Raw genomic sequence first — 133641 nt, 5'->3', positions numbered from 1 at the left:
CTGATTCAAATAACCAACTATTCCTCGAGCTTTGATTATTTGAGTCAGTTGCTTAGTGCTAGGACAAAAAAACAAAACGTGTGTGTGGGGACTGTATTGCCTAATTGTAAAATGTAAAGTAAAATGATAATCTGGAAAATGTATACACCTGTATTCGGGATGAAACATTTTCAGTCTATTGATTTGGTATTTTCTCATTTGAATTTCAAGGTTCTCCGTAGCACTTTCTGATGCCAAGACTACCTTCAACACTGTACGCTTCACGGAATGGGACTACAGACAATTCAGGACATTAATCAGTACTGGTCTGGACGTTAGTTCTTGACAACAAAGACTTATCATTATGGGGTGAAATGACCCAGTCCTAGGGATATAGGCCTACTGTAGATATTGCTCTAAATGCATGTTATATTGTTTTAGTTTTTTATTTATATATCAATTATTATTATAATCTCCATGTGATGTTATGTGAACTTTTATGTTCTAGGATCAATATTATGTGGAAAGGCTATATTTTGTCATATAAACATATCGTCATGTTAAGGTTCATCGTAGCCATTTTCTAGAATAGTCTCAGACGGAAATCCTAGAGGCCCCTGTCTGAACGGCAGGTAATTGAACACAGACTCTCCCCAAGCCAGAACCACAAATGCAATCACCTGCATTTACAATTGTTTTACATAAAAACAGTAGTCAGGCAGGTTTGCCTGTGCCACAACAATTGCATTGCCATAGCAGGCTGTAAACCCTCAACAAAACGTTGTGTGGCCTGGGGCACTGAGCTTGGTTTCACCTGCATGTTGACATTACATGGACATTTGGGCTATACTCTTTTAACTGTTCACTGAGTAGACTGATTTTGTTTTTATTCAAGTGCTCAAACTTCTAAAATGCATATTCCACCAGACTGCATTTTTTTTTAATGTTGTGATTTATTTTATATTTTATTTCTTAATATTCTTTAGATTTCAGTTGCCTTACCAACATATAGCTTTTGTCTAACATGACTGACAATGAGCGTGTGCATATCAAGTCATTGTACTCAGGGCGTTGCCTGTCTGTATGCTAAGTATTACCTAATCCTGGCCTGTTGACTCTGCTTTGCGGTCCTTGGTTGAATAGGTGTTGCACAGAGGTAAACCAAACTCCCACGACTGTCTGACTGGTCAAACCAGGTACTTAAGGGGTGAGGTTTTTCCCTGAAGTTCCTCTTTCTGTCATGATGTAGGAAGCATGAAATAGTAAATAATTGTGGAATGCGTCCAGTAGGCTTTCTGCAGGCTAAATATAAACTGCTGATAAAATCACTGAAATATATCTTCCCAACATACAGTATATTTTCCCACACTGTTCATAATGTTAGATGTTAAACATATTTGCTGATGTCATAATATTCATATGAAATGCATTATTATTTTATACACAAAGGCATGGTGCATTAGATTTTTATTTATTTTAAATATACATCCAATGATCTTGATAAGCATACAAAATAAAAATAGTTATCTAATGAGATCATCCATTTCAAGCACTGTCATTTCATTGCTGCAAGTCAGGGATTGCTAAGGAATGAGGTTGGACCATTTGGCCTTTAAGTTTTAATGGATCATTAAGAGTAGTACAACCTGTTGTGGTTGGATACCAGTTCTGCTGCTGTTTCCTACAATGGAAGAATTTGAAGGCGTGCTGAAAATCAGAAGAATGCGACTTGCGTTTTAAAAAGGTTGTGGCTGGAAAGGCCTCTCCTCATTCTTGTAAAGTCCTCAGCCGGCAGGAACCCAGACTGCGTCCATGTCCCTGCTATGGATACCTCTTCTATGGGTCGCTGTGTTTTCTTTCTCATCCTGGCTTTGGTCTTTGACGTTGTCGGTCTGATCCTATTTTTCCTGGGGATCTTTGCTCCTCTGAGTTTCTGGGACTTCTTTGTGCTGTCGGGGCCCCTGCTCATCTTCCTCAGCCTGGTCTTCTGGATATTCTGGTACCTGGGGAGTCTCACAGTGCCTTACGAAGAGCTCATCTTGCCAAAGTGACACCCAAAGGTGACCCACCTGACCAATGGCTGGTCCCCTGGACTGACAGCTTGACCCTCACAACTTTAAGGAGTTGACAGAATTCTGGATTCTGGGTGTTTGACCATGTTTCTCATTGGACTGTGAACCGGAGGCCCTTGTTTCCTATAAAGAAGGTTTGAGCTTTAGTTCAAGCGGTGTGTGTTTGTTTCTAATGATGATGAATAATGATGAAGACATGGCTGTTGTTTCAAAAAATACATATACTTTCCTCTGTCCAGGAACCTGTTGGACCCTGGAACAACTCCAGTTGGAAGTGAAGAATGGCATATGCACCCTATTCTACCCCTATGATGAAGAATGACAAGATGTCATGTACAGACAGCCAGGATTTCATCTGTGCTGGGTTGAAGTGGGACATGAACTCTAAAGCACTTGTGTCCATCCTTAAAGACTGCATCAGCACATATAACTCCTTTTATAGTATGTGTAAAATAATAAATATTTGTTCAAAAAAATGTTTATTTTTTCATGTTTTATCCTCAAAAATAATATCAGAACGAGAGGCTTCAAAATGTGACGGACTCAACATTTTGAATGACTCATTGATTCATGAAGTGCTTTGAGAGACTAGTCAAGGATCATATCACCTCCACCTTACCGGCCACCCACTTCAGTTTGCATACCGCCCCATCATGTCCACAGACGATGCAATCATCATCACACTGCACAATGCCCTATCCCATCTGGACAAAAGGAATACCTATGTAAGAATACTGCTCATTGACTACAGCTCAGCATTCAACACCATAGTACCCTCCAAGCTCATCATCAAGCTGGAGGCCCTGGGTCTCAACCCCGCCCTGTGCAATTGGGTCCTGGACTTTCTGACGGCTGCCCCCAGGTGGTGAAGGTAGGAAACAACATCTCCACTTTGCTGACCCTCAACACTGGGGCCCCACAAGGGTGCGTGCTCAGCCCCCTCCTGCACTTCCTGTTCACCCACGACTGCGTGGCCATGTACGCCTCCAACTCAATCATCAAGTTTGCAGATGACACAACAGTAGTGGGCTTGATTACCAACAATGACAAGACAGCCTACAGGGAGGAGGTGAGGGCACTCGGAGTGTGGTGTCAGGAAAACAACCTCTTCAGGAAACAGCAGAGGGAGCACCCCCCTATCCACATCGAAGGGTCAGCAGCGGATAAGGTGGAACGTTTTAAGTTCCTTGTCATACACATCACAGACAAACTGAAATGGTCCACTCACACAGACAGTGTGGTGAAGAAGGCGCAACAGTGCTTCTTCAACCTCAGGAAGCTGAAGAAATTTGGTTTGTCACCAAAATCCTGACAAACTTTTACAGATGCACAATCGAGAGCATCTTGTTGGGCTGTATCACAGGTACGGCAACTGCACCGCCATCAACCGCAAGGCTCTCCAGAGGGTGGTGTGGTCTGCACAATGCATCACCGGGGGTAAACTACCTGCCCTCCATGACACCTACAGCACCCAATGCCACAGGAAGGCCAAAAAGATCATCAAGGACAACAACCACTCGAGCCACTGCCTGTTCACACTGCTACCATCCAGAAGGCGAGGTCAGTACAGGTGCATCAAAGCCTGGACCGAGAGACTGAAAAACAGCTTCTATCTCAAGGCCGCCAGACTACTAAACAGCAATCATTAACTCAGAGAGGCTGCTGCCTACATTGAGACTCACTCACTGGCCACTTTAATAAATGGATCACTAGTCACTTTATACAATGCACTCTAAATAATGCCACTTTAATAATGTTTACATATCTTACATTACTCATATCACATGTATATACTGTATTTTATACCATCTATTGCACCTTGCCTATGCTGCTCGGACATCGCTCATATACTTACATGTACATATTCTCATTCACCCCTTTAGATTTGTGTGTATTAGGTAGTTGTTGGGGAATTGTTAGATTACTTGTTAGATATTGCTGCACTGTCGGAACTAGCACAAGCATTTCGCTACACTCACATTAACATCTGCATGTGACCAATAACATTTGATTTGATTTTGATTTATTTGAAGAAGATGAGTGCTAAATGTACACCCTCCTACATATTTAATCATTGTAGTTAAAACGTTTAGTTTGGCTTTATACTACAGCTTTTTGGATCAAATGTTTTATATGAGGCGACAGTATAGAATGTTAACTTTTATTTGAGGATATTTTCATGCATATCTGTTTGACTATTTAGTAAATGAAAGAACTTTATGATCTAGTTACACAATTTGAAGGTTTCATAACTATTTGGACAAATCCACATTAATGTAAAAGTGTTTAAAAAACATATTATATTCTTATTTACAATAAAAGTGACTCCAAAATGACATCCACCTGACATTACTTACCATTCATTTCTATTGGGCACAACATTATCTGAAACACTTCCAAAACAATGTGCATTTAAATCCAACAAGTTCGCAGTCACAAGCTTAATGTAGTCATTGTGTGCTAGGAATATGGGACCAAATACTAAAGTTTTGACTAAATGTAAAACACTATAAGTCAGGGGTAGACAACTAGATTCAGCCGCGGGACAAATTGTGTCGGTCGGTCGGGGGGGGATTGCCCAAAAAGAGATTGTATTTTCAAATACAATCATTTCATACCTTGGTTATATTGAGACACGATCACATATGTCTCTCTTTTTAGGGGAATAATTGCAAACAGATAATAATTGGAAACAGATAATTGGAAACAGATAAACACGTTTTTATTTATGTTTTACTTGAGGGGGCAAAATAAATCACTTGTGGGCCGGTTTAAAGTAGAAATCTGTTTCCAATGATCTGTTTCCAATTAGTATCTGTTGCCGACCCCTGCTACACATTAATTTGTCCAAGTACTAATGACAACTCCTAATGGGGGGACTAGACATATCTTCTCTTGTCTAATCGGTAAAACAGATATGTATGAAGATACCCTCAAATAAAAGGTGACATGTTCTTTCACCTCATATAAAACATTTTATCTCTAATCCAAAATGTTGGAGTATAGAATCAAATTAATAGTTTTAGCTTCACTGTCTAAGTAAATACATACGGGAGTGTATTAGTAGTGGGGCTGTCTGAAACTAGTCTAACTAGCAATGTAGGTTCTGCTTTAGGATGTGACAGTAGATCCACCCAACCAAGAGACAAACAAAAAGAGTAAACATCATTCTCCAGCAATGACTAAGGATTTCTAAAACGACGGCGACAGAGACAAGTCTAGAAAGCAGGGAGACTACAGAATCGTTTGACTGACATATCAACCCTAGTGTGCACTGTTTTTAGTGACATAAAAGTATATTTGTGTGACATGACAGAGACCACAAAATAGTGTTATAGTCAAACTTATTACCTCAAAATTATATTGAAAAAAATATATAAACACAACATGGAACATTTCAACGATTTTACTGAGTCACAGTTCATATAAGGAAATCAGTCAATTGAAATAAATTCATTAGGCCCTAATCTATGAATTTCAATTGACTGGGCAGGGCTTCAGTCATGGGTGGGCCTGGGAGGGCATAGGCCCACCCACTGGGGAGCCAAGTCCACTCACTGGGGAGCCAGGCCAAGCCAATCAGAATGAGTTTTATTACAGACAGAAATACTCCTCAGTTTCAACAACTGTCCGGATGGCTGGTCTCAGACAATCCCACAGGTGAAGAAGCTGGAATGGAGGTCCTGAGCTGGAGTGGTTACATGTGGTTGTGAGGCCGTTTGGACGTCCTGCCAAATTCTCAAAACGACTTTGTAGGCGGCTTATGGTAGAGAATTGAACATAAAATTATCTGGGAATAGCTCTGGTGGACATTCTTGCAGTCAGCATGCCAATTGCACGCTCCCTCAAAACTTGATACATCTTTGGCCTAATGATCATGCTGTTTAATCAGCTTCACACCTGTCAGGTGGATGGATTATCTTGGCAAAGGAGGAATGGTCACTAACACGGATATAAACAAATTTGTGCACAACATTTGAGAGAAATAAGCTTTTTGTGCGCATGGAACATTTCTGGGATCTTTTATTTCAGCTCATGAAACATGGAAGGTACACGTTGCGTTTATATTTTTGTTCAGTATAGTAGCATCTATTGTAAGTACAGAATATTACGCAATAGACGGCATACAAACATTCAGAATATTGATTGAGTCAAACTCAAACAAGTAACAATTACATGTGTGCTTGTGTTAGTTCTTGTATGTGTGTATACAATGTGTGTTCCCTTTACTCACTCTGAGTTGAAGTTTGACTAAGGAGAGGAAGTTTTCATTATGCCTATCCTCTGCTTCTCGACCCCTGGGATTCCCCTTGCCCTAATCAGCACTCTGGGCAGCATTAGCTCCCTCTGACGCCCTCATGGAGAGTGTTATTAATGAGTCCATTTGGCTGTCGCCCCGGCCAGAGGAAATGGAGGAGAGGCATTAGAGCAGCTTCTCCCCAGGAGCAGTGGTATGGAGTCCACGCTGCTCAGAGCCTCGAGGGACCCTGGGTTTCCTGCTAATGCTCGATTTCAGGTTGTCATGGTGGCGTGAGTCATAAACATCAGAAGCACATTATCACTTCACACTCCAGTGGCAGAATATTATAAGGCCTTGACATGTTGGGCAAGAGTTATGTTGCCTGTTTAACACATTGTTTACAATTGTTTACAATTACGGGTTTGTCCATCAACCTACCACAAATACATACTCTAGCATATTCTCACACAGGTGAGGCAGTCTTTTAATACACCTGCGTATCACTCTTTGGTATACAAGCAGGTTGTATACAAATAAGTACAAGCTGTTACATACGAACCATAACAAAACAGAATAATCCTTTCACAAATATTTGCTCTTGTACCATGAAATATCAAATCATTTCGATGGTATGATTGCCAAATCTATTGAAAGGGTTACTGCCTACTGTATGTTGCCAGCATGTAAGAGATCCATATAGGAAAAATAAACAGGTGTTGTAATGATCAACATTGTTCATATGGCTTCTGACTCAAACACAAACAGTTAAAATGGAGAGTGCAAGTCACATTCTATGGCCTGCTAAAACAAACGTTTTTTTTTAGCTAAACACTAGCTGATGCAATACTGTCGTGTTTTTCATGTTACAAAAACAGTAACATAAGTCTTCAAAGCATTTCATGTTCATAAATAATGGTATGAAATGACTGAACATTATTTATCAAATCAGTTATTATGCCAGGATATGCATTATTCCTGTAAACCTCTGGTACAGTTTACCAGCATTCTGCTGCAGTTCTCCCATCTTGTGAATATTGTTAAGGAAGGTGCATGCCTCCCTCCAGTGGTAGCTGGATATTCATATAGTTTATTAGTGCATGCATCTAGAAAGAATAGTTTCTGTGGTGGTCTGTCCAGAAACAGCCACTCACCCCTACCACTAGGCACTTGTGTAGCTCTTAAAGAATTTAGGCATTTGTAAAATAAGAGACTTTCTCTGCATCTTGGAAAAACAGAATCCATCGGATTTGGTTCCAGAGTAAAGATTTCTAGGTTCCCTGGTTTAAGTGTCAAAGGGGGCTACTCGTGGTCTGCTACCATGTGTTTGAATTGGATAGGTACCTGACTGGTGATACTATGGACATGAAAGCTTTAACAAAGATAAACCAAAAAAAGTACATTTCTAGCTCAGACCTAAAAATGACTTTATAGTGACTGTGGCATGTACACCGGTTCAGTGTCACCTTAATTATGCATGCACATAATGGTTCACCAGCATCCAGAAACATCTAAAGAATAAGCTACAGAACAGCCAAAACAAGCATGTAAGACTTGTTCTTAACCCAGAGCCTCTGATATTGATTGTTTAAAACGTAAGCGTCTATACGTAAGAATACCTTTCTATATATGGAGCTGTGGAGTGGAACAAACTACCACAACAACTTAAAAACAACTTAATTTAAAAAGAACCTCAGGCCTCCTGGGTGGCGCAGTGTCTGCATCGCAGTGTTAGCAGTTCCCCCTAGAGACTCTGGGTTCGAGCCCAGGCTCTGTTGCAGCCGGCCGCGACCGGGAGGTCCATGGGGCGATGCACAATTGGCCTAGCGTTGTCTGGTTTAGGGAGGGTTTGGCCGGTAGGGATATCCTTGTCTCATTGCGCACTAGTGACTCCTGTGGCGGGCCGGGTGCAGTGCACGCTGACCAGGTCGCTCGGTGCAAGGTGTTTCCTCTGACACATTGGTGCGGCTGACTTCCGGGTTGGATGCGTGCAACCAAGCAGTGCGGCTTGGTTGGGTTGTGTATCTGTGGCCAATGACCTTGAGCCTTCATGGATGGGCACTTATTATGTAACTCTATGGCGGCACACAAGGGGCTTGAATTTTCAAGCTCTCCCCGTGGATTTTGTGGTTACGTAGTGTCCCCATGAGTGACAGAAGACTGAGCCAATCACTGGAGAACATTACCAACATTACCAACCCCTACGCCATGTATTTTCCGCGGACTGTTCCACCACCACAGAAGCACTGAGCTAGGCTGAAACACCTGCATTTTGGAGCTGCCTTACTCAAGAAAGCAAAAAAGAGACAATGTTTGAATGTGGCTTTATTAACTACATTTAAAAATATAGATATTTTTAGCTAAACAGGTGGGGCTCAAAACAGGTGACCTGCCCTGAGTGACGGGTCGTCACTGGTTCAGAATATAGGATAAGTGGAAGCAATATGGCAGAGACCCACCCCGGGGATTTGCTTTCCCCTGTGGTTCTTCAAGATCAATGCTCTAAAGGCAAAGATAATTTGCCTCTTCCTCTCTGCTAAAGGTGAGGAATAAGGCTTAGGCCTGGTCCAAAATCAACCCCTAGCCCCATACCTTAGGCACATACCTTAGGCACTCTTGACCTTTGTCTCTCCCAAGCCCGTACGGGAGTTGTAGCGATGAGACAAGACAATTGGATACTATGAAATTAGGGGGTAATAAAAAAAGAAGCTCAAAAGCTAGCTGATGATTGAACAATAGAACTATCTTAATGTCTGTACCTATGTATGTATGTCTGTACCTACTGTGTGCAAGAATGTTTCTATGTCTGTATCTACTGGTTGTAATGTTTTTGCACCATGCACTTTAGGGACCTCAATGGAAATAAGGCATTGACTTTTTTTGATTTTATTTAACCTTTATTTAACTTGGCAAGTCAGTTAAGAACAAATTATGTGCCTAAGGTATGGGGCTAGGGGTTGTTTTTGGACCAGGTCTGTCTGTTGCCAGTTTGTCAAGCTTAACAGTGTTTGTTCTGTCAGCTCCTGTCTTTTTCACTGCCTTGCTTTTGATCGTCCTCCTGGTTTTTGACCCTTGCTGGTCATGACCTTGTACTCGCCAGCCTGACCACTCTGCCCGTCCCTGAGCCTGCCTGCCGTCCTGTACCCTTGTCCCACCTCCGGATTATTGACCTCTGCCTGCCATGAGCCTGCTTGCCGTCCGGTATCTTTGCACCACCTCTGGATTATTGACCTCTGCCTGACCCTGAGTCTGCCTGCCTTGACCTGTCATTGCCTGCCCCTAGTGTTACAATAAACATTGTTACTTCACACGGTCTGCACTTGGGTCTTACCATGATTCCTGATATCATGTCAACATCACACTCAAAATCTTAGCTAGCAAGCTATACAAGCAGTCATCATCATGAATACAATTCCTACATACTTTCTATCTAGTTTTGCATGTTCTAGAGTGTGCAGGAGTGTTTTTGTTTTAAATATATAAACAAATTATTATCCCCCTCCATTAATTTGTACAAAGAGCCAAGAAATTGTGTGTAGGGTTGTCTGACAAATCAAACATTATTTCTGATGTAATGTGATTCTTCATGAAAGATATATTTGTCTCTTATTTGGACTGGTGAAGGACAAGGTAGATGTTTTGATTTCTTTTGGAAAGGTTTTATTAATTTATTTCCTTTAAAAACAGCTCATACATTTTTTATATAATTTCATACACATAAAAACGCCAATAAAGCATAAAACACAGCATTTTAAAGTTACATTTAAATTAGTTAAAAAGTACATGTTGTTAAAATCAATGAAAAACAACCATGAATGACAGTACTTTCCTTGTAGACATCAAATCTGTAAAAAACATTTAAAATGTGTACTAATGATCTAACAAAGGTAAAACATTTTTAAGACATGAAAAACATGTTAAAAAGTAACTTTGTTAAAAGGCTGTCTTCGGTCCCTTGCACAGGAGAGGGTTGAGTCCTTATCAAACTCGCCTTATCCTGCTCCTCTGAATAAATTACCGTCCCGTCTGACAATCCAAAACCATACTGATAGATATGCAATCCAAACCACTATCAGTACTTGTCACTAGAGGTGTGATCATGGTCTTCTTGCAAAGAGGTGTTGATGTCTTCACCCTCCACTCCACCACCATCCTGTTTACAAACAACCCTGGACTGGGCGGGGCATTGATTCCAATTGGTGACGTCATCACGAAACGCACATGTTTTCATGCTGCAAGGCCACAGCGAGTCCCAAAAGACGTTGGTTATTGCAGTAAAATAAACGAGCATTCGGTCCAGTCTCCTTACCTGGTGTTTGTTTGTATTTTCGTAATGAATGTTTCTAAAATTATGTTAAAGCTTTCAGACTACTATGACCTCTATAATTTACGAGAGGGGTCTCAGGGCATTCTGGGTACCATAACACAAACCGGCAAGCTGCTGCAAACGGTGTCCTATCCAATACCAGGCATGGAATCCGTAGTAATCCTGGTGGTGGATCATAATGTTTAGGCGTTGGATAGTGACTATTGTGGAAATTGTCTCAGTGTTTATTCTCGTCCTATACCAGCCATTCTTCCAATTGGCAATTTGTTCATCCAAAATGTCAAGCTTGTTCATACTTTCGGTTATATGGGACATGTTGCTTTGAATATGTAAACATGCAGTGCAAAATCACAACGCCATCATCAACATAAATGTTGTTTTACGAATAATCCAATTCTATGCTAACAAAAAGAACACTCAAAAAGCATGAAATCGTTGTCATCTTGGCAATGGCATTGTTTAAAAAAAAAAAATGTAAACGATAGTGCGGGGACTTTTTTTAATTATTTTTTTATTTTATTAATAACATCAATACATAAAGCACATGAGGGAACACAAGCATACATAGATTACAAACAATAGACAATCGAGCTTGGGGGTACAATATCACATTACAATTACACAAGGACCTTAAGGGACATGCATATACTTACAATTCTAACAGCTTTTTTGTTAGTAGAGCATTTAACCGTCTTAAAATACAGTTCAATTTCTTTTTGTAGGGTACGAAAATGTGGTTTTCTGTTTGTAAATTTACATTTGAGGATATGAAATTTGGCCAAAAGAATAATGAAATTATTTACATAAAAATGATTCCGCTAATTTCTATTGTATGTAAAGAATCCAAACAGTACATCTCTCCACAATAGTGTAAAATCTTCATAAATGTGTTCAATTATAAACCTACAGATGTCTTGCCATAGTTTTCTTACATGCATACAATGCCAAAAAAGATGCACAACTGTTTCTGGGTGGTCATTACAAAAGGAGCAATTTGAGTTGATGCTTTCCTTAAACTTCTTCATATAGTGGTTGGCAGGATAATATTTATGAATAATTAATTAATTTAGTTAACAAGTAGGTATGTGTGTGGCAACATCCAAACTTTTTTCCAACAGACATTATCAATAAATCCATTCCAATAAGGCATGACATAAGGTATAGATACAACATCCTGCTGAAACAAGGATCGTATCGCTCTGTTGTTGAATGGACCAAAAGAGAAACGACTCATCAGTAGGAAAGATTTAACAGGGTCAACAGAAGGTAGGCTCTGAGGGTCAGGTCTTGACATGTTCCTTAATAATAAAGCAATACCTGAGGGAATGGCATCTAAAACAATTGCAAAATCTTTAGGTGTTACAGGGACCTTGTAAAAGGATAAGAATTCTTTATAACTGAGCAAAAGACCCTCTGCATTTACCAGTTGGCTCACCAATAGGATATTATTTCGGAATAGTGCGGGGACTTACATCTCGCCACGCATAATACAAGTCGTCACTACATACCACAGCCACAAAGTCATACGCCCCGCCCGTTTCTACAATTTATATTTTTTAAATGTGATTTTAAACCTAACCACATTGTTAACCGTATGCCTAACCGTAACATTAAATTAAGACCAAAAATCACATTTTAGTTTTCATGAATTTTTAACATATAGACAATTTTGACTATATGTGGTAATTATTGACAATACAATGCGCGTACGCTACAGTTCAACCAACCTTGAGTCAATGATCAGCGGTTTCTTGTGTCTGATTGGCCTTCTCTTTGTAGCGTCAAGTGCCTGTTAATTTTTTATTGGGTTATTGGATTGTCAATCGTGGTATATCCACATGTTGTGTTGTTTGGTTGGAGCCTTCTCCTACCCTTTCTCTCTGTGTCGCGGCGCTGGGTTGGAGCCGCTGTCCCTGGTCTGGCACGTTCCCTTACATTTCTGTGTTAAATTTGATGCCCCCCCTTTTTTGATTCGACAATTTGCGACGGCATTTAAAATACCTACACGGGCATCTCCATACCGGTGTTTTTTTTAATAAGCATTTGTCAAATATACTCTTTATCCTGTAAAATGGCGGTGTTAAGCGGGTCGTCTGGGCCGGTTGCCCGGCTTGAGGGCCGTGAATTCGAATACTTGATGAAAAAGCGCTCGGTGACTATCGGTAGGAACTCGTCTCAGGGCTCGGTGGATGTGAGCATGGGTCATTCCAGTTTTATTTCTCGAAGACATCTCGAAATATTCACTGTTAGTGACGATAGCACTGGTGGTGGAGACTTCTACTTGCGATGCCTCGGCAAAAATGGGGTGTTCGTGGATGGAGTGTTCCTCAGACGGGGTGCTCCTCCTCTACAACTACCACGAATGTAAGTTCAACATGTATCTGTGTTTAGAATAACTAGCTAGTTATCTTTGTTTTGAATTACCACAAAGCACGTGCTGTTGCAGCAAGACTAAGGGGTGGTGTTTGCCATGTAGGTTCATCTTTGCTAGCTAATTAACGTCAGCGAGATAGTGTTTGTCAGATACGAGTAGCTACATGTTATGAACTGCTCTCCCATTGTTATAAAATATCTTCTGAATTAAGACAGCCAAATGTAGCTAGCGATATTCGAACTTGATTCTTCAGCACACTGTCTGTCGGCCAGCTTTCAGTTGATTTGCTATCACATAGTGGGTTAGTATTATAACTAGCTAGCGGTGTACTTGGTTATACAGGTAAACAATGGCATAGTTCTGTGCAAGTGTTTTGTTAGTCAGGTAGATATGATCGATGTTTTGTTTATATTTAAGTTTGTGGATGGCTACGTTGCTTGTAGGCCTGTATCTTTATATAATGTGTGATGTGCATCACTAGGCCATCACTCAATTGAACATTTCTGATACGGGCCATTACGGGTCAGTTTTGCACAACTCGGAAGATAGATGTTTTGGTTTAGTTTGCTCCATTCACAAAATTATCATGGCAGGTCACAAAGGCTAACGTTACAATACACAAGAAATAGTCTCCTCAAAATATTCACTGACCATTATTTTCCTCTTGCCATCACGGTAACATTACTCAATTCTCTAAGACCGATTTGAATTCCATATAATACTAAAATGAGATTCTATTTCTATGCCAAATTCCCGGTATGCATAGTTTCTTTTGTCAGATTTTCCCCTTTGTATTCTGAATAAACTTGCAAGAAACTTGTAAAATACACTCTACTCCAACTCAACCATTAAATCTGAAGACAACCCTTAGGAAAAGTCATTATTGTGCCATAATCCACTTTTGAATGTTTGATGCATAATTCGCAACAAAATTTAGTGGGCTGCTGGGGCTCATTCATTGGTCAGTTGCGTCAGTGACATACAAACACACAGCTGCATTCTTAAAGCAGCAGTCAGCAGTAGAAACAATAACAAAGCGGCCTCCGCAACCCTGTTTCGGGAAAAAGCTAAGGGATGGGGCTGGAGAAATCTAAACACTCTCAAATTCAGATATAGAGCTATGGATGCAAGGACTGACAATCCAAAATGATAGTTTTAAACATGTTTTGAGGATATGAGTGTGTTCGTATATTCACCCTGGAGTGCCAGAGTGGGCACACATTCAGTGTTGTCAGCGTACACTGGACGCTCTGCTCGAGGAGTAGGGTTGATCCAAGCGTTCTGTCCTCACAAAATCAGTAAATCACCCAAGCGAACTGGCTAAAGTTGGCTAACTTGCTAGCTACTTCCAGATACAAATTGGAGAACACATCACTCTGACCATTTCTATCGCCCTAGCAGAGCTGTTTAGGCTGTTTGTGTTATTTAGAGCGTTGGTGACTAACCGCTGCTGGCAACAATTTTAATATTTTTTTTGCCAACGTTTACTGACAGGTCATATTCAACTGGTGTTGCACTGTTTGTAAATTCTTCAGTTATTCTGCACTCTGGTACACAGATGAGAGTGCTCTAAAATCGGCATAGAAAGCCAGAGTGAATTTACGAATCCACCCTATATAGTGTTTGCTTGCATTTACTTGACAACCATTGGAGTAAAACATGTTTATATTTTGGTTTGTGATGGGGTACGACATGAGACAAGTTATATTATTCAAGAATCAGTGGGGTACATATAATTAATTTATACGTTCAAAAAGGGATGTAGCAACTGCTCATTGCCCCTTTAACTGACCACCCAGGCTTCTTACCCATTCATACACTGTATCACAGCACTTTAGACTGAAAAGATGTTGATTCCTAACTAAGAAGCAGAGTGGGCTCAAATTCCCTTATCGATCAGGTTGATGTGACTAAAGAGCTTTAAATCAGGGGTGTGTTTTATACACTCACGTCTACAGCATCAAGAAATCCTTGTGATATCCTTATTTTGGAATTGGGCTGTGTGTGTATAATGACTATAGTAGCCCACCCTACCTAAGGCAAAGAATGAGCAGGGAAGTGGACAGACAGTCTTGGCTTGAAGAGCTCTGGACTGGGGTTCTTTATGTCCGCTAGATTCCAACAGAACGACAAATTGTCAGAATGAAGCAGTCACTGCTGCCCAGCCCTCCATGTTGTTGCTCTCACACGCCTACATAATTACTCCATGGCATAGTCTTGCCATGACTGTTTACATCCTAACTGAATCTGTGTAAAGCGGCTATATTAGTTTGATTCTCATTGTTTTGTCTCATTGGGATGTTGTGTGTTTTTAGGATAATCTGCAGGGATGATTATTATTTTGGGGGTAAAAAAGGGAAAGAAATAGAGAATAATTATTCTCTCTGCTGCCCCGAGCTTGGATATTTTTTGATATTTTGAGGGTCTATTGTGTTCTACCTCCTGGCATAACATAGCAACTGCATTTGCTTTTACAAAATGTTTGGTCTCATTGAGCAAGGAGGGATATTGGCAAAGGAGCCTGAATGTTAAAAAGCATTGAGGCTGTGGGAAAACCCAGCTCTTTGCAAAATGACTTGGGATTTCCATGCAAGCTTATCCTCTTAAACCAGGCTTCTTTTGTTGTTGAAAACATTTAAGTATGAAATGATTGAAGCAGATAGTAGACTATATAATAACATTAATTGTCTGGTAGGGGGGTGGGTTTTGTGGTCTAGTGGAGTTCTTTACCTAAGGTAGTAGAGATTGGGGGTCTGGTGGCAAAAGGAATTCTGTTTGTTGTTTTGTATGCGTCTGTGCCTGACTGATAGAGGATCAGTGAGCCCCCAACACACAAACCCAACGTTGTAAAAGCGATGTGTGTTGCCTTTGGTCACACACAGCACTCTGCGAGGAATGTGATGTCTCAGAGCTCAGCATTCCTGTATCAAAGACACCCTGATGGTTGCCATCTGAGTGTGCTGCTGAGCACAATGTTGATGGTGCTGTTCTTGCTATTAGGTGATTTCCCCCTCAATAGCAGGAACAACCAACAGTGGTCAGAACCAAGTAATATCAGGATGTAAGATGGCACATAAACCCAACAACTTAAACAACTAATTTCTCTGAACTAGAGGTCGACCGATTAAGATTTTTCAATACCGATTATTGGAGGACCAAAAAAAGCCGATGCCGATTTTTGTGTGTGTAATAAATGACAATTACAACAATACTGAATGAACAATGAACACTTATTTTAACTTAATATAATACGTAAAATCAATTTAGTCTCAAACAAATAATGAAACGTATTCAATTTGGTTTAAATAATGTAAAAAGTGTTTGAGAAGAAAGTAAAAGTGCCATGTAAAAAAAGCTAAGGTTTAAATTCCAGAACATATGAAAGCTGGTGGTTCCTTTCAACATGAGTCTTCAATATTCCCTGTTAAGAAGTTTTAGTTTGTAGTTGTTATTGGACTACTACTCTATACCATTTGTATTTCATATACCTTTGACTATTGGATGTTCTTAAAGATAGTTTAGTATTGCCAGCCTAATCTCAGGAGTTGATAGGCTTGAAGTCATAAACAGCGCTGTGCTTCAAGCATTGCTAATTGCTGTTGTTTAAATGAATACTTACGTGCCGTGCTTGCTGCTGCCTACCACTGCTCAGTCAGAATGCTCTATGAAATATCAAATCATAAGACTTAATTATAATAAACACACACAAATGCGAGCCTTAGGTCATTAATGTGGTCAAATCCGGAAACTATCATTTCGAAAACAGAACGTTTATTCTTTCAGTGAAATACGGAACCGTTCCGTATTTTATCGAACGGGTGGCAACCCTAAGTCTAAATATTACTGTTACATTGCACAACCTTCAATGTTATGTCATAATTATGTACAATTCTGGCAAAGTAATTACTGTCCTTGTTAAGAATAAATGGCCTTTCAACAGTTTGCAACGAGCCATCCGACCCAAACGGCTGCATATACCTTGACTCTGCTTGCACTGAACGCAAGAGAAGTAACACAATTTCCCTAATTAATATTGCCTGCTAAACATGAATTTATTTTAACTATATATGCAGGCTTAAAAATATATACTTGTATATTGATTTTAAGAAAGGCATTGATGGTTAGGTATGTTATTGTAACGGTTGTGCTTTTTTTTCACGAATGCACTTTTGTTAAATCATCACTTGTTTGGCAAAGTTGAAGTCGGCTGTGATTCGATGATAAATTAACAGGCACCGCATTGATTATATGCAACTTAGAGCAAGCTAGTTAACTACACATGGTTGATGATATTACTAGGGTAACTAGTGATTATATGAAGGTTGATTTGTTTTTTTCTAAGAAGTTTAATTCTAGCTAGCAACTTATCTTGCAGCCACAAGGTCCTTTTGAAGCTGCGCTCGCGTAACAGCTGGTTAGCCTGCCACGCAGCCACCTCGTGGATTGCAATGTAATCGGCGTCCAAAAAGGCCTATTGCCGATTTGTTATGAACACTTGAAATTGGTCCTAATTAGTCGGCCATGCCTCTACTCTGAACATCACCAAATTCACTGAGGATACATTACATATGATGAAGAAACAATACACCGACCTCAGCCCCTTGCTACATGGAGAATGAATACTGTATACTCGTTGTTGAGTGGGATCTGCATGGGGGGGGGGGCTTGGTGGCTTTACACCATTTCTTTGGATTCCTCATGTCTAACGCATTGTTTAATGTTTGATCCGAATCAAATCTTAGGTGCTATATTTATTGAATATTATATGAATCCTATAAATTAAAATGGGCAGTTGTGTTCAATTGATTAGCTCAATGTTGCAGGAATACTAATCTTATCTGTTTCTTTTTTCAACTTTATTTAACCAGGTAGGCAAGTTGAGGCCGAGATAAAGCAAAGCAGTTCGACACATATAAAACAGAGTTACACATGGAGTAAAACAAACATACAGTCAATATTACAGTAGAAAAAGTCGATATACAATGTAAGAAAGGGAGGTAAAGGCAATAAATAGGCCATGGTGGCGAAGCAAATACAATATAGCAATTAAAACACTGGAATGGTAGATTTGACAGATCTGTGCAAAGTAGAAATACTGGGGGTGCAAAATAAATAAATACAGTAGGGGAAAAGGTAGTTGTTTGGGCTATTTATAGATGGGCTATGTACAGGTGCAGTAATCTGTGAGCTGCTCTGACAGCTGGTGCATAAAGCTAGTGAGGGGGATAAGGGTTTCCAGTTTCAGAGATTTTTGTAGTTCGTTCCAGTCATTGGCAGCAGAGAACTGGAAAGTGAGGCGGCCAAAGGAGGAATTGGCTTTGGGGGCGACAAGTGAGATATACCTGCTGGAACGCGTTCTACGGGTGGGTGCAGCTATGGTGACCAGCGAGCATAGATAAGGCGGGACTTTACCTTGCAGGGTCTTGTAGATGACCTGGAGCCAGTGGGCTTGGCAAAGAGTATGAAGCGAGGGCCAGCCAACGAGAGCGTACAGGTCGCAGTGGTGGGTAGTATATGGGGCTTTGGCGACAAAACGGATGGCACTGTGATAGACTGCATCCAATTTGTTGAGAAGGGTGTTGGAGGCTATTTTGTAAATGACATCGCCAAAGTCGAGGATAGATAAGATGGTCAGTTTTACGAGGGTATGTTGGCAGCATGATTGAAGGATGCTTTGTTGCGAAAAAGGAAGCCAATTCTAGATTTAATTTTGGATTGGAGATGTTTAATGTGAGTCTGGAAGGAGAGTTTAGTCTAACCAGACACCTAGGTATTGTCCACATATTTTAAGTCAGAACCGTCCAGAGTAGTGATGCTGTACGGGTGGACAGGTGCGGGCAGCGATCGGTTGAAGAGCATGCATTTAGTTTTACTTGTATTTAAGAGTAGTTGGAGGCCACGGAAGGAGAGTTGTATTGCATTGAAGCGTGTCTGGAGGGTTGTTAACAGTTTCCAAAGAAGGGCCAGAAGTATACAGAATGGTGTCGTCTGCGTAGAGGTGGAATAGAGACCTACCAGCAGCAAGAGCGACATCATTGATATTTTCAGAGAAAAGAGTCGGGCCGAGAATTGAACCCTGTGGCACGCCCATAGAGACGGCCAGAGGCCCGGACAACAGGCCCTCCGATTTGACACACTGAACTCTGTCTGAGAAGTAGTTGGTGAACCAGGTGAGGCAATCATTTGAGAAACCAAGGCTGTCGAGTCTGCCGATAAGAATATGGTGATTGACAGAGTCGAAAGCCTTGGCCAGGTCAATGAATACGGCTGCGCAGTATTGTTTTTTATCGATGGCGGTTAAGATATCGTTTAGGACCTTGAGCGTGGCTGAGGTGCACCCATGACCAGCTCTGAAACCAAATTGCATAGCGGAGAAGGTACGGTGGGATTCGAAATGGTCGGTGATCTGTTTGTTGACTTGGCTTTTGAAGACCTTAGAAAGGAAGGGTAGGATAGATATAGGTCTGTAGCAGTTTGGGTTAAGAGTGTCTTCCCCCCTTTTGAAGAGGGGGATGACCACAGCTGCTTTCCAATCTTTGCGAATCTCAGATGACACAAAAGAGAGGTTGAACAGGCTAGTAATAGGGGTTGCAACATTTTCGGCAGATAATTTTAGAAAGAGCGGGTCCAGATTGTCTAGCCCGGCTGATTTGTGGGGGTCCAGATTTTGCCGCTCTTTCAGAACATCAGCTGACTGGATTTGGGAGAAAGAGAAATGGGAAAGGCTTGGGCGAGTTGCTTTGGGGGGTGCATTGCTGTTGACCAGGGTAGGGGTGGCCAGGTGGAATGCATGGCCAGCCATAGAAAAATGCTTATTGAAATTCTCAATTATAGTGGATTTATCAGTGGTGACAGTTTCCTATCCTCAGTGCAGTGGACAGCTGGGAGGAGGTGCTCTTATTCTCCATGGACTTTGCAATGTCCCAGAACTTTTTTGAGTTTGTTGCAGGAAGCAAATTTCTGCTTGAAAAATCTAGCCTTGGCTTTTCTAACTGCCTGTGTATATTGGTTCCTAGCTTCCCTAAAAAGTTTCATTTCATGGGTGCTGTTCGATGCTAATGCAGAACGCCACAGGATGTTTTTGTGTTGGTTAAGGGCAATCAGGTCTGGAGAGAACCAAGGGCCATATCTGTTCCTGGTTCTAAATTCCTTAAATGGGGCATGTTTATTTAAGATGGTGAGGAAGGGATTTTTTTTAAATAACCAGTCATCCTCTACTGACGGGATGAGATCAATATCCATCCAGGATACCCCGGCCAGGTCGATTAGAAAGGCCTGCTCGCTGAAGTGTTTCAGGGAGCGTTTGATTGTGATGAGTGGAGGTCGTTTGACCGCGGACCCATTACGGATGCAGGCATTGAACAGTGATCGCTGAGATCTTGGTTGAAAACAGCACAGGTTTGTTTAGAGGGCAAGTTGGTTAGGATGATAACTATGAGGGTGCCCGTGTTTACGGCATTGGGGTTGTACCTGGTAGGTTCATTGATAATTTGTGTGCGATTGAGGGCATCAATCTTAGATTGTAGGATGGCCGGGGTGTTAAGCATGTCACAGTTTAGGTCACCTAGCAGCACGAGCTCTGAAGATAGATGGGGGGCAATCAGTTCACATATGGGATCCAGAGTACAGCTGGGGGCAAAGGGTGGTCTATAGCAGGTGAGAGACTTGTTTTTAGAGAAGTGGATTTTTAAAAATAGAAGTTCAAATTGTTTGGGTGCAGACCTGGATAGTAGGACATAACTCTGCAGGCTCTCTGCAGTAGATTGCAACACCGCCCCCTTTGGCTGTTCTATCTTGTCTGAAAATGTTGTCGTTAGGGATGGAGATTTCAGAATTATTGGTGGCCTTCCTAAGCCAGGATTCAGACACGGCTAAGACATCTGGGTTGGCAGAGTGTGCTAAAGCGGTGAATAAAACAAACTTAGGGAGGAGGCTTCTAATGTTAACATGCATGAAACCAAGGCTTTTACGGTTACATCAGTCATCAAAAGAGCGCGCCTGGGGAATAGGAGTGGAGCTCGGCACTGCATTGGCCTTGATTCATCTCTACATCGGCAGAGGAGTAGAATACGGGTACGGCTAAAAGCCATGAGAATTGGTCGTCTAGGACGTCCGGAACAGAGAGTAAAAGTAGCAGGTTTCTGGGGTCGATAAAATGGATTCAAAGTGTAATGTACAGACAAAGGTATGGTAGGATGTGAATACAGTGGAGGTAAACCTAGGCATTGAGTGATGATGGAAGAAATATTGTCTCTAGAAACATAATTGAAACCAGGGGATGTCATCGCATGTGTGGGTGGTGGACCTGAAGAGTTGGATAAGGTATAATGAGCAGGGCTAGAGGCTCTACAGTGAAATAAGCCAATAAACACTAACCAGAACAGCAATGGACAAGGCATATTGACATTAAGGAGAGACATGCTTTGCCGAGTGATCATAAGGGCCCAGTGAGTAGTAAGGTTGGTTGGGGTCACGGTGATTCAGACAGCTAGCCGAGCCATGGGTAGCAAGCTAGCAGAAGATGGTCATTTTTTAGCCACCCCGTGCATTTCTGTTGGTAGATTAGTGGGTTCCGTGTGTTAGATGGGACCAATCCAATTGTCAATATAGTTGTAGTTATAGTGGCCCAAGAAGATAACAGCCGATATGTTCAAGACAACTTACGATTAGTGGGCCGCAGTTAGCAGATGGGCGTTCAGGTTATGTCGCGATGGAGGGGCCAGTTGAATAACTCCCTCGGGCAGATAATGTCGGAATTCCAGTCATGAAGGCCCGGTGGGGCTCCGCATCGGCAGTAAAACGGGTCTGGATCGGTGATTGTAGCCCAGGAGTGGCTGATGGAACTCTTCAACTGGCTAGCTCCGGGATAATTGGTGTTTGCATCAGCGAGTGCTCTGGAAAGGCAGCTTGCCAGTTACAGCAGTGCATCCCCTGAACGATAACGAAGAGTTAACGTTAGATGAGAAGCCCGACCTTGGAGAAGGGCGTGATGAAGTGTACTTAATGAGCTGTAACCGAAAAACTAATGGCATTTGGAAAGTTTGTGTTGAGGGAGAAAGTGTGGTGGAACAAGTATTAGCATTGTTAATTCTCAGTTAGCTAGCCAGAGAAATGTTGAGTGACATTAGCCAACTGATCAAATTATTGAGCTTATGGTGTGGAAATTAGCTTGCTAATAAAGTAGCCAGCTAACCTTACAATATCAAATGAGCTAACGTTAGTAACCTAACCAATTCTCTATAGCATTAACTGGTGTACGACTCCTTGCCGTTCCTTAAGATATAACGGGTTAGTTGCTTACTGGACCCTGGCAATCTGTGTGAAATGTTAACTAGCTAAAGAACTAACCACTATCTGTTAACTATTGTTTTCCCTCTACAGTATGTGGTTAATTTTCAGAATGAGAGAATTGGGTGAAAATGAGGCGTTGCTTTTTAAACAAGTACATTCAGGGTGTGGAGCTGGGCCTGGCTGAAGCTGGCTGCCACTATAGAAGTAAAAGGAACACCACACACTTTCCCTCTTTCTCACTTTTGCTGGCACATTGTAGAACAGATGTCCCACAGGCAGAACGTGTACAATGTAATAATGTGCAGTGTGGCCCAAAGATTGTTTTTGTTGTGTTGAACTTGACAGTAACACATGTGAGGGGGATTATAATTTAACTTGGTGACCACTATAATAGAGCAAAAACAGAATGCCTGTTTCATTCTATTTCTACTTTAAAATGTATTTTTCCATTGTGCAATATGTATGTGTGTGTGTGGTCACAAGCATCCTATTATAAAGGCTGTCATGGTTAACTGCAATATTAGTGTATTGTTTTTTTTCTCAAATTGAGTGTCATTTGCAGTGAAGTCTAGGCAACAAATAACATTGGATTTCTTTCTTTACATTTTTCTGCTTTGAGTTCGGTTCACATTAACCACTTTATTTTACACTGTTACAGATCATTTTCTTTGTTTAATTAGTTAAAACATGCATTTCTCCCTAGCAAGGATGTTTTGCATGTTTCAGTGCCAAAAAAAAATGGTCACCTTTTTGGGCCCTCACAAGTTTGCATCCCTGAGTTTGCTGGTAACTAGTTTTGACAAAACATGTTTTCCCACTAGACACTAGCTATGTGTGGTCTGCATAATGAGGTCATCAACATCCCCCTATTTCATCAAGTAATTTAGTTTCCCATGCTCTTTGTTGACAGGGGTGTTACATTGGTCCTGAAAGGGTGTTGGAGTGCATATGCATAATTGAAGTGTCTGGCTTCACAAGGCTGGTTCCCAGCAGTTTTTCACCCTCTGAGTAGCAATGCTAATTTGAGACTTGGGTGTCAGGGACACTGTCCTCTCTGAATGTGCTCTATGCCAGCTCTGTTGGGGCTTGGCAACAAGTGCTGCAGCACCTGGCATCCGGACCAAAAGGAAGCAGGGCTGGCATAACAATCTGGGCCTCCATCTCTCTCTGGGATGAGGTGATGGAGCCTGATCCTGCACTGATTGTATATGGACATCTCCATTCTAGGCATTCACACTGCTTGTTGGTTACCCCACAATGAAAATGTGTGTTTGATTAGGCTACCACAGCCTATATTTAGCCTGAGCCTCTGGAAGCAACGTCAGCACAAGAACCGTTTGTCAGGAGCTTCATAAAATGTGTTTCCATGACTGAGCAGCCTTACACAAGCCTAAGATCACCATGCGCAATGCCAAGTGTCAGCTGGAGTGGTGTGAAGCTCGCCACCATTGTACTCTGGAGCAGTGGAAACTCGTTCTCTGGAGTGATGAATCACACTTCACCATCTGGCAGTCCGACGGACAAATCTGGGTTTGGTTGATGCCAGGAGAACACTACCTGCCCCAATGTATAGAGTGCCAACTTTAAACTTTGGTGGAGGAATAATGGTCTTGGGCTGTTTTTCATGGTTCGGTCTAGGCCCCTTAGTTCCAGTAACGGGAGATCTTAACGTCACAGCATACAATGACATTCTAGACTTCTGTGCTTCCATCTTTGTGGCAATAGTTTGGGGAAGGACCTTTTCCTGTTTCAGCATGACAATGCAAGGTCCATATAGAAATTATTTGTCGATCGATGTGGAAGAACTTGACAAGTCTTTACAGAACCTTGACCTCAACCCCATCAAACACCTTTGGGATGAATTGGAACGCCGACTGCGAGCCAGACCTAATCACCCAACATCAGTGCCCAACCTCACAAATGCTCTTGTGGCTGAATGGAAGAAGTCCCCGCAACAATGTTCCAACATCTAGTGGAAAGCCTTTCCAGAAGAGTGGAGGCTGTTAAAGCAGCAAAAGGGGACCCAGCTCCATATTAATGTCCATGATTTTGGAATAAAATGTTTGATGAGCAGGTGTCCATATAATGTAGTGTATAACGAAAAAGACATTACATACAAAATACTTTTTACAGTTTACATACATTTTTAAGAACATTAACATGTAGTGTGTGGCTGCTCAGAGGCCACAGACTGGAAGGTTGCATTACATTGTGTGGTAGGTGAATTTGAACTTTTGTCTCTTTTTCTCTGCAGGTGCATTTTCAGGTTTCCCAGCACAAACATCAAGATCACATTCACAGCCCTGTCCAGTGGAAAGAGGGAGAAGCGTGAGGCGCCTGAGTCTCCAGTAAAACCAGTCCACATTTCTCCACTCACCATAAACATTCCAGACAACATCGCCCACCTCATAAGCCCCCTGCCCTCACCCACCGGCACCATCAGGTACAGTAACAGTAGGCCTGGGCCTCAGTTAACCTTGAGATTACTTATTATCATACTGGCCTGGTGGCTAATGCTTTGTTTATTGAACTCTAGGGGAAACTGTGAACCAGGCTCAGGTTGCAGTTTAGGTCACCTCCTAACCTACACAATCTGTCCAACACAGCTTTATTGTCTGTACTTGTTGCCTATCTGTGTGCAGCCTGTGGCAGTCTTCACTTAGCTGCTGTGTGCGTGTTGTCTGAAAAATACATGGCTTCTAGCAATGTTAATTTTGACAGCTGTTTTAGTTTTAATACCTTTTTATTCTGTCACATTTTAATAATTTCATCCTTTGTTAGTTATTATTAGTCGACTAAAACTCTGGGCAGTTTATGTAGTTTAAGTCACAGCCGTTTATGTCACGTAAGTGCATTTTTTTTCCCGGTTGGGGAAAAAATAAATAAAAAATAATTTTACATTAGGAATATTTAGGCTACCTCTAACTTCCATCATGTGCACATTCCTTGAAAAGGGGGGAAATTGAGCTTTACAAAAATGCCCGGAGAATTACTGTACTACTAATATTCAACAAATAGCATTTGTTTTTTCCATAGCAAAGGTTAGTTCCAAGTCAAGAGCCCTGTAGGCCTGGGTGGTATACTGTATAACGGGATATTTGGAAGAAGCCACGGGAGGATTTTTCAAAACCGTCAACTATTTCTTTGAAATTTCAGTGAATTTGAATATTTATAGCTACTCTTTATGTTAATACCTGTAGTCAACTTGTGCAATACATTACGAGATAAAGCATATCGCATTCTTCATTTCACCTGTCACATTATTTTATGTGATGTAGCTTACCGTAGTTCCCCAGAATAGTTGAGCCAGTCATGTGTTTGTTTGTAAGTAGCACAATTGGAGAAAGCCATGTGGTGAGTCTACAGCATTCTATATCGATCGGCGAGTCTCTGTTGTGCGGCGCACATGAGGTGACGAAGCCATCAGATATCTTATATTGACTTTCTGCCAGAAGTCAGAGTGCTAGATTAGTTCTGTACTAGATGTCGACTGGTTATGATACCGATTATTGGAGGACCAAAAAAGCCGATACTGATTAATCGGCCAATTTAAAACTTTTTTATTATTTCTTTATTTTATTTGTAATAATGACAACTACAACAATACTGAATTAACACTTATTTTAACTTAATATAATACATCAATAAAATCAATTTAGCCTCAAATAAATAATGAAACCTGTTCAATTTGGTTTAAATAATGCAAAAACAAAGTGTTTGAGAAGAAAGTAAAAGTGCAATTTGTGCCATGTAAGAAAGCTAAGTTTAAGTTCCTTGCTCAGAACATGAGAACATATGAAAGCTGGTGGTTCCTTTTAACATGAGTCTTCAATATTCCCAGGTAAGAAGTTTTAGGTTGTAGGAATTATAGGACTATTTCCCTCTATACCATTTATATTTCATTAACCTTTGACTATTGGATGTTCTTATAGGCACTATAGTATTGCCAGTGTAACAGTATAGCTTCCGTCCCTCTCCTCACTCCTCCCTGGCTCAAACCAGGAACACAACGACAACAGCCACCCTCGAAGCAGCGTTACCCATGCAGAGCAAGGGGAAGAACTACTAGAAGGCTCAGAGTGAGTGACGTTTGAAACACTATTAGCGCGCGCTAACTAGCTAGCCATTTCACTTCGGTTACACCAGCCCCATCTCGGGAGTTGATAGGCTTGAAGTCATAAACAGCGCAATGCTTGACGCACAACAAAGAGCTGCTGGCAAAATGCAAAGAAAGTGCTGTTTGAATGAATGTTTACGAGCCTGCATCTGCCTACCACCGATCAGTCAGATACTTAGATACTTTTATGCTTGTATTCTCAGTCAGATTATATGCAACGCAGGACACGCTAGATAATATCTAGTAATATCATCAACCATGTGTAGTTAACTAGTGATTATGATTGATTGTTTTTATAAGATTAGTTTAATGCTAGCTAGCAACTTACCTTGGCTTACTGCATTCGCATAACAGGCAGTCTCCTTGTGGAGTGCAACGAGGGAGAGGCAGGTCGTTATAGTGTTGGACTAGTTAACTGTAATGTTGCAAGATTGGATCCCCCGAGCTGACAAGGTGAAAATCTGTCGTTCTGCCCCTGATCGAGGCTGTTAACTGTCAGGAGAATTCTATATTCCTGTTCATTTACCAATTCAATTATGTCACCCATAGTCTGTTATATCAGGATCTGTAAGATACTGAGAGAAACGAAAACAGACAGGCCCAGTCTACTAAAGTTAAATGTTTATTCACGGGAATGTTCTGAAGTCAAGAATACAAATCAATTCATTTTATACTGACTTCTCACGCACACACATACACACAAACATATGCACACACATGTCCTGCTACATACACACTGTCTGTCTCACTTCCCAGCTGACAGAGATGGTGACCAAGCTAAGACAGTCTGTTTAGAATACGATAAAGGCATATTGTTTCACCTGAATTCTGACTAGGACTACACATTTATTGATTATGATTTCATACATTCCAATCAATTCCATACAATTTTTTTGTTTCATGGCGGAATATTCTAATCGTTCAATTAACAGACAATTCTCACCTACCACCGTTCCTAGGCAGTCATTGAAAATAAGAATGTGTTCTTAACTTACTTGCCTAGTTAAATAAAGATTAAATAAAGGTGTAAAATAAAAAACATCTTCCAAATCGGTGCCCATAAATACCAATTTCCGATTGTTGTAAACTTGAAATCGGCCCTAAATAATTGTCCATTCCGATTAATCTGTCGACCTCTATTCTGTACAGCTGCCATTTCCCCCCCTGTGCTTTTTACTAGTGTTTTTTTCTCCCATCTGGTCCATGTACACATGCTTCTCAAGCATCCCAACTTTGTTCATTTGCACAATTTCTCTTGTTTGCTTTCACTTGTAAATGTCCATACAGATAAATGACATTTGGTAGCTACTTTTGTTTAACTTTATGAGCTGTATTTGCTGGTCTTTGTAATTAGTTTGTTTTGCTCGTTGGCATTTCGCAATTAGTTTGCTCATTTTTGTTAGCATTCTGGTAAGCAGCCCAGTTGACTTTGTTTGTAGCGCCCTCTTGTGTGCTATGCTGGTAATACCATAAATCCTAGAACTAGAGAAGGACTGTATGACTACATGAATATCTGTATACCACACAAGCCTACTGTCCTGGCTTCGCATCAGTTCAAAAGATTGAACGAGTGACTGAAGTGACCACCAGGGAACTGTGTGGGAGAGCCTGGCAGGTCAACTCAATCAGTCCGTGCAGCTCAAATATGTAATGAAAGGATTGAATTAAATATTCAGTACACATGCATGCTTAGGATTGGACAAAACAGTTGAAAAGGAGCTTCATGTCAAATGAAATGTGAGACTAATGGACTTGGAATTTTCCTCTTCACATTTTCTTAGACTAAAATGAAAAATGAATTTGTAATAGTTGTTTTTTCCAGTGCATTTCATTATCGTAGTAGTTTTAGACAGGAAAAATAGGTTGTTGATTAGTTATTGTTGACTAAATTAACACTGGCTTCTACAGGTGTGAACGTTTAAATGTAGTTGGGATCCTTAACGTTAGGAAACATTTTTAAATTCACATTGCAGTTATCACACAACATATTTTGTGTTATTGCCAAACTAGACGATAGGCTATATAGACCTGGGGAAAGTTGTGTAAAGGTTGACTCTGCGAAATGACTGAGCTGCAGAAAGTAGACTGCATAGTGGGTAAATATCCACAACATCTATGAGTGTTGAAGTGCTAGGCTCAACTTCTCAGCTGTTTTTGTCCTCTTTCTGCCTGGTGGCCGGGGCCGACCTGCCTATACTATGCCCCTCCCCTCTCTGTCCGTCCCCTCGCTAGCTCGCTATGAAAGATGCAAGTGTTTGTTCTCTGAAGTATGGTAACTAATCTAGGGCTCTACAGTGCGACCATTTTACTCTCATATGCGCATAAATATTTTTCTGTGCGACCTGGACATTTTGTTTAGGAGCGCCTGGAACATTTTAAGGATTCTAGCTTTAATATCTCAAATATTGTTCATTGTGCTCAGTTGTAATCAGGCTCCTCCACTCCAAAATTCCTAGCGGAATTGAATCTTAACTCTCCAGAAATGGGGAGTTGACGTGCAAGTCTGAGTCAATTATCTTGGCGTCAACTGTCCACTGCGTCATCATCGTTAACAGTTGGAAAAATGGCAGAGAAAGGCAAGCAACAGCACTGAAGCCCCGTATGGCAATATTTTGAGAAGTGAATGAGAAGGAAATGCACATTTTGCGAGATGAAATTGAAGTACAGTAATGGTAGTACAGTTGCAATGCTTAACCATCTGAAAGGGGCACACCGTGAGACCCAAACCGTTGTGGGAAGGATACCGATTTATGTGTGTGTGTGTGTGACAATTTCAACAATACTTAATTAACACTTTTTTTATTTTAACTTAATATAATATTTCAATGAAATCAATTTAGTCTCAAATAAATAATGAAACATGTTCAATTTGGTTTAAATAATGCAAAAACCGTGTTGGAGAAGAAAGTAAAAGTGCAATATGTGTAAATAACGTTTTAATGACAATTTCAACAATACTTAATGAAACTCCCCATCCCGGGTCCGGGATTTTTTATTTTAACTTTTAAAATAATATTTCAATGAAATCAATTTAGTCTCAAATAAATAATGAAACATGTTCAATTTGGTTTAAATAATGCAAAAACAGTGTTGGAGAAGAAAGTAAAAGTGCAATATGTGCCATGTAAAAATAAAAAAAAATCTAACGTTTTAAGTTCTAGAACATATGAAAGCTGGTGATTCCTTCTGGAAAAGTCAGTGTTTTCTTTCAAAAGCTACCAATTTAGCAGCCATATAAGGAGTCACCTACAACAAATCTAATAACTACAACCTAAAACGTCTTAACTGGGAATATTAAGTCTTCAATATTTCATCGAGTGGGTGGCAACCTTAAGTCTAAATATTACTCTTACATTGCACAATCTTCAATGTTATGTCATAATTATGTACAATTCTGGCAAATTAATTACGATCTTTGTTAGGAAGAAATGTTCTTCACACAGTTCGCAACGAGCCAGATGGCCCAAACGGCTGCATATACCCTGACTCTGCTCACACTGAACGCAAGAGAAGTGACACTTTCAGGAACCGCATTGATTATATGCAACGCAGGACAAGCTAGTTAAACTAGTAATATCATCAACCATGTGTAGTTAACTAGTGATTATGTTATGATTGTTATGAACACTTGAAATCGGCCCTAATTAATTTGCCATTACGATTAATCGGTCGACCTCTAGTGCGAATCACCCATGAATTCCTATTAGCACATCTGCCAATCAGCTATGGCGCGTTGCACCAATGATGGAACTGCTCCAGATACATTGAAGAATGGAAAAAATATTGTTTTCATTTGATTCTAGCCAATCATCAGTGTTTATCTACAGATTATTCATGTTTGCTTCAGCTAATGTCAAATCCTTAAGCTTTTTCTGCTGTGTTAACTCTCAACTCAATGCCTCATGAAACGGTTTTGCTCTCCTTTCAATATGAGTTAGATAATGTGAGTATTTGCATAGGTGGTGTGTACCAGTCTGACTGCAGGCTACTTCAGAAAGGGTACAGATAAGCTGAGCCAAGATATTTAATTTCGTGGGGCCCCTATTCCTCAGAATAGCTTGGCTAATTGTAAACCATTGCTTGATTTCAGTAGATCAATTAGGCAGTTTAGTTTGTAGCATAAAAGTTATTATTATTCTTAGTCAGATAATTTTATATCTACTGTGTTAGTCATCAAGTCAGCATGATGACAAACGGTCTGGTCTTCTTCTTCCCCACAGTGCTGCCAACTCGTGCCCCTCCAGTCCCAGGGGAGCGGGCTTGTCCGGCTACAGGATGGGACGCATCGTCAGCTCTGCAGAGCTACAGCTCATAAACGACAACTCCCAGTCAGAGAACGACAAGGAGGCCTCAGGAGGGGACAGCCCCAAGGTGAGCACCACATACAGAGCATCTCATTGGGGCGGCAGGGTAGCCTAGTGGTTAGAGCGTTGGACTAGTAACCGAAAGGTTGCAAGTTCGAATCCCCGAGCTGACAAGGTACAAATCTGTCGTTCTGCCCCTGAACAAGCAGTTAACCCACTGTTCCTAGGCCGTCATTGAAAATAAGAATTTGTTCTTAACTGACTTGCCTAGTAAAATAAAGGTAAAATAAATTTAAAAAATCTCCATTGAACATGCTTTTAGTCTAAGGCTTAAATTCATCTGTGTCTGTGAAACTGCCATTTTTCATTTAATGGCAATCAGCAGTTGAAACCATAAAATGTCATCCCCGCCACTGTTTTGGTAAAAAGCTGAGGGATGGGGCTGGAGAAATGTAACCGCTCTCAAATTCATATATGGAAGAATTGACAAACCATGATATCAATATAGCTTTAATGTCATGAGGGTGTACAGTGTTGTTTACATTTACTTTGTTTTAGTGCTGAGTAGGGTTGAACATTTTGGGGAATATTCAGAGGTGGAAACTTTCTGTGGGAATTAACAGGAACATATGGTAATTAACAGATATCTATGCAAATTAATATTAATACCATTTTTAAATGTTTTTTTTACCTTGGATATATTTACCATATCATATGGAGACAGAAACACAAACCATTTACCTTATCATAAGTAGACATAATTGCAAATGGTTAAATCCTTCCAATAGAGAGAATTATGAATTGAACTTTAATTAAATAAGTTGACTCTTCACATGGGATGATTTCACTGAACAACAAAAGAATGTGAATATTGAATGATCCCCAATGATCCATCGCATCTCCCAAAAGCTTTTCAACATACATCTGTAAAATGATAGTCTAGAAACTAAAGCATTGGTTGTCTTCCTCTCATGCTTCCATGTCTTCTCCCTGGACCTCCTCCATGTCCACCTCTTGACCATCAGACTCTGAGGCCTCATCTTTACTGTCACTTTCCAACCTTGTTGAGGATGGCTTGTTGTCAGGCTCAAAAAGCCTCAAATTTGCCTGGATGGTCACCAATTTTTTTCAACCCTTGTATTGGTCAGCCTGTTGCATGCTTTGTTTAAGAACACACACACACACACAAAGACCAGTTGCGATCTAAGATGGCTGATGTTGGTGGAATTTGGAGGATGATGGAGGCAACAGTGAAAAGAGCCTCATATCCACCAAGTTCTTTCCACCACGGGACTGATGAGATATGTTGGCGTGACTGCCATATTGCATCTCTATGCCAAAGCCCTTGCTTGGAAGTTTACTTCACCAGACTGCAAATAACCTTGCCCTCATCAAGGCCAAGTTGGCGAGACACTGTAGAGATGTTGATCTCTGCCCCCGACAGGATGCTCTTGCCAGCATACTTTTGTGGTCCAATGTATGCGGTGGTGTGTATGTGCTTTAGGCAGAAGTCTTCACGGTTTCTGATGTATTTCAGAACTGCAGCTTGGAGCAACAGTGAAGTGGGCAGGGCAGTATGGATTTCTTCCCTTAGATCTGAAAGCTGAGTCTGACCAGACAGACAGGATGCCATTGTCTCCCTCAATCTGTGCAGTGGCTACTGTTTTAGGTTTCAGGCTGCTTAACACTCTCTCCCAAAATACATTACCCAGGAGGGTCCTCTTGAAGGGGCCGTCTATGTCGGCAGACTGTGATATATTCTTGGAAAGACTCCTTCCCCTCCAGGAGACAAACATGTCAAACATGATGACAACAAAACCCCAACAGATGTTGCCAGGAGGCTTCAATGTGGTGCTCTTATTCTTCTCACTTAGCTTGGTGAGGTAGATTGCTTCCATAACTTGATGACCCTTCACATACCTAGCCATTTCCTTGGCGCTCTTGTAGTGTGTATCCATTGTTTTCAGTTCTATGATGTCCTTGAGGAGCAGATTCAATGCATGAGCAGCACAGCCAATGGGTGTGATGTGAGGGTAGGACTCTCCACTTTAGACCAAACAGCCTTCATGTTTGCAGCATTGTCTGTCACCAGTGCAAATACCTTCTGTGGTCCAAGGTCATTGATGACTGCCTTTAACTCATCTGCAATGTAGAGACCGGTGTGTTTGTTGTCCCTTGTGTCTGTGCTCTTGTAGAATACTGGTTGAGGGGTGGAGATGTAGTTAATTATTCCTTGCCCACAAACATTCGACCACCCATCAGAGATTGCAATAGTCTGCTTTCTCTATGATTTGCTTGACCTTCACTTGAACTCTGATCTCTGCATCCAGCAATTGAGTAGATACAGCATGTCTGGTTGGAGGGGTGTATGCTGGGTGAAAAACATTCAGAAATCTCTTTCATTACACATGGCCTGTTAGCACCAGTTGCATACACAGCTCGAGCAAGAAAATAATCAGCATTTCTCTGACTATGTTCCTCCATTGAGTAAAAAAAACATCTGACTCCAGGAGGAGTTGTGATAAGGTGTCTGATTCATAGTGTTCATCTCAAATAGTAGTAGAGGGACTTTTGTCAGAGGTTGCTTGTGATTGCTAAGGACATTTTATTAACTTGGCCAGATGATTCTGCTGCTTTGGTGCATTCTTCACATCCGATTTGGCAAATGTACACAGCTTTTCCTTCTACATTAGCTGCAGTGAAATGTCCCCACACGTCAGATGGTGCCTGTGGCATTTTCCTGTAAAGATTCGGGGGATAAATTAGTTTTAAAAAAACATACAATTCCATGTACAGATAAATACTTAGATTAAACAACTCCTTTGTAAGATAAATGTTTTAAAATGAAACGTACATGGAAACAGGTGACTTAACACTCCTCAGTTAGCAGGCTCAAGCAAGCTAAAACCCACATGGTAGAAAAAACTAACTAGCAGAAATTGTTAACAAGTTACAAATGATTTAAACACTTTGTAGGCTACCATTTACTAGTTAACAAAAAATAATTTATGTCATATAAAATATATTCAATAGCGTCTCATTAGTGTGCAAGATCTTGAGAATCAGCTGTACATGTGATGGAAGAATACACTGTGCATGCAGAGGGTTGCAACTCCATTGACTTGGTGATAGTTTAACCAAAATATGCCACAAGACCTAGAATTGCCTTGTGTGTATCCCACAAAAAGGTTCACTGTTATAAGCTAAAAAAAAATAATAATAATTTAAGCCCAGGAATTTAGGGAATTTAGCTTCTCTTCCCATGGAAAGTTTCCTTCGCTCTTTGATTAGTGCTTTTTGGGGTGGGTTTGGTTCTATTATTAAAGAAGAATCGTGATTGTCATAACGCATACTGCATTTAAGGACAATTGTATTATGTGGATTGAATGATGTACCAACACAGAATAAAACATTTAACAAAATTCCCATGATGGTAGTGACTGACTGCACTTATTAACCATAATTTATTTGCATTACTATTTACTTTAGAAATATTTTTAAATATTTCAGTTGTTGGGTATATTACATTTTGTTTTTATTTGACTTTTTATTATTTAATTCCAAGTCATCTCATCTCTATAGAGCTGCTGTCTGACAATCAGTATTTTAATCGTTCTTGAGTAAATAAGGCATACTTTTACAACTGCTCAGTATCAACTATCAATTACTTAGATCATGTACAGTGCCTTGCGAAAGTATTCGGCCCCCTTGAACTTTGCGACCTTTTGCCACATTTCAGGCTTCAAACATAAAGATATAAACTGTATTTTTTTTGTGAAGAATCAACAAAGTGGGACACAATCATGAAGTGGAACGACATTTATTGGATATTTCAAACTTTTTTAATAAATCAAAAACTGAAAAATTGGGCGTGCAAAATTATTCAGCCCCTTTACTTTCCGTGCAGCAAACTCTCTCCAGAAGTTCAGTGAGGATCTCTGAATTATCCAATGTTGACCTAAATGACTAATGATGATAAATACAATCCACTTGTGTGTAATCAAGTCTCCGTATAAATGCACCTGCACTGTGATAGTCTCAGAGGTCCGTTAAAAGCGCAGAGAGCATCATGAAGAACAAGGAACACACCAGGCAGGTCCGAGATACTGTTGTGAAGAAGTTTAAAGCCGGATTTGGATACAAAAAGATTTCCCAAGCTTTAAACATCCCAAGGAGCACTGTGCAAGCGATAATATTGAAATGGAAGGAGTATCAGACCACTGCAAATCTACCAAGACCTGGCCGTCCCTCTAAACTTTCAGCTCATACAAGGAGAAGACTGATCAGAGATGCAGCTAAGAGGCCCATGATCACTCTGGATGAACTGCAGAGATCAACAGCTGAGGTGGGAGACTCTGTCCATAGGACAACAATCAGTCGTATATTGCACAAATCTGGCCTTTATGGAAGAGTGGCAAGAAGAAAGCCATTTCTTAAAGATATCCATAAAACGTGTCGTTTAAAGTTTGCCACAAGCCACCTGGGAGACACACCAAACATGTGGAAGAAGGTGCTCTGGTCAGATGAAACCAAAATTGAACTTTTTGGCAACAATGCAAAACGTTATGTTTGGCGTAAAAGCAACACAGCTCATCAACCACAACACACCATTCACACTGTCAAACATGGTGGTGACAGCATCATGGTTTGGACCTGCTTTTCTTCAGCAGGGACAGGGAAGATGGTTAAAATTGATGGGAAGATGGATGGAGCCAAATACAGGACCATTCTGGAAGAGAACCTGATGGAGTCTGCAGAAGACCTGAGACTGGGACAGAGATTTGTCTTCCAACAAGACAATAATCCAAAACATAAAGCAAAATCTACAATGGAATGGTTCAAAAATAAACATATCCAGGTGTTAGAATGGCCAAGTCAAAGTCCAGACCTGAATCCAATCGAGAATCTGTGGAAAGAACTGAAAACTGCTGTTCACAAATGCTCTCCATCCAACCTCACTGAGCTCGAGCTGTTTTGCAAGGAGGAATGGGAAAACATTTCAGTCTCTCGATGTGTAAAACTGATAGAGACATACCCCAAGCGACTTACAGCTGTAATCGCAGCAAAAGGTGGCGCTACAAAGTATTAACTTAAGGGACTGAATAATTTTGCACGCCCAATTTTTCAGTTTTTGATTTGTTAAAAAAGTTTGAAATATCCAATAAATGTCGTTCCACTTCATGATTGTGTCCCACTTGTTGTTGATTCTTCACAAAAAAATACAGTTTTATATCTTTATGTTTGAAGCCTGAAATGTGGCAAAAGGTCGCAAAGTTCAAGGGGGCCGAATACTTTCGCAAGGCACTGTATTTTCTGGTCGAGATACCTCCCAAAGCAACTGCTCCCTATGCCTCTTGCTCACGTGTCTTCTGTCTCTTCTTTCCCTCTGTGTGCCCCACACAGACTGGACAAGTAGGCGCGAAATTGTTTATGGTCATGTTGGTTAATTACTGCGCTAATCTATGTAGAATATTGGCCTGTAGGAAACTACAACTCTACTATATCACACAGTTTGAATGTGATCTGATTTATCTCTATTGGTTTAAGAAAAGAAAAAAACATGTCTGACGTTAACGCTACTTTGTTTACAAACATTGGAGTTAAACGAGTTTGGATGGGATATGACATTTGTACTAAGCTCAAGGCATTTATAAGATGTATTCTTCAAGAATCAATGGGTACTGCAACTGCAGATTGCCCTTTTTAAATAAGTGCACACTTGAATTAATTGGAGAGGAAAGGTAGTAATGTGTCTGCCTGTTTTGGCATTTTAACTGATGCATATGACAAAACAAACTCATGGTTTGTTGTTATCAAATGTAATTTGTCACATACTTCATAGACTAACAGTGAAATGCTTACTTATGGATTATTTTCCAACAATGCAGAGTTAAAGATGAGATGAAAAATAATATACAAAATTGAGAGACACAAAGAATAGAAACCCAGTGAATTAGAAATAGCATGGCTATACATATAGGGAGTACCCGTACCGAGTCGTACAAGGGTACGAGGTAATTGAGGTAGCTATGTAATGTACATACTGATAGAGATAAAGTGACTAGGCAACAGGATAGATAATGGGCAGCAGCAGATGTGCAAAAAAAAGGTTTGACTAAGTGCAAAAAAGGGTAAATGCAGCTAGTCCTGGTAGCCATTTGATTAGCTATTTAGTAGTCTTGTTTAGATGTCTTGTGTTTTGGGGGTAGAAGCTGTTCAGGGTCCTGTTGATTTCAGACTTGGTGCATTGGTACTGCTTTCTGTGCAGTAGCAAAGTGAACAAGTCTGGCTTGGGTGGGTAGCTGTCTTTAACAATGTTTTGGGCCTTCCTCTGACACCGCCTGGTATCGAGGCCCCACGTGAGTCAAGATGCTGTCGCTGGTGCAACTGTAGAACTTTTAAAGGATCTGAGGGCCCATGCCAAATCCTTTCCGCCTCCTGAGGGGGAAGAGGCGTTGTCGTGCCCTCTTCACGACTGTTGGTGTGTTTGGACCATGATAGATCCTTTAATGTGGATACAGATTAACTAGAACCCCTCAATCCACTCCACCACAGCCCTGTCGACGTGAATGGGGGTGAGCAAAGGGGTTGTGCTCACCCCTACGTTTCCTCTAGTCTATGATCAACTCATTTGTCTTAGACGTTGAGGGAACGGTTGTCCTTGTCCTGTGGATTGGAGTGTGTCCAGGGTTTCTGAGATGATGTTGTTGATGTGAGTCATGACCAGCATTTCAAAGCATTTGATGGCTACAGATGTGAGTTCTACGGGGAGATCGTCATTTAGATAGGTTACCTTGGTATTCTTGGGCACAGGGACTATGCTGCCCTACCAAGCAAAAAGGCAGTAACTGCTCATAGCGTGGAACTGAGAAATATGTTTTTTTATTTATGTTGGTTTCACAGTAACTTTATGCAGTTACTGCTAACATGACCCCCATTTTCTCAAACACAATACAATAGAGGCAGGATGATTAAGCATGTATTTAATGTAGCAAAAAATGACTAACTCATTTTTTACCAAATGAGCAGTTACTGCCTTTTTGCTTGGTAGGGCAGACTTGTGGTCTGCTTGAAACATGTATCTATTACAGGGAGTGGTTGAAAATATCAGTGAAGACCCTTTCCTGCTTGGCAGCTCGTGCTCTGAGGACATGTCCTGGTAATATGTCTGGCCTTGTGAATGTTTACCTGTTTAATGGTCTTACTCACATTGGCTATGGAGAGTGTGATCACAGTCATTTGGAACAGCTGGTGCTCTCACGCATGGTTCAGTGTATCTTGCCTCAAAGCGAGCATAGAAGGCATTTAGCTCGTCTGGTAGGCTCATATCACTGGGCGGCTCATATCACTGGGCAGCTCATGGCTGGGTTTCCTTATGTTACCTGTGATAGTTTGTAAGCCCTGCCACATCCGACGTGTGTCAGAGCTGGTATAGTAGGATTTGATCTTAGTTCTGTATTGACGCTTTGCTTGTTTGATGGTTCGTCGGAGGGTGTAGTGAAATTTCTTACAAGCATTTGGGTTTGTGTCCCGCTCCATGAAAGCAGCAACTCTAACCTTCAGCTCAGTGCTGATGTTGCCTGTAAGCCATGGCTTCTGGTTGGGATATGTACGTACGGTCATTGTGGGCATGTCGTTTGAGTGCATCGGCAGGTTGTCGATGCACTTATTAATGAAGCCAGTGACTGATGCCGTTGGATGAATCCCGGCACATATTCCAGTCTGTGCCTTCAAAACAGCCCTGTAGCTTAGCATCCGCTTCACCGGACCACTTCTGGTCACTTGTGTGAGTCACTGCTACTTCCTGTTTTTGAGTTTTTGCTTGTAAGCAGGAATCGAGAGGATAGAGTTATGGTCAGATTTGCTAAATGGAGAGATGTGTATGCGTTTCTGTTTGGAGTAAAGGTGATCTAGAGTTTTTCACCTCTAGTTGCACAGGTGACATGCTGGTACAAATGAGGTAAAACGTATTTCAGTTTCCTGCATTAAAATCACGGCCACTAGTAATGTCACCTCTGGGTGAGCATTTTCTTGTTTGCTTATGGTTTCTTGTTTGCTTATACAGCTCATTGAGTCCAGTCTTATTGCCAGCATCGGTTTATGGTGGTAGAAAAATATAATGATAACTCTCTTGGTAAATAGTATGGTGTACAGCTTATCATAAGGTATTCTAACGTGAGCAGAACCTCGAAGAGACGCACACCCCCTCCCCTGAGTTTCCCCAATGCTGTCGTTCTATCATGCCGATGTAAGGAAAAACCAGCTAGATTAATATTTTCCTTGTTCCACCACGACTCAGAGAAACGTAGGGTATTACAGTTCTTCAGATCACGTTGATGGGATAGTCTCAAACAGTGCTCGTCCAGTGCACGTTAGCCAGTAGCGCCGCCTACTCAGTGTCAGGGATTTGGGCCTGGTCTGGGATAATCAATATGCTCTTTTCGGTCATCGGAAACGATGGTGTAAACATTATGTACAAAAAAAGTTAAGATCAACACCCAAAACACAAAATGGTTCAATTGGCCAGGAGCCCGTGAAAGGCTGCTATTCCCTCCAGTGCCATTGCTCACAATATGTGCTATGCTACCTAGTAAATGACACCCTTTCTTCCTTCCTCTTCTTCTTCCCTTTAGGATGATTCCAAACCGCCATACTCATATGCACAACTGATAGTCCAAGCCATTACAATGGCACAGGACAAGCAGCTCACGCTAAACGGAATATATACTCACATCACCAAAAACTACCCCTACTACAGGACTGCAGACAAAGGCTGGCAGGTGAGAAATGGCGTCTTTCAATACAAATAATTTCATTGAAAATGGTGCATGTGAGGGAAAGATCTGAACCTGTTTTGAATAGCATTAGGATTCCACCACATGGTTTTATTTGAAAAATCAGAGCATAGCCCCTCGATTTGAAAATAAATAAATAAATTAAATTCTCCACATTTTCTTGTTTCAACATGGATCAACATCCACAATATTAACCTAATTGACAGAGGGGAAAATAAGTCTGTACAGAATAAAACAATATACCTGAACATGCATCCTGTTTGCAACTAGGCACGAAAGTAATACTTGGCAAAGCAATGAACTTTTTGTCCTGAATAAAAAGTGTTTGGGGCAAATCCAATACAACACATTACTGAGTACCACACTCCATATTTTCAAGCATAGTGGTGGCTGCATTATGTTATGGGTATGCTTGTAATTGTTAGAACTGGGGAATAAATGGAATGGAGCTAAACACAGGCATAATCCTAGAGCAGGGGTACTCTTACCGTATGAGGTCCAGAGCCTGCTGGTCTACAGTTCTACCTGATAATGAATTGCACACACCTGGTGTCCCAGGTCTAAATCAGTCCCTGATTAGAGAGGAACAATGGTTTTGAGGTCGAGGGTCCTAGAGGAAAACCTGTTTCTCTCCGACCCTGGGAGATGAATTCACCTTTCAGCAGCAGTAATCTAAAACACAAGGTCAAATCTTCACTGGAGTTGCTTACCAAGTAGACCGTGAATGTGGCGGAGTTACAGTTTTGACTTAACTCTGCTTGAAAATCTATGCCAAGACCTGAAAATGGTTGTCTAGCAATGATCAACAACCAATTTTGACAGAGCTTGAAGAATTTTGAAAAGAATAATGGGCAAGTGTTGCACAATCCAGGTGTGGAAAGCTCTTGAAGACGTACCCAGAAAGACTTGCATTCCTAATTGCTGCCAAAGGTGTTTCTACAAAGTATTGACTCACTTGTGAATAATTATGTAAATTAGATTACTATTTAATTTTCAGTCGGTTAGCAAAGATTTCTAAAAACAGGTATATTGTGTGTAGATGAGTGAGACTTTTGAAATACATTTTCAATTCAAGCTGTAACACAACAAAATGTGGAATAAGTAAAGGGGTATGAATACTTTCTGAGGGCACTGTATATTAAGATGTGCTTTGACTAATATGCAACCTTGTAAAAGTACACATTCACTTTTGCTTCAAACTGAAGGCTGGTACATGGCTTATCCCATCTGTTTCCTTGTTGTTTTTGAGCATGTGCCATTGATGAACTGTGATGTGAATAACAGCCTTGGCTGCAGTGTGTTCGTACTAACACGACGGCGTATTCTGTTGTAGAACTCGATCCGTCACAATCTGTCACTGAACCGCTACTTTATTAAAGTAGCCAGATCGCAGGAGGAACCGGGCAAGGGCTCGTTCTGGAGAATAGACCCGTCCTCAGAGGGCAAGCTCATGGAGCAGGCCTTCAGGAAACGAAGGCCGCGGGGTGTGCCCTGCTTCAGGACCCCCCTCGGACCCCTCTCCTCCAGGTATGGACCTACTCACTCTCTCAGGTTTCAATCACTCGATGAGCTCGCTGCATGCTTTACTGCAAGGGTCTCCATCCGGTCGCTCACAGCCCATCTATCCACATTGACATTATCCCATCCCTAGTTAGTTCCAGTTGGCCTAAAAATGCCAAATGTAACTCTCTGCCAATTAATTTCCAGCAATAGTTCCCCTGTATGTCTGTAGTGCACACATTTCTCTTCCATTCACTTTGTGTAGCCAGTAAGACAGAATGATAACTGTCTTCTGGGTAGACAGTAGGCTTGGGTGGCATACCATATACCGGGGTATTTGGAAACATCCAAGGCATGGTTTTTCAATACCATTGACTTTCTTTTAAGTTTTTCAATATTCTTTCAATGTTTTGTTACTTTTTAAGTAAATACCTGCAGTCAGCTTGCTTGTAAATGTCCAAACTCGCCAAAAATGACATTCAGTAGCTCCTATCTAGGCAATCCAGTTCATAAAGTTATTTGTGTATGTCTTTGCAATTAATTTATATTAGTTTGCGCTCTTTAGCGTATTTAGTTGGCATCCTCCATGGAAATGTTTCATTACTTGTGCAAATTTTGTTAGCATTCTCTTATTAGTTGTTTTTGTTTTTTTGGTGCGGCCTTGTGTACTAAGCCGGTAATACTGTATATCCCTGAATGCGATCAAGATGGTATGACAATATGAAAGTATGGATACCGCCCAACTCTAGGAGACAAAAATACTTTCCCCAAAACCTTCTCAATTAAATGTTACCCGCAAAGCATGCTTACCTGGCAGAGTTCTATCATGATTGTTTGCTCAATCGGGTGGCCTCTTTTTATTTTATTTAGCAAACTCTGTCATGACATGCAGCAGCAAAAACTTTGCTAGACCACAGTCATCTCTCGCAAACTTCTCAATATAAGTGCTATTGCATGCAAATTAAAATGATTTTTTTTCCAGACCCCAAAAATGTTCTTCAAATGTGATTTTAAGTATTGGTGTGTACTCATAACATCACATTTCATTGTTTCTCTAAGAATGGTTGTAATTTTGAGTGAAAAACTATTTAAAAAATCCCCAACCAGAAAATATAACGGTATTGAATTTGGGAAAATACTGTGTATTTGAAGCTAGGAAAAAATTTAGTATTTTGTGATGTTTCATAATTTTAAAGTAGCTCTCTTGATATAAAAGGTTGGACACCTCAGCTTTACTGTTAGATTGGCATGTTTGTGCCATCACCTTGTGGCCATATATGGTCACTATAATATTCCCATTGGGAAAGTGTGACTCTGTGTGACTAGGTGGTAAATTTCAATGCATATGTAAATCTACGGTATTTAAAAAAAATCTGTTTTTCCCTTTCACAGGAGTGCCCCAGTCTCCCCTAATCACTCTGGGGTGCTCTCGGCCCACTCGAGTGGGGTGCAGACCCCTGACAGCCTATCCCGAGAGGGTTCCCCTGTCCCCATGGAACCAGAGCCCGCTCCGGCCCCGCCCCCTGCCACAGCAGTCCAACCCAAACTAGCTGTCATCCAGGAGGCCCGCTTTGCACAGAGTACACCAGGTGAGAGACGCCCATTTTTGTCCAATCACTTTTTTTAACCTTTATTTAACCAGGAAGGGCTTATTGAGATTTAAAATCTCTTTTTCAAGAGCATCCTGGCCAAGATAGGCAGCACCAAGTCATTATAAAAATTACAGACAAACAACATGAAAAACTAAAAGTAATCTAGTAAAAAAACATAGAATTCACAAGAGTATAACAATCTCTGATCTAAGGATTTCAGGGCTTTATGTATCTCCTGCACTGAGAATGGCAAAAAGCTAAACGTTTGACCAGCTCTCACTGGTTCATCCACACAGGGTTGTACAGAGACAGAGGACACAGAATCAAACAGCCTACCAGATGATACAAAGTGCTCATTGACACAATTCAGAATTTCAGTTTTGTCATATACAGCAACAGAGTCCTTCAAAACACGTGACGTTAATTCATTAACATTACTGTTACCAGACATAGACTTAATAACCTGAATGACCCTAGAAAGTTTTGGAAGGCTATCAGTGGGAACTGACATAAAATATTCAGACTTTGTTGGACTCTTCTCCAATCCTATGTACAAATGTGCAGTTGTGAATCCTCCGTTAAAGAATGCTATTGTTTGTCCAGGCTCCCCTCTCAACAGTCAGCCAGTGCTCATCACGGTTCAGCGTCAGTTACCTCAGACCCTAAAGCCGGTGACCTATGCCGTGGCCACGCCTGTGACTACCAGCACCTACCAGAACCAGCAGCCCGTCATGCAGACGGTGCACGTCGTCCACCAGATCCCTGCCATGTCTGTCACCAGCGTGTCCGGGCTCAGCACCGCCAACACCTACACAGTGGCCACCCCCACCATGGTCACGCTCCAGGCTGAGCCCCAGGAGAACGGAGACTACTCAGAGGCCAAAGGTGAGGGAAGGGAAGGAGGATGGTGTAGTGTGTGTGTGTGGTTTCAGCCAGGTATACGTAGGTCTGTTTTCCCCTTGACCAAAGCATCTGTGTCTGTGTATATGTGTTGTCTTATTGTAGTGCTTGTTTGGTGTTATGTTATTAGAAGTCATCGACATCTCTCCTTTTTTTCTATGTTTGTCTATAGTGAAAGTAGAATCTGTTCCAACCATCTCCCACGCCTCTATAGGCGGTGGCAGTCGCATCATCCAGACGACCCAGTCGGCCACGCCCTTACAGACGCTGACCTTAGTGCAGCAGCCCCTGGGCCAGCACCAGCTCCCCATAAAGACCATCACACAGAATGGCACCCACCTGATGCCAATGCAGGCTGCTGCAGGTGAGACACTGACTTAGAATGGATCCTGTCAAAGCTCTTCATCTGCATCTGTGGTCGACCACTGCTCTGACCCCACCTGTAGTCTACCACTGCTCTGACCCCACCTGTAGTCTACCACTGCTCTGACCCCACCTGTAGTCTACCACTGCTCTGACCCCACCTGTGGTCTACCACTGCTCTGGCCCCACCTGTGGCCTGTCACTGCTCTGGCCCCATCTGTGGCCTGTCACTGCTCTGGCCCCATCTGTGGCCTGTCACTGCTCTGGCCCCATCTGTGGCCTGTCACTGCTCTGGCCCCATCTGTGGCCTGTCACTGCTCTGGCCCCATCTGTGGCCTGTCACTGCTCTGGCCCCATCTGTGGCCTGTCACTGCTCTGGCCCCATCTGTGGCCTGTCACTGCTCTGGCCCCATCTGTGGCCGGTCACTGCTCTGGCCGGTCACTGCTCTGGCCCCATCTGTGGCCGGTCACTGCTCTGGCCCCATCTGTGGCCGGTCACTGCTCTGGCCCCATCTGTGGCCGGTCACTGTTGTCAGTAGTCCCTGTTTGTTTAATTAACTAGAATTCATGCAGCGTACTTGTCAGTGCTGCTCTGCAGTGTGTTTGTGTATCTCGAAGTGCCATATGAATCCCTGTCTGGCTGGAGTTTCCTACACTGTTTTGAAAAGTACACTTTTTATTGGCATATGTTCTAAGACATTAGATTACTTAGCAGAGTATTCCATCAATTCCGGCACTGAAATATTTCTATTTTTTTCCTCATCTTCCTCCCCATGTTCAGCCACAGCTGTTGCGAGTCCTCTCCACTTGCTGGCCACTCACGCCTCCGCTTCAGCCTCCCTCCCGACCAAACGACAGAACGGCGCCCAGGCAGCCAGCGATCAGCCCAACGCTAAGCGCATCAAAACAGAGGAAGGGGACAGCGCCACCCGCGCAGCAGATACAGACTCGTCGGCAGCCAATGACCAAGCCAGCAACCACAACTAGTCTTCTGCATCATCACCACCATCTTGTTTTTTTTCTCTCCTTTCCTACCATTTATTTCTCCCTTCTTCCATTGACTCCCAAGGTGCCAAAAGGAGAAGATTTTCAGTTTGGTTTAACCATTGTAGAGGATTGGAAAATATGACCACCCCTTAAAAAAAGACTGAAGAGAACATTTAGTTGAGATTTGAAAAAAGGACAACTAGGACAAAGAAGAACTCTAATTTGAAGGTCCCCTGTGAGACATCGCCACGGAGGAGGAGGATGACGACTACTCCAAGACCACAGGAAGCCTTAACAACAATTAACCTTTAACATGATGAGCTGAACTTTGACCACCTGCAGCGAGCAGTTTGACTGAGGCCCATGTTAGCCCGGCGGTCGCACGGTACCTGTCTCAACTACCTCAGTGCAGATTGGGGGCCACGGTCAAGGGCACCACTCAACGGACCCATGGGATGACTGGATGAGGTGACCAACTAGCAGCATGACAAGCATTTGACGCAGACATGAAATATATCAATGAGTGCATTCAGAAAAAGGGATCAAAACAGTCGGAGCCAATTCCTGGACCTTTGGCAGCTGGCCTTTAATATACTGACCTGGCCTTTCATATACTGACCTGGCCTTTCATATACTGACCTGGCCTTTCATATACTGACCTGGCCTTTCATATACTGACCTGGCCTTTCATATACTGACCTGGCCTTTCATATACTGACCTGGCCTTTCATATACTGACCTGGCCTTTCATATACTGACCTGGCCTTTCATCTACTGACCTGGCCTTTCATATACTGACCTGGCCTTTCATCTACTGACCTGGCCTTTCATATACTGACCTAGCCTTATTGCAGCTCTAAGTAGTAATGCAGTATTTTGTTGTTCACATGTGGACCATAGGATCTGTTTTGGATGTATTTTCATTTCTATAGGTAAAAAAAGTGCTAATAATTGAAATGAAGAAAGCATTACAGCAGTGGGGTCTGTCATTTCAATCACTCCACCTGAACTTCAACATTCTCGCTGTTACTTTGTATGTGGACTTTTTTCTGTTCAGTGTCCTTTCTTTTTCCAATTCTATCAATGGAGTGTTTTTTCCCCCTGTCAAATCCACGTTCTGTCATATCCAAATCAATTTGCTTTGTTACACTTACATATTTTCATACTTGCACAGATAACCAGTAAGATATGAACATATTAGTTGAACATGTAGTTGAGCAAATGCCTCCTCATCGAGCTTTCATGTAACCGACTACAGAAAAGTACCCGAGCCGTTAACGCTTGAATCCTTAGTTGAAACTATACCAAAGGGGTCACGCCACCTCTGTTTTTGGTCAAGCTGAGGGATGGGCCTGGAGAAATGTAACCACTCTCAGATTGACAGACGGCTATGGATGCAAGGACTGACTATCCATGATATCAGAATTGTGGTTTTAACCATGTTTTGAGACTATACCGTGCTTTAAATTTACATCGTTTACAAACATTGGCGTAGAACATGTTTATATTCTGATGGGGTACGAGAGTTGAACTAAGCTCATTAAGAAGTTTTTATAAGTTATTACTCAAGAATCGATGGGTATATATCATTCATTTAAGTCAGAAAATGGATGTAGCAACTAAGGATTCTAGCTTTAACTGTACATTTAACAGAAGAAAATAGCTGTTTAAAACCAGACCGGATCTGCACTTGGTAAAATGTTAATTTTTTTCTCTCGTTATCCTTGGCTGTGGTGACTTTGTGGTGTGGACAGACCCTTTGCTTGATCATTTTATTCTGTTCCGACAACCTGACGAGTCTGTCTTCAGATTGTATATGTTCCAAACTAAAGAAGATACAAGTGATGGATATTTGTTCCACTTCAGTGGATAAATGTTTTTTTTATTTTATATAAATTAATTTAAAACCTTTCACTCTCTATTTTACTTGTCCAATGGTTTCACCACAACAGTGATCAGATCTTCTGCTCTCAGTACGCATTTAATTGACAGATGTTTCAGAGACATGCTAGAGCAGCTGATGGCGGACTGTACCAAGAAGCAGCGTATGACCATTCTATTGCCTCTGGCCAGATTATCCTCATTCAATTATAAATGTTGAATAGCTGCCGTTCAACACCCAGCAGGTGATTACTAACAGACCACGGCCACCCGTTCCTTTCAACACCCAGCAGGTGATTACTAACAGACCACGGCCACCCGTTCCTTTCAACACCCAGCAGGTGATTACTAACAGACCACGGCCACCCGTTCCTTTCAACACCCAGCAGGTGATTACTAACAGACCACGGCCACCCGTTCCTTTCAACACCCAGCAGGTGATTACTAACAGACCACGGCCACCCGTTCCTTTCAACACCCAGCAGGTGATTACTAACAGACCACGGCCACCCGTTCCTTTCAACACCCAGCAGGTGATTACTAACAGACCACGGCCACCCGTTCCTTTCAACACCCAGCAGGTGATTACTAACAGACCACGGCCACCCGTTCCTTTCAACACCCAGCAGGTGATTACTAACAGACCACGGCCACCCCAGGTGATTTCCTTTCAACACCCAGCAGGTGATTACTAACAGACCACGGCCACCCGTTCCTTTCAACACCCAGCAGGTGATTACTTTCAACAACAGGTGACCAGACCACGGCCACCCGTTCCTTTCAACACCCAGCAGGTGATTACTAACAGACCACGGCCACCCGTTCCTTTCAACACCCAGCAGGTGATTACTAACAGACCACGGCCACCCGTTCCTTTCAACACCCAGCAGGTGATTACTAACAGACCACGGCCACCCGTTCCTTTCAACACCCAGCAGGTGATTACCCACCACGGCCAATTGTTCCTTTCAACACCCAGCAGGTGATTACTAACAGACCACGGCCACCCGTTCCTTTCAACACCCAGCAGGTGATTACTAACAGACCACGGGCCACCCCAGGTGATTTAACAGACCACGGCCACCCTTTCAACACCCAGCAGGTGATTACTAACAGACCACGGCCACCCGTTCCTTTCAACACCCAGCAGGTGATTACTAACAGACCACGGCCACCGTTCCTTTCAACACCCAGCAGGTGATTACTAACAGACCACGGCCACCCGTTCCTTTCAACACCCAGCAGGTGATTACTAACAGACCACCCGTTCCTTTCAACACCCAGCAGGTGATTTCAACACCCAGCAGGTGATTACTAACAGACCACGGCCACCCGTTCCTTTCAACACCCAGCAGGTGATTACTAACAGACCACGGCCACCGTTCCTTTCAACACCCAGCAGGTGATTACTAACAGACCACGGCCACCCGTTCCTTTCAACACCCAGCAGGTGATTACTAACAGACCACGGCCACCCGTTCCTTTCAACACCCAGCAGGTGATTACTAACAGACCACGGCCACCCGTTCCTTTCAACACCCAGCAGGTGATTACTAACAGACCACGGCCACCCGTTCCTTTCAACACCCAGCAGGTGATTACTAACAGACCACGGCCACCCGTTCCTTTCAACACCCAGCAGGTGATTACTAACAGACCACGGCCACCCGTTCCTTTCAACACCCAGCAACCTGTTCCTTTCACCCAGCAGGTGATTACTAACAGACCACGGCCACCTGTTCCTTTCAACACCCAGCAGGTGATTACTAACAGACCACGGCCACCGTTCCTTTCAACACCCAGCAGGTGATTACTAACAGACCACGGCCACCTGTTCCTTTCAACACCCAGCAGGTGATTACTAACAGACCACGGCCACCCGTTCCTTTCAACACCCAGCAGGTGATTACTAACAGACCACGGCCACCCGTTCCTTTCAACACCCAGCAGGTGATTACTAACAGACCACGGCCACCCGTTCCTTTCAACACCCAGCAGGTGATTACTAACAGACCACGGCCACCCGTTCCTTTCAACACCCAGCAGGTGATTACTAACAGACCACGGCCACCCGTTCCTTTCAACACCCAGCAGGTGATTACTAACAGACCACGGCCACCCGTTCCTTTCAACACCCAGCAGGTGATTACTAACAGACCACGGCCACCCGTTCCTTTTAGCCCTTAATCTTTCTGTGAATTAGGATTTTGACAGTGTCCCAATTGACCACAGCGGGGCAGTAATTGGCATGGTAAGGCAAACCTGCCTTCACATCACATACACTGTGCACAAAACATAAGATCACCTTCCTGATATTGAGTTGTGGAACCCTCCCCACTCAGGACTTTGCTCTCAGAACAGGCTCAATTCGTCGGGGGTGGACTCTACAAGCTGTCGAACGTGTTGCATAGGGATTCCACAAGCATTTCGCTACACCCGCAATAACGCAATCTGCTAAATGTGTATGTGACCAATACAATTAGATTTGATTTGGCCTATGTTGACTCCAATGCTTCCCACAGTTGCCAAGTTGGCTGGATGTCCTTTTGGTGGTGGACTATTCTTGATACACATGGGATATTGAGCATGAAAACCCCAGCAGAGTTGCAGTTCTTGACAAACCGGTGCACCTTGCACTTACTACCATAACCTGTTCAAAGGCACTAATTATTTTCTTGCCCATTCACGATCAATGGTAAACACACTATGTGTCACTATTGACTCCAGGCTTAAAAAATATTCTTTAACCTGTCACCCCCCCCCCCTTCATCTACACTGATTTGAAGTAGATGACAAGTGACATCAATTAAGGATTTGTAGCTTTCATCTGGATTCACCTGGGCAGTCTGTAGTGGAAGGAGCAAATGTTCCTAATGATATGTACACTGTGTATATCGTGTGACAAGTAAAACAAGCAACATTTGCATGCTGGACTAAAATGTTTCACTCATTAGTATGATTCTGTCATACTCTATTTGTCATGACATTGTTGCATTGTCATAGACAGGGTTTGTTATAATTCCTGCTTGGTATTGTGTGTGTGTGTGAGAGATTCAGTTTAGCTTTACTTTCTTTCTGATTGGGCATACCCCTAGAATGATCTTGTCAGATTTGTATGACTTCACAAGCAACGATTAATGCAGTCATGACACGCATGCTAAATAACTCAATGCTTTGCTATTAGGATGAAAGACAAGCAATTTAAAAAAATTAAAATAAAATCCCCCTCATCAATTTACACACACTACCCCATAATGACAAAGCCAAAAACGACCCCTTATTTACCTAAGTATTCAGAGCCTTTGTCATGGCAATCAAAATTGAGCTCAGGTGGATACTGTTTTTTGATAGTCTTTGATGTTTCTACAACTTGACTTGAGTCCACCTGCAGTACATTCAATTGAAAGGACATTAATTGGAAAGACACACACCCGTCTATATAAGGTCCCACAGTTGACAGTGCATGTCAGAGCAAAAACCAAGCCAAGAGGTGAAAGGAATTGTCCGTAGAGACAGGATTGTGTCCAGGTACAGATCTGGGGAAGGATACCAAAACATTTCTGCAGCATTGAAGGTGTTCAAGAACACATTGGCCTCAGTCATTCTTAAATGGAAGAAGTTTTGAACCACCAAGACTCTTCCTAGAGCTGGCCGCCTGGTTAAACTGAGCAATCGGGAGGAGGCCCTTGGTCACTCGATGGTCACTGACAGAGCTCCAGAGTTCATCTGTGGAGATGGGAGAACCTTCCAGCCATCTCTGCAACACTCTTATTAGTGACCTCATGCTAAGACTGATTTGCATGATTAAACAGAGACAAATGGAGATGAATCTATGGATGATTCTACATAGAACACCACAGGGATTCTAGAAGACTGTTGCTGTTTACATTGGCACTCAGGCTATAGTAGTGTAGTCTTTTTGTGCTATCATGCCAACTCGTCAACTGTCATGCCAAACTTTGGCTTTACAATGTCAGCAATGTAGTTGGTAAGAGAACAAGCCGAAGGGCACTCAGGCTAACACTACTGAACTTATTTATGGTGAAACACACTGAAAGGAATAGTTGGTTCAACGATGTGAGTGAACCTCTATTAGCTACTCACGTTTTCACACAAATAGTACTACTAATCTCAAATGATGAGCTGTCTCAAAAAATGGTTTGTCTTGAAGAAGCAGTGGTCAAAAACAACATGAAGATATGGGCTTCATGTTCTTACTACCAACTGGTAAAAGCACTCATTGCTGTAAAAAGATTGCTCGTTGCTGTAACAAGAATGTGACTGATCGTTTAGGCTGCTGGGACCGCAGTGTTTCCTCACCTGTAGCGCTTGTAATTTAGTAGGCAGTGTTAACAGATGCTGTTTACGAACGAATGAAATGATAATGAAAAGAAGAACAATGAGCTTAGATATGTCCTTGTGATGCAAAACTTCACTTTTGTAAACATAGTCTACTGAGAGCTCAGAACAAAACAAGTCAGTTTGGTCTTTTTGGGCTCATAACCTTAAAGATCAATGATAATTCAATGAAAAAGAGGATAAGCTGCATTTCACGAACCTGGAATGTTGTGTCTTATCAAATGTGACCCAATTATTTTAGGAGGGTAATGGCTGTTGTGTTAAGAGTTGCATTTCTTGATTGTCCAGTTGTACATCAGTGGATTCATTTCAGGTAATGCAAACAAGGCCTGCCAGAATAAGCCTGATACTCCTAAGCTCTAAGTAACTAGGTGTGGACCCCAGGACGAATAGCTGCTGCTTTGGCAAAAGATGATCGGGATCTGAATAAACCAATAAATTAACATTATGATAACGCCATGAAATATATTTTTTAAGAAGAGTAGTATCTCTATTCAAGAAAGGATTGACACAAAGTTACTTGATCATTTTATGATGTCAGAACAATTGTTATACCATAGGCCTGTCCTAGTTTTGCTAGGTTGTTTAATGAGCATGAGCACCAGACCAGAGATCACATCCCTGGTTCTGCCTCCTAAGGAAAGAGAGAATTCAGAAATATGCAAAAGGGGGAGTGCAGTTATGAATGTCTTTGACACAGAGCTGCCCCAGTAATTCAACTGAAATCCAATCAGGTGTAATAGTCTGTATATTATTGCCCATGGTGATGATCATCTACTGTATAGTGCAACTTTTTTAATTAGCATTATAGGTTGGCGGTGTTGGTAAACACAGTTAGTGCAGAGACAGGTGGGCACCAAGGGCATTCAAAGCATTAGAGTTACAGCTTAATGAACACATCTCTGTTGCCTCAGCTGGCTGTGTAGGTGGCGTTTCCATAGAAACCAGGAGCTTGGAGCAACTGCTTTATTGAACATGTGATCCACTGTCATTTTAGTTGGGGGATGGATATGGGATTTGATTGATGGAGGGAAGTCGTCTGAAAAATAGATCCTGGAAGTCAGATTTATTTATATGGATATTATTAACATATTTTCGTGTGTCTGCCCAAAAAGAGAGCAAACATTTATTGAAAAAGCCAACATACATGTGAGCATTTCTTTCAGAACAAATTAGCCAGTAAATGGCAAAGATCACTGGGACCAACAACCATTTAAGCCTGACTTACACATGGCTTTGACCAGGAAAAGAAACGTGTAAAGGGTTATCTTGTGTCTGCCATTTTCTCTAAGAATATAACTATGTTAAGGTTCCAATCCTCTGATACCTTCTCATCCTGCTCCATAATGAACAGCTCTGTGGATTTCTAGTCAAATCCATGTTATGCACAATGGTTATGAACAAAGTGTGATAGGATTAATTAAACAAATAATCACATCCCGTGTTCAGACTAACGATGTACTGTTAGTGCTTCTACCATTCCAAACACATCTATCAGCTTCATGGAGTTTTCATTGTGATCCTGCTATTTTAAAATACAATACAATTATTCACTTGGGGTTCTTGTTGTGAAGTACCAAATGCAGAACAATAATCCCTTTTGTGAGCGTCATGTAATTCTCTGGAATTCACAGCGAGAGACAGCATTCAGAGAGCTCCAAGATCAGAGAACCAACTGGTCAAGACTGGTTGGTTGTTCAAATGGAAATTGTTGAGATTACATTACATGTATGATTTAAGCTATTATGAGGATAAGTTCATGCTAACTGGTTTTGGCACCTGGCATTTACGTTTTTTGTTTGGTCTTGTCATTAGAGAAAGTCAAATTTCTTTGGAACCACTTTTTGGATTTTGATAATGCATTCTCCCTGATTTGAGGGCAACCTCACAGCACAGGTGGTTGATGTCCACAGTCTATCGGGCTTCAGTTCCTCCTTGTACCACATGGTGGCAGTGCAGAGCAAGGTACACAAACGCCTATCTGACCTACATCCATGTGCAGAGATTCACAATATCTATTATGCTGTGTGCACTCTGTCTTTCTCAAACCTGTGCACACACTCACATACACCCGAATGACAGCATATAAACCGTGCTTAGAACACATCACCAACAGTGAAAGTGCCAAGAACATGTATCTCATCCTAATCTCAAAATTGTATTTAGATCCTCGATACATGTCTTTCACCCATGAGAAACAGAGAGAGAGATCGGTGAGTGGGTAGAGATGCAGTGGAGAGATGGGGAGTTTGTGTGGGTGTGCTTGGTCATCAAGCCCTCTGAAGAACCCTGCCAGAAACCGGTTTGGAGATTAGAGTAGATGGCTGCCGCTGATCTTGTCTTACGGGTCCTGGGTAAAAAGGCGGCTCTCCAACTGACCTGGACTGAATCCTAAAGCCCTAGATGCAGGATTGCATACATCTCTGAGCTTAAATACGCCCTCACAACACCCAGAGATGGGCACTAAGAGAACTCAATGACCATCCCTCAATGAGCCTAAGGGCCTTGAGTAATGTATTGAGTGTATACTCTGTATTAGACCAACCATGTTATAGTGGAGTCCTTTACACTAGAAATGTGAAGTATGAGGAGGTTTGTTAACATGTTTTGACTGACTCCACATTGTAGTGCTTTACTGCCTGAGTCATTCGGGTCCTCTCTCAGTAATGGAGAGCATGGTTGACTGGGTTCTGACATGCGCTCTGCAGCATCCTGCACTCTACTGGAAGGCTGTTGGTCAAGCAGTGCTTCTGGGTCATCACGGAGTGGTCTGAAAACATCACATGAGCTCCACATGGGCCTTCATGTTAGACCGCGTTAGTCAGGCTCTTATAATGTTTTGATTGTGATGCTTCATAGCTCTTTTGTAATGCTCCAGAATGCATTTGGGTCCGTGACTATCAGAGTAACAACAGTGAGAAACCACGAATACTCTGAAAATGTAAAGGTACCACTCTGTAAAACACAGAACAACCTCTTCAAATCAAATCAAATTTTATTTGTCACATACACATGGTTAGCAGATGTTAATGCGAGTGTAGCGAAATGCTTGTGCTTCTAGTTCCGACAATGCAGTAATAACCAACAAGTAATCTAACTAACAATTCCTAAACTACTGTCTTATACACAGTGTAAGGGGATAAAGAATATGGACATAAGGATATATGAATGAGTGATGGTACAGAGCAGCATAGGCAAGAAACAGTAGATGATATCGAGTACAGTATGCCATATGAGATGAGTATGTCCTTGATGATCTTTATGGCGGCATAGTTAAAGTGGCTAGTGATACATGTATTACATAAGGATGCAGTCGATGATATAGAGTACAGTATATACGTATGCATATGAGATGAATAATGTAGGCTAAGTAACATTATATAAGGTAGCATTGTTTAAAGCGGCTAGTGATATATTTACATCATTTCCCATCAATTCCCATTATTAAAATGGCTGGAGTTGAGTGGACCAGTTTGTCTGTGTGTGTTGGAACTTAAAACTTGCAGCCACTCAATGTTAGTGGTGGCTGTTTAACAGTCTGATGGCCTTGAGATAGAAGCTGTTTTTTCAGTCTCTCGGTCCCAGCTTTGATCACCTGTACTGACCTCGCCTTCTGGATGATACCACGGGGTGAACAGCAGTGCCTTGAGGTGGTTGATGTCCTTGATGATCTTTATGGCCTTCCTGTAACATTGGGTGGTGTAGGTGTCCTGGAGGGCAGGTAGTTTGCCCCGGTGATGCGTTGTGCAGACCTCACTACCCTCTGGAGAGCCTTTTTACAGTTGAGGGCGGATAAAGTTAAAACCGTACCAGGCGGTGATACAGCCCGCCAGGATGCTCTCGATTGTGCATCTGTAGAAGTTTGTGAGTGCTTTTGGTGACAAGCCGAATTTCTTCAGCCTCCTGAGGTTGAAGAGGCGCTGAATGCAATGCGCCTTCTTCACGATGCTGTCTGTGTGAGTGGACCAATTCAGTTTGTCTGTGATGTGTATGTCCGAGCAGAGAACTTAAAACTTGCTACTCTCTCCACTACTGTTCCATCGATGTTGATAGGGGTGTTCCCTCTGCTGTTTCCTGAAGTCCACAATCATCTCCTTAGTTTTGTTGACGTTGAGTGTGAGGTTATTTTCCTGACACCACACTCCGAGGGCCCTCACCTCCTCCCTGTAGGCCGTCTCGTCGTTGTTGGTAATCAAGCCTACCACTGTTGTGTCGTCCGCAAACTTGATGATTGAGTTGGAGGCTTGCAATATTTTTGGAAGATGTTACTAAGTTACAGTTCATATAAGGAAATCAGTCAATAGAAATAAATTCATTAGGCCCTAACCTATAGATTTCACATGATTGGGAATACAGATTTGCATACAGTGCCTTGCGAAAGTATTCGGCCCTCTTGAACTTTGCGACCTTTTGTCACATTTCAGGCGTCAAACATAAAGATATAAAACTGTATTTTTTTGTGAAGAATCAACAACAAGTGGGACACAATCATGAAGTGGAACGACATTTATTGGATATTTCAAACTTTTTTTTTAAATTGGGCGTGCAAAATTATTCAGCCCCTTTTCAGTGCAGCAAACTCTCTCCAGAAGTTCAGTGAGGATCTCTGAATGATCCAATGTTGACCTAAATGACTAATGATGATAAATACAATCCACCTGTGTGTAATCAAGTCTCCGTATAAATGCACCTGCACTGTGATAGTCTCAGAGGTCCGTTAAAAGCGCAGAGAGCATCATGAAGAACAAGGAACACACCAGGCAGGTCCGAGATACTGTTCTTCACAAAAAAGAAGTTTAAAGCCGGATTTGGATACAAAAAGATTTCCAAAGCTTTAAACATCCCAAGGAGCACTGTGCAAGTGATAATATTGAAATGGAAGGAGTATCAGACCACTGCAAATCTACCAAGACACACTGTCATACACGTTGATCCAGAGCATCCCAAACATGCTCAATGGGTGACATGTCTTGTGAGTATTCAGGCCATGGAAGAACTGGGACATTTTCAGCTTCCAGGAATTGTGTAAAGATCATTGTGACATGGGCTATGCATTTACATGCTGAAACATGAGGAGACATGAGGTGATGCCTTCCAGGAATTGTGCTGTCTAATCAGCTTCTTGAAATCCCACATCTCTCAGGGGGGATGGATTATCTTTGCTAAGGGTAAATGCTCACTAACAGGGATGTAAACTCATTTGTGCATAACATTTGAGAGAAATAAGCTTTTTCTGCATATGGAACATTTCTGGGATCTTTTATTTCAGCTCATGAAACATGGTACCAACACTGCGTTTTATATTTTGTTCAGTATAATTACCTTGTGGAATGTTTCCCAGTGTCCCCTAATTTGCTCCAGGGGTGCCGTACTACTATACCTGACCCTGTAAAACAACATGTGACAATAAAACATCCTGTTTTTATTTACTTTTGTGAACCATAACCATGTCAATTCAAAGTATCACTACTCCGTTTGTTAGGGCAATAATACAAATAACTCCAATGTCACACAAAACCCTTGTGAGATATTAGTTATCTTTTAGAGAGAAAGAGGACCGTGTCATGGGTGAAGAAGTGGTTTAGAATGCCCAAATCATGGCTATTCCCCACCATTTATTTTCTCACTACTCTCAATCATGTTAGCTCCTTACACATGTTTCAACCCCCCCAACACACACGCACACCTAGCCCTCAGTGAGTGTGTGCAGCAGAAAGGCCTGGAGCTTTCATCTCTGGGTCGGGCAGAAGTATAGGGGCTGTGTATACTCCTCTAGCCACGGCATGAGAACTACAGGAAACAGCCAGAGTGGACTGTCGGAGGGAGGGGACACATAGTCCCCTGTGGCCAGAAACATCCCTTTCATAACATCAACACTGACCACTAACCAGCAGCACCCCATGTCTTGGCCCATTCACAAATACACTGGGTGTACAAAACATGAACACTTTCCTAATATTGAGTTGCAGTTATTGACACAAATCAGTACGCCTGGCACCTACTACCATACCCCGTTCAAAGGCACTTAAAATGTTTGTCTTGCCCATTCACCCTCTGAATGGCACATATACACAATGAATGTCTCAATTGTCTCAAGGCTTAAAAATCCTTTAAACTTCATCTACACTAATTGAAGTAGATTTAACAAGTGACATCAACAAGAGATCATAGCTTTCACCTGGATTCACCTGGTCAGTCTGTGTCATGGAAAGAGCAATTGTCCTTCATGTTTTGTACACTCAGTGTATTTTCCCATGCACAAGAACAGGCTGGAATCTGTACCATAAGAACAGTACAGTGCATACCAAGGTTAGGAAGTGGTGTTTTGACTGAGAGTAAATGACTCCTGACAGGTGCTGCAGGTGGAAGGTGCTGCAGGTGGAAGGTGCTGTGGGTGAAAGCTTGTGTTGGTGTACTGAGGATAGCAATGTCTCACCATGCGGGTAGAGACACATTATGAGAAGGTTCCTGCTAGTCATTTTTTGGATTGGCAGCAGTGTTGCAGATCTTGCCCATGCATCCTGATCGATCGAATGTACTTCACTTCAAATCAAGAACCTGACCAAAATACCTGTTTAGTTGGATATTTGTGGATGCTTTTTCTAATGACTCAATGAAGGACTGACTGTTTGGTGGTAGGGGATGACAGATCTCATTAGCTGTAATTGCTTCTGGTTCGTATTACATAAAGTCACACAACCTAAAAAGAGCAGTGGGAGATATTGCTGATTTTGCCTCCTCTCCTGTTGTGAGAGCTGTTTCCTGCTGGGTTAATTACTGGAGGATGCTTTCACAACTGTCTTTGTGTTGTTAGTTAGGCTACCTTTCAAGTATAGTAGCTACTCTCATTAGAATATTTTCAAAATATGTCATCATTGTACTTTTTATTATTGTTTTACCTGGACAAATTGTGCCTCTGTAGACTAGAGAAATATTGGTAGCTATTTTATGAGCGACCTGTGTGTGATGTGATTATAAACTGTTACGTAAGCTCATAGCGAGTTTTGTAATGTTCAACTCAACCTGCTGGTAAATGTACTGCAGTTGTTGCACCCCCTTCATAAGGGCTGGTTTAAGGAGCCAGTTGCAGTGAATTATTATGGCAAGTGTGCATGAGGTGATAGAATAAAATAGAGCATTCATTATGCACAGGTGGTTCAGAAAAAGTGGTACTGAAATATTTGGATATGCTTGTGCTTGATAAAAGCCATCAAAAGCTCCATGGTTAATATTTTGTGTCTAATTCTCTGCATGCGTTTGAATTGCATTCTTCAGTAAAGTGATTGAACAGGCTATATGCTGGGTCATTTGTGCAGGGCGTCTGAGAGGCACAAAGCCACCTGTCCTTCAGTGTTGTAATTGGTCATCAGTTTTATTCCCCCACCACTCTGCTTCTGACAGGCCTTACAGATGGAAAGCCTGTCTACTGTTCCCAAGGAAACAGTAAGACCTATGTTACACTGCAACAGCCTCTTGGAGCTAATGCCAAGGTAGCACTCTTAGTCTCCCATATTTCACACTGTAGATGAGGTGGAATTGTAAAAACAATTGTTCTACACACTGGCTGGTTGGTGAATGATCTTGATAGCAATCTGCCAGATAGTAAATATACTGAAGAAAAATATAAACGCAACATGTAAAGTGCTGATCCCCTGTTTCATGAGCTGAAATAAAAGATCCCAGAAATGTTTCATACGCACAAAAAGCTTATTTCTCTCAAATTTTGTGCACAAATTTGTTTACATCCCTGTTAGTGAGCATTTCTCCTTGCCAAGATAATCCATCCACCTGACAGGTGTGGCATATCAAGAAGCTGATTAAACAGCATGATCATTACACAAGTGCACCTTGTGCTGGGGACAATAAAATGTCACTATAAAAATGTGCAGTTTTGTCCACACAACACAATGCCACAGATATCTCAAGTTTTGAGGGAGCGCGCAATTGGCATGCGGACTGTAGGATTGTCCACCAGACCTGTTGCCAGATAATTGAATGCTAATTTCTCTACCATAAACCGCCTCCAATGTCATTTTAGAGAATTTGGTCGTTTGTCCAACCGGCCTCACAAATGCAGACCACGTGTAACCACGCCAGCCCAGGACCTCCACATCCGACTTCGTCTGAGACCAGCCACCCGAACAGCTGATCTTAACTATGGGTTTACACAATGTCTGCACAAACCGTCACAAACCGTCTCAGGGAGGCTCATCTGCATGCTCGCCGTCTTGACCTGACTGCAGTTTGGCGTCGTAACCGACTTCAGTGGGCAAATGCTTACCTTCAATGTCCACTGACACGCTGGATAAGTGTGCTCTTCATGGATGAATCCCAGTTTCAACTACGCCGGGCAGATGGCAGACAGTGTATATGGTGTCATGTGGGCGAGTGGTTTGCTGATGTCAACATTGTGAACAGAGTGCCCCATGGTGGCAGTGGGGTTATGGTACGTGCAGGCATAAGCTACGGACAATGAACACAATTGCATTTTATCAATAGCAATTTAAAAGCACAGAGATACCGTGATGAGATCTTGAGGCCCATCGTCGTGCCATTCATCCGCCGCCATCACCTCATTTTTCAGCATGATAATGCATGGCCCCATGTTGCAATGGTCTGTACACAATTACTGGAAGCTGAAAATATCCCAGTTCTTCCATAGCCTGCATACTTACCAGACATGTCACCCATTGAGCATGTTTGGGATGCTCTGGATTGACTCGTATGACAGCGTGTTCCAATCCCCCCAGCACCTTCGCACAGCCATTGGTGAGGAGTGGGACAACATTTCACAGGCCACAATCAAACAGCCTGATCCACTTAATGTGAAGGAGATGTGTCGGACTGCATAAGGCAAACTGACTGGTTTTCTGATTCACACCCCTGCCTTTTTTTTTTGTAAAGGAATCTATAGATTAGCGCCTAATGAATGTATTTCAGTTGACTGATTTCCTAATATGATCTGTAACTTGCATGTTGAATTTATATTGTTCTTCAGTGTAGAATCAATGCCCTCCATGAACTGATTCAGAACACTGCATGGAGAAGGTAGAGGCTTTTCCCACACAGAAAACCTCCTATTATTCCTCAGTTGACGTGTTCACCACAGGGTTACATGGCCGCATGGACCTGAGTTTGTGCCATCATGTCTCCAGGGCTACCCGTCCTTATCTCAGTAAAGCCATATCATATCACTGTACCTTTTATAGCAGGAGAGTTTAGACCACGCCTGGCTGTGCCTGACTGTAAACAACTAGGTGCCATTCAATAAGGTTACCCTCTGCCATGTCAGAGGACCTTGCCATAGTAACGGTAGGTAGATTATAAAATGTGGCAAAGTATCAGGATCAATATGTTTGCAACCTGGGACGTGAATGAACAGCTCTGAACAGCTGGTGTGAACAGTGTTAAGTGGACTTCTTCCAACCTGTGCTTTGTACCATGCACTTTTCTTCCATCTTTGCAATTATGTTCATTAACGTTACAGTGCATTAGGTCAGTGGTTCCCAAACCTTTTCACTCACGCCCCCCTTTCACCATTGGGTAGCAGTGTATTTGAATGATATTCACAGTCTGCCCTAGAGAGCCCTTGAGCTCCCACCACACACAGGGCAGTGTTCTGATTCAGTTTTTAAATGGCCACCCGGACTATTTACATTGACCCTTTGTTTTTCCACTGCTTCTACTCGCGGTTTATTTATCTATGCCTAGTCACAAATGACCTCGACTAACCTGTACCCCCGAACATTGACTCGGTACCGGTACCCCCGTATATAGCCTCGTTATTGTTACAGTATGTACATTATTTGTGTTACCTTTTGATTGATTGGATTATTTAACTTTAGTTTATATAGTAAATATTTTTTAACTCTATTTCTTGAACTGCATTGTTGGTTTAGGGTTTGTAAGTAAGCATTTCACGGTAAGGGCTACACCTGTTGTATTCGGTGGATGTGCATGTGAATGAAACTTGTCCTCGACTTGTATTTCCCTCAGTGACACACTCCATGGTTCAGACCGAGTCTGGTGGTCATCTTATTCAGCAGCTGGTCCCTTGGTTAGTGAGTTCAGACGATCATCTCCAGTCTATAGTCTGCGGTGTCTTACATCTTTGTGAATAGAGAAAAGGATTTGAAGAAGACAACAAAGCTGGCACACTATAACATTTGTAATACCACCTGGGAAGATGTCTGAGGATTGTTCTTCGTCAGGTCAGAACAGGATGTACCATTTTGTGATCAAATGATTTGTGAAGGATAGCCTACTTACTCTACCAGTTACAGTATCTCTAGCAGGTACAGTATCTCTACCAGTTACAGTATCTCTAGCAGGTACAGTGTCTCTAGCAGGTACAGTGTCTCTAGCAGGTACAGTGTCTCTAGCAGGTACAGTATCTCTACCAGTTACAGTATCTCTAGCAGGTACAGTATCTCTACCAGTTACAGTATCTCTAGCAGGTACAGTATCTCTACCAGTTACAGTATCTCTAGCAGGTACAGTATCTCTACCAGTTACAGTATCTCTAGCAGGTACAGTGTCTCTAGCAGGTACAGTATATCTAGCAGGTACAGTGTCTCTAGCAGGTACAGTATATCTAGCAGGTACAGTATCTCTACCAGGTACAGTGTCTCTAGCAGGTACAGTATCTCTACCAGTTACAGTATCTCTAGCAGGTACAGTGTCTCTAGCAGGTACAGTATATCTAGCAGGTACAGTATCTCTACCAGTTACAGTATCTCTAGCAGGTACAGTGTCTCTACCAGTTACAGTATCTCTAGCAGGTACAGTATCTCTACCAGTTACAGTATCTCTAGCAGGTACAGTGTCTCTAGCAGGTACAGTATATCTAGCAGGTACAGTATATCTAGCAGGTACAGTGTCTCTACCAGTTACAGTATCTCTACCAGGTACAGTATCTCCAGCAGGTACAGTGTCTCTAGCAGGTACAGTGTCTCTACCAGTTACAGTATCTCTAGCAGGTACAGTATCTCTACCAGGTACAGTATCTCTAGCAGGTACAGTATCTCTAGAAAGTACAGTGTCACTCAAATGTGACATGAGTCTTGAGCAGGAAAAACTCCTAGCCCTGATATAGTATTACATTGGAGGGGGTTAGGGATAGGCCCGCTAGGGTTTCCCTTTACTATGAGGACAGTAGCAGGGGGCTTTGACAGTGACAGACCGATGACACAGTGGCCTATCACAGTTCACCCACTCCACATTCAGTCTGTACATTCACTCTATTTTTATACAGAGTGAGACCTCAGAACAGGGATCACAACAGCAGTGACATGGCCTGCCCTACATTTAGTTCTGCTTACAGATGTGCATTTTTCATTTTCCCTTCTGCACTGTCTAGTTTGCACAAGCCTCTTAAGTCAAACTGAGTGTTAGAATGCATAAAACGAAGATTGACTGCGGTAAAATACATCTTTACAGTGATGTAAAAGTAAAACTACAACCACTTGGCAATAAATACTAAAGATTTGTAAATAGCTCCAGTCATGAGCTCTTGATTTGCTTGTTATGTCCTTCCTCAAATCTGTTTGTATTTTAACCACAACCATGCCATATTTGGTTTTGTGTGTGTGTGTGTGTGTGTGTGTGTGTGTGTGTGTCTGTGGTGTTATAGTTACCATATATCTTTGTTGGAACATTTTGACATGCATCTGCTTGTCATCTCACTTCACAGGGTACACCCTGGCAACAAGTAGACAATAGGAGACAACTGAGACCACAAAACAGGGGTCAAATGAAACAAAAACAAAAGAGAAAATGGATAGAACATTCTGCAAAAGAGTAAGATCAGAAGGCGTTGGCCTACATTGCCCAGATTGATGATATGACACATGTGTGAGGCCCTCTTTCTATGAAATGCATTCCTTGTGCCTGGAGGCCTTCAGGATAGGGGCTAGTTATGGTATTCTTGTGCCTGTGTTGTTAATCACATTACAGAAGCCAACAAGCTGTGGCTGGTACACAACAGCCTTCTGGACTGGAGTCCCACTTCTCATGGGAGCTCCTGGTGTAGACCCCGCCTGGTTAGACAGAGGGTGTATACTAAGCCTTTCACACCCTCTACTGTACCAGCCTGTCAGCGCCAACACAGCAAACCCGCCCTCTCCCTTGTCAATGCACTCTAGGTCTTCTCTCCACTTCCTCATTCCAGCTCCTTTCCCCAGACTCCACTTCGTGTTTTCTCTCTCTCATGTTCCCTGCTTGAAAAAGTAGGTCACTGTTTGCTTTGTATTATTCAGCAACTGGAATGATTGAGCAGCAAACCTCCTTGCTCCTGCCTGTGTTCTGGGTGAGGTGCGGTGTGGCCAGGTTGTGGTGTGTGTGCAGGGCTGCGAGAAGGAGACCAGCCATATCGTGGCTCGTTAGGGCATCTGACAGCTTATCGGTGAGCTAATATAGTGTTTGACATTTAGTGTTTGAGCGGCCTCACTCTGTGTCCCTGCTACAAACAACTTGGCTGTATCCTGATGTGCCCTCCTGCCCTTCAGCCTGCCAGGCCCTCCCCACTATGTTCTAATGTGTAATTGCCCTGTTCCTCTCCTCCCATTATGTATAATACAGTCCTCTGTTGATGTGAAGGAAACAGAAAACAGGAAGAGAGGCTGAGGAAACTCAACAGAGATGTTATTATTGTGGGAATGGGCTATGTACACAGAACAGATAGGAAGTAACATTCACTTTGGGCTACTGTATTTTTTAATGTTTGTGTCAGAAGTTTGTGTCAGAAGATCAAAATTAGATACATCCTAAATGAGAAGAAATTAAGTTATGGTAGATAATTGGGAGCTACAGTATGTCCTATTCTTCGCTGAGGTGGAGAACGGAATGGTCACAGCGGCTTAGCAGGGGTCATGTCATCTCGGTGTGTTCACAGGAAAGGAGGATATGAAAAGGGAACTGTTTCACAGTCAACCACACATGTTGTAGTACAAAGAAAAGGTTAGGTGTCACATCAAGTTCATCGCTGCATTGGATGCTGAACATCAATAAAACCATGGGTGTGTACTTTTGGGATATTCAAACAGGAAGATGAACCCCAGGTACAGTTGTGTGCGTGCGTGTGTGCGTGCGTGTGCGTGTGTGTGTGTGCGTGTGTGTGTGTGCGTGTGTGTGTGTGTGTGTGTGTGTGTGTGTGCGTGTGTGCGTGTGTGTGTGCGTGTGTGTGTGTGCGTGTGTGTGCGTGTGCGTGCGTGCGTGTGTGTGTGCGTGCGTGTGTGCGTGTGTGTGTGTGCGTGTGCGTGCGTGTTTGCGCGTGTGTGTGTGTGCGTGCGTGCGTGTGTGCGTGCGTGTTTGCGTGTGTGTGCGTGTGCGTGCGTTTACATTGCAGTGGCAATTGGCCCTGCTGTCATCCTGGATTGGAAAGGTATTATACAACTTTAAGGTCCCCAGATGAACTCTGGTTAGGGCTTATCGTGACAGGCCGTTTGGCATGGCTCCACCAGAAACAGTTACTGCACTGGCTGCTCCATCAGCATCTGTCTGTGGTCGGGCTGTTTATGGTTCAACATGAGTCATTGTGGGCCTTCGCTTCGCTTGTGATCAGATTAACTACCATTGTCACGACCCGTGTATTTTTCCCATTTGAACATGATGTCTCCCTAAACAGACCTCAGTAGGTAGCTACTATTGATGTTGACTGATCACTATCGATTGGAAAACGACACAAGAATGTTGTCCCTTTGTAGTTGGTCAGCAAGTGATACAATTGATTTGTTGGCCAGTCTTTGTGCATAATAAAACAGGAAGATCTGCAATAACCGGTTAGCGATTCCTTAAGAATCCCTTCCCCAGCCATTCACAGTGTGCTACAGGGTCTCTGTGGGAGCTTTCACACATCTGGATGTTTTTACAACCAGTGTCTTCACCTCTCTGTAACGTTCACACTGTAAAACAAAACGGCACACAGTCAGTTATGGTATGTCTCTACGCACCCCTGGTTTGTCCCATTAGTTAGAATCCCGACAGCTCCTCAGTCAATCACTCTTATGTTTTTCACAGTCCCACCTCCAGCCAGTGAGTTGCGGTGAAGACAAGTGGACAGACGTTTCTCACCATGCGATGGTCACGTGTACTCTCGGGCCACATTACATTTACAGTCTATGTGAGCATGTTGGATCTGTATTATGTAGCAGTAAAAATACTGCAGCTTTATCCTGCTATTGGCAATCATATTCTTATATGCTGCATTATCATTCAGTTAAGACAAGTCAAGGTGTGTCTGTGTATAGCCTTACCTCTTTTACATATTATTGTGTACTACTGTATAATATGTCCTTTCTCTTCTGCCCTTGTAGAACCACTGTCTAAAGTTATTCATTGACGTCAGCCGTGTGTCTGTATGTGTGTGTATGTGTGTCTGTATGTGTGTCTGTGTCTGTGTCTGTATGTGTGTCTGTGTCTGTATGTCTGTGTCTGTATGTGTGTTTGTGTGGATCCTTGCTGTCAATTAAACCCCCTCCCTTGGACATTGTGACTCCTCATTGCTGTGGACAGACATTCTGTAGTGGTTACTACAGTGGTTACTACCGGCCTGATACCAGCACCTAACGTTTCCTCTATTTGAATGGTCCTTTGACTCTACAACCAAGCCATGTTTTTCATACACTCTTCAACATTGTGTTATATCAAATACAATTTTATTTGTCACATGCGCCGAATACAATACGTACAATTCTTACTTGCCAGCCCTTAACCAACAATGCAGTTTTAAGAAACAGAATAAAACGTAACACAATAAAATAATAATGACGAGGCTTTATACAGGGGGTACCGGTACCAAGTTAATGTGCAGCGGTACAGGTTAGTCGAGATCATTTGTACAGGGGTAAAGTGACTATGCATAGATAATAAACAGCGAGTGGGAGAGTCAATGTAAATAGTACGGGTGGCCATTTGATTGATTGTTCAGCAGTCTTATGGCTTTGGGGTAGAAGCTGTTAAGGAGCCTTTTGGACCTAGACTTGGCACTCCGGTACCGCTTGCTGTGCGGTAGCAGAGAGAACAGTCTATGACTTAGGTGACTGGAGACTTTAACCATTTTTTAGTGCCTTCCTCTGATACCGCCTAGTATATAGGTCCTGTTAGGAAGCTTGGTCCCAGCGATGTACTGGGCCGTACGCACTACCATCTGTAGCGCCGAGCAGTTGCCATACCAGGCGGTGATGCAACCTGTCAGGATACTCTCGATTGTGCAGCTGTAGAACTTTTAGAGGATCTGGGGACCCATGCCAAATATTTTCAGTCTCTTGAGGGGGAAAAGGTGTTGTTGTGCCCTCTTCATGACTGTCTTGGTGTGTTTTGACCATGATAGTTTGATGGGAATTTGGACATCAAGGAACTTAACTCTCAACCAACTCTACTACAGCCCCATCGATGTGAATGGGGGCCTGTTCGGCCATCCTTTTCCTGTAGTCCACGATCAGCTCCTATGTCTTGCTCAAGTTTAGGGAGAGGTTGTTGTCCTGAAACCAGACTGCCAGATCTTTGACCTCCTCCCTATAGGCTGTTTCATCATTGTCGGTGACCAAGCTAACCACTGTTGTGTCGTCAACAAACTTCATGATGGTGAACAGGAAGTACAGGAGGGGACTAAGCACGCACCCCTTAGGGGCCCCTGTGTTGAGGATCAGCGTGGCAGATGTGTTGTGCCTACCCTTACAACATGGCGGCAGCCCGTTAAGAGGTCCAGGATCCAGTTGCATAGGGAGATGTTTAGTCCCAGGGTCCTTAGCTTAGTGATGAGCTTTGTGGGCACTATGGTGTTGAACGCTGAGCTGTAATCAATGAACAGCATTCTCACATAGGTGTTCCTTTTGTCCAAGTGGGAAAGGGCAGCGTGGAGTGCGATTGAGAATGTGTCATTTGTGGATCTGTTGGGGCGGTATGCGAATTGGAGTGGGTCTAGGGTTTTACGGCATGATGGTGTTGATGTGAGCCATGACCAGCCTATCAAAGCACTTCATGGTTACCGAAGTGAATGCTATGGGGTGGTAGTCATTTAGGAAGGTTATCTTCCCTTTCTTGTTCACATGTAGCATAACCTTCTGATGTGAGCACGTTATAGCATGAATGCAATGCAGAAAATATGGAGATGTGGCCGGAGACTTGTTGCCAATGGCAACCCATCATCTGATATTTTTGATTTCTGTCCTCTTAATAAGTTGGCAATCTCCCTCTCTGGTGTTCAGCATGCATATAGCTATTGTAGTATGGTTTTTTATATCTTAACTAAGGTGGACAAAGGCAGACTCTTTTTTTCTCATTTACACCGATCACAATCAGATCCTAAAATAATTTAATGTTTGAATAGATGAAAGATGTCTGCTACGCCTGCTCAGAACGTACTGTTAGTCTGATACTGTCTCCATTAGATGGTACATCTACTCTGGAGATGATATATTCACAGCCACGCTGCCAGGTTTAACATGGAAGGTGCTGCTACAAATAGATCTGCATATGAGGAAATCATTTCCCTGTTCCTTTCAGCTTCCTGATAACCTTTTATTTTCCTCATTAACAGTTCAGATAAGAGCCGGTTCCCTTTCTGGAAATCTGCCACTTTCCTGTCTGTCTACACCTTATCAACATCAATCAACAGGCTGTCATGTCTCATTCAAACTACTGCAGCGGAGGTTGGGTTGACCTTAAGTGAGATGATTTATTTGAAGCTTCTCCTGGACAGTACATGTGTTTGGATGACAATTAGGTGCCAGCAGAGTGTGGTTATGTTGAGTCCTTCCAGTTTCCATAGGGACAAGGCAGTTTATTTTCTCACCACTGTTAGCAACTGAGATGCACTTCCCTTTTCTATAATATCTAGGTCAGCTTGTACTGTTTTCATAAAGTGATAACAAGACAACGTCTCGCCATAATATATGATAGAGGAACTTGTTTACAATACTCAGTTTTATAGGCTAAAAATGTTATAGCACATGTTATAGCACACCTAGGCTAAGGCTGGAAACCTCTTTCTCAGTGAATAATTGATTCAACCCTACCACATTTTTCGAGAAATTAGTTCAGCTTTGACTCATCATTCATCCTTTTAAGACATCTTTGCAAGAACCAACCTTATACAGTATGTCTCTATATCCATCTATGGCATATCCCAACCAACCAACCTCTCTTCAGCTCCTTAATAGAAAAATAGCTTACAGCACACAGCAAAAGTTTAAATAAAACCCACTTTCACATTTTGGATCCAAAAGGGTGTTGATCCTTTCCAACCCCCTCAGGAGCACCTGCCTACACAGCCCCCTCTAGCTTTTGTTGTGCTCCACCACTCACTCATCCTCTCTACTGCCTGGAGTGGGTTTATCTATAGACACTGCTGCCTCTGTCTCCACGGGGAACAGGCTAGCATCCTGCAGTGTGGGAGGGTGAGGACACTCCTGGCTAAACAACACTCCAAGTTTCACTTCCTACATTAATTCAAATATAGATCTCCATGAAATCAATCTATTGTTTATATTTTGAGCATTGGTGACAAATAAAATGTTTAACTGCAAATGGCCTTGGAATTTACAATGACCTAACCAGCTTTCATTTTCAATAGATTTAACTATTTAAAAAAATGTTGAGACAGTCACTCATTTGCTGTAATTCTTTGTTAAACATACAGTGCATTCGGAAAGTATTCAGACCCCTTGACTTTTTCCACATTTTGTTGCATTACAGCCTTATTCTAAAATTGATTAAATCGTTTTTGTTCCCTCATCAATCTACACAGAATTCCGCATAATGACAAAGCAAAAACATGTTTTTAGAAATGTTTGTAAATCTATTTAAAAGAAATAACTGAAATATCACATTTACATAAGTATTCAGACCATTTACTCAGTACTTTGTTGAAGCACCTTTGGCAGCGATTACAGCCTAGAGTTTTCTTGGGTATGACGCTACAAGCCTGGCACACCTGTATTTGGGGAGTCTCTCCCATTCTTCTCTGCAGATCTTCTCAAGTTCTGACAGGTTGGATGAGGAGAGTCGCTGCACAGCTATTTTTAGGTCTCTCCAGAAGTGCCCGGGATCTGGCTGGGCCACTCAAGGACATTCAGAGACTTGTCCCAAAGCCACTCCTGCGGCTTGTCCCAAATCCACTTGTCTTGGCTATGTGCTTAGGGTTGTTGTCCTGTTGGAAGGTGAAACTTCGCCCCAGTCTGAGGTCCTTAGCGCTCTGGAGCAGGTTTTCATCAAGGATCTCTCTGTACTTGGCTCCGTTCATCTTTTCCTCTATCCTGACTCTCCCAGTCCTGACTCTCCCAGTCTCCCAGTCCCTGTGGCTGAAAAACATCTCACAGTATGAGGCTGCCACCACCATGCTTCACCGTACGGATAGTACCAGGTTTCCTCCAGACGTCACACTTGGCATTCAGGTCAAAAAGTTTCATCAGACCAGAGAATCTTATTTCCCATTGTCTGAGTCCTTTAGGTGCCTTTTGCTAAACTCCAATTGGGCTGTCATGTGCCTTTTACTGAGGCGTGGCTTCCATCTGGCCACTTTATCATAAAGGCCTGATTGGTGGAGTGCTGCAGAGATGGTTGTCCTTCTGGAAGGTTCTCCCATCTCCACAAAGGAACTCTGGAGCTCTGTCATCGGGTTCTTGGTCACCTCCCAGACCAAGGCCCTTCTCCCCTGTTTGCTCTGGGTGACCAGAGCAGCTCTAGGAAGAGTCTTGGTGGTTCCAAACGTATTCCATTTAAGGATAATGGAGGCCATTTTGTTCTTGGGGACTCTCAATGCTGCAGACATTTTTTGGTACGAGGGAAGGTGTCTGAATACTTTCCGAATGCACTGTATTCACATAAACCATATCATCCATGACTACAAACGTTGTTTTGTCACACATATCATTCACAGAAGTCATCATGGCCCATACTGTCACCCTCCATCATAAGAGATGGCTGTCTCTATACTGTAGACATAACAAAGAAACAGGATTGGCCCACTACCACCACCTCACTGCTGTGTGTGTTGTACTGTACTGCAGGCAGGCATACAGTGCTGACATGCCACCCGGTTAACCCGGGGCATAGTTCTGAACCTGCAGCCAGCCACCATCTGCTGTGTGCCCTGGGTCCTCCACTCAGCCCCTTAAAGAGACACTAACGAGATGCACTATAGACTACTGTACTAACGATACCTCTATGAGCCCTGTGCCACAACAGACATTCTCCCACCCTCCGCCATCTCAAACCCAACTAAAGGATTATTATGAGGGATCCTTGGATCATTAGGAAACAGGCTTTTATTGAACTCTGCTGTTCTTCAGATACTGGTAGCCTCATTATAACTGTAATCTGACATATATTGTCTTATGCAAATTACTGGAGTGTGTTTGTTGGAACTGTGAGAACAGTTGTTTCCGTAAAACATGGATATTGTAACATAATGCATATTGTAACATTTCGACAGCACAATGGCAAATCAATTATGAGTTCCACAACACTCATCTTTTCCTGTTTGCTTGTGTTAACCTAACGAATAATGGGAGAAGTCTACTGTGTGTTAAACTGTAGGTTCAGCTGGATGTAGAGTGTAGACTGAGACTGTTGCTGTGGCTAATATCCCTCAGAAGGAGATGCAGGGTCAGAGCAGCCTTCCACCTAGGGAAGCCAGCAGAGAGGCACACTAATTAGCAGGTGATCCACTGTGAAGGAAGCAGTGGTTGCTGTGAGAACATAACGGAACTAGGTCGATGCACAGTGGAGTGACAGCTTGAACTGTCCTTTGATCTCAAATTGATTGGTTGTGAGGAGGTTGCCTAGATACTGCTGGGAGACAGAGAAGAAACCTCCTATTTCTTAGGTCCCTGCGCTTTGCCAGAACACACAAGACTAGCTGTGTTTGTGTGGGCGAGCATCTCTGCTCTTAAGGGTTTATTTTCCTTTGGTGTTGGAATTACATTGAAAAGAAGACTGCCAGTTCAATGAAACTTGATTAACCAACCTGATTTATTCTTTTGAGCTGAGTTACACAAAGCACATGTCTCAGTCATGCTTCTCATCTCATAGAGACCGGCACTTTGGTGACGCACGTGTGGCTAAAGACCGGGGGGGATTCGGTAAGTGTACACACTTGATACAGACTTTAACTTAACGGACTACACACAACAACAACACAAATGAAAAATAGACTCATCTGTGTATAGAAAGCATAGCACACAGAGCCTGGTTCCTCTCTAGGTTTCTTCCTACAGTAGGTTCCAGCCTTTCCTGGGAGTTTTTAGCCGCCGTGCTTCTACATCTGGATTGATTGCTCATACACATACACATGGTTAGCAGATGTTAATGCGAGTGTAGCAAAATGCTTGTGCTTCTAGTTCTGACAGTGTAGTAATATCTAACAAGTAATCTAACAATTTCCCAACAACTACCTAATACACACAAATCTAAAGTGGTGAATGAGAATATGTACATGTATGTATATGTATGAGTGATGGCCGAGCGGCATAGGCGAGGTGTAATAGATGGTATAAAATACAGAATATACATTTGACATGAGTAATGTAAGATATGTCAACATTATCAAAGTGGCATTACTTAAAGTGGCATTGTTTAAAGTGACTAGTGATCAATTTATTAAAGTGGCCAGTGATTGGGTCTCAATGTAGGCAGCAGCCTCTCTGAGATAAGTGATTGCTGTTTAGCAGTCTGATGGCCTTGAGATAGAAGCTGTTTTTCAGTCTCTCGGTCCCAGCTTTGATGCACCTGTATTGTCCTCGCCTTCTGGATGGCAGCGGTGTGAACAGGCAGTGGCTTGAGTGGTTGTTGTCCTTGATTATCCTTTTGGCCTTCCTGTGACATTGGGTGTTGTAGGTGTCATGGAGAGCAGGTATTTTGACTCCGGTGATGCTTTGTGCAGACCGCACCACCCTCTGGAGAGCCTTGTGGTTGATGGCGGTGCAGTTGCCGTACACGGCTGTGATACAGCCCGACACGATGCTCTTAAATGTGCATCTGTAAAAGCTTGTCAGGGTTTTGGGTGACAAGACACATTTCTTCAGCCCCCTGCATAGTTTCCTAAGCACTCGAAGCGAGGCAACTATCTCTGTCGGCGCCATCAGCAACAGTATGGAGCTCTCAGGGGTTTTAGGCTGGGTTAATGTATAAGCACTTTGTGACAACTGATGATGTAAAAAGGACTTCATGAATCAATTTGATTGATCGGTACAGTAGTGACCCAAGAGAAAGCCTAATTTTTATTTTTACCTTTAGGAGACCCAAAGTTTACTCTCACGACAGAATTAGGATTTTAATTCCCTGCACCGCTGGAAATGCAGATGAACTTCGTGATTTACATACAGTACATACAGTACATACAGTACACTGAAAACCCACACTAACATTATGGCCCTTTTCATGTAGCCTACTTTTGGCCAGCTAATAGCCTAACCGCTGATCAATCAACATTATGGACTAAACTTTCAAATCCTGTTGCTGCAGGATTATTTTGCTGTGACAATTTATAGGTCAAATTACAATCTGTAGGAAGTTTCCAGGTCACCAGAGGATTTGCACAGTAATCCTTAAAATAAACGGTCATGGGCACTGTACTACTATTCCTGTGCTGCTCTCCTGATGTTTTAGCACTATTAAAGGGACCTCCAGGCACCATTCAGATACTGTACCTATACAGTATATATTATGGATTACTGATCCAACTGTACCTACCTCCCTAAATTAGCTTTTTTCACTGCTTTAGCACACTCCGCCAACCCTGATGTCCGAGCCGTGTCTGAATCCTGGCTAAGGAAGGCCACCAAAAATTCAGAAATTTCTATCCCCAACTACAACATTTACCACCAATATAGAACTGCCAAAGGGGATGGAGTTGCAATCTACTGCAGAGACAGCCTGCAGCATTCTGTCATGCTATCCAGGTCTGTGCCCAAACAGTTCGAGCTCCTACTTTTAAAAATCCACCTTTCCAGAAATAACTCTCACTGGTCACCAGGTGCATGGTGCTTCCGGGTTGGATGCGCGCTATGTTAAGAAGCAGCTTGGTTGGGTTGTGTTTCGGAGGACACATGGCTTTCGACCTTTGTATCTTCCGAGCAAGTACGGGAGTTGTAGCGATGAGACAAGATAGTAACTACTAACAATTGGGGAGAAAAGGGGGTAAAATAAAAACTTAATAAAATGTCTTCCATTAATTATAATCAGTGGTGACAGTTGTACAACTGACTAGGTATCCCCCTTTCCCTTTCCCTGACACGTCATTCAGGGCAGGTGGGGCAGAGCCTGTTTAGCTAAAAAATATTTTGGCATAAGTACGTGTCACATATAAGTTTGCAAACAACGTAAACAAAGTATTTCGCTACACTCGCAATAACATCTGCCAGGCTAACCATGTGTATGACCAATACAATTTGATTTGAAATCATCTTTGAGTTAATAAAGCTGCATACAAATATGGTCTCTTTTTTGCTTTCTTAAGTAAGGCAGCTCCAAAATGCAGGTGTTTCAGGCTAGCTCAGTGCTTTCTTAAGTAAGGCAGCTCCAAAATGCAGGTGTTTCAGGCTAGCTCAGTGCTTTCTTAAGTAAGGCAGCTCCAAAATGCAGGTGTTTCAGGCTAGCTCCGTGCTTTCTTAAGTAATGCAGCTCCAAAATGCAGGTGTTTCAGGCTAGCTCAGTGCTTTCTGAAGTAATGCAGCTCCAAAATGCAGTGTTTCAGGCTAGCTCAGTGCTTTCTTAAGTAATGCAGCTCCAAAATGCAGGTGTTTCAGCCTAGCTCAGTGCTTTCTTAAGTAATGCAGCTCCAAAATGCAGGTGTTTCAGGCTAGCTCAGTGCTTTCTTAAGTAATGCAGCTCCAAAATGCAGTGTTTCAGGCTAGCTCAGTGCTTTCTTAAGTAATGCAGCTCCAAAAAATGCAGTGGCTCAGTGCTTTCTTAAGTAAGGCAGCTCCAAAATGCAGGTGTTTCAGGCTAGCTCAGTGCTTTCTTAAGTAAGGCAGCTCCAAAATGCAGGTGTTTCAGGCTAGCTCAGTGCTTTCTTAAGGCAGCTCCAAAATGCAGGTGTTTCAGGCTAGCTCCGTGCTTTCTTAAGTAATGCAGCTCCAAAATGCAGGTGTTTCAGGCTAGCTCAGTGCTTTCTGAAGTAATGCAGCTCCAAAATGCAGTGTTTCAGGCTAGCTCAGTGCTTTCTTAAGTAATGCAGCTCCAAAATGCAGTGTTTCAGGCTAGCTCAGTGCTTTCTTAAGTAATGCAGCTCCAAAATGCAGGTGTTTCAGCCTAGCTCAGTGCTTTCTTAAGTAATGCAGCTCCAAAATGCAGGTGTTTCAGGCTAGCTCAGTGCTTTCTTAAGTAATGCATCTCCAAAATGCAGGTGTTTCAGGCGAGGTCAGTGCTTTCTTAAGTAAGGCAGCTCCAAAATGCAGGTGTTTCAGGCTAGCTCCGTGCTTTCTGTGGTGGTGATGCAGACAGCAAGAAATACAGAGTGTAGGGGTTGGTAATATTCTCTAGTTGCGCTGTGATTGGCTCAGTGTTCTGTCACTCATGGGGACACTACTTCACAGCAAAATCTACAGAGAGTGCTATAAAATTCAAGTCCCTTGGGTGCTGCCATAGATTCACATTAGAAGTGCCCATCCAAGAAGGCTCAAGGTCATTGGCCACAGATAAAATTACATAAAATTACATTATATCTACCATAGCTTTGATTGGACTGATCATGTCAACATCATACTTTCAAAATGTTAGTGAGCAAGCTGGACAAGCAGCCATTATCATTAATAAAGTCTAACAATCTACTGGCAAATCCTTTTCAATTCTTGTCATATGGAGAGAAATAATAGATAAAACATATCAGTGCTCATCAGCCATTGGACATAATCATTACATAACAAGTTGGAAATCGCAAATTCAAAAATGTGTGGTTTGGAAGGAATCAATGGCTAACTGCAGGCGTTGCAAAGCAATCACTAGCCTGCTATTCAGTGAGCGGTTGTGTGGCAATCACCATATTTTTGCTGTTGTTGAATTTGCCCCACCAAGATTTACATGCTAAAATTGCCACTGATTATAATTCACATTTCCTGTTTCTGCAGGATTCTTTTCCTGCTCTGAGAAACTGGATCAAATTAAGATATGGCATATGTATGAGTGGACTCATAATTTACAATATCTGTGGAGTTTGCTAAAACCTCTAAATATTATTCATGAAAAATGTAATAATTTCCAGACTGATTGTCCGATTGGTGTATGCCTGGTCATTACTCTTTAGCCTGTTGCTTGTTCTCCTTCTGCCATGAGTGTCTGTGAGAGCACTTCACACTGTACTGTAACTGGGTCTAAAGGGTGACTGGTATCCACCCAAGGGGCTTCCGTGACAAACACAGACGGCTGGGGGCCACTTCCTCCGGCACAGGCTGTTCTCTCAGCCGCCGGCCGAGCCGCCCTCCTGGGGCCAGAGTAGGGGACGTGGACCAGGGAGCACACAGGCCCGGGCCTGCAGGGGAGCCACCCCAACCACTGGGACAACATATGTTGTCGTTGTCCTATCCTAGTACACAGGATATAACTGAAATCTATGGAATGCCTTTCACTTCATACACTAAAATGCATATCAAGATGCCCTTCGGGGATTCCTTTGGTAGGTTGGATGACCTGTGTCTACGATAACTTTGCCATTCATAATGCATTTCAGAGGGATGTAATTGAAATTGATTTCACAGTGGAGGCTGCAGACATTGGGCGTATCTCCTCTCAGGCTTCACTGCAGATGGTCATGGTCCCTTACTCTCTATCCTTCTCCCCTGCCCTCTCCCCTCTACCCCCTCCAACCTCTATACTGTACTCATGTTCAGCTAGAGCTGCAGGTCAGGTATTTATTTTCTCTGTCAGATAGAGCATAGTGTTTGGCTGATGATAAAATGACTACAGTGCTGTCAGTGCATGATTCTATCACATCTGAACAGTGCATGATTCTATCACTGTCCCAGTGGTCCAGTGCTGCAAGGAAAGACCTAGTTAAGCTGCAGCTGGCCCAGAACAGAGCGGCACGTTTTACTCTTAATTGCAATCAGAGGGCTGATATAAATACTATACATGTCAGTCTCTCTTGGCTAAGAGTTGACGAGAGACTGACTGCATCACTTCTTCTTTTTATAAGAAACATTAATGTGTTGAAAATCCCAAATTGTTTGCATAGTCAACTTACACACAGCTCTGACACACAAACGTATCCCACCAGACATGCCACCAGGGGTCTTTTCACAGTACCCAAATCCAGAACAAATTCAAGAAAGCATACAGTATTATATAGAGCCCTAATTGCATGGAACCTCCTTCCATCTCAAATTGCTCAAATAAACAGTAAACCTGTATTATTTTAAACAGATGAAGCAACGCCTCTCCCCTATTTGACCTAGATAGTTTGTGTGTAGGCATTGATATGTAGGCTGCGTGTGCCTTTACATTTTTTTTATGTAGTTCTGTCTTTGAGCTGTTCTTGCCGATTGATGTTCTGTATTATGTCATTCTGTATTGTGTTGTGTGTGGACCCCAGGAAGAGTAGCTGCTGCTTTTGCAACAGCTAATAGGGATCCTAATAAAATATGAAATACCAAATCTGAACAGTGCATGATGCTCACTGAGCACTTTTTCATGGTGTGATGCCGCGGGGCCAGACGGATTACCAGGATGTGTACTCAAATCATGCGCGGACCAACTGGCAAGTGTCTTCACTGACATTTTTAACCTCTCCCTGACCGAGTCTGTAATACCTACATGTTTCAAGCAGACCACCATAGTCCCTGTGTCCAAGGAAGCGCTGAAGTGCTTTGAAAGGCTGGTCATGACTCACATCAACAGCATCCTCCCGGATACCCTAGACCCACTCCAATTCACATACCGCCCCAACAGATCCACAGATGACGCAATCTCAATCGCACTCCACACTGCCCTTTCCCACCTGGACAAAAGGAACACCTATGTGTGAATGCTGTTCATTGACTCCAGCTCAGCGTTCAACACCGTTGTGCCCACAAAGCTCATCTCTAAGCTAAGGACCCTGGGACTGAACACCTCCCTCTGCAACTGGATCCTGGATCTCCTGACGGGTGGTCCAGGACCCAGTTCCTTAACAGCTTCTAACCCCAAGACATAAGATTGCTGAACAATGAATCAAATGCCCACCGGACTATACCTACATGTACAAACTGCCTTGACTAACCTGTACCCACGCACATAGACTCGATACCGGTCCCCTCTGTATATAGCCTTGTTACTATTATTTTGTATTACTTTTTTATCATTTTTTGCTTTAGTTTCTTTGGTAAATATTTTCTTAACTCTTCTTGATCTGCACTGTTGGTTAACGGCTTGTAAGTAAGCATTTCACTGTAAGGTCTACACTTGTTGTATTCAGCACATGTGAGAAATAAAGTTTGATTTGATTATATATCTCAAAATAGCACTACAGTCACTACCCTCAGTCTATAATCTAACATTTACCTGCAGCTACTCTCCCTCCTCTCCATCTCAACCTGTCAACTATCATACCATATCAGTACCAAGGACACACCGGTAGACTCTAAGCAGATTGTGTTAGGATGGCCAACCACAGAGAGGCCACGATCAGGTGAGCTCCTGCATTTTTCAGGGTTTTCTTAAAAAAAGGTAGATTTAGAGTTAGAGAAACTTGGATTTTTTTTGGTCAGGAACATATACAGGATGCTACCCTCTACAGCACATATGTCAGAGTCAAGGCCCGCGGGCCACATCCGGCCCGCGAGAAGGTTTTTTACGGCCCCTGGGATGATCTTGATTTATTATTAGAACCGGCCCGCAGACCGCAGCAAGCCGGCAGCCCGCAGATCTTTTACACGCACCAATACTACATTTCCCACAATGCAACGGTGACGCACCGAGCAGTAGGCTGCTTCATTTCAATATTTATTGGCACAGCAGTCGTCAGCATCACAGTAAAATTAACTTTCAGATACCCATCAAAAATGGCAAAACGGAAGGTGGACACTGAGAACCGGGGGTTTCAAACAAGGTGGGAGTCGGAGTATATGTTCACGGAGGTAGCTGGAAAACCTGTGTGTCTTCTGTGTGGAGAAAGTGTGGCGGTACTGAAAGAGTATAATCTGAGACGACATTATGAAACGAAACACGCGGACAAAAACAAGAATATGGACATGGAACAATAAGAAAATATTGCTTTATTTATCTGATCATATTGGAATATATTTGTTAGGTTTTCAGTAGGTTCAATTAGGTTCACTAGACTATATGCGTCATTTAAAAATTTTTCAATGAACATTCGAACAGTCCGGCCCTCGGCTTGTAGCTAAATTTTTTATTTGGCCCTCCGTCCATTTGACTTTGACACCCCTGCTCTACAGCATAACCCTCACTTTAAATAATAACTCAAAACCTACAAACTGATTTTAGACAGAATTACGGAATTACTTGGAAGGTTTACAACTACCAAAGATTATTATTCTATACAGCAAATTCTCTGGAAAACAACAGGAACCTGAAAACACCACCCAACCTGGAACTGAGTGGGTAATGTTTAGTCTGAAACTATATTTTATTTCCAAAAGCCAAGAAGAAAAACATACTACTTAACTTTATAAGGACTGAACACTAACATAATTCTGCCAAGCTTGATACAGCTTCAATGAGCACTGACGTGTCAAGTGAGAGGTGTCAAAGCCCTTTAGCCCAACAATGGCAGGAGAGTCAAACAGTCTACCCCAACCAAATAGAGAGGCCTTAGAAGTTGCCTCCCGCTGTTCAGAGGGAATTAAAACACAGTACCCTGTGTATGTATAGAATGAGGCAAGAAAAGATTACAAAATGAAGCTCCTTATGGAAAATCAAGAGACACTTTTTGCTGACTATTACAAAAAATGGGAACATCAGCAACCTTATCTTCCACACAAACCATCCCCTGGCATGGCACAGTGCTATATTAGCACACTACCCCTCTGTTAAGAGAGGGGGTGTTAACAAGGGGTGGAAACTCAGGATACTTGACAACGAGGACTCTGAGTCAGCTAATATAAATCTCTATAAGTCTGGAACAGTAATGGTACAGGGTAACCCCAAACAGTTTCAGCTGGACTTTCACCTAATTAAAGAATTAGCCCAGCAGGAGAAGCTCTCCCTTGGGAAAGATAGCCCCACCCTGAGCGGGTCAGACCAGACCTCGTTATATAACCCCACAGACGAGCAACCCCCAGCTCAAGTCAACCTCCCAGCACAGAGTACTACCCTCTCATTGAAATGAAGGATAAATTCACCCAGCTGGAGGTAAGGCAGGTGGAGCTGGAACAGCAGGTGATTACACTTCAGTCAGCACAGACCCAGACAACAGTCCAGCACAACAACACTCTCTTAACCAGACCCGGAGTGCTGGAGGTGGAGAGAGACATATCTGCTCTCTGGACAGTGGTGAGATAACTTCAACAGGAGAAAGAGCAGGAGCAGGAGAAGAACAGAGCACTAGAGGAGAGGATCAGACTGCTGGAGGAGAGGTTGATGGGGATGGTGTGTGACAGAGAACAATCCACTAGAGAGGTGGACACCCCCACAGAGAAGCCATCAGAACAGCCCACCTCAGCACCCAACAAAAGTCTCGACACCACAGCATAACAGTCCACATCAGACCCTGACCATAGCGTCGACATCACAGCAGAACAGACAAATGAAGAATCCCAAGCCCAGCGGCTCTCACCCCCTCTGAGCACCCCCACTGCCACTCCATTAAATTAATCAAACAGGAACATTTTACATTTGGCTAGAAACTCAAAAGGAAATGATCTTAACAGAGAAAAATGTCCTCCTATGTGCTACCTATATCCCCCCACTAGAATCCCCATACTTTAATGAAGACAGCTTCTACATCCTGGAGGGGGAAATCAACCATTTCCAGGCCCAGGGACATGTACTTGTCTGTGGCGACCTAAATGCCAGAACCGGACAAGAACCTGACACCCTCAGCACACAGAGGGACAAACACCTGCCTGCAGGTGACAGCATTCCCTCCCCCATATGCCCCCCTCGGCACAAATATGACAACATAACCAACTAAAACGGGTTACAACTCCTGCAGCTCTGTCGCACGCTGGGTATGTACATAGTCAATGGTAGGCTTCGAGGGGACTCCTATGGTAGGTACACCTATAGCTCATCTCTTGGCAGTAGTACTGTAGACTACTTTATCACTGACCTCAACCCAGATTCTCTCAGAGCGTTCACAGTCAGCCCACTGACACCCCTATCAGACCACAGCAAAATCACAGTCTACTTGAACAGAGCAATACTCAATCATGAGGCATCAAAGCCAAAGGAACTGAGTAACATTTAGAAATGCTATAGATGGAAGGAATGCAGTTTGGAAACCTACCAAAAAACAATTAGGCAACAACAAATTCAATCCCTTTTAGACAATTTCTTGGGTAAAACGTTCCACTGTAATAGTGAAGGTGTAAACTTGGCAGTAGAAAATCTTAACAGTATATTTGACCTCTCAGCTTCCCTATCAAATCTAAAAATCTCAAAATAGAAAACCGAAGAAAATGAACAACAATGACAAATGGTTTGATGAAGAATGCAAAAATCTAAGAAAGAAATTGAGAAACCTGTCCAACCAAAAACATAGAGACCCAGAAAACCTGAGTCTACGCCTTCACTATGATGAATCACTAAAACAATACAGAAATAAACTACGGAAAAAGAAGTTACAGCACGTCAGAAATCAGCTCAATTTAATTGAAGAATCCATAGACTCTAACCACTTCTGGGAAAATTGGAAAACACTAAATAAACAACAACATGAAGAATTATCTATCCAAAATGGAGATGTATGGGTAAACCACTTCTCCAATCTTTTTGGCTCTATAACAAAGAATAAAGAGCAAAAACATATACATGATCAAATACAAATCTTAGAATCAACTATTAAAGACTACCAGAACCCACTGGATTCTCCAATGACCTTGAATGAGTTACAGGACAAAATAAAGACCCTCCAACCCAAAAAGGCCTGTGGTGTTGATGGTATCCTCAATGAAATGATAAAATTCCAATTGGCTATACTAAAACTCTTTAACATCATCCTTAGCTCTGGCATCTTCCCCAATACTTGGAACCAAGGACTGATCACCCCAATCCACAAAAGTGGAGACAAATTTGACCCCAATAACTACCGTGGGATATGCGTCAACAGTAACCTTGGGAAAATCCTCTGCATTATCATTAACAGCAGACTTGCACATTTCCTCAATGAAAACAATGTACTGAGCAAATGTCAAATTGGCTTTTTACCAAATTACCGTACAACAGACCATGTATTCACCCTGCACACCCTAATTGACAGCCAAACAAACCAAAACAAAGGCAAATTCTTCTCATGCTTTGTTGATTTCAAAAAACCCTTCGACTCAATTTGGCATGAGGGTCTGCTATACAAATTGATGGAAAGCGGTGTTGGGGGTAAAACATACAACATTATAAAATCCATGAACAGAAACAACAAGTGTGCGGTTAAAAAAACGCACATATTTCTTCACACAGGACCGTGGGGTGAGACAGGAATGCAGCTTAAGCCCCACCCTCTTCAACATATATATCAACGAATTGGCGCAGGCACTAGAAAAGTCTGCAGCACCCGGCCTCACCCAACTAGAATCCGAAGTCAAATGTCTACTGTTGCTGATGATCTGGTGCTTCTGTCACCAACCAAGGAGGGCCTACAGCAGCACCTAGATCTTCTGCACAGATTCTGACAGTAAATCTCAGTAAGACCAAAATAATGGTGTTCCAAAAAAGGTCCAGTCACCAGGACCACAAATACAAATTCCATCTAGACACTGTTGCCCTAGAGCACACAAAAAACTATACATACCTTGGCCTAAACATCAGCGCCACAGTAACTTCCACAAAGCTGTGAACGATCTGAGAGACAAGGCAAGAAGGGCATTCAATGCCATCAAAAGGAACATAAAATTCAACATACCAATTAGGATCTGGCTAAAAATACTTGAATCAGTCATAAAACCCATTGCCCTTTATGGTTGTGAGGTCTGGGGTCCGCTCACCAACCAAGACTTCACAAAATGGGACAAACACCAAATTGAGACTCTGCATGCAGAATTCTGCAAAAATATCCTCCATGTACAACGTAGAACACCAAATAATGCATGAAGAGCAGAATTAGGCCGATACCCACTAATGATCAAAATCCAGAAAAGAGCCATTAAGTTCTACAACCACCAAAAAGGAAGCGATTCCCAAACCTTCCATAACAAAGCCATCACCTACAGAGAGATTAACCTGGAGAAGAGTCCCCTAAGCAAGCTGGTCCTGGGGCTCTGTTCACTAACACAAACACACCCCACAGAGTCCCAGGACAGCAGCACAATTAGACCCAACCAAAGAAAACAAAAAGATAATTACTTGACACATTGGAAAGAATTAACAAAAACACAGAGCAAACTAGAATGCTATTTGGCCCTAAACAGAGAGTACACAGTGGCAGAATACCCGACCACTGCTTTGACTATGTACAGACTCAGTGAGCATAGCCTTGCTATTGAGAAAGGCAGCCGTAGGCAGACATGGCTCTCAAAAGAAGACAGGCTTTGTGCTCACTGCCCACATAATGAGGTGGAAACTGAGCTGCACTTCCTAACCTCCTGCCCAATGTATGACCATATTAGAGAGACATATTTCCCTCAGATTACACAGATCCACAAAGAATTCGAAAACAAATACAATTTTGATTAACTCCCATATCTACTGGGTGACATTCCACTGTGTGCCATCACAGCAGCAAGATGTGTGACCTGTTGCCATAAGAAAAGGGCAACCAGTGAAGAACAAACACCATTGTAAATACAACCCATATTTATGCTTATTTATTTTCCCTTGAGAGAGAGAGAGAGAGAGAGAGAGAGACAGAGACAGAGAGAGAGAGAGAGAGAGAGAGAGAGAGATTGAGAGAGAGAGAGAGAGAGAGAGATTGAGAGACAGAGAGAGAGAGAGAGAGAGAGAGAGGTGTCTGGGTTCAGACTGTTGTCTGTGTCATGGAGAAATGACAGACAAGGCACAGAGAATGGTCTGCTATGCTGTGGACATCCCCTGTCTCCATCTTCACTTTCTGACTCACTCCCCTTGAACGCTCCATCTCTGCTGGTCCCCAGCCCTAGCCAACATGCTGTTTCTATCTTTGTTGACTGTAAAAACAACCAGCCACAACAGATGGACACAGCTCTATTTCAGTGTGTGTGTGTGTGTGTGAACGTGCCTGCGTGCGTGGCTGTGTGTATCCACTGATGAGAGAGGAGATGTATCCGTTCTCACCTGATTGTTTATGTGTGTGTGAGAAAACGTGTCTGTGTGCACTGGCAGCATGTGACTTCTTACTGTGTGTGTGTCTGTGGGGATACTGTTGTTTTAGCAGAGTATTTTCTGCAGGGATGTAGGCTGAGGGTGGTCTCTCCCCAGCAGATCTCCGAGGGACACACATCCCCTGGGGCAGCAATGCGGCTGGCCTGCCGGGGTCTACTGTGTGCCATGTGAAGGCCAACTGGGCAGCAATGTGACACAACAAACCATCAAAGAGCAGATGTGGATGTGGATGATGATAACTAAGCACAGAAAAATACCCTGCAGATGAGGAGAGGAGCAAGGGATGGGTGGCAAAGAAAGAAGTGCTACTGTGCCTTGCAAAAATGATACAAGAAAGTCCCCTATCCAGTGTAAAAATTAGATTACTTTAATGGAGCAATGACCACCAGTCTGTAATTCAGAGATTAGACTGATTCATTATAAGAGTTAATATTCTATTTTAATCGAAGTATTTGTTTTCTTCCTGCCAGATCACACTAAAGCCAGAGCGGGGTCATACACACAACTGCATTTTAATTGTAATGCAGTTTTAAAGTTCAAATCATATTAAGTAATTAAAAGCATAAGTAATCAATAAATGGTCAATTTAGAGCAGCCAGTCATATCAAATGTGTATTTTACCTAAACCATAAAGGAGTGATGTCCTGCAGCGTAATGTTTTTTATTAAGAATGTTATTATGCTCAATCATGTGCATCAATTCTGTTATGTAAAAACACTGTTTTGGCAGTGTTGGAGGTGGAACTGTGTTAGAGCTGTCAAATCCACAAGTGTCTGCTGGCATTATACCTAAAGCGGACATTGCCATTGGCTGCACAAAGTCACATTAAGAAAAATCCCATGCAGCCTTGTTTACAAATTTGAAAACTGGAATGTGAGATGTAATCTACACCTCGATTAGGCTGATAGAAATCCTCGTGATTTAATTAGATGATTTTCAATTTGAGCGTCATTATTTCTATATAGCCTACACTTTCTCATCCTGAACTTTTAACAGGAGTGGGACGTGCTGCATGTTAATGATCAAGATTAGCTGCTCACCGATTTGACAGCTCCGATGCCGTTAAGCCTGTCGCATGCTACCCAGTCAAAACAGTTTGTGCATATATTATGACAACATTCTGTGATGTTTTTGTTTGTTTTGGTGATCGGCAGTTTTTTTTTTAAGCTGTTCGGTAGTCCCTCCTCTGTGATTGGTCAACAGTACTACTAGTAGGAGTGAGAGCTGTGGAAGTGATTCTTCAATTAAGTGTTTGTTGTCATTCAGTGAGAGATGGCTGGTTTTCATGCAGATTTTTTTTACTTGAGAAATACTGCACCAAATATCTTAGTTAGATGTAAAATTGCGCGACCAAGATCTCAGCAAAAACTTCAATTAATTCATTCTTGATTTAAATAATGGTTCAATTAATTCATTCTTGATTTATCTTAGATTAATTCAGACTATTTTGAGGAAATGTATACTGGGTATGTTGTTGCTATGGTGTCTCAAGAGGGACAAACAGTAATATTGCAGTTTTTTAAGCAATGGTCTTTTAAGGGAGTATGCGAGGCACAGACGTTCGCTTTGCTTATCCAAGTTCTGCTAGAAGCAAACCGAACCTAGTAGTGGCTTCCGTTACACCTCAGACACTGCAAAAACATCAGCTATGAGGGTGTCGGCTGTCTTCGGTTAACACTATCTGATTGAATCTTGGCCAAGGTAAGGTAAGCTATGAGGCAAAACACTTTGCTGAAGTCACAATGTACTCAACATTTCTCTGAAAGTACACAACTCCACATAGTGAAATGTACAGTTGTTTCCCCAGGGCATACAAACTGAATGACACGGACAAGTGACAGCACACCTTGAACAAAGGGTAGACGGACATGTGTGTTATGATTATTACTCTGTGTAGAGATTTGTCAAATGCACTTCCAGTAGGTTGAAAAGTATTGAAAAGATGTTCTTCATCCTCAGTAACCTCTCTAAGTGTAAACCACTAAGCAGCTTTCCCTATTGACTTTTTGTTCAAAGGCCAAGTCAATACAATCAATGGATTCAAGCAGGTCATTTGTAGAAAAGCTTATTTGAAGTAGATTTTTTTGTTTTATTAATGGCAAAATGTAATGGTCGTATGTCAACACATGCTTTGTGCTTTGCTTCAAATCTCAAGAAATCTGCTTGGACTCAATGTCACCAAGATGTGGTCATTGTGACTAAATGTCTCCAAAGCACAACATTTTTTAAATGTATCTATATGCTACATCTCCAGGTAAACAAACTCTGATGACCTGAATAGTATAAGTCAATTGACTGTTCTTTACTCTTACTTCTACCTATATGTGCACTTAATAAATCAAGCATATCTGGCAACCACGCAAAGAGATTTCTTCACCTGCATTGCTCTTGATGTGTGTGTGGGCAGCAGCAGCTCAGTATTTTGGCGTTGTGAGAACTTAATGCAGTGTATGGGAGCTGGAGATGACCCTCAATAACTCACATCTCAGGCAGGGAGAGAGGTGATAGACAGGCAGAATCATGCAGAGGATGGAGAATTAGTGTGTGAAGTAGAAGCTAAGAATGCATGCATGCAGCTGCATAGAGCAAATACTGTACAGCCCTAATGTCACGTCTTGACCATAGAAAGCCTTTATTTTCTATGGTGGAGTAGGTCAGGGCGTGACTGGGGGGTGTTCTAGTTTATTATTTCTATGTGTAGTCTAGTTTTTATATTTCTATGTTGGCCTGGTATGGTTCCCAATCAGAGGCTGCTGTCTATCGTTGTCTCTGATTGGGGATCATATTTAGGTAGCCTTTTCCCACCTGTTGTTTGTGGGTTCTTGTTTTTGTATTGTTGCGTTTGAGCCCTACAAGGCTGTACGTTTGTTTGTTTCTCTTTATTGTTTTGTTGCTGGTTCACATTTAAATAAATAATGATGACCCCAAATCACGCTGCGCCTTGGTCTACCCATTTTCGACGAGCACAACTGGACCAAGCAGGGTACTCGGGAGGAGATGACATCCTGGTCTATAGAGGAGGTTGAGGAGAGAATAGCCTGGACTTGGGAGGAAGTATTGGAGAGGTATGAAAGCCGGCCATAGAAGCAGATGGAGGCAGCAAAGGAGGATCAACGACGGCTCCGGGGTTCGCAACCAAGACGCAAGCACGAGAGGCAGCCCCAAATATTTTTTTGGGGGAGGCACACGGGGTGATTGGCAGAGCCAGGTTCCAGACTCCAACTCCCCGCACTCGCTTTGAGGAGTGTGTGACTGTTCAGGCACCATGTTACACGGTGATACACACTGTGTCTCCAGTGCACATTCACAGCCCGGTGCGCTCGGTGCCAGCTCTCCGCACTTGTCGTGTGAAAATGATCATCGAGCCAGGACAGGTTGTGACGGCTCAGCGCTCCTGGTCAGGATATCCTGCGCCAGTTCCACGCACTGTGTCGCCAGTGCGCCTTCACAGCCCAGTGCGTCCTGTGCCAGCGCCCCGCACTTGCCGGGCTAAAGTGAGCATCCAGCCAGGACGGATTGTGCCAGCTCTACGCTCTAGACCTCCAGTGAGCCTCCACAGTCCAGTACGTCCTGTGCCTCCTCCTCGCACTCGCCCTGAGGTGCATGTCATCAGCCCGGTGCCACCTGTACCGGTCCCACGCATCAGGCCTCCAGTGCGCCTCCACAGTCCAGTACGTCCTGTGCCTCCTCCTCGCACTCGCCCTGAGGTGCGTGTCATCAGCCCGGTGCCACCTGTACCGGTCCCACGCATCAGGCCTCCAGTGCGCCTCCACAGTCCAGTATGTCCTGTGCCTCCTTCCCGCACTCACCCGGAGGTGCGTGTCATTAGCCCGGTGCCACCTGTACTGGTCCCACGCATCAGGCCTCCAGTGCGCCTCCACAGTCCAGAGGTTCCGTCGACAGTTCCCCAGTCCGGAGCCTCCTGAGACGGTCCACAGTCTGGAACCTCCAGCTCCATGGCCGGAGCCTTCTCCTGCGCCGATGCCCAGTCTGAGCATGGTGTCCAGTCCAGCTCCAAGGCCAGAGTCTTCTTCTGCGTTGGTGCCTAGTCCAGGCACAGCGACCAGTCCGCTCCATGGTTGGAGCCTTCCCTTGCGCCGATGCCCAGTCTAAGCACGGCGTCCAGCTCCAAGGTCAGAGACTTCTTCTGCATTGGTGCCCAGTCCAGGCTCGGTGTCCATGGCTGGATGAGCGGGATGAGCGGGTTCTTCGTCCCGCACCTGAGCCGCATCCGATGCTGGAGGATCCGCGGGATGAGAGGGTTCTTTGTCCCGCACCAGAGCCGCCACCAACACAAGACCCCCCCACCCCAACCCTCCCTTTTGGTTTCAGGTTTTACGGCCAGAGTCCCTACCTTCTGGGGGGGTAATGTCACGTCCTGACCATAGAAAGCCTTTATGTTCTATGGTGGAGTAGGTCACGGCGTGACTGGGGGGTGTTCTAGTTTATTATTTCTATGTGTAGTCTAGTTTTTGTATTTCTATGTTGGCCTGGTATGGTTCCCAATCAGAGGCAGCTGTCTATCGTTGTCTCTGATTGGGGATCATATTTAAGTAGCCTTTTCCCACTTGTTGTTTGTGGGATCTTGTTGTTGTATTGTTGCTTTTGAGCCCTACAAGGCTGTATGTTCATTTGTTTCTCTTTATTGTTTTGTTGCTGGTTCACATTTAAATAAAATATAATGAACCCAAATCACGCTGCGCCTTGGTCTACCCATTTCGACGAGCGTTACACCTAAAACCCTTTCTTGTTCCTAATGTAAATTAACAAAACATAGTAGAGTTCTTTCCCCTTGTAGTGATAACATTCAAATGGAAAAACATACCGATCATGTCCTTGTCTCCGAATGTCTATTGCCACTTCTTCGCAAGGTGTTACCACGGAGACATACATTTGACACGTAGCCTTCGTCTCATGCCGCCCACCTGTCTTGATGAGAGTTCTCTTTGTCAATGAAATTAGATCTCGTTAGAGTATCGCTTACGGCCCACTTCTGCCTGATTGTTTCTCTGCTCTACCTCACAAAGCCCGATTTTGAGCTCCTCTGATTCCAAGAAATGTTTACTTGCCGCAGGATAAATCAAAGCAAACTGAATCAGAAACTGAAGAGTGTTACCCTGCCTTATGCTTTCCTGGGTTCTCATGGAATTGTTATTGCTATATATTGTACATTCATGCCCATTCTATTTATGAAGTGGTTTTGGTGTAACCCTTGGCAATCTCTCAGGTTTGGGGATGTTTGAGTTGCAATGCTGTGGTAAAGAATGAGCTCCCTGAAGTGCTTCCATTTGGAGAAGGAGGAGCAGGGTTCCAGGTAGGTCAGATGTCTCCATAATCTGGGATTATCTTTGAGGACGCTTGACTCAAAACTATATATAAGCACAGAACATCTTGACGACTACACTCCTCTAAAAATAACCAACCCTAAATAAGGTTTATTTTAGCGTTGGCCCAGGCCACTTTGATTCCCCTTGGGAGTATAACGAAATCTGAAGGATTAACATCAGCCACTGTACGTATATGATGTGCCTGAAATAGCCAGGGGTCGTGAGGTCAACAATGTCATGTCATCTTTCTGTGAAAAAGGATATTGTGAATGAATAAACACGATGAGATAAAAAGCTGTACTGTAATACCCCAGCAGGCCTGAAGGTCTAGGGTAGCATGCTGCAGAAACTGAAATGAAGCTGAAGCTCTTTTCAACGGAAAACTATTCATGTTATGTAACATTTCACAGAGTAATTACACGCGGACTCAGGCCGTTATCCCTAGCTCACCGTGCTGCAGGATTCTGTGTGCCATATCTTGCCCAAAACCACATCTGAACCCTCAGTGTGAATTCTTGTCAGGGGAGCATTGGGAGCGGGATGTTGCATTGAATTAGACTCTGCATGTATTTCACAGAACAGTACTGTCGGGCACTTACATAACAAAATAAATAGAAAATGGAGGGGACCAACACTTTATGAACAATTAATAAATGATATATTCCTTGAGTAACATGCACTTAAGCCACAGCAGTGACATTGAACATACATGGTGGCATATCTGCATTGCATGGAGCAGAGTAAAGGAGGGCCAGCTGTGAAATGTACAAGTCAACTCTGAGCTGTACTTTAAAAGCCAGTCAAATTGACTGCATTGATCAACACTTACACTTGTATTACTGGTTATCCATCACTTTTACTTGTAAAAAAAACACAGAGGATAGAGCTATGCTATGGTCCAGTTGAAACATGACAAAGAGAATGTTGAAATGTGACTTTTCTCACAGGCTCAACTTCAAGTTGAAGTGCACTGCATATTTAAAAGTACAAAATACACAGTGCACAACGAAGTTGGAATTAAAACAATGAAAACTTCCAGCTTGAGTAGCTTCCCACTACTGAGGAGAGGATTCTAAACCCTTCTGGGCTTGGTCTCCCATCTAGCTCCTCAGACAGGCCGAGTGAGATCTGTCATGCTTTCTTTTTCAGCCCCAGTAGTTTCACAGGAAGCCTACGCCCAGGTGGGGAGCCATGGGGAACATGGCACAGCTAGTGCAGCTAAGGCGGAGGTCTAACCATCATGGCCAGAGCTAGAACAGGGTTGGTAGATCTATGAGATCAAATACACACAACATCCTTTCGAGATGGCAAGTGCACGTCACTGATTTATAATATGTCTACATTAGGCCACTGAAATTTATTTAAATGTATAATAATTGCAAATAAAATCAATAATTTTGAACGGTAAATTACTTTTCATTGGCTGTGATGGACAATAAATCATGTCAAGTGGTTCTAATCAATAGCTGCACATGATGCTAAGTCCCAAAATAGTTGGCCAATATCAAGGGCTCTCAAGGAATGTTTTAAGACCCAATGTTATCCATATCATGTATCTTAAAGGTACTTAGTGGGCCCCACCCAGTAGTCCCTTCCACAGGCCCTTAGCTACTATACTGTGGCTTGTTTCAGTCCTATCCACAGGCCCTTAGCTACTGTACTGTGGCTCGTTTCAGTCCCTTCCACAGGCCTTTAGCTACTGTACTGTGACTCGTTTCAGTCCCTTCCACAGGCCTTTAGCTACTGTACTGTGACTCATTTCAGTCCCTTCCACAGGCCTTTAGCTACTGTACTGTGACTCGTTTCAGTTCCTTCCACAGGCCTTTAGCTACTGTACTGTGGCTCGTTTCAGTCCCTTCCACAAGCCTTTAGCTACTGTACTGTGACTCGTTTCAGTCCCTTCCACAGGCCTTTAGCTACTGTACTGTGACTCATTTCAGTCCCTTCCACAAGCCTTTAGCTACTGTACTGTGGCTCGTTTCAGTGAGTTGTTTGTTTTTCTGTCCAGCCCCTGAATTCTTATTCACATGACTTCCACGGCTAAGTGGGACAATCTTCTTGAAAAACCATTGTCTCCTCTCTGTTGGTACAATTCAAATTAAGCTATGGGTTTAATTTTACACATTTCAACCAGTTGAATCTTCAATTCTATATTTTGGTTGTGGGGGAGTGAGGGGGAAAGGTCCGGGGTAGTGTGTTTGGATATACTGATCATTTCAACCCTATTCACAAGAACCCCAAAAACGGCTGCAGGCAAAGTAAGGTTCTCACATACAGTATTTGTGATCTATGTACTCCCACTCTGGTAGGCTGTGTAGAATGGTGCAGTTTTAGTCAAAACTACTCTATCTGAGGAATAAATCCATCTCAACCACCACTACCACTACCACCCACAACAAGCCATGACTGAAATGGCCTGAATTGACTCTTTTTTTTAAAGCAATTTAGCCAATAAAACTATATATTTATGTTTTATCAAGTTGTTAGACTCCTCCGTTGAGGTGAACTGAGGTTGTTGCCCTACTTTCAGATGTAGGGATCCCAACATAGGCCAATCATTCACTTGATATGGACCCTATCCGGGACAAACATTTGACTTTTAATATACAGTACCAGTCAAAAGTTTGGACACATTTACTCATTCCAGGGTTTTTCTTTATTTTTACTGTTGTCTACATTATAGAATAATAGTGAAGGCATAAAAACTATGAAATAACACATATGGAATCATGTAATAACCCAAAAAGTCATAAACAAATCAAAATATATTTGAGATTTGAGATTCTTCAAAGTAGCCACCCTTTGCCTTGATGACAGCTTTGCACACTCTTGGCATTCTCTCAACCAGCTTCATTAGTCTAGGTCCAAGAGGCTTCTAAACAGCTTCTACCCCCAAGCCATAAGACTCTTGAACATCTAGTCAAATGGCTACCCAGACTATATGCAGTCCCCCCCCCCCCTCTTTACACAACTGCTACTCTCTGTTGTCTTCTATGCATAGTCACTTTAACTCTACCTACATGTACATGGTACCTCAACTAACTGGTGCCCCTGCCCAGACTCTGTATCGGTACCCCCTGTGTATATAGTCTCGCTATTGTTATTTCACTGTTTCTCTTGAATTACTTGTTACTTTTATCTCTTATTTTTTTAAACTGTGTGGTTGGTTAGGGGCTCGTAAGTAAGCATTTCACTGTAAGGTCTAGACTCATTGTATTCGGCGCATGTGACTGATGTGCTTGATGTTCTCTTTTGCTTTCCTGTGACATTGGGTGCTGTAGATGTCCTGGGCATTTTTCTGTACTAACATTCTAATTGATTGGTTTGAAGAAATACAATGAGTGTAGAGGGCTGTTGTAGACCATAGGTTCAATGTTTGTAGGGCATAATAGAGATAAAATAAATGTTTGTCTAATTCAATTACTCTGTGGCCAATAGTAGGTCTATAGGTCTAAGGTTAAGAAATGTACAGTTGGCACACCTGTTATAAGCCTACTATTTTTAGTAGTCTAGCGGTTAGCACGTTGGGCCAGTAACTGAAAGGTCACTGGTTTGAATATCTGAGCTGACAAGGTGAAAAATCTGTCTCTGTGCTCTTGAGCAAGGCACTTACCCTAATTTACTCCAGGGGTGCCACCCTAATTTACTCCAGGGGTGCCATACTACTATGGGTGACCCTGTAAAACAACACATTTCACTAGAACTATGTGGTGTGTGTGACAAATTATTAGAGTTGAATAGTTACCAGTTTGGTGGAAACAAGCTTTAAATTATCTATTGAATGTACAGGAGCGAGAGAGCCATGATGGGGGCTTGATCCATATCCTACTACAGAGCTGAGCACCTAATAACACAGGCCTCTGTGTATATGTCCAACGAAGCTCACTACACCACATTGCAGTAGGCCTAAATTACAATATTCCCCCTCTTTTAAAGAAGGGTTGTATGTCCTCACACTCAAAGCTTCACATGCTTACAAGGCCCTGAGAGAACACCACAATGAGCCCACTGCTGCCACCAGTGTTTAATTTATTTTACTTCACCTTTATTTAACCAGGTAGGCTAGTTGAGAACACATTCTCATTTACAACTGCGACCTGGCCAAGATAAAGCAAAGCAGTGCGACACAAACAACAACACAGAGTTACACATGGAATGACCAAACATACAGTAAATAACAGAATAGTGTAGCCTAACTGGGAGAGAGACAACTGTGTGTGTGTGGTGTGTGGGGGGGGGGGGGGGGCTCAATCTATGGATCTTGCACTACATACCAAGGCTAATGGATGTGGGTAGTACAACGATTTTGTACGCCATGTCGGAGTAATCTGTCAATTAACATGATTGACATATATATTTTCAAGGAGAAAAGGGCTGAGAAAAAAATGATAGGGAAAAAACGTGAAACAAAAAAGTTCCCAATTCAGCAGTGGTCAGTCCCTCCTTCTCATTCGCAGAGTCGGTATTCAAGTATTTGCCAAAGGTTTGACGTCATGTACATAGGTGTCCACAAATGGATTGTGAACCATCTTGAGCTTCACATCCAGTTAGTTCTCTGCCTTCTCGAACTAGTGTCGTTCGACGAACCACGTAATTGTTATTTTCTGCGCGGATATCAATTTCTCGGTCTGAACTACAGGTTGGGTCAAGCGTTGACGTTTGGTGTTTGTTTAACATATTTTCAAACGCGGGTCTTCTTTTGGAATAACAGCAATTGTACGCTATACTATCGTCCTCCAGACCAATGGAGAAAATGGCCAGACCTGTTCCTTTAAACTCATCTTTCCAAACTCCAACTAATGGCGTACTGAAATCCCTGTTGGAGAATCCAATGAAGCTGCCATTTCATCATGAAGGTAAACAAAACGCAGACATCAAATAATTTGTTACGTGGTAGTTTACATTCATTTTTGAGACGATTGTTTTGTCGTTCTCGCTTTCAAGCATGACCTGTCAGTGTTGCAGCGCGTGAGCAAGCAAGATACAATGCAGAAAAAAAACAACGTCTCGGATGGCTACAATATTTCAGTAGCCCGGTGTTTCTCACCTTTGTTTACTAAGAATAGGCGTTGATTCAAGTGTAAATTTAAAGGGACAATCACTGTTGCTACATCCATTGTTTGACTTCTAAATTCATTGATTCTTGAAGAGTAGAATTTATAAATGCCTCATGAGCTTAGTTCAACTGTCGAACCCCAAGTATAAGATTGTTTTACTCCAATGTTTGTAAACAAACACTATATAGCCCTAACATGGTTAAAACTATAATTTTGATATCATGGATGGTAATCAATTATTGTATCCTTAACTCAAACTCTTAATGTCTATGCATTTCGGTGGTTACATTTCTCTAGCCCCATCCCTCAGCTTTTTACCGAACCAGTGTCGGGGATTCGCTGTGTTATTGTTTATACTGCTGATTTCCGCATTAAGTGTAATGTATTAGTACTACTACATCTGGCCAGATCGGGAAGGAGTAGAGTATGATCCATAATGGTTGCAATTTGTCATTAAATGTCAAAAAATACATTCCTGTTATGACAGGTTCGGCCTGATAAGGATACAGTGTAGCAACTATCCCTTTAATTCATGTGACTTACGACAGAAAACGTCCCACTGTAAGTTTTGGCATACAGTACTTATTATTATTTGGAGTGCTATTTTTTTTTCGTACACCGTTTAAGCTATAAACGTCATTCAAACGTTTAAAAAGTGCAGAGTGGTCAGGACCAGTGTGCTTGAATACAACTTTTGGATGCACTTTATAAACTATAAAGCTTTTTGCCCTTCGTTTTGTCCTCCATCCACTAAAGGGATTTCAACATTCTAAAGGTCCCATTGTGACATCATTACATCCAACATTCTATGCACTGTGAACAATAACTTGTGACAACAATCAGCTACATAGACACTTTGCCAACAAGTTAGACAAAAAGTTAGGGCGTATGGCATCTTCCTCTACTTCTGCTATTGAAATCTGAAATTGTAACACAAATATATTGTTGCGATAAAATGGTACAGCTCTTTTAGTAACCGCATCAACTGCATTTTCTGAAAAAAATAATGTTTTTGCCAAACTCCCCAGCACTTTAGACAAAAACACTTCGAGGGTATGAGATCTTGGTCTACTTCTCTGCTATTCAAATGCGTGTTTCACGATACACCGAAACTTCAGTACTTTTTCTATACTAGAACCTGAAAAACGGTTGGGTACCAGCATTTTTGTTATATTTGATACTTCTGTCATGTCGTCTACGGATTGAGGTAGGACCAAGTCTGACTATCAGCGTAGCCGATGTCCCCTTCTAGCGCGAGAGCACCGTGCCTGCTCCACTTACTCATTGCTAGCCCAAGCCTGTCAGGAGGAACCACTGGGAGTCGGAGCTGCATCACCACTTATGCTGCACATAAGTTAACACACCTGAATAATGAAAAACAGCATGTGGAAATGTTGAAACTGTTAATAAATGTTTTCAAAAGTGTGTGCATGTGTGAATGACGTCATGGGTCTTAAAGAGAACGTGCATACTTTAAAATAAGTCCCAAATGGAAGGAAAACAAATTGGTTTTCATCTGTATTCCAATGAAATCAGCCGAGACAAGGTCAATAACTCAATGCATGGACACACTCCTATTGAATATGCATTCCCTTGTATTGTAAATAGGCCTAGGCTACATCACGATTTACCCAGTTTATCAATAGACTAGAGATTTACCATTCAAATAAACGATGATCATAATGTTATGAAGTTTGATTGGTAAAAAAAAAGTGACATTTATTTTATAATTAATTAATGCATACATTAAAACATTTTTACAAATGTAATGATAATGGACTCAAAAGATCCATCTGGAACAATTACCATTCTGTGACTTTGGCTAATACCCTTTTTTTCTTTTTCAATTGGTATCATTTTTGGTATCGTGATACTAAACCTGGTATCGAAGTCAAATCTCTGGTGTCGTGACAACACATTCAAATCTGTAATCAGAACAGAATGATCTTCTTCTGATCAAAAGTGACAGCTGTTTTAGTAATGGTTATCCACTGCATTCGTTGAGCTAACTTCCCACTGTTGAATCAACTGTCATATACGTTTCAGAAATATACCATTAATAGCACTGGGTGAGCACATTTCTACCATGAGACAATGAGTAAACATTTAGACTTTTGACACATCAGCTATTTGGACCACTTTCCCAACAACTTAGGCAAAAACTTAGAGGATATGGCATCTTGGTCTACTTCTCTGCTATTTAAATCAGAAATATCTTCTACCAATCAAACAACCGCTGTTTTATCAACTACATTATATCTAACATTTTAAAAGAACTGACATTTTGACAACTTTCCCAACAACGTAGACAAAAATCTTAACACGACTACAAAAATACATTTAAAGGGTAAAAACAAGTCCAACAGTAGTACATTGTGGGAAGTTTGTAATCTACTGTAAATACACTATAGTTAGTATTCCAAAGACTAGCCAGTCTAGAAACCATTTAGTATTTATTTGTCAACAACTTGATAGGGAATATATAGATAAAGATTTGAAAAACTCTTTAAAACTTCTGGAAATAGGTTGAAGAGAAATTAAAATATATTTCCTGAGACTGGAGGTTGTCTCCTAGATGTTTTTTTTGCTATTGGAGTTGATGGGGTGTTTACTGCAGTTTGGTTATTTATCTATTTGCATCAAGTATATAAACATTCAAATATGGCTCAAGTAGACATTTATTTATATATAAAATATAAAAAAACGTTGCCTTTTATTGGCTTAGCCGTTTTGACATTGTAAAGGCATTGTTTGGCTGTTTTGGTCTAACAGTGATATGACTCTCTCCAAATATTTTCAGGTTTTGGAAAAGAGAAGAATGGGAAAGAGAAAAAGTTGGATGAGGAAGGCGGTGCCAATACTCCACAGTCGGCCTTCCTAGGGCCAACCCTGTGGGACAAGACCTTGCCATATGATGGGGACAACTTTCAGCTAGAGTACATGGACCTGGAAGAGTTTCTGTCAGAGAATGGCATCCCCGCAAACTCAGCTCAGAATAACCAAAATCAGCCACAGCAGTCCCGGCAGCCCACTATCCAGCAGGTTTCCCCAGCACCCCCCATACCCTCTGTGGTTGACCTCACCAGCCACGCCACTACCTCCGTTCATACAGCCATGGTCTCCCAGAACTGTCTCCAGAGCCCCCCAGCCAGAGCAGGTAAAAGACCATATCACTCACAACACACAGCACAGGAACACTCTCAAACGAGGGCTAACATCTGCAAGGTCAACCAAACGCACACGCGCACACACACAACCCTCCTACAGCTCTCAAATTGTGGGCAAATCTCTATGGTCAAAGCCTTAGTTGTTGCGCTTTGTAATAATATGCCCCTGGCGCTGTTTATCCACCTGGTGTACTCAGCACGCATATCATGACCATGTTGTCTTCTCAACACTGAACGTTCTCATTTCGCTACACTCGCATTAACATCTGCTAACCATGTGTATGTGACAAATAAAATTTGATTTGATACTGTATACCCCATTCCACTCTGACCAAAAACACAGATAGAGGTTTCTCAGTATTTAGGCTACTTCAAGGGCTTTGAGTATGCTAGGACATTTCTTCTACAATTCTGGCCCTGGACTTTGGAGCTTGAGTGGCATTGTGCCAAGTACTAGAAAGTTAAACTGGAGGGACAGTAGTTGTACAACTTGGGTGGGTTATAGTTTTGATCCCTCAACTGTGTAGTTTTTGTCAACAAACATTCACAGTTTTACTACATACCTGATGAAATTCCAATATTGATTTAGATTTGGCTCATTTTGTTGCTTGGCACGCGATGCTCTATTTTGCTTTGTTTGCCTAAGGTGAATCCTGACGTATCTGTTGCTGCCTACTGAAGAGACAACCATAAACAAGTAAAACGTTCCTCCTTAATGAAACACACATTCCTGGTACCCAGTTATTTAGAGGTGTGAGGATAAACATACCTTTATTTACAGGCATCACCAAGGCAAACATCTTCCCTAAGGCTAGTTGTTATGGTTTCAGCCTCTTGAAAGTGGGGGAGTGAATAAAGATGGTCAGTGTAATTGGTGTGTTTGTTGGAGCAGGCAGATGTGATCTGGTTTGTGCTAGCCAATTCTTTGTTGCTAAAAAATTGACATCCTATCTGAATCTTCCAGTCGAGGGGAAAACAGTGATTCTATTGCCTGTAATTGTTTTAGTTTGAAACTAGTTAATTAATGATGAGGATGGTAGTTGTCTTTATGACCCTATTTTATTTAACACCTTATTTACATATACTTGATTATCACATCAGTTATAAGTATGTTATATGTTTAACGGGAATATGTGCCCATTGGTTTGTGTTATATAGTAACTTTGGTACGTATTTTGGTTGGTGTGTGTGATATCTTCTCATTACCATTGTTGGTAGAGCACAGTGTGTCAAAACCATCCTTATAATCACTTCCACACTGTATGGAAACCTGCCTTTTTATAATGTTCCAGTGTATAACAGAAGCTCATGTTTACAATGTCTCTGCTCGGTGGGACCTATATTATTTGTCCCATAGTTCTTGAGGTTTTATGGATATGAGTTGACATCATTATCAGTAAACATCCTCAGATTAAATAGAAGTTGAACTCTCACACAAAACACATTCTGCTGCATTTTTATTCCAATAGACCTATGTATGTCCAAAGGTTTTTCATCTTAGTCATTAATGATCTACCAAGTCCCGACGTAAACAGTGATGGTGATCTAGTGAAACTGGCCTGTGTAGTGGACTTGAATTCATATGAGTTACCACTTAAATGGTAGTGCTGGGAATTACCAGAGCTCCTCACAATACGATATTATCGCGATACTTAGGTGCCAATACGATATTTATTGCGATTCTATATGTATTCTGATTTGATACGGCGATTTCTGTGATTCGATGTTCATGACATATTGCTCAATATGTCTGCTGCAGGGGGACACGAGAGACCCATGATAAAAATTAGTTTTGATCCGTCATGGAAATAAATGTGCTGAAAACATGTTGGCTCGCCATTTAATAGACAATTGAGGCCAAAGCTATAGAAGGAGAAATACCAACGTTTTGGCACAGGTACAGCCAACTAGCGCCAGCTAACAACAACTACCTAGCAGAAAATATACCAAAGGTTTGTTGTTGAGAATTGATACTTGGAGTCATAAAATGTATATATTGTCATAAATAATATTAATATTACGATACTCTACTGTATCAATTCCCCCTCACTATTACTCTGATCCACCCAGCATGCTTTTACTGTGATTTGCAATCACATTTGAAGGAATTGCAAATGCCCTAAATTCCCATCCATTCCAAAAATAACCTCACAATTGCCATGGACAAAAAACAAAACATTCACAACTTCTTCTGTTTGACATATTTTAAGATGATTTAGCTTGTCCCTTGAAAGTAGTCACAGACAGAAGTGTAATAGTTTGTTTCTAATGATGCCATTATTACTCATGCCAAACACAGCCATACGTATGTATGTCCTTCGTCAATGTATGTACAGTGACCACAATGTTCCTCTCAGTATTTATCTCCCCACTGTCATGGCATGAGCATCTCCCCCTCCTCCCTCCTTTTAATTGTCCCTCACCAGACAGATCAATAAGGGGCCCACAGTGTATTATTGGCAGGGGCCAAAAGGGAAGTGGAACGTAGATGAGGTCAAAGGTCAGGTCTAAACTTGTGTGCCATGGAAGTGGCTGTCTGATAAGCTGTGTAGTACCTATGGAAATCCTCTGCCTATAGTAAACAGATAAAGGGGAGGCGTGGTTAGTTCTGTTGACTCCATGTTGTTTAGCATCACATTCAGATACAGTAAACACTTAACATAATAATATGAATCCCCGACTAGCTCACACTTCATTTTGAAGATTGTTTGCGAAGGGCACAGACTCAATGTTGTCATTCCTTAGGGGTCAAGCTTAACATGTTCATGAAAATCAAACCAGTTTTAAGAGGGTTTGAGTTTCTCTCCTGACTGTCCAGCAGTCAGAGGAAGAACATGCAGGTGAGAGTCAGGTCAGAGCCATCTTAGCCCTCCATCCCATCTGCACTGGTTCTACTACCCACCCATACAATGCAAATCTGAGCATTTACCTACAGGAGAAGGAACAAGACACAGAGCTCTTACCTTCTATGTTTGGTGGACGTTTGACACATGTTGTCAGATGGGTGTGTGTTGTCTCTTCCTATTGGAGGTTCATAGAGGAGAGGTCACAGCCAAATATTATAGGGCACAATCAGCCAGGCTTTTCACCAGGCCACTCTTAGCCAGTAAAGCATGTCACTGTATTTTTACTCCAGTAATCTGGTCAGAATTAATGGTTAAAGTGATAAGATGTCTGGGCCACAGTGCTTGTTATTTATACAGGTGATATACTTTTGACAGATTGTTTTGGACAGCGTCTGATTTAGCCCTTGTAAGTAGCTTGGCACTAAGCTGACAGTGTTAAGTCAGTGGCTTGTCTTTGTTGGGGACTAAACATGCAGCCAACGTGTTCTTGACAATTCACTAAAATGAGGCATTGATTTTGGACCCCTGCTGAAGTATCACTTTGGATGGCCAGCCATTTTAGCTTAATGTGTCGGTGACTACTGATGCAGTGATTCACTGGCAACGCTAGAGTGTAGTTGTCACGCTTGCGTGTGTACATTTTTAGTAATTTAGCAGACGCTCATATCCAGAGCGACTTATAGTAGTGAGTGCATACATATTCATCCATATTTGTTTTCTCTAAATTCATACATATTTGTTTTCTCTTCTGAAAGGGTTGGAGTAGCTGTCTTACTTCCTTCTGCATAACGTACAAGCAAGTCAGACCTGAATGTTGGCCTCGGCTTAAATCTCAACCAGGACTAGCTGGAGCTGGAAAAGCTGCTGTGACCAAAGGTCAGAAGGCTTAAGGCCGTAGCCAGCTTAAAGCACAGAGAAGCTGGGTCATGACGTAGGAAGTGACCTAAAATGTCAGCCTTTGAATTCTGTTTGAGTGAAGTGTTTTCACCGTCAGCAGGAAGAATTTGTATTTCTTTCATTCCTCATTACATTTTCAAACCAACTACAAAAGACTACAGTCCTTCGATTGTGAATCGTTGTAATTGTCAAGCTGTTTAAGTGGATGAATCTCAAGTAAATACACTGACATTGGGCTCTATTAGCTTACTGTCATAAGATGCTCATCGCCAGCCACCAATCAAATTACAGATGATTTGATGAAGCCATCCAATTAAGTTCTTCAGTTCTGCTTGCTAATCCAATGAATGATGAAGGGTAGAATGTGAAACCGTGTCAACTGCTGACCTGCTGCTCTGTGCAATAGAAATCTATTAGGTGTTACGTAACATCCACAGAGAGATTGCAGAGGCACATGTTGAGGCTGGCTGAGGAGGAGGTTGCCTTCAGTCAATTTACAGACAAAATGTTGTCTGCCTGAGCTCAGCTGACTAGAGGCACTGATAACAGGGCCCCAGAAAAGCTTAAATAACATATCTTCTGTGTTTGTGAGAGTGTCTGTGTGTCGGTAAATCTGTGTGTTTGTGTTCTCTGTGCTCCACCTGTTGGTTAAAAGGTGCAACCACAGTTGTTTTGCTTCCCTGTGGGCAAGGCCAGTTGTAGAATTATTTAGCTGAAATAATCATTGACTTGATGAGCATGTATAGAATAAGATGGACATAAGAATATAGTCCGTCTTCACTTGCAAGGCTGGTATTGATTCTAGAGCAGGGGTTGTCAAACATACGGTCGTCAATGAGGTCCCGGGGGCCGCATACAGTCGTCGACGAGGTCCCGGGGGCCGCATACGGTCGTCGACGCAATAAATAGTCTAGTAGTTTTCTGAATTTCCAATGCTCCCTGACTGTCTAGCTTTCATTTTGGTGATTATTAGCGAGCTGGACACAGTCAAGAAACTATATGAATGTAGGTCCATTATCATTTCTACACATTTTCAATTTGGTTTTAGACATTTTGGGATGGAGGGCTTGACCCATGTATGCATGTATGCAGTACCAGTCAAGTTTGGACACACCTACTCCTTCCAGGGTTTGTCTTTTTATTTTGTACTATTTTCTGCATTGTAGAACAATAGTGAAAACATAAACTATGAAATAACAAATGGAATCATGTAGTAACCAAAAAAAACGTGTTAAACAAATCTAAATATATTTGAGATTCTTTGAAGTAGAAGAATTCACTCTGTAGTCCAACTCATCCCAAACCATCTCAATTTGGGTTGAGTTCAGGTGATTTGTGGAGGCCAGTTCATCTGACACAGCACTCCATCACTCTCCTTCTTGGTCAAATAGCCCTTACACAGCAAGGAGGTGTCATTGTCCTGTTGAAAAACAAACGAGAGATTTTTAAACTCAAACCACCCGTAGTGCGCATTGAACCGGGCTGTATGGTTAACACCCCTATTCTAGAGGATCAGCTTTGTAAAGCACAACCATGTTAAAGAAGAGAATGGCAGAATACTATGATATAAATAGGCACACATGTGTTAGTGTCCCCTAAGTGCCCTCCTAGGGACTTTTTAAAGGGGGCTTTCTAGAGAACTCAAAAGTACCCCTGGTATGGGGTAGTAGTATGGGGTACTAATGACTGCCACATTTGTCATATCTTTTTATATTACATTTAATGGCAGATTCTAGAACCTTCATTTTAAGGAAACTAGTTGAGGTCTAATAAGGCCTAATTTCTAACCATTATTTTCTCAAGGACCATTGCACCTCAAAGCCTGCTCTTTGAGAGTACAGTCTCTTCTAAACAGTGCCCAGATGTAATTCAGCAGACCCTCTAACCTGTTTTCCTTTGCCTTTTCTCCTGCAGTGCTGCCCTCAGCTGCCAGGAACACCCCCAGCCCCATCGATCCAGAGTCTATTCAAGTTCCAGTTGGCTACGAGCCCGACCCTGCAGACCTGGCTCTGTCCAGTGTACCCGGACAGGAGATGTTTGACCCCCGAAAACGCAAGTTCGCCCCAGAGGAGCTCAAACCACAGCCCATGATCAAAAAGGCACGCAAGATCTTCATCCCCGAAGATCTCAAGGTAACCTACCTGGAACCTACTTATGCGGAAGGTTGAAGGGTTCGCCACTTGTTTGGCCAAAAACGTTAAGCACCATGTTTTCTTTATGTTACGTAAGCAGCAAGTGGACTTATTCCACCTAAATAACCAGAAGTATTTTAAACCACAGTATAAGGAGGAGCGTTGGCGCAAACCCAAACCGGCAGCTTTTTCAGTATTGACAGGGAGGAGGCGAACTTGACCAGGATTTAGATTGACAGGTTTAGCTGTGGTCATTCACCCTTTACCCGAGTCATACGATGTTGTTGGAAGAGGTCTATCACATGTACTATTTTGTTTGAGGTAAGATGGCTTCCTGCAGGGTGCAAAGGAGGTTGAATGTGTCAGGCAGTTTTAAACAACATTATGGAAATGTAATAAGGCAAAATGAGATGCGTGATGACATAAATAATAGGTCACATTTGGAATACTGTTTATTACTCAGATGAATCACTTATATTTTTACAATACCACTTTCCAGGATGACAAGTACTGGGCCAGACGCAGAAAGAACAACGTAGCAGCCAAAAGATCACGAGATGCCAGGCGACTGAAGGAGAACCAAATTGCCATCCGGGCTGGCTTCCTAGAGAAGGAGAACGGTGCACTTCGCTCAGAGGTGGCCGACTTGAGGAAGGAACTGGGTCGCACCAAAAACATTGTGGCCAAATACGAGGCTCGGCATGGGCCCCTGTGAACCTCCCCAACGTCCACGCCACACCCTTCCCTCTCACCCCCTCACCCAAGAGTTTGAAGGACAATGTTCCTCCCTTTTGATGGCACTGGCCCCCACACACACCAGCCCCTCACCCCTGTACATGATAATCCTATAGGATTCTATCATTTTGAATTCTGTCACTGGCATCCGTTTGTTTGTTCCTTTTGTTTTCTCACTCCTCCTTCATGTACAAACATGTATGTATGTATGTATGTATGTATGTATGTATGTATGTATGTACAGTATGCACACACACTTTCCTTTTCAAGTACTACAAGGCACTTTGAGTGTTAATGAGCCAACAGCCTACTCTCCGGATCCCTAGCCTGTCCCCTCCTTCCACTGTTCATTTTGTAAATGATGCCATGGTGTTTGTTTTCCCCCTTTCTCACCTGTTTTATACGTGTGATCAGGACTGAGAGCTGTTGTAATGTATCTCCCTCCCCATCCTTATGTTCTTCCAGTGCTGTTTTTAGAGGGATTCTCCTCCTACCTAAGACCCTATTCCTGTCTGTTATGTCCTGTACCTTCCTGTAGCATCCCTTCTCTCGGTTTGTACCGTACATTCTTATTGCAATTTGTTTTGTTATTGTACTTCTGTGAATATTATACATTTTCGTGTCCATTTTTGTTCTATTGCGGCACTGTAACATCAGTTCATCACATCAGGACTATAAGCTACTCTTGTGATTTTAATATTTCCTTTGTTAGCACTTAACCTCTCTCTCAAACCTCAGTATAACTGTACAGTTGAAAAGAAAAACCAGCGATTCTTTTCTATCACACATTGAGCAATAATCTTTTCCAAAGCTATATTAATTCATGCTACCAAGTTTTTCCTCCCACACCGATTCCCCAATCAGAGCACCTCTTGGTCTCCAGTTGCACGGTCATTTTGTGTTGGGAGTTGCGCTAGCTAGCATGGTGATGGTGGACAGATTTCCCACCCTGTGCTCAGTGGTCCCTCTGCTGCAGCCTGTTCCACAACTCTGCTTACCCTCTCTGCACCGATCTTCTAACACGTGTCACAATCTGCCCTGGTGCAATGTTCCTCAGTCTAATCTGCCTGATATGTTTGTATCTTTTCTGTTAAGGACAGATTCATTTTTTTGGAATATTGAATTGTTATTATTATGGCTTCTATTTGTGTCGTTGATATTGTTATTCTTATTATTATCATCTCATTGTTTTTATTTGAATATTTCAGCATGATTTCTCAGAACACAAACCTCAAGCTAATCGCAAAGAGGTTGAATTATTTCCTTTTTATTTAGCATGATTAACAAGAGTGGTTCTTTTAATAATCAATAGAGATATCTGTATTTTTGTAGATATGTGTTTGCCTTCTTCTGTAAGATGGCTGTATGAATGTAAAAGATGTTGGGGGAAAAAAGTTGAATGGTGTTGTCCAGTACTGTGGTTATCCCAAACAATTAGTTTACTACAAACCAAAAGATTCAGTACAGAGATGATACATTGGTTATAAGAGATGTTTATATAAAGCTATTCTATATGGGTTTTTTTGTACAGTATTTTTCCTATACATTACTGGCTATGTATTTTAAAGGCACAGAATCCAGAATATTATTATTATTATTATTATTATTATTATATTAAAGAATACAAATACATTACTCAAAGAACCAATATAGTAGTGTTTTGATATCTTAACCATAATAATGTGGTAGTTTTACAGATTCCTCCAAATCCAGCAGCAGTAAGGGATACTGTTGGGCATTATTCAAAGACACTCCTGTATCCGGGTTATATACTATAGATTTAGCTGTCAGTAACCTTTAGTTCCTTGTGTCATGGAATCGTAGTGCTTGAAGCTCGAGTCTCCCCAACGTTCACATGAAATAAAGTTGTGAGTATGGAGGACGGAATGTATGAAATGATCTTTAATCGGTTTCTGTAGAGACCCACTATTGCAAAGGAGATGCCAACACTTGCTTGCTATTGATTGTCCCCGATGTCACCACTAGGTGTCTCAATTAGACTCCTGTTATGGGTTCCTTCACTCAGAGATGGCCAAAATATGTCACCGATAGTAAAACTGAAAAGGTTTACCTTTAGTCATATTCTGATATAAACTAATATGACTAATATTTGGCGCCATCTATGCTCACTAGTTAGAACGATGTTACAATGAAGGGGAGGGCAATTTCAGGTTACTGTAGCTGCTGTTTGTCTGCTTGTTCGACCTTTGCAGTTCTAGTAAGCCCACTGCCTGAGTGATATTACTCTCAATGACACTGCATAGCTTACTGAAATCTCTCTAATTGTGCTATAATACTTTCACAGTTGACCAAATACAGTGTCGTGTTCCTTACCTGTTGCAGATCATGGTCCAGCCAAGGTGAGGATAGATATGTTTTGGCTGTAGAGAAATGGCTGGAGGTGGTTTTCCTTATTCACATGTCTATAGCCCATCCGTACAGATATGGGTTTTGTTAGCTGTGTGTGTCCATGTACTTTAACATGCCATTCTGTACCATGGACATACCATATGAAAGAATAGGATAAAGCCATTACCAGTCCACACATTGCCCACATACCTCCCTGTAGAGTGACTTCACTACCTCACCCATGAATGGAAAAAAGTAACCATAATTCTGAGTCTATTCCAGTGCCTTGAATACACTGACTGTTCCTCAGTCTCTCAGCGATGTAATGTCATTATCACCACTTGAATAGGTTCAGATCTAATGCAGCAAATATTCTATATATTTACAATTTTCTTTTTACTTATTTAAAAAACTAATTACCATTGTATTAATGGCAACACCAATGGACTGTTTCAGAGGGTACATAGATACACAATGAAAGGAGCATTCTGTCTTGTCTGTCATGGAATGAATGCATAACATATGATATTCAGTCCTTGGCCTCCTGATCTGTAATTCATAGTGTCTAATAAAGTATTTTCTGTTTCTTTTGATGAGTGTCACACTTGTTATTTCTGCTAGTGTCAATCATTTTCAAACTGTTTACTGTATACACTGAGTCTATATAGTACTTAAGCAATAAGGCCTGAGGAGGTATTGTGTCGTGCTTAAGAACAGCCCTTAGCTGTAGTATATTGGCCACATACCACAAGCCACAGAGGTGCCTTATTGCTATTATAAACTGGTTACCAATGTAATTAGACCAGTAAATAGTCATTTTTAGTCATACCCATGGTATACCATGGCATTCAGCCAATCAGCATTCAGGGATCGAACCACCCGGTTTAGTCTTACAGACTGACCAGGTGAATGCTATGAGCTCTTATTTATGTCACTTTTTAAAATCCACTTCAATCAGTGTCGATGAAGGGGAGGCGACAGGTTAGAGAAGGATTTTTAAGCCTCGAGACAATAGACATGGATTGTGTATCTGTGCTGTTCAGAGGGTGAATGGGCAAGACAAAAGATTTAAGGTCCTTTGAAGGGGTAGTGGTATTCGGTGGCGGGTGCAACGGTTTTGAGATTTTTCACGCTCAACAGTTTGCTGTGTGTTTCAAGAATGGTCCACCACCCAAAGGACATCCAACCAACTTGACAACTGGGAAGCTTTGGTGTCAACATGGGCCAACATCCCTGTGGAATGCATTCGACACCTTGTAGAGTCCATGCCCCAGCAAATTGAGGCTGTTCTGAGGTCAAAAGGGTGCAACTCAATATTAGGAAGGTGTTCCTAATGTTTAGCATACATTTAGGAAAGTAATGTCACAACCAGTATTTCTAAGGAGTAAAAAATCTTTACAAGTGGCTGGGTTAAGGTCAGTTGTGGTATGTTCAGGACATGGTACTAAATGAATGAAACCGCTAGTATCAACATTTTAGTGGCTTGTGTGTTTTCCTCATCCACCTGCCAGTCTGATTGATCAAAAAGCTCCCAGGTCCAGCAGCTGTCTCAAGCATCAAGGTCAGTGATTGGAAGGTCTCTTGCTGGGACTCTGTTTGGCATACCATTCTGTCCATGGAGGAAATGAGCTAAGGGGAAATGCAACTCCTTTAATGAAGGTTTGGTTTCCTACACAGAACAATGGAGAAATGTGTTTTCTGTCTGTATGAAGTGCTGTGACAAGCCCCCAGAGGTCAGCTATAGTTTCAACCTATAGATCTAGTACACATTTACAAGACATGGACAAACTGAGAAGAAAGGAACGATGTTGAGGGCATTTATTTTTCATCAACACATTAGTAACCTATTTCTTACAGAGTGAACATTGTTTTCTATATGTACAGCACCAATACACCCAATGGATAAAGTAGAGAGTTAATAAGAAGCAGATGTTTTCCCTAAAAAGGCCAGTACAGGATCATGTGCCAAAACAGAATATACAAATATTACAAAACATTGTGGTAAAGGGAGCAAGACATTTCAGAATGGCTACAACCCATAACAAAAATCATCTGATTTCTCCACTGAGCATACATAGCTCACAAAATGTCACGGAGGGGAAAACAAAAGGCATGCTCACCAAGGGCTGTACAGTGTTTTACACAAGGAACATTTGTGAACACCTGTTCCAAAAACTGTCTCTGGCAATTTGAGAAACAAGTGAGAAAAAGCTAAAAATGGATAAATCTACCAACCATTAAAAATCATTATAGGGTTGGTTGTACATGACACGTTTCTCAATCAATTCAACTTCATAGTATAATGGTACTGGTCTTCATAGTTTTTCAACTGAAATGGCAAATACTCCTCAAAAGAAAGGTAGGGAATGGAGTACCATTGAAGATCCAAAAACACATAACAGGTTAAAATTAATACAAAGAACAGAAGGGTAATTTAGGATGTAAGGAGAGTTTTTAAATCAGGAAGTGTGTGATATAATGGAACTATCTACTATACCATTAAAGTGGCAGCAGTGATATGTGCAGAAGTACAGGACATCTCAGATGTACTGTAGATATTGCATCTTTCTGGAAGTTCAGTCCAATCACAGAGACCCTTTTTAAAAGCTATACCAACTCAAATACTCACCTTCTGAAGGCTCCATATTTGTGGGAAAGAATACAATTACACAAATCAGAGTACTTATTAAACATCATATCCAATGGTTCTTTGTGGTTCTTATCATACAAAATTGCTTCTGAAAAATAAGACTGCACTTAGATACTGATAAATACTGATTCAGACTGTGTCCAATGTGTACCGTGCACATTTACCACAGAGTGAAAAGCCCAACTCTATTGAATGTCCTTCCCAACTGCATTCCAATCAATAAGATGACTGACAAAATCACTACAAATGACAGATGATACTAACTATGGAATGTGAAGTGATACAAAGCACTGATATCAACTCAGCCCAATGTATCATTATGTGTAGAAGATGAGAACAATTCCCAAATGGAAGTCAAAAGTTGATCATTTTAGTTGTTTTGGGGGTTCCAACTGAATAACAGTTGTACAAAAACAGAATTACAAATAACCTTTGTTCAATGTTTGTACAGTCAAAGATAAAAAGAAAAACTGTTCCCTACCTGGAAACAGTAAACAATGCATGGTCATTTTCGTAAACTTTCCGGCTGTGGTTGCATCCTCGGTGGGCAGTTGTGGGAGTCTTTATTTGCTGGTGCCTATGTCGAGAGGCACTGGAGGGCAATGTGTTTTCAGTTAGCCTACTTGATGCGGTGGGGGTCAGGCGTCCCGAATAGTATTAGCAGGGGGACTCCTGTAGAGGTACTTCCAGATAGCGTAGTAGTGCACGGCTGCAGCCAGCGCCACAAACACGTGCCAGATGGCATGGGCAAACGGGATGACCCCGTCCGACTTGAAGAAGATCACGCCCAGGCAATAGATGAGTCCCCCACAGGCCAACTCGTACAGTCCATCCGTGTTGTTCTGTGGAAAATTTTGGGGAAAATCTCATGTAAAGGACTAGAATATTATTCTCCAAGGTTCAGCATATAGTACAGTAATACAAACCCTAAAAACCTTTGGAGTCTGAGTGACCTACCACAAGAAGGCCACAGGGGGGCATAGGAAGCTGAACAACAGATATTCTGCTGATCATATAGCGCAGGGCTATTCAACTCTTACCCTGTGAGATCCGTTCTGTTCTACCTAATAATTAATTGCACACAGCTGGTGTCCCAGGTCTAAATCAGACCCTGATTAGAGGGGAATAATGAAAAAATGCAGTGGGACTGGCTTCAAGGTCCAGAGTTGAGTTTGAGGGATATAGTGGTACACAAGTGAAGGGTGGTGATGGAGGCTGTGATCACTACGCCTTGATGATGGATGCTACTGATAATGTATAGTAAGTCACTAATACACACATTAACATGATGTTTTTGCAAGAACACCCGATGACGGTAGGCATTACAAAGGTGCAAAGCGATAGAGCACCTGAGAACAACTCCACCACTTTCACACCTCATTTTCACGATCTCCAGCACAACTCCAGTGTCAACGGCCCATTTCTAAGTTGTTCTAAGTAAAATGTTCTACCCAATGACATCATCGAAAGTTGAACCATTTTAAAAACAGTGATTTTCAAACACTATGAGATTGATGGAGATGTGGGGAGCAAGAAAATACCCTCCCTTGGGCAAGAAAAATCTGTTTTTCCCTTTTAATCCTACCCTGTGATGTCACAGAGAAGCATTTTTTAGGACCTTATTTTGTTAACCATAGATCATAGAAATGCTTTGTTTTCACATATGGAGACACCGGTAGTGGAATTGACAGATTCCAAATTTTCTAGGGCCATTTTAAATTAAGTTGTGTAAAAATCGGTGATGTTTAATGTGTCTGGCAGAGAGCTCGAAACAGAGTGTCAAAGCAAACAGTAAGCAGCAGATGTAAGCAGCACTGCCACTACCACTGTGAGTGTGGTGGTGACTGAGTAAGGAGATGACAGCAGAAAGGCAATATGTAAAACTGAGTACGTTACCATTGATGTCACAACCAACGCAGGGAAAAAACCCATAGTCAAATAGAAGGCGAGCTCAACAACTTTATACCTAGAACATAAAACACAGAATATTCCATATAAAAAAGACCCACTTTATCACCAGAACAACTACAAAATTGAGAACAAAAGTGATGATGTTTAACAGATATAACAATGGCCCTGTTCATCAGCTTCATTGTTATAGGATTCATTGAGACCGTTGTCTGTACATATCCAATGACTCCACTGAAGATTTAGTTTAAAAAATAATATATTTACATTGCAAAAAAGGCACAATTAAAATGCAGTAAGATTATTATACTGACTTTTCGTGGTAGTTGAAGACGTATATCGTTCCTGCAGCAGCCATTAGCCATACAAACCAACGCATGTGAACTGCGAGTGGGCCAAGCTCACGAAGATTCAACCTGGCAGGAAAGAAAGATGATGTTCATTCCACACTTTAGCCTAGGGAAACATACCAACTACAGGATCCTCATCACATACGAGATCATTTTGAATTACTTGTGTAACCCCGGTTCTATGGGAATACCAGTGACATGTGTCACTTACGAGATATGCCTAAGGGGCGGGTCACAGGCTCGAATTATCCAATCACACAGCGTCTGTTGAAGACAAACTGGTGGAATGGCGAATGAGGTGAGCCCCTCTCCCTCTCCCATAAAGGGAGCCATTCGCCAGCCAAATGGTCATTTTCAACCATGCCTCTAGTCCTTGCGCTCTTGCGAACAGGGAAAAGCAGTGGCACATCTCACTCATATTCTCATAGAACCGGGGTTCTATATTTCTTATACTTGTTTTGATGTGTCACTTATGGGATATGGACAACACAGACATGCTCTCTGAAGCCAGGGTGGCTCTAATAGCATCACACCTCAGAGGCTACGACACTGAGGGAGTATGCCCCACGAAGGTGCATTGACATCCAGTCGGTGAAGACCACAAACATATGAGGGGTGGCCCAAAACTCTATAGCGCAAATCTCCCCTAAGGAGATGCCTTAGACCAGTGTCCAAGAGGTAGTCATATCTCTGATGGAGATATTTTCCAATACAATAGCCTACACTATCTCAATATAGCCGTTAACAATGTAGGGGGCCTCCCTTTGCAGGGAGGTGTCCCCCCAAAAAAGGGGTTGGCTGCCAGTGAGTACAGTCCGCTTATTGGTTTTGCAGGCATAGGGCAAACGGTAAAGCGGGTTAGAAAGAGAAGTATAACATCTGTCGAGGCCTGTGTGACAGGCGAGATAGTAGTCAACTGGACATTTGGAGATCTTCCCTCTGTCCAAAAGAAAGTCCTGCAATGAAGCATACGGAGCATTTAAGAAATGATCTGTGTAGGTGATCTGTGTATACATATTGCTATATGGGGCTCTGCTTAGAGTGGGGGTGCCCAGAAAAAGCAAAAGTTGTAAAACCATTTGCCTAATCATAATTTAGAGGCGGGGTCTCCAAAAGACCTTACGCGTCTTTTTGGAATATGGAATGACTGTACTGACTGTCCATAATAACTCAACAAAAATAGGATACCTCGTAATGTGTCGAAGGCATATGAGCATTTATCAATAGAGCTAAGCCAAAAGAATGAAATATGCTGGTTACCCAGTTGCCATATAAAATTGCCCAAAAAAAGACTGTTTCCACCACCATCAAATCCAATAGAGTTCCAGACACATGTAGAATCTATTAAAGTGCTGACCTAATCTCAGACTGTGCAAACCAAGCACAGGTAAGAACGGGACAAGGAAAAAACACCAGAGCGCGTTGGACTTAGTGTACCATATTGCTATATGGGGCTCCGGGGCCCAGCAAAAGGTAACCATTTCCTCCTCTTATTTTTGGAATAACCCCAGTTTATCAATAGAGCTAAGTTGCCATAAAATTGCCCAAAAAAGACTGATCCTTAAAGTGAACCCCAGAAACCTGATTTCCTTTTTGTCACTATGAAAACAGAGAAAGGTGCAAGGTTTCTCCCCTGCCTTGCTCAGTTCGTGATGGCGCCTCCTGGTGGTAGCACCGAGGTGGTGCCCACATTAGCCTGTTTTTACTGTGTTGCAAGTGCAAAAGACAGTTAGAGGCAACAATGCCATAAGGCAAGGAAAAATAAGAAAGCCATGGTATAATAGCAAAAGTTAATCTGTCATCCAGCTCCGTATGTCAGAAGAGACCAGAGGGAGAACGAACATGCTAACTTTTTCATCCCTGGCTAAAACCTGAGAAGGTGTCAAGCGGAGAGTCCAAGGGAGGTGGCACTCGTGATAAGAGTGCACATCCTCCATCTTCCCATGTGAGCAATGTCACGAAAGTGCGCTGCTGCAAAAGGGAATACTGTATACATATACACACATATATATATATATTTTTTTTGTTTACAGATGTGCCTCACCACTGTCACGCGAGGAGGAGGGACAGCTTACGTTAAACCCGAGAGAGAGACCGTAGGCTTTGCACACTATCCTCCACTGCCACTTAGAGCTGTGACCTAGTTTGACTGGCACTTCTTGCCCCCGTTAGGGGGGTTAGGAGGGCGGAACCTTGCTGAGGCCGCAGAAAAGGATTGTTTGTCTTCAGGTTTGCCTTGGTTCAATGGCTTAGCCTGGGTATTGGCAGTCTGCTGTGTTGCTGGGGTTTAGGGCCCCCTGTGTTTAGGGCCCCCTTAGCCACCTGTGAGGCTAAGAAGAGTTGCAGTGACCAACGGGACGCCAAAGGGTCTGGTTTGCAGGGCATGCAGAAGTTGAAGGTTTCACCTTCCATCCACGTCGCACTTCTGTTGCATGGTGGCGACAGCGGGCCGAACAACTCCTTGGGTATCACAGGGGCATCCAGGAAGTCCACCTTTTCTTTGTCTGTCAAGCTGGACAAGCTTAGCCAAAGAGCCCATTCTCCCACCACCGCCAGACTCATAGTATGACCACAGACTTGGATGGCATTATGGGAGACACAGAGGTTTAGATCTGTAGCCATACAGATCTCATCCCAATAAACCAGATTCAGAGTACCTGAATCCAGTTGCCTCCTCCACATCCTCCTGTAACTCTGCCTGGTAGACCAACAATACAGAGGTCACATTAAGTCTCAGATTTAAAAGGTCCAAAGGTCCATTGACTTATGGAAAATGGAGGCAATAAAGTGATCCATCTTTCCAGGGAGGGAAGTGCCAGTAGTGCTAGCGGCACAGCGTGTGGGGTGGAGGTGGTCAGCCAGTGACGGCTCCACCTTGGGAGAGTTACGAAACCCAGATCATACATGTTCTTGCTGGGGAACCCCGATTCAGGATGCTGCTGGTAAGGGGCTTATTCCATGAGCTCCTAGCCTCTCTGAGGCAGGCTGTCACCGTGGGAAGCCGTTTCTTAGCGGGGCCATGCGTGATAGGAGTATTTTTCCAGAGCTGGCCAATCGATACAGAGACATCAGGGCTTGAGCTACTACTAAGCTATATGGAATTATTTTAGAGAACGTCATAACAAGGATCATTTTGCTATTTGATTTGGAATTGTAAGACCTCTTTAGTTATCAGAAAAATATATAAAAAAATATATTTAATTAAAAATGTTGGGCCTTACTGCTATTGGCCCATACAAACGCATTGACTACATGGTAGAACAGATAGTTCCAGATAAATGTATTTAACACCTTATTTTTGGCACAAAACAGTCTTCATATACAGTGCTTTCAGAAAGTATTCAGACCCTTCACTTTTTCCACATTTTGTTACGTTACAGCCTTATTCTAAAATGTATTAAACCGTCCACCCCCCCAAGTACACACAATACCCTATAATGTCTAAGGAAGAAATGTTAGCAAATACATAAAAAATACAAAAACTGAAATAATAGTATTTTGGCAGCGATTACAGCCTCGAGTCTTCTTGGGTATGACGATACAAGCTTGCCACACCTGCATTTGGGGAGTTTCTCCCATTCTTATGGGGGAGCCTCTCAACCCCTGTCAGGTTGGATGGGGAGCGTCGCTGCAGAACTATTTTCAGGTCTCTCCAGAGATGTTCGATCGGGTTCAAGTCCGGGCTCTGGCTGGGCCACTCAAGGACATTCAGAGCATCTCCTGCGTTGTCTTGGCTGTGTGCTTAGGGTCATTGTCCTGCTGGAAGGTGAACCTTTGTCCTTGTCTGAGGTCCTAACCTGCTCCAGAGCACTTTTCATCAAGGATCTCTCTGTACTTTGCTCCAATCATCTTTCCCTCGATCTTGACTAGTCTCCCAGTCCCTGCCACTGAAAAACATCCCCACAGCATGATGCTGCCACCACCATGCTTCATCGTAGGGATGGTGCCAGGTTTCCTCCCCACATGACACTTGGCATTCAGGCCAAAGAGTTCAATTTTGGTTTCATCAGTCGAGGGAATCTTATTTCAAATGGTCTGAGTCCTTTACGGGCCTTTTGGCAAACTGTCATGTGCCTTTTACTGAGGAGTTGCTTCCGTCTGTCCACTTCAACCATAAAGGCCTAATTGGTGGTGCTGCAGAGATGGTTATCCTTCTGGAAGGTTGTCACATCTCCACATAGGAACTCTGGAGCTCTGTCAGAGTGATCATCGGGTTCTTGGTCACCTCCCTGACCAAGGCCCTTCTCCCCCGATTGCTCAGTTTAATCAACTCTAATCAAGTTGTAGAAACATCTCAAGGATGATCAATGGAAACAGGATGCACCGGAGCTCAATTTCGAGTCTCATAGCAAAGGGTCTAAATACTTATGTAAATAAGGTATTGTTTTTTTATATATACACATTTGCAAGCATTTCGAAAACTGTTTTTGCTTTCTCATTTATTTATTTTTTAATAACTAGGCAAGTCAGTTAAGAACCTGGACGACGCTGGGCCAATTGTGCGCTACCCTATGGGACTACCAATCATGGCCGGTTGCGATACAGCCTGGATTCGAACCAGAGCATCTGTAGTGACACCTCTAGCACTGAGATGCAGTGCCTTAGACTGCTGCACCACTCAAGCACTGTCAGGTTGGATGGGGAGCGTCGCTGCAGAACTATTTTCAGGTCTCTCCAGAGATGTTCGATCGGGTTTAAGTCCGGGCTCTGGCTGGGCCACTCAAGGACATGTAGGAGACTCAAGACACTCAGGAGCTCATTATGGGGTATTGTGTGTAGCTTGATGAGGATTTACATTTTATTTAACCCATTTTAGAAGAAGGTTGTAATGTAATAAAATGTGGAGAAAAAAAAGAGTCTGAACACTTTTCGAATGTATATACACTACATTACCAAAAGTATGTGGGCACCTTCTTGTCAAACATCTCATTCCAGATTCATGGCTATTAATATGGAGTTTGTCCACCTTTTACTGCTATAACAGCCTCTACTCTTCTGGGAATGATTTCCACTAGATGTTGAAACATTGCTGTGAGGACTTGCTTCCATTCAGCCACAAGAGCATTAGTGAGATCGGGCACTGATGTTGGGTGATTAGGCCTGGCTCACTGTCGGCGTTCCAATTCATCCCAAAGACGTTCAATGGGGCTGAGGTCAGGGCTCAAGTTCTTCAACACTGATCTCGACAAACCGTTTCTGTATAGATGTTGCTTTGTGCACAGGGGCATTGTCATGCTGAAACAGGAAACAAACTTCCCCAAACTGTTGCCACAAAGTTGGGAGCACATAATCTTCTAGAATGGCATTGTATGCTGTAGCGTTAAGATTTCCCTTCACTGGAACTAAGGGGCCTAGCCCGAACCATGAAAAACAGCCCCAGACCATTATTCTTCCTCCACCAAACTTTAAAGTTGTCACTATGCATTCACTATGCCATGGAAACCCATTTCATGAAGCTCCCGACAAACAGTTATTTTGCTGACATTGCTTCCAGTCGCAGTTTTGACTTCGGTAGTGAGTGTTGCAACAGAGGACAGACGATTTTTACGGCCTGCCACTTCACGGCTGACCAGTTGTTTTTCATAGATGTTTCCACTTCACAATAACAGCATTTCCAGTTGCTATTCAGTAAGACCATGGCTGTGTGGTCGATTTGATACACCTGTCAGCAACGGGTGTGGCTGAAATGGCTGAATCCACTCATTTGAAGGGGAGTCTACATACTTTTGTATATATAATTTACTTCCATACAATTTTCCGACTGCTACAGGAGACCTTTAGACGATTCTTGTGAGGCCTGTGGGCGTCCTTGAGCAAAACAACTGACATGTAGTTAGATTAGTGTGTAGCAAACTGTTCGGACGCTACAGACAGAAGTTGGCAAATCGGCAGTACCGACTTCAGACGAGTCTCAAGATTCTTGTGGAGGTTGTAGCCAATAATAGTTTGTAACCCAAACCGTTCGGACGCTTCACCCTACGCTACAGACGATTTTGTGAGAAGACCGATTTTCGGGGTGTCTCATGGTCTGACAAACACTGCTCTAGCTCGGTCACCTTTCAACGCCGATGCGGAAGTGTTACATAGGTTGCGATGGCTTGATACGCAGCCACTGCACGCAAAAAAAAAAACATATCTAGCTTGAAATTGGCAGATTTTTATTTATTAAGGATCTTTTTATTATGCTAATTCGATTTCCGCGGGGGTGAAGACAACATTAGGAAGTTAATAAAAACGTGTAAAAGTAGATTTGAACCAGACAAGAGAGCTAGCAATAGTACAGTGTTGCTGGTAGTAAGGCTGGTGTGGTTATCTTGCTTTGTAGCTAGCTAGCCAGGTTAGCTTAAGGATTGCGGCGGGAGCTGGACATATGTTAGTGGTTAGTTAAAGCCTTACGGTGTGTGCTAACCTAGATAGCCGACGCGAGGACTAAACGAGTCTCGGTAGCTAGCCGTGTCGCACTACCTGAAAACCAGAGGCTAAACGAGTAGAAAGTAACTTCTACTCGAAGCAAAAATGTTCCTTTCGGTCAGAGTACTCAACACTAATCGACAATAGCTGCGGTTTTAAGTTCGGCAGCGTTAACCTCACGTTTTGCCTGAGAACAGTTCACTAGAAAGACAGGAACCTAGTTGTGCTGAGGAGAGCTTTCAGTGAATGCGGTCCATTTCGCAAGGTAGAGGCGTGAATGACCAGTTGGTGGGCGAGTGGCTACCTTATTATCATTAAAAATATATATATAATTCTTTCAAATTCATAATACAAAAATCAACTTACATTGCTATATCAAACATGTCTAGCAAACCAAACACCGGTATTAACAATGCTCAAACATACAAAAAATATCAATAAAAATAAAATACAAAAAATAAACAATTTAAGTGCAATTATATTCACTCTGAAAAAATCTTATTATAATGATTCATGAAGATGTTATTATTTTTGAAATTCACTAGGGTAAGTGTTTTAATAAGATAATTAAATTCAATCAGAAAAATTGGTAGTTTTGGTATAGAATTTTTGAATTTTTGTTTGAGTATAAAGTATTTGGCAACAATAATAAAACAAATAACAATAATTTCAGTGGTTTTGTTATCATTGCAATAGTAACATATTATATATGTTATGTTACAATTATAGGCAGTGTTCATAATGGTAAATAAGTACTTTGCAAGGTTTTCCCAAAATTTAGACACAAATTTACATTCAAAGAACAAGTGAGACAGATTCTCACCTTTTTCACAGAAAACGCAGATATCATCAATAGCCACAAATTTGGAAATCATAGAATTACATGGATATATCTTATGCAAAATGTTGAAGTGCACTTCCTTAACTTTGTTTGGTATACAGTATTTGTAAGGCCTTAACTATGCATTTTTTCCAGACAATGTCAGGAATAACTATGTTCCAGAAAAACTTTCCTCTCGGTGTAAGTTGGTTTTGTGAATGAAGAATTTGTCTTATATATTTATTACAACAAGATTTCTCAAGTAAGCCCACGCCTTCCAATCTGAGTTCTGGATAAACTTTGTGATCATTCCCAAAATTAAGATGACTTTTCATAAGTGTAGTTAGACCACTGGGAACGGCTTTGATCACAGAAACTTAAACTCAAAAACTCTCTGAAAGGTATTGGAAACTCGTTCAATGTTATAAATTGTTCATATGTAAGAATATTACCCTTGTTGTCGAAAATATCAAGATCAAAGTCAATATTCCTCTCATGCCAGCTGGGGTAGAACAATGACTTATTCCTTACAGTTATGTCTGAATTATTCCACAAAAAGAGCTTTATGAGGGGAAAAGAGTAGTATTATCAGCCATTTGGGAAATTTTGATTTCTTAAAAAAAAAAAATGGCCATACAGATTTGCATCATTCAGAATATCTAGAGATAGAAGTTCCACAACCAAAATGAATAAAATGGTGAAATTGGGCATCCCTGTCGTACACTTCTGTTGATACTGAATCTTTTGGAAGTATTACGGTTTAGTAGCACAGAACTATTTATATCTTTGTAAAACATGTGAATTACTTTAATAAAATGTTCACCAAATCCAAAAAGTTTAAGAGACCTAAAGAGAAATTCATGTTCAATTATGTCAAAGGCTTTACAGAAGTCCAGAAATAGGACAACCGCATCTGAGTCAATTGCATCTGAATAATCTATAAGGTCCAAGACTAAACGAATGTTAGAGCTTATGTGACGGACCTTCATAAATCCTGTTTGAGTCTCATTTATAATGGTATCTATTCCTTTCTTTAAACTTTTGGCATAAACCAGAGCAATCAATTTGTAATCAACATTTAATAAAGTAATTGGTCTCCAATTGTCAATGAGAGAAGGTTCTTTATCGGGCTTCGGAATCAATGAAATAAGGCCGTGTTTCATAGTGGAGACTATTTCCCACTTTTAATGCAATCTTGAAACATTAAAAATCGGATCTTCTAGTAACTCCCAAAACTGTCTATAGAATTCAACTGATAGGCCATCAGGGCCAGGTGATTTCCCTTTTTTCATTGAATTCAGAGCCTCTCTAATTTCTCCAGTTGACACAGGTGAATCGCAAACTGAGTGGAAATTATCCTTAATTACAGGGACACAATTCTGAATGTGGCAAATGTAGCTTTCACAACCATCTTCCTGAAATTGAGAGCTGCAAAGGTTTTCATAAAAGGAATTGACAAATGATGATATTTTAATGGGATCTTTGCATAAAACATTGTTAATTTTGAGTGCAGTTATAGATTTTCTTTTGTAGTTTCTTTTTCAAGTGTAAAAAGTAACTAGTGTTTCTTTCCCCCTGTTTAATCCATTTTGCTCTTGACCTTACAAAGGTGCCCTTTGCCAGATCCGTGTAAGTCTGTTCTAATTCTAGTTACAAAGACCTGAACACAGACTCCTCTTCTTCAGATAGATTATCTTTCTTTAGAAAACTGTCAAGCTTGCTCATCATCTCTTTTTCTCTAATGTTCTTTATGTGCATCAGCTCTTTGGCGCGTTTAATGGCTACCACTCTAACTTTATATTTGAAAAATTCCCATCTACTTCCATGACCCAAGTCTTTTCTAGCAAAAATATTTTTAGCTAATGATTGGATGTTTTCAATGAGATCAGTATCTTTAAGAAGTGTATTGTTTAATTTCCAATATCCTCGAGTGCCTTTCGATTTTTTAGTGGCTTGTAAATTCAGGGAAATCAAGTGATGAACAGAAAAGGGAGCCAACTGATGATCTACATCTATAACAAATTGTAACAAAAAGGGGGAAATTATGAATAAATCTATTCTAGATTTACGTGACATAGTTTTGTTGGTCCAGGTATAACCCTTAGCATCCGGTTTGAAATAACTCCAGGCATCCTCAACACAGAGATCCTTGCATAATGTTACTATTTTGAAGGTTGACTCGTTCTAGGAGGAAAACGATCAGCAGATGTGTCAGGTGTTTCATTAAAATCCCCTGAAATAATTAGAAAAGCCTCAGAGTATTTGTTGTTTAAATCCTGTACTTTCCTGGTAAATTGGGTAAAAAGGGTCTTATTAGGAGCATGTGAGTTAAGTCCGTATACATTACAGATGATGAAAATAGCATTGTTAAGTTTAACAGTTACTATGACCCATCGCCCATCTTGTGAAGATGTGGATTCTAGAATGTCACCTTTAAACTTGTGAAGAAGTGTCAAAACACCAGCAGAATGATTTGATCTATGACTGAAATAGGCCACATCTCCCCATTATGCTTTCCAAAACTTCAAATCACTTTCACCCGAATGAGTTTCCTGAAGAAGGACAAAAATCTGCATTACTGCATTTACAATATAAAAATAAAGCTTTCCTTTTTGTAAGATCTCTCAAACCCCTAGCATTCAGACTAATGATATTGAGTGAATTGAAAACGAACTCCTGCATTAAAAAAGAAAGAACACAAATTAGTTAACAAGTATTAATGTGAACAATAAAAAAACTACGCTCAGATAAGGTAGCGGTGGTTAACAGAATAACAAATCTATTTACTTAATTTTCTTTGGCAAGTGTTCATCAGTTGTAGTTCGAACGGTACATGTATAATTGGCAGTACATGAACTGTACTCATGGTAGTACTCACAGTTCCAATTTTCTTAATGTCAACAGAGTTACCCAGTAATCATTCTTCCTTCGATAAACGCGTGTGGGCCCTTGAACCCCGCCTTCTTTCCTTCTTGTCGCGCCTTCTGTATAAGTGGCCACAGTTTCTCTCTGGCAGCCTGGTCCTGCGGTATCAGAGCTTCTTTGATGCAGAGTTTCTTCTCATCCAGAAACTTGTTCCCCTTGGCCATTTTCCATATGATGTCTCTGTAATGGCGCATAGTCAAGCGCAAGATGATATAGCGAGGGGGTCCATCAGATCTTCATTTCCCAAGTCGATGTACCACATCAATCACGTCTCTTAGTCTGTCTTTGATGCATGGTGCCACTTTTCCCAGGACATTAATGACTCCTTCTCTAATATCCTCTCCCTCTACATCTTTTACACCTTGGATTTTCAGATTCCACCTGTGAGAGTACCTTTGAAGTTCAGCTACATTCTCACACAGCTCATTATTTTTGGATGGCATTTTCTTCAGCTCATTCTCTAGGAACATTATCTTTTCTTTGTTCTCGCTCACAATTTTGTGTAGTTGATTGACAGTTTCTGACAGATTATCGATCTTCTTTGATGTTTCTTCTGTAGCCCGCTCTATGATGGACACTTTGGAGAGCGTGGCGTCTTGTTTAGTAGACAGGGACTGGATTGCAGAGAAAAGTTCCGACATGGAAATGTCTTCTTTTACTTTTTTCACCGGTGGATTTTTACTTGGGGTCTGAGGTAAAGAGGTTGCAAGGATTTCATCCTGGTCAGTTTGTTCTTTCTCTTGCTTGAGATCGTGGCTTCTTGTGTATCCATGCTGCTCTGGTCCTCGTTGTGGCTCGCTAGCATGTCAGACTTCTTCTGTGAGACTTGGATATTTCATCTAACTTTTGTCTTTCTGTCGTGTTCTTCCCATTCAACTTGACAAAAACTAACTCTAAACTTATCACATGTCCATAAAAAAGTTAGTTTCTTTCAATATTAATAGCCAATATTTGACTGTTAACCACCTAACCTTTAATATTGCTTTGAAGAGCGCGAAAACACTCCCTCTCACAGCGACGCCATCTTGGCCAATTCCACGAGTGGCTACCTTAATGAAGGAGAGGGGCTCACCTCATTCGTCACGCTGTCTCCAACAGACGCTGTGTGATTGGATACTTCGAGTTTGCGATCCGCCCCTTAGGTGCATCCCATAAGTGGCATATGGAAATTGGTATTAGAAATAGAACTTACCATGGTGTGTAGGAGGCAGCGATGAAGAAATAGATGACCACTCTATCACACATATGAAAGCAGTGCTCCACAGACCTAGAATCAAGACCAAGCATTCAGTATTTCTCTCATTGGCTTTTGATTGTGTCTGCCCACTCATACCTAGTATGCAATTAAAATTATTATGTGCTGGGTGCTGTATAATATAACTCAGGTAGTCAGACCGGTTACTGTAATCAGACCTGGTAAGCTCTTGGCTTAGACATTCATTTTTACCAACACATGGCTAACCTTTGTTTAACCAGCTAAACAGCTGCTTTTAGAGAAAATGAGTTTGGAGTTACCTTTCTAACTAATAGGCTTTGAGTTTACACTTCCTCTTTCAATTAGAATGTGGGGAGGTCAAAATAATCAAACAAATCTATTCATTTTAAAATGTTGATTACTTCTCCTTTCCATTCACCTGATAAGACAAGACATGTAAAAAAAAAAAAGTAAAAAAACAAAGTGCTATCTTATGATGGGGCCCCTGGGTCACCGTTTTGCTTGGGAGGGGGTCCCTTGGCAAAAAAAGGTTGAAGACCCCTGGTCTAGTGTGATAGAACATTCCTCTGCCTCCTCACCTCATGTGGCTCTTCTTCCAGGTGATGATGTGGAACACAGTGGAGACCAGGAAGAGGGCACACAGGCCCATGCCGTACACCCAGGCTGTGATCTTCTCCCAGCGGTCGTCAGAGAGACGGTGCAGCAGGGCCATGCCCACAATGGCTGGAACGATGAGTAGCTGCAGGGTACAGACAAAGGGAGACAGATTAACATGACCAACTGTTGAAAACTATCCCTGTAACATACACTCAGTATAGTCTACAATGATAATGTTTTTGGTCAAATGTGTTTTCTCCATAACCCTATCAACAGGTCTGACATTTGAAAACCAGTCTTTGTACAGTCGTGGCCAAAAGTTGAGAACAACACAAATATTAATTTTCACAAAGTCTGCTGCCTCAATTTGTATGATGGCAATTTGCATATACTCCAGAATGTTATGACGAGTGATCAGATGAATTGCAATTAATTGTAAAGTCCTGAATCCCCCCAAAATATTTCCACTGCATTTCAGCCCTGCCACAAAAGGATCAGCTGACATGTCAGTGATTTTCTCGTTAACACAGGTGTGAGTGTTGACGAGTACAAGGCTGGAGATCACTCGGTCATGCTGGTTGAGTTCGAATAACAGACTGGAAGCTTCAAAAGGAGGGTGGTGCTTGGAATCATTGTTCTTCCTCTGTCAATCATGGTTACCTGCAAGGAAACACGCGCCGTCATCATTGCTTTGCACAAAAAGGGCTTCACATGCAAGGATAATGCTGCCAGTAAGATTCCACCTAAATCAACCATTTATCAGGTCATCAAAGAATTTCAAGGAGAGTGGTTCAATTGTTGTGAAGAAGACTTCAGGGCTCCCAAGAAAGTCCAGCAAGTGCCAGGACCGTCTCCCAAAGTTGATTCAGCTGCAGGATCGGGGCACCACCAGTACAGAGTTTGCTCAGGAATGGCAGCAGGCAGGTGTGAGTGCATCTGCACGCACAGTGAGGCGAAGACTTTTGGAGGATGGCCTGGTGTCAAGAAGGGCAGCAAAGAAGCCACTTCTCTCCAGGAAAAACATCAGGGACAGACTGATATTCTGCAAAAGGTACAGGGATTGGACTGCTGAGGACTGGGGTAAAGTCATTTTCTCTGATGAATCCCCTTTCCGATTGTTTGGGGCATCCAGAAAAAAGCTTGTCCGGAGAAGACAAGGTGAGCGCTACCATCAGTCCTGTGTTATGCCAACAGTAAAGCATCCTGAGACCATTCATGTATGCGGTTGCTTCTCAGCCAAGGGAGTGGGCTCACTCCAATTTTGCCTAAGAACACAGCCATGAATAAAGAATGGTACCAACACATCCTCTGAGAGCAACTTCTCCCAACCATCCAGGAACAGTTTGGTGACGAACAATGCCTTTTCCAGCATGATGGAGTACCTTGCCATAAGGCAAAAGTGATAACTAAGTGGCTCGGGAAACAAAACATCGATATTTTGGGTCCATGGCCTGGAAACTCCCCAGACCTTAATCCCATTGAGAACTTGTGGTCAATCCTCAAAAGGCGAGTGAACAAACAAAAACCCACTAATTCTGACAAACTCCAAGCATTGATTATGCAAGAATGGTCTGCCATCAGTTAGGATGTGGCCCAGAAGTTAATTGACAGCATGCCAGGGCGGATTGCAGAGGTCTTGAAAAAGAAGAGTCAACACTACAAATAGACTCTTTGCATTAACTTCATGCAATTGTCAATAAAAGCCTGACACTTATGAAATGCTTGTAATTATACTTCAGTATTCTATAGTAACATCTGACAAAAATATCTAAAGAGACTGAAGCAGCAAACTTTGTGGAAATTAATATGTGTCATTCTCAAAACTTTTGGCCACGACTGTACAGTAGGCCTACACTTAGGGAAGGTGAACTCACCGCGTGAGTATAGCAGTTTGCAGCATGCTCATAGCAGGTGGGCTGGTAGCGGCAGTTAGCAGAGGCCCGCCTGTTCATAAACCTGAAACATACAGCAACATGCAGCAAGTGTTAGTGGGGCAGGTAGCGGGAGGACTAGGGGCTGTTACAATACCGGTGTTAGAGGTTATCCTGATTCAGAGCTGTTCTCACACTGTTCTGGGTTGTTCATGCAATAGTATGCCACTCCAATTGAAGGAAGCAGGAAAATAACACAAGAAGACAAGAAACTGACATACAGTACATCTCAAAGAAAAATAGCATATAACTAACACATGAAGGCCTACTGGTACATTCACATTTTAGTGATTGACCAAAGAAAAACAATTAAAGTTGCTTAGTTTCAGGTCATTTCCATGTAAAAGGACCCATCAGCACTATCCTGAAGTTTATAGGAGCATATAACATCTTGTTCCAAATGAAAGCTAAGAGTCTGTTTTTTAAATTTGATTTAAAACATAGATACATTTTCCAACCATTTTAAATCCTAAAAATGTGGAATATGCAAAAGCTTTGATTTCTGGGCACAGAGATGGAAGTTGATACCATATATACCATATAATGTAATATACTCTTCTGGACCAAACTATATTGTGCTGTATTGAACTATATACTGTGCTATATTGAACTATATACTCTACAGCACTATACTGTACTACATCTTTAATTTACTGTAATGTCCAAACTTGTAAAACATAGACATCCATGATTGGTAGAGATTTGGTCCGGTCTGGACCAACCACATTTGGTCAAGTATGGAGGCAGAGCTCATTAGGGTTAAATAAATTTTAAAAATAACATTTTGAATAATTGCCAGTGTGTATAATAATACTCAAACATGCAAAGGAGAATATTACATTTTTTTCTACCATTGTATAGGACACATCACCATGAAGGGAATGATATTCATAATTATACATGTATAGTACAGACCCATGATGTCAATCTGTTACAGTCATTCTGTTACCGGGTATTGATCCACTTTACTTAGTGTAGTTCAATAACCAAAACAGATTTGTTCATACTCAAGGTGTCATATCATAGCTGACACCTAATTCTTAATGCAATCATCTTTGAATCTTAATTCGAAGTACTTAAGAGTTTTTGAAAAACGTGGTCACATAAAAAATTGAGGGAGATTTTACTGTTACCAAACTTTGCATCTGCACTGTTCCTCAAATAAGTATCTTTGTAAAATGTTCAGTGGCAATTGTTAAAACTATACTTTTGCATATAGGTGTATGTTTTTTAAAACATTGCGATCAATCGTTTTTGTTTGCCACACATTTTAAAGTGAGTCTCGGCGTCACTCTGATAACATGGAATTGCCCTTCATCAAGGACATATACCAATTATTTACAAAGCCATGATTGGACATTTATGGCGACTTGTTTTATCGGATTCCATTTCCCTGCGCTATATTGCATTTCCTGGTGGGAAACATTGTAGCTCGTAGTACTGCATGATACAATAACCATGTTTCTGCTTCATTCATGGCTACAAACAAACAATCCATCTCAGAGTAAGGCTCAGTAAATGCCAATAGCTAGGTTCACTTACGTTAACAAGACCACTTGCCTCAACAAATAAACGCCAGCTATCTATCTATAGCTAAATTCATCATAATGCAAACATTGGATGACTGCCACATTTTTTAGCTAACCCACCTTTGAAGGCTGTTCACTCTCTTCATTTCAATGCCTTCACGCAAAACGAAGGGAGGAAATCACGAAGCAAGATTAAGCTAGCGAGCTACAGTCAAATAGGAAATCCGCAAGCTAGCCAAATGGGAAATTAGAAAGCTAGCCAAAACAAGAGAAATTGAAGGCCCAGCTAACGTCATCAACTAATCAGTAATCTGTACACATAATAAGATGCCCCCAGTCCAAATCGATACACTATTTTAGTATTTTCCTTAATAGCATTGTGCTGCAAATATAAACTAGCTTCAATCGATTACATTAATATAATCATTTAGCAAAGACATATCCTCCTAACACTTGTGTCCCCTTGTAGACACCGGCGTTGTTCCCTTTTTCACGATTAAAATGTATTCCGTTCATGCAAAGCGATTTTGAATGACGGATGCTTGAACCAATAATAGCACTAAAAGTGTGGGACATCATCCTATCAGACCAATCAAAGATCTGATGACAGTGTGGGTGGCTGGAGGAGGTTTCAAAATCTGTCACACCATGATAGACAGATGTAACAGTAGTAGTTACTTTTGTTTTTCAACCAGCAACCCTGAATATGGGTTTCCACTAGTTACTACAACCCTAAAGTTAAAACACATTATCAAAAAAATTCATGAGAGCCAAAAGTAGCTTTTTGGTCTTAAATTAAGGTTCGGGTTTAGGGATAAGGTTAGCAGTGTGGTTAAGGTTAATGTTTGCGTTAGCTTTTAAATCAGATTTTAATTTCAAGAAGAGAAGTTGTATAAATTGCCGGGGTTTATGACCTTGTGGGTGTGGCAACTAGTGACGAAAACCTGAATATGCATCAAAAATGATTTTTGTATTCTGTTCAGAGTTCAATATCATGTCCTGTGTCATGAATTAATCATTTATTTTTCCAAATTCAGCCTTTTAGTATTGACTTTTTATCTCAGTGTCAATAAACTTGAGCAAATAAACTGATAGTACATCATAGGCCTGTTTCAACAGATGCATACTTGCATGCAAAGAGATTAATTCACAATGTTATCAGATGCAAATATGTCCCTATGGGTAATAATGTTGTGCTGTATGTGGACAGGACACAAAACATTTTATTTTAATTTTATTTCACCTTTATTTAACCAGGTAGGCTAGTTGAGAACAAATTCTCATTTACAACTGCGACCTGGCCAAGATAAAGCATAGCAGTGTGAACAGACAACAACACAGAGTTACACATGGAGTAAACAATAAACAAGTCCATAAAGAGATTGAAAATAAAGTTGAAATATATATACAAAAAATACAAAAAATACAAAAGTACACGAGACACGAACAAAACACGTCTTCACTGCTACGCCATCTTGGATCATAAGTGTGCTGTGCTGCTAGCCAATGTTGAATTGCACACCAGCAAGGTATCTGATGAGCACTCTCTAACCATAAAGTTACATAACAGTGACAGCATTGTAACTCAGCAATGTATCTGATGAGCACTCTCTAACCCATAGAGTTACATAACAGTGGCAGTAATGTAACTGGATCATTCAGGAACAACATTAGATAACACAACACATAGCTGTTTACATAAGACTTTAAGTGCTATATGCAGTCTTAATGAGTTTCAAACTGACAAATGCCTGCAGTTTTTTTTCTCTTTGGGCTATTACAACCAGAGTGAAACATAAGCCCATACTGACTCAACTTCAACGCAGTGGCATTGCACAATACCTTTCAGAACCATTAATAACCAGCACATTTATGCATGAGAGGATAACATTCCCAAATGTATCCATTTTAAATGTTTGCATTGGTAAACTCAGAATAAGATGTATAATCAACCCCTTAGAGAAAGATTTCACATGTTATATTTGGACAGACGGGTAAACCTCTAAGTATGAATTAATCTCTCTGGTTTTATATGTTGTGATGCCAAAGGATTACAAAAGTAGCCCTAGCCTAATGTGTATTGTAGTTCATGAAAGTAAAATCCACTTTTTGCACAAGATCCTATCCCTAGGGTACACCATGCATCGGACAGTTCAAATGTTGTTTATCCAGCCCAGGAGGAGCTCATGGTTTACGAGCTATGGAAGTACAGCTGAGATGGTGGGTGGCAGGCAGGCAGGGTTTTTAAGAATGACATTAGCAGAGACAACGGGAGGATGCAAGCAGTCATATGTTAGGGTTTAGCGTTTCCTTGTTCTTGCTGCAAGGCTGCAGTTCCCCCATGGTGCCATAACACCACTAATGCGATACAGGACTGAGACATGGAGGTTGGCATTCTGTCATACAACACAAGTTTAGCAGCTCAGCATAGTGTCCCTGTGTTTCTAAATATGCTATAAAACAGTGTTTAGCTCATTCTATTTCTGACACTGTTACATGTTAGAGGCACATGCAGAGTTAATCCGTTACCCCACTCTGCTCACAGTCAACAACCTGAAGACCCATTTCACTTACTCCACGAGCCACAACGGCAGTGCAAGTGGAAGAGCTCATGTTACAGAGGAAGTGTGGTTAAAGGTCCCTCAGGTCAGGTATTATGTTAAGCATCTGACAAGAATCACCCTCTGTGTCACATTATAACTACACATACTGTAAAGGCTGTGTGTGACCTATTTTCATTGATTGCTTGTAAACACTCAAAGCTTGCTGAACAAAGCCCTCTGGCAGGATGTAAAAGCTCTCTACACCATGTAGATCAACAGTACTAAACAATGCTCCATACTGCCCAACAGCAATGTACTGTACTGTACATGCACACAGCAGGCCATGCTGTTAATATGACATCTTTAGTAGCTACTGTAAGACAGACACTGGTGGGACTACCCACAGGATAACAGAGGCTTTGTGAAGGCACGTGATGCCAGGGTTAAACAGCTCTGTAATTGGTTTACTGTTTCATGCTGGAATGCAGTACCTCTAAAAAGGGAAGACATGGGAATCCCAATATTGTGGATTACAATACGCTGGAACACCTCAATGAAAAGCCACGGAATATTCCCATCCTCACACTTAGAATAACAACAACACTAATTCTGTCTGATAAAGATGACAAGAAATGTAAAGGTGTGATATTCAGATGCTTGATGAATCAATGTTGTCAATGTGAAAAGGCTAAACATCTAAATGCATAGCTATGCCCTTCGAGGTTTCAGTAAAGAGAAAAAATAAAATGGCTGCTTTTTGCAATTCATGGCATGGTGGATATATTAGTGTATGTTATAGCCATGCTGTCAATGCCCATTTCAATCAATAAATTAAACTGCTGTAAAGTAAGATAGAGCCTGTGTTGTGCCCCAGCCTCAACAGAGATCAGAATTGATCTAGTAGCTAACAAGCTGAGTATGGCGTGTTCTTAACCTGTAAAGCACATTTCCCCCTGTAGCAAAGGATTACTGGTGTAGTGTCTGCATAGAGGCATGACAGTCGATCTGCACCCAGCTAATACATTGGTGCAACATTGCTCTTCACTGTTGACAAAAACACTGTAAGCATTTTCAGATATTTGGAACATTTGGATTTATGTTCATATTAGACCTTTGGAGCCCCATTGTCCTGCAACATGTTGCCTTTTCTAAATGGTACATTTATTTGTTCCCATACAGTATATTCTTAGATGGGATTCCGTGGTATTCTATCTTAGTGGTAATTATTTTTACATCTTAATACTCAGCTGAACTTGATCCTTTCAGATTGCTAGTTTCTCATCAGTTGTAATCTCTTGATTCTGGTACTGTAGGTGTTGATGTTGTTGTATTGTAGTCATCTGTTGGTACTGTAGGTGTTGATGTTGTTGTACTGTAATCTTCTATTGGTACTGTAGTTGTTGATGTTGTTGTACTGTAATCTTCTATTGGTACTGTAGGTGTTGATGTTGTTGTATTGTAGTCATCTGTTGGTACTGTAGGTGTTGATGTTGTTGTACTGTAATCTTCTATTTGTACTGTAGTTGTTGATGTTGTTGTACTGTAATCTTCTATTGGTACTGTAGGTGTTGATGTTGTTGTACTGTAATCTTCTATTGGTACTGTAGGTGTTGATGTTGTACTGTAATCTTCTATTGGTACTGTAGGTGTTGATGTTGTGGTACTGTAATCTTCTATTGGTACTGTAGGTGTTGATGTTGTTGTACTGTAATCTTCTGTTGGTACTGTAGGTGTTGATGTTGATGTTGCTGTACTGTAATCTTCTATTGGTACTGTAGGTGTTGATGTTGTACTGTAATATTCTATTGGTAGTGTAGGTGTTGATGTTGTTGTACTGTAATCTTCTGTTGGTACTGTAGGTGTTGATGTTGTTGTACTGTAATCTTCTGTTGGTAATGTAGGTGTTGATGTTGTTGTACTGTAATCTTCTGTTGGTACTGTAGGTGTTGATGTTGTTGTACTGTAATCTTCTGTTGGTACTGTAGGTTTTGATGTAATCTTTGTTGTACTGTAGGTGTTGATGTTGTTGTACTGTAATCTTCTATTGGTACTGTAGGTGTTGATGTTGGTACTGTACTGTAATATTCTGTTGGTGTTGATGTTGTTGTATGTGATGTTGTTGTACTGTAATCTTCTATTGGTACTGTAGGTGTTGATGTTGTTGTACTGTAATCTTCTGTTGGTACTGTAGGTGTTGATGTTGTTGTACTGTAATCTTCTGTTGGTACTGTAGGTGTTGATGTTGTTGTACTGTAATCAAGCTATTGGAGCTGCTTTGCCAGGTGTGTCAGCTCAGGGCAAGGTGCATACATGTATAATTTCTAAGTATAAGGACTAAAACAGCTTAATTTGTTTATGCTCCAGGTAAGACGGCATGGGCAAAGCTATTTTGGTGTGTACAGGTGCTAGTTTTGGCAGTGACCACCAGGGGTTTCCGTCACACCTTCGAGTGAATGTATGATTACTGGTGTTTAATTATATTACATGCAAGGACTTAATTCAGTTAATAGCTTCAGCTTGCACTCTCTTTTAGAGATCCTAATTCAAGGAGATTGACTGAATAATTGGATAAGTGTTAGCTACAACCTCTGTCTCACAATATACTGTTTGCTGAATCAAGTCACATGTCTTGACATCAAAGGGTTAGCAGGTACATATCTGAAAAGGGCTCCATAAATGACCTGTTTCTCATGGCGGGTGGGAGAGTGATTAAAGAAGCAAGTCTCAACATAGCAGAATAATCTGGGCCTCACAGGTCAGGACCATGGTTGGACAGCACTTGGCTGAACTGTGGTTGGTTACTTCATAAAGACTCAACACTGTCACGTTATGGAATTGGCTAATGGCTACCTTAGTTTACCTATAAACAATACGAGGAAATGTTGGGCAGTCTCCTAATCTGAAAATGCCAGAGGACACTGAAATACACTCCTTCTGAGTCCTGGTTGAGATAGGACAACAAGTCTGTCATCAATGAAAACATTACACTAGCAGAGCACCATACAAATGTCTATCAAGTAACATTTGACAAAGTAGTGAAGCAAGATGACAATGAACGCTCACTGAGAGGGGACAGACCTGTCTCTCTTTAAAAATGAAAAATTATAACTGGTAATACTTTGTATCACATTTAAACACTGAAGCATTTTGTGATGTAGTAAATAGTTGAGCTACGTGCAAAGATATGGTTTGAAAACTGCAACCCTTTTTCAGTCAATTGCATTTCCCTCTCATGTTGTGTAACACAAACCACTGTTAATAGTACAGCTCCTGAATTCCATGTTGATTATCAGTTGTGACATTTCTTGTTTTAGAACAGGCTGTAGGCTTCTGTGATCCACCAGACCTTTCTAAAAGACGGATTTCATGTGCATCAACACTGCACACACATGCTTCTCTCTTACCGTCTCAGACTGGTCTTCTGCAGGTCCAGTCCTAGCATTGTCCTGGCCACCAGGGAAAAATACAGTCTAAAAAATAAATGTAGAAACAGATTTTAAAAAACATATATGTACAAAGGTTTATTCCGCTGCAATAATTCCAACGGGTGGTGGACTGAGTTATTCAGCACCACAGTAGCCCTTCTAGAATCTAGACCATTGTGCTCTTCTTCTCCCTGAAGTCTGGACTGGGCTGAGGCTCATATGAGGTGACCATATTGGTCTGGTCCCAGCATTGATGTTGAGGAGAAGGGGTGGTCTGCTGCATCACCACCAGTCTGATGGGGGATTGGGTCGGCACAGGGTCCGGCGCGTACTCCTTGGTTGGATCCTTGCCCCGGCAGTCATACATTATACAAGATATCAGGAACACCAGAAGCAAGATAACATAGCTGGCGATAAGGATGCAGAGGTTCAAAGTGACAGGATCAATCTCCGAGAAGTTTTCCTTAAAGCCCATGGTAGCTGCCTCATACTGTGCGGCCCACAGGCCTAGAAGAAACAGCTGGTGGATGGGACGGAGAATGGAAGACGGTCGCCTTCAGTGGAGCTGGAATCACTAAACTAGCGAGTGACAGCAGGGCTTTCTCTCTATCCTCGTCAATCTATCCTCGTCAATCTCCTCTTTCTCTCTCTCTCTCTCTCTCTCTCTCTCTCTCTCTCTCTCTCTCTCTCTCTCTCTCTCTCAGATCACAGTGGATATGTGGCTTTGTGGTAAAAATACTTTAATCCATGCCATTCCTCCAACCTTGAATTTCTGTGATCAATGATTAAAGCTGCTCTGTTTAATAACTTAAGCCTCGGTTGTAATTTCAACAACTGAATCTCGTATAGGATTCTGCCCATTTAAAAAGGCCATTTTTGAAAGCCTGTGTTATATCACCAGAATCTGTTTTTCAAGGGCATATTAATGTCGGAAACAGCACGGATTTAGAGAATTAACAGAAAAAGCAGGGTGGGGACGGACAGTCTGTCGTTAGTATGAACAAGTGTATGACGCATTTATGAGTACTGTGTTCTGCATGTGTGCGTGTGTGTGTGTGTGTGTGTGTGTGTGTGTGTGTGTGTGTGTGTGTGTGTGTGTGTGTGTGTGTTTGTGTGTGTAATCTTAATCTTGATTGTGAGTGGGGATTGAGAGAGGAGCCATCTGGCTAAATAGAGACCCGAGATGGAGACTTAAAAAGCTACTCAGATGTGAAAGAGGGGTCTTTGACTTTCATATTTCAATGTTAAATATCAATGCAGGCATATTTATTGTGGTAAATATGTGTGATCAGTACTCTTCTGTTCACTGTGTGTAGCAGAGGATTGACACAGTCGTTGTAGGCTGCCGCTGCAGAGATATCAG

At 42.0% G+C, this 133641-nt stretch overlaps 3 protein-coding genes and 1 long non-coding RNA gene across 7 annotated transcripts; 3 read left to right on the top strand and 1 right to left on the bottom strand.

Moving 5' to 3' along the window:
- The first annotated feature begins 12490 nt into the window (after positions 1 to 12490).
- On the top strand, positions 12491 to 46750 carry LOC135554382 (forkhead box protein K2-like). Of its 3 annotated transcripts, none has more exons than XM_064986666.1 (9): positions 12491 to 12979; positions 24535 to 24723; positions 30618 to 30768; positions 39335 to 39481; positions 40830 to 41023; positions 42389 to 42585; positions 43192 to 43473; positions 43703 to 43852; positions 44633 to 46750. In XM_064986666.1, exons 1-9 carry the CDS (start codon positions 12687 to 12689, stop codon positions 44836 to 44838), a joined length of 1809 nt encoding a protein of 602 aa, XP_064842738.1. In that variant the 5' UTR covers positions 12491 to 12686; the 3' UTR covers positions 44839 to 46750. The 3 variants fall into 3 exon arrangements, with proteins under 3 accessions (XP_064842738.1, XP_064842737.1, XP_064842739.1); XM_064986665.1 differs by having other exon boundaries at positions 43661 to 43852; XM_064986667.1 differs by lacking the exon at positions 43703 to 43852.
- Positions 46751 to 63351: 16601 nt separating this feature from the next.
- On the top strand, positions 63352 to 65456 carry LOC135554381 (uncharacterized). The gene is made up of 3 exons (XR_010457689.1): positions 63352 to 63481; positions 65095 to 65197; positions 65391 to 65456. It is a non-coding gene; the product is annotated as an uncharacterized LOC135554381 (long non-coding RNA).
- Positions 65457 to 93259: 27803 nt separating this feature from the next.
- LOC135554380 (hepatic leukemia factor-like) lies at positions 93260 to 106566 on the top strand. The gene is made up of 4 exons (XM_064986664.1): positions 93260 to 93646; positions 96648 to 97004; positions 102672 to 102889; positions 103389 to 106566. Exons 1-4 carry the CDS (start codon positions 93535 to 93537, stop codon positions 103602 to 103604), a joined length of 903 nt encoding a protein of 300 aa, XP_064842736.1. The 5' UTR covers positions 93260 to 93534; the 3' UTR covers positions 103605 to 106566.
- Positions 106567 to 107774: 1208 nt separating this feature from the next.
- On the bottom strand, positions 107775 to 126821 carry LOC135554379 (monocyte to macrophage differentiation factor). 2 transcript variants are annotated; one of them, XM_064986662.1, is made up of 7 exons: positions 126431 to 126821; positions 124725 to 124806; positions 122832 to 122992; positions 122230 to 122304; positions 110846 to 110947; positions 110520 to 110589; positions 107775 to 109465 (listed from the first exon to the last, which is right to left on the bottom strand). In XM_064986662.1, the coding sequence occupies exons 1-7, from the start codon at positions 126454 to 126456 to the stop codon at positions 109262 to 109264; spliced, it is 720 nt and encodes a 239-aa protein (XP_064842734.1). In that variant the 5' UTR covers positions 126457 to 126821; the 3' UTR covers positions 107775 to 109261. The 2 variants fall into 2 exon arrangements, with proteins under 2 accessions (XP_064842734.1, XP_064842735.1); XM_064986663.1 differs by lacking the exon at positions 124725 to 124806.
- Positions 126822 to 133641: the final 6820 nt, after the last annotated feature.

This window comes from Oncorhynchus masou, chromosome 14, assembly GCF_036934945.1.
Source record: "Oncorhynchus masou masou isolate Uvic2021 chromosome 14, UVic_Omas_1.1, whole genome shotgun sequence".
Taxonomy (NCBI): domain Eukaryota; kingdom Metazoa; phylum Chordata; class Actinopteri; order Salmoniformes; family Salmonidae; genus Oncorhynchus; species Oncorhynchus masou.
Note: the sequence above shows the minus strand (reverse complement) of the source record. Positions and strands in the feature narration are given on the sequence as shown.

Coding starts and splice junctions, on each gene's coding strand:
- LOC135554379 (XM_064986662.1), bottom strand. CDS start 126,456: ATGAAGAGAGTGAACAGCCTTCAAAG. Junction 122,305..122,831: donor TGGAAGAAGAGCCACATGAG/GTGAGGAGGCAG, acceptor TCTTGATTCTAG/GTCTGTGGAGCACTGCTTTC. Junction 109,466..110,519: donor CGTTGGTTGTGACATCAATG/GTAACGTACTCA, acceptor AATTTTCCACAG/AACAACACGGATGGACTGTA.
- LOC135554382 (XM_064986665.1), top strand. CDS start 12,687: ATGGCGGTGTTAAGCGGGTCGTCTGGGCCGGTTGCCCGGCTTGAGGGC. Junction 24,724..30,617: donor TCACCCACCGGCACCATCAG/GTACAGTAACAG, acceptor TCTTCCCCACAG/TGCTGCCAACTCGTGCCCCT. Junction 41,024..42,388: donor CTCGGACCCCTCTCCTCCAG/GTATGGACCTAC, acceptor TCCCTTTCACAG/GAGTGCCCCAGTCTCCCCTA.
- LOC135554380 (XM_064986664.1), top strand. CDS start 93,535: ATGGAGAAAATGGCCAGACCTGTTCCTTTAAACTCATCTTTCCAAACT. Junction 93,647..96,647: donor GCTGCCATTTCATCATGAAG/GTAAACAAAACG, acceptor AAATATTTTCAG/GTTTTGGAAAAGAGAAGAAT. Junction 102,890..103,388: donor TCATCCCCGAAGATCTCAAG/GTAACCTACCTG, acceptor ACCACTTTCCAG/GATGACAAGTACTGGGCCAG.